This window comes from Eumetopias jubatus, unplaced genomic scaffold, assembly GCF_037043125.1.
Source record: "Eumetopias jubatus isolate StellerSeaLion01/CBP00866 unplaced genomic scaffold, mEumJub1_p1.0 scaffold_3, whole genome shotgun sequence".
NCBI classification, from domain to species: Eukaryota; Metazoa; Chordata; class Mammalia; order Carnivora; family Otariidae; genus Eumetopias; species Eumetopias jubatus.
The window spans coordinates 190,140,236-190,273,983 of NW_028274809.1; the positions used below are offsets into that span (position 1 = coordinate 190,140,236).

The 133,748-nt window shown below is 40.4% G+C and overlaps 2 protein-coding genes across 6 annotated transcripts; one reads left to right on the forward strand and one right to left on the reverse strand.

The window, feature by feature from the left end:
* Window positions 1-5,844: 5,844 nt before the first annotated feature.
* On the reverse strand, window positions 5,845-80,997 carry LIG4 (DNA ligase 4). 4 transcript variants are annotated; one of them, XR_015767917.1, is made up of 8 exons: window positions 80,859-80,997; window positions 54,618-54,671; window positions 53,996-54,151; window positions 52,663-53,138; window positions 13,991-14,084; window positions 10,376-10,457; window positions 9,366-9,474; window positions 5,845-7,112 (listed from the first exon to the last, which is right to left on the reverse strand). XR_015767917.1 is itself a non-coding variant. In XM_028087297.1 (2 exons), exon 2 carries the CDS (start codon window positions 77,017-77,019, stop codon window positions 74,284-74,286), a length of 2,736 nt encoding a protein of 911 aa, XP_027943098.1. In that variant the 5' UTR covers window positions 77,020-77,047; window positions 80,859-80,997; the 3' UTR covers window positions 73,339-74,283. The 4 variants fall into 4 exon arrangements, 2 of the variants coding, with proteins under 2 accessions (XP_027943098.1, XP_027943097.1); XR_003606746.2 differs by lacking the exons at window positions 5,845-7,112; window positions 9,366-9,474; window positions 10,376-10,457; window positions 13,991-14,084 and adding an exon at window positions 43,778-47,611; XM_028087297.1 differs by lacking the exons at window positions 5,845-7,112; window positions 9,366-9,474; window positions 10,376-10,457; ... (2 more) ...; window positions 53,996-54,151; window positions 54,618-54,671 and adding an exon at window positions 73,339-77,047.
* Window positions 80,998-83,529: 2,532 nt separating this feature from the next.
* ABHD13 (abhydrolase domain containing 13) lies at window positions 83,530-102,490 on the forward strand. Of its 2 annotated transcripts, XM_028087326.2 has the most exons (3): window positions 83,693-83,778; window positions 98,649-98,850; window positions 99,106-102,490. In XM_028087326.2, the coding sequence occupies exons 2-3, from the start codon at window positions 98,835-98,837 to the stop codon at window positions 100,137-100,139; spliced, it is 1,050 nt and encodes a 349-aa protein (XP_027943127.1). In that variant the 5' UTR covers window positions 83,693-83,778; window positions 98,649-98,834; the 3' UTR covers window positions 100,140-102,490. The 2 variants fall into 2 exon arrangements, with proteins under 2 accessions (XP_027943128.1, XP_027943127.1); XM_028087327.2 differs by lacking the exon at window positions 98,649-98,850 and having other exon boundaries at window positions 83,530-83,778.
* The last annotated feature ends 31,258 nt before the right edge of the window (window positions 102,491-133,748 follow it).

The window sequence follows — 133,748 nt, forward strand, 5'->3', positions numbered from 1 at the left end:
CAGGAGCAGAAAAGTCTTCACTGAAAATAAACTGTTGCAAATTGACAGATGTGTCTGCTCACAATCTGAAGGTGGTGATGCCTGCAGGTTGCAGAGGTCTTTTTGACCTCAACCGTCCTCTGCCAGGGAGAGATGTGCTAGGGCCTCATTCCTCCGCCACTTTTCCCAGACTACCGCAAAACCCTCCTTTCTCCAGCATACCACAAATGTTTACAGGAGGTCATTACCCGGACTGAAGTTAAACACAAAGGTAATTATTGTAGCAGAAATAAACAGCTGTGATTCAGTCACGGGCGCCATTCAGATGATCCAGACTATGCTTATAGTAAATGTTTAATTAAAGATAAAGTCAAACACTTAGTGTAAAAACATGGAAAAGCTCAAGGCCTCTAAGCATATTTCCCGGGCTAGGAGGGGATTTGGGGTCACCGTTTGAGAAATATGGATTCTGAGCATAATTGCTAATAAAAATATTAAGGTTCTTTTTGTAAGTGAATTCTTGGAATGCATTTCTTTTATGGAGAAATGTAAAAGCAAGAACTAATGGAAGAAGCTAAATACGTTATTGAGGTTCTAAATGATCCCGTATCCATTGCTACTCTCTGGTTTTCTTACAGGAAATAGAACCCACAGGAGATGAAGCTAAATATTCAACTAGTGCCTTGTAAAATTCATGTAGCTGAGAAAGAGTATAAATATGGAGAAACATTAGGGACTCTCTCAGACCCTTGTTTTACTTACCTTATTTATCTGTTCCGCTGCTTTGAAGCAGGCAGAAGCAGCTCTCGGGCCTGCCTTTCCTCGGTGTGTGATGGGGATGCGAATGAGCACAACATTTTCAAAGCGAGCAGAACAAGCAGACAGAGGGACGCCAGGACAAAGAAAATGAACTGACCGGATCGCCGGCTCCCCTGCAAAGACAGTTAGCTGTCCCTCTAAAATAATAAGAAAGCAGAACATTTTTTTTTTAAGTCATACATTTCTGGTATTTGGGAAAAGATCAAAGTTTGTCATCATGACGCTTGTACAGTTTCAAAGGAAAATCATAGGTATACCATCCTTTCAGTTAAAAGCAGGTAAAAGCATGTTAATGGACAAGTGAGGAGGGGGTCACCTTGCAGGCCATTCCCATTAGAGCCCCCCGCTGTTCTCGGTGTGACAACAAACATCTGTTGGACAGGCAGGAGCTGTGACTTCAGTGCACTGTAGTTTGTGGGGGGGAAAGTAAATACAAGTTTTAGCACTGAATTCCCGGGAGCTTTAACTTTGAGTTAATGATTGTTTTTGAGTGCACACACTTCCGTAATTGTACCCGGAACCAAATCATTGATTATTGAAGTAGAAAGGAACCGTAGAGAAGGGCTTATCTTATCTCTTCATTTCAGGCTAAGTCTGACTCAGGAAGAATGGCTTACTTGTTAGGGGCACAGAGATGTTCGTTAGGTGAAATTTGGGTTAGGGTGTTCATTTCATGATTAATGGCAGCATGGCAGTGGGGTGAGGCTGTGAACTTTCCTAAGCCTCACTGTTTTTATCTAGGAAATAAGAAGGAGGATATCCATTGTATGAGGCTGTCATGAACATTAGGCCAGTTATGAGCATAAAGTACCTTGTATTCGAAAAGTGCCTAATAAATGGCAGCTATAATGAGCAATGCTTGAAATCACATGATTAATGACTACTCTATGAGGGAGTATGCCAAGGAAAACATATATTCTGTAGGTTATGACCCCATAACACCAACCAACACAAACTATTGTAGAAACAACATTGGATTAACAAGATACGGTTCTTGCCTTGATGTGGCTATCAGTTTAGTGTGTGATTTGGGGTACTTCACTGTAACTTCTCTCAATCTTGATTTCTCCTAAGTAATACACAGGGTAAGCCTACATATCCTTTAAAGTGACTTTCCAGAGATTAAATATCATGATCTGCTTTTGTCGGAGTTGCTAGTCTATGAATAATATGTAGACTGTTCACACCTTTTTAGACATGCAAGTGAAGACTGCTCTTGAGTTGACACAATGCTTCAGCCACCAATGGAAAAATGACTAACTCTGGCCCCTGCCATTCCCTACACATTTTCTACTGCTCGTTGACAAGCCGATCAATATAGAAGTTATTGTGTGATAAATATGATAAGGTGAGGTGATATGTCCTGTGGAAGTTTGAAGAGGTAAACAGACACATAAGAAGAAAACTAACCTCATTCAACTCTAAGCATAGTCTATGGTAATATCAGGTGCTAAATTCAGGCTAAGTGTATGAATGAAAGAACAGGAGATTAAACGTTAACTGTTTTAAAGCTGGGTCAGACTCAGAAAATAAGGAGACATCCAATGACAAGTAAATACTTCCAATTCTTCTGTCCTGCACTGCCTTTCACTCACAGGTATGTCATTTTTTTTCTTTTATAGCCCCAGTCACTGTATGGATTTATGCATTCCATAACTCAGCCATAACCAAGAAAGAAAGAATTAAAAAACACAAGTGGTGGAAAAAGTCTCCTTCCCCTACAACCTTTTGGAATCTTTAAACTTGCATTTGAACGAATTAGTTCATGAATTTAGACAAATTCTCTACCTGAACGGACAGGACATGCAAAAAGAAGAAGTGAATATTTCAAGGTCAAGTTTGGGGGATGATTCAGGGCCCTACCACATTTCTGCCTGACACAAACCTGTTAGAATCTTCTGTCACTTCAACAATTCCTCATTTGCCTTCTTGCAAATCACTTGCCAAGGCTGTACTGTGCCTCAGTGAGACTTTTGCTTTCTTCTTTCATTCATGCAATAAATGTTATTGAATGCTTAGATTAGCTTCTAGGCCCCGTGACAGCTCCTCGTGATATAATAGTGAACAAGTTCAAATCATACTTGCAGACAACATGTCTTTCATAGCATCTAAGGGACACAGGAAGATGTGCTGGGGTAATACGTTGAGAAAATGTTCAGTCTCGTCTCTCCCATGGTCCCAAGGTAAGTTTTTTTTAAAATTTTTATTTTAATTCCAGTTAGTTAACATACAGTGTTATACTAGTTTCAGGCATACAGTATGGTGACCCAACACTTCCATACATCCCCAAATAAGCTTTAATATGCAATTTCCGTTGCTATCCATCAAACAGCTATGCGTGGCTGAACTTGGAATGTGAATGCTGACCTGGGGGGGGATACTCATGTAGAGGTGGGGTGGATAAGCACCCCAGATGCATTAACCCTAGAAATTGCAATTCCCAGCATGTGTGAGCATTGCTCCTGTAACCGATGCTGGGCGGGTAGGTGGTCTCCAAAAAGAATTGTTTCAAGCCACCTGTCTTATAAAAGTAAAATATTAGAATTCCCCCAAACTAATTGTAAGATCTCAGAGAGGGGTTTTCCCCCCAAAAGCATAGAATTGATCATTTCTTGGTTGAAGGTTCTTATGTGGATCCTTCTTATTTCTTGTTGTTTGATGAGATTTCTACTCTAGCAGGAACATGCACATTCTTCATAATCTCGTTCCTGCCGTCCTTGCTGATCACTCCCCTACTCTACACCATCTTCCAGCCATAACAGTGTCTTCCCTGCTCTCCAGACACATATGCTCTCTCATGTAACAAGGCGTTGATGTATGCTGCCCCATTTGTCAGAAATGCACCATCATTGAGTTGTATTAGGCAAACTCCTGCTCGCATTGCAAAACCTCTGCAGGGTGCCCTGGACTTCCCTCAGTGCCCTCACATATGTGCTCAGACGATCTAGTGGAGCCCTTACCAGTTTATACTGTAAGGCACAGTCTTCCCTTGCCCATCTAGCCCTACTGGGCATGAGTCTTCAAAGGCATGCTGTATCATTGATTTTTGTATCACCGGCAATTTTGGCTGAGTCAAATAAATTAAAAGAATCAAGGTTTCTCTAAACTTCGAAGAGCAAATGTAGGTATGTTCCAACAGCAGGAGACTTTAAAAGGGAAAAGAGCTCAAGAATGATAGAAGACTGTCATAATGAAATCGGGAAGATATACTAACATATGACCTAAGTAAGGAAAAAATGTCTATTTGAAGAGGCTGATGTAGTCGTTCAGGCTGTTCTCCAATGACTAAGATATCAGTGGGAATGTACATGAAAAGAAAAAATAACTAGGTGCAGAGAGAAGATAGGAGGAACTCAGGAGAAAGGTGATTCATTCTGGGGCTCTAAGCAATCCATAGAGCTTCATTCTGCCATTGGAAAGCAGGACTCTTTCATGGGGAAGCAAGATAGGGAAGAAAGATGGCAACGTCCACCAGACCACAGGAGATGTGGCCTGGGCACAGTTTTCTATCCTACTTGGCTGATTGAGGTGTTGAGGTGTATCAATCAGACGGGTAAAATTTCCTCATTCCATGCCCTCACAGTGGTATTAATGTGGATCCTGACAGGGTCTGCAATACAGATTATACTTTAGCCCACATGGAGGAAAAGACTGGCAAAGAGTAGACAGGTTATTAGAGCTGCAACCAAATGAGATAGTGGGAGCACGTCTCCAGTGAGATAAAACAGTGCATATCAGTGTCTGGGGAGGTCAGTTGTTGGGCTAGGAAATTCTAGTGTGGGATATTAAGACTAGGTGGCTGTGGAGTGTTTACAGATAGAGGAGAGTGGCGAACAGAGGGGGGAATCCCCACTAAGAACAAGAGCTGCCAAGCTTAAACAGTGACAGTGAGATTTATTCTCCTCTCCCAGATGGAGGTGGTTGAGTCTGACGTCTGTTGGCTATTTCAGCTAGGTCCTCTAGCAGACGGATGTCAGGATAGATAAAAACGGAATTTGGGTCAATAGGGCAACATGGCTACTACTAATCTTCATGAAAAAGTATAAATTAATAGAAATGTATTCTCTAGAATAAAATATGTAACCGATACTCTATTATGGAACTGTCAAGTGCACACTAAAAATGTCATGCTAAGTGCGTAGCACAAAGGTTGAGATGGAAAAAGACACAGGGACGTATTAAATGGAGTTCAATAGTCAGAATTCAAGATAATCTCAAACTATGCTATAGAAACACAGAAATGTTTAACCAGAAAGAGAAAAACACGAAAGATAATAGCACTATTTAAATGTAGATGAGGGACTAAATCTGTGAATCTGAGGTATTTGGGAAGTTGGAACTAGTACCAAGAACTAGTACTTGAAGTTTCAGAGTTTATACTCTCTAAATACAAAGACTTTTCCCTTTTCTCCAGTAGTAGAGATCCCCAAACAAAAACAGAATGATCTGCCTGTGCAAAGGTGCACAATTACAAAACATGCTCCTCGGGAAATATTTTGTCCACTATATTAACAGGTAAGAAAGAGATTGGAATTCTCAACCCGGTGATAACCTACGACTTCGAAAATCAACTCTGTGTTGTTGCAAACAGTGTTAAGAACATTAGGGTCCACGAGTGAGAATATCTCAGGGGCCATACCTAGAAGACATGCTCATGGTCAAGAGCAGGTGTTGACAATATGCTCTCCTGGCCACAGTCTATGAGTTTTGTTTCTTCTTTTCCAATTCTTATAAATGCTATTTCGTTTTTCTTGCCTTCCTCCGCTCTTCATAGTGAACAGAAGTCGTAAGCATGGCCATCTTCCTATCCTCTCTTATTTTAAGGGGAATGCCTCTAACATTTCTTCATGAAAAATTGTGCCAGGAAGGATTCCATTAAGGAAATGAAACCACTCCAACTATTTTGGGCATAAAATTAGTTAATATAGAGTGTTGGGTACTGATAAAATATTTAAAATGCTGGGGTAGTGGAGTCTTGACTATTCACGCAAGGAAAAAAAATATATATATATATATGTATATATATATATATATACACACCCTGACTCAGCTTTCTGAAACATCCAGGAACATAGCTTCCATCTAACTTCTACCTTCCAGATCTCATATGTTTATCTAACTGGAAGGACTTAACTCATTTTCAGAACCCTGTCTGTGAAGGAAGCTGGGAAATGCAAATTTCTGCTTTGAGTTCCTGCAAAGACTTACTAGAAGATATGCTGAGAGCCGGTGCTGTGACTCCTCTCCAACGTACCTTCTCTTCCGTGGGCACTTACTTGCACTCTCAGCCATCTTTATTTACACTCACCCACTCCCTTAAAAGGGAGGCCATAGTCCACCAATCACTGTACACATCTCTGGGTAATATCCTTTCCTCTTCCAGGTCGGTCATAATCCCACCTTACTGTCCTATAAGCTAGGGACTTAATGGCTAACCCCCTTCAGCACTCCTTTTATTCATGCTGTGAAAAAGGGAGAAGGAAATCGTTTCACTTTTACAAATACATGCTTAAGAAAGCAAAGCTGAAAAGAGGGGTAGTTACTAGGGTCTTAGTTTCTACAATTAATCAAGAGATTGTGACTGATGTTTAAAATGGGTTCTCCTTCCACGCATTGCATGGGAGCATCTTAGCTGGGTGAGTTCTTTATTTGTGTGGGGGGTTGTAGTGGAGGACCCAAATCCGTATTTCCACAGGGTCTGAGCCCCTTATGGTCTTGTCTGTATGGACTTGCTGAAGTCTTGCACGAATTTTTCCCACCAGACCTGACATCGGAACGAGGTACTCTAAATCATTACCTCGGACTCTAGCACATTCCTCCTCACTCACATTGCCAGCAGCAGCACTAACTCCCCACGCTTGACAAGATAAACCCCCCGGCTGACATAGAATATTGTGGGGCTATTGGATCAATGGCATGAGGAAAGCAAAATGGCAGTCTCAGTGGAGACATTGTTATATCCTGTGATGAATCACCTGTCCCTTAGGCCCTAGACTTCTGACAGAGCAGAGTCCAAATTCATGGTGATGGATAACAAGGATTTTGCAGATGGGCCTCAGGTGTAAGAGTGAGAGGTACTATTGCTGCTTTTACCACTGGTTCTCCGGTCCAGCGTTCCAGCTGTGGAGAGACAGCGTTCTTTCTTCATTGATCTTGCACTGCATTCAATCCACCCTATAGGACAATAGCCCACACCCAGGAGGTATTTTCTCACAGTTGATGCTGTACCTGAATTGTCAGGAGCCAGCTGCATCTCACAACTGGGCACATAACATGAGTGAATGCCATGGTACGAGTCTATTGCCTTGCGTACTCTGCCATTTAAAAAAAAGAAAGAAAGAAAGAGAGACAACTTGGTCAGAAATAGTGTTGTGTGGAATACTATGAAAGAGAATTTGGCACTTCATAAGTTTACTGAGGTAGGTCTGGAAGAGATATGGCAGGCATGGAAGTCGAATCCATATTGAAAGTAAGGATATGGGCCCCCACCATAATGGAACTGGACACATGGAGTCAACTTGCCACCAGACAGTGATGTCATACCTGGGGTTTGGCATCTGTCTCTGCTTTGGTAGAGAGGGCCCTTAGCAGTGTTGGCCATTGGCTCAGCTTTGTGGACTAGAAGTCTGTATTACTGAGGACTGTATTCAATTTTATAAAATTATGAGGTCTCTTTTGGTTACCTTTTCTTTCTCTTACTCATTTCTAATAACATTGCATTGGGTTCAGAGAACGTATGGTACCAGTTACTTTATTTGGTGTTTGTTTGCTAATACCTGACTTATGAGTCAGTCACAATTTTTATAAATGGTCTGTAGTACACTTGAGAAGAGTCTGTTTTAAGTCTATGGGTATCTATTTTCTTTCAAACCAGATTATATACACATGCTGTTTTTAACTTTTCAAAAGTAAATGTACAACGAACATTTGCTTATAAAAACTCCAACACGTTGCTAAAAATAAACTTTTTAGACTTTAACCCGGAACCTGTCCACAGAAGTTGTGTAAGTCCCTGGACCCTCATTAAGACATGCTGCTTAGGGGCCCCGGGGTGTTAGGCACCAGAAGGAGGCTGTCTGTGGACTTCAGAATGTGTAAAACTCGGGAATCTTTGTAACTGCCTACATTACTTTCGTTTCTTTCTCTCCTTACCTCATTCTCCAGAGAGTCTGAGAGTAAAACTTTCCCAAAGAAAGAGCTCCCCTGCTCACTGAAAAGCCTCGGAGAGAATTGGGAGCATTGGGGTTCAGGCGATGCCAGGCAGGGAGGAGACCCAACCGCAGCAGAGAACAAACATAAGGCGCTGGCTTTTGACGGGAGGCAACCTAGCTGTGCTCCCCCGAGGGTGCTGGGACGAAGAAAGGGAAGAGAGGGGGTACCATTTACAGAATGAGAAGAGCTGGGGGTTCCTCCCTTTCGGGCTCCGTCTTGTCTCTGCTTGGAGCCTCTCTGAGAGAGAGGAATACATTCCAGCTCTGCGGAGACGTCTGCACAATTTAACAACTTGACTAACACCCTTGCTAGGAACCAAGTCACTGAATTTTGCGACACTTTCACCCAGACTGCGCGAAAAATAAGCCATCAGGCTTCTGCTGACCAACCTTCTTGTGGGCAGAAGGCCACTGTCTGATGTAGAGGACCACAGGGCGCACCCCCATCACCTCGGAGGGCCTGGGTCTAGCAGAGGCTGATCTTTCCAAGCTTTCACGGAGCATTTCACAACAACTTTCTCACCCTTGTCTTCGAACCAGGCTTTCCTGACAGCGCTCTGGATTGGATGTTTGCTCAGAAGCCATTTTTTAATTTTAGTCTTGTTTGGCATCTGGAGAGCTGGGAGCCTTCCAAGCCAGCAAGTCACGATTTCGTTTCATTGAAAGTCCTTCCTTGACGTATTCCTGTCCTCTTGCAAATTTTATCCCGAGCATTGGGAGCCACTGGGTAACACTGGCCACCCCTGGAGGGAAACCTCCTCTGCTGGATCACCCGGGACATCAGGTGGACCTCCTGCCTTCCATGGCCCTCAGGTGACAGCATTGGCCTCATATGTCTAAAGTCACTGTCCGCACCTTGCCATTTCCAATCAGAGCCCCATTCCTGGCATACGGGGGAGGACTCAGTCTCCAAAACCTCACAGTACATTTCCAGTACTACCTCTCAGCCAGTGTGTCCATCCTTAATTAAGTACCGCCACTTTTGGCTAATGGCGGTACAGGAAGGGGAAATGGGGAGGGGGGACACTTGTGGCGGGGGGTTGGGGCAGCAGCCCAGGTAGACGGGTGATAAATGGAGAAGAAAAATAATCAAAAACCCTAATGCTTGGCATAATGTTTCCTAGGGCCAGGACAGAATCTAGCATAAAGACATGATTTTAATCATCGAGACCCTGTTTTCTGTCTCAGCTCTGAATCTGGCCTTACTTAATGGTACGACTTTGAGAGCATCAGTTTGCCTATTGGGGTCCCCAGTAGTTCTCTTCTGAGGAATGAGGATCTATAATGTCCCTTTAGTTCTCAAATCCTGAGCATGGGTTGCGTTTGACATCCTTGTACAAAGAATAAGCTCCTTACCCTCCATGTCCGAGGATGATCACCAGGCAGAGTGCCCTGGGTAAGCTGCACCATCTTGTGTCCCCTCCCAGCCTGATGTTTGCATGTCGAAGATGTGCTCTCTGTGTTCCTATTCAAGGAGACATGACCTGTTGCAGCGGTCACTGTATTTCCCTGTGTGTTCAACTCTCCTTCAGTACAGGTGTTCAAACTGAGACCTATCGACTTTGTTCTCTTATCACCAGGATCTCATCTGCCTCCTCACTGTCCTTTGCTAATTGATAACAGGTTGCTTCATATTAAGCATGGCTTCGAACACTTAGAAGACCAAAGGGAGGTCTGTCTCCCACCTCGGGTCACATAGCCTGCTGCAGTCTAATATCACTGAATATCTTCTGAAGGAGTACAAAAGGAAAATGGATGTTTAAGGCCATATGATCAATACTGTTTATCTATGGAGAGTGAGAAACATTGAAATTATTGTAAACCAATGAATACCATCCTGAAAAACCATAACAAAAGGAAGGCCATTCAGCAAATTTCATTATCTCAGAGATGGAAAGAAGAAAATAGAGATTTAAATAAGTTACCTTTAAAGAAAACTATCAAGTATTAAATAAGCATGCAAAGGATTGTCTCTGAGCTCCTAAAAGTACTTCTTAATTCTAATTCAATTGGCATTTATGTCAAATTTATTTATATCATTAGCTCTCTCCTGAAGTATCTTATTTATCCAAATACATTTTAAGTCTCTTAAGGACAGAAATTTATTTCAGGTTCTCGATCTATATGTGTTCCTTCAGTGATTATTAGTAATTACAGTTTGTGCAATACCATATGATGGGTAGTGTGCAGATCAAAAATAAACATCCAGGTTAATTTCAAGAAGCTTACAGCCTGTTGAGGGAGGATGTGGTGTTAACAGAGAGGGTTAGGAGTCACGTTAGTTCCTCGACTGAATGTGGGCCCTGGATGGATTCCCGGCTTCTTGCTCTGTGGTTTCGCCACCTGTACGAAAAGGCTGATGGTACCTGCCTCAGCTGGAAAAATGACACGTGGTGCCCCTGGAACGTGCTTGGCACTCAGCGAATACGGGATTCCGTCTGGCCTCTCCTGAAAACACAAGAATCGCGTGTTAAATAAGGATTTACTGTCAATATTATGAAAATTACAAACGTCCACTCTCTGAATCCTCACAATCACCCTCTGAAGAAAGCACAGCCACCAGCCCATTTTATGGATGAGGACATTGAGGCCCCGAGATGTTACCAACAAGCTGCAGGGCTGGGACTTAACAGCCAGCCAGTCAACCTGACTTAAGATTCTGGGTTCTTAACTACTTGTTTGGTTTACAAAGCCAGGCATTTAAGAGAAGATGGTTTCTATCATCATCTGTCTTCCAATACGTAAGTAAAAACTAAAAATGGATGTTTTTACTTTTCAGTTCTGATGAGACTGAATATGGTTTACCTTTACTTTTCATTGCACTTCTTTCAAAAATCTCTTTCCTTTCCTGTTAATTTAATCATCTATTGTTGATTTGCTGTAATATTTATTCTCCACTTATTAAAAGTAATAAATTTTGGTTGTCATGATTTGCAAATATGTATTTCCATTTAGTCACTCAGCTAATACTTATCAAGAGTTTATTATGGGTGAAGTCATGTGCTAAGCACCTGAGACATAAGGAAGAAAGATCTTTTGCCCTCTGAGGGATTAAAGTCTACCTAAAGCCACAGATATTTAAATAAATACACATGTTAAAGGGGCTATCAGTTTGATCCTTCCAATCTTCTTTTCTTCATTTACTAGCTGTAAGACATTGACCAAACACTTAACATATATTTCCTTCAATTTCCTTAATCATAAAAGCAAAGTAACAATGGTATCTACCTCATGGGATCATGTAGCAAGCTCACCGAGTAATCCATGGAAAGTGCCTAGCAACAAGTAAGTAGTAATAAATTTTACCTACAGATCAGGAGGCAATGTTTACAAGTAAACATAAGACACATACAAACAATGAGGGCCATAAATGAGGTATAAATAAATATAAGAGTAGAGAGTCAAGCAGATTTATTACGATTACTCACAGCAGAGGAAGTTTAATGAAGGATATTCCAGGAGTGTTTGGGCTTATGGGCTGAGGAAGGTGTTACCCACCAGAAAGTCATGTGAGGAAGGGAAATCTTCGTTGAGCAAAAAGGGCAAGGATAAGAAATAGTAATTTCAGTAATTTACCTGAAACATGGCCCACTTAAAATGAAAGGAGAATGGGGCAAAACAGCAAAATGTATTGTGATAACAGATTGAGAAATAGAAAGATACGTACATTTCATATTTATACTTATTTTCTATTTGACTTTATTCCACAAACCGAAGTATTCACCTCTGAGAAATAGAGAGTTTCCTCTTGGTGATTCTGTTAATGTGAGTTCAAAACTGGCACACTCTTTAATAAGCTTTTATAACACTGTCTATTTTAAGAGAATGAGAGCGACAGAGGTATAGCTTCATAGAAATCAACACCTGAAGTCATTAGGCAGATTATTAAAATGTGTCACTAGCTGTGAGAACAAGAAGACAGACAAACAGCGTCAATGTCAGCACATGGCATAACTCGCACCTGCTCTACTGAGGGCTGGAAGACAAGTACACGACCCCTTCACACCAAGGCCATGAACTCCCAAGGATTTGGTTCATTGCATTATTACTTTGTTGGTAAAAAGAACGCTGTCATTTGAACCTCTCACAATATTGGGTGTTAGGATTTTGTTTTTAATTCCATTATGCCTCCTTTCAGAACAGGCTCAGAAATATAAATGATCTTTCCAAGGCCACACAGCCAGTAAGGGATGGAACTGGGACCCTAGTTCTGATGTTTTTTCCACTACACAGTGCTTGAGTGTGCACACATGTGTGAACACACACACACACACAATGGATTAATCGATACAAAAAAGCAAAGCTTCGGAAGTCGGTAACCTCACAGGCACTAGTAATGCCGTCAATTCTTATTCCAGAAAACAAGGCAGGGATTATACTAATTTCTACTCCCTACATTTCTTCCACACCTCCCCATCTTTAACTGCTTACTCTAAAAACTGGTTTTATTTTAACTCAATTGTCACCCATATTATTGCCTGTGATAGAGTGAGAAACACTTGAGTTTTCTAAATTTCTTCAGAACATAACCCTGAAACATAAGGAACCTGCAGTGATGAACTATAAGAGTCACAGGTTATCATGTACCCAACTTGGTCATTAGATTTGAGTGGCTTTGTTGACGTAGAATTGACCTACAATAAAAATGACTAATTTTAAGTGTATGATCTGATGAAGTTTCCAGATGCATGGAGTCGTTTAGCCACCACCACATGATAGATATTGAACATTTCTATCACCTCAAGAGTGCCTTCATGCCCCTTTCCAGCCTGTCCCGAGAACCCTGTTCCTCTTCCCGTCAATACAATTCTGCCTTTTCTAGAATAATGTGTAAATGGAATTATAGATTGAGTAGTCTTTTGTGTCTGATCGATCAGTGACATTCAAAGGTTCATTAAAGTTGGGGCCCAGATAAGTGGGAATTCCTGAGGGCTTACATAACAGAACGGAGAGTTGAGTTTACTACCACGAGGAAGCAGTTCACCCAGAGATTATATCTTTTTCGAGTACATTTCCATGTTCTATGTGAGATCTAACCTGGATTCAAAAAGTAATTTTCCAACAGCCCTAGAAACTTGTGAGATGAAGGGAAGCTAATTGTGACCAGAGCTCATTGTTGGTTTTGGCAAAATCTCACTTAAGCCTTAAGAGATCATAATAATATTCGTTCTTCTTGTTTGTGCAAAGGAAGCCAAAAGTGGTTATGTAGGCAAATAATAGAAGTATTCTGCTTTTGTTGGAGAGATCATAGGCAAATTATATTACATAAATACCTGCAAGGCTGTGCCAATTCTCGTATTGACATGTTATCAATTATTATTTGAAATTTGTTTCTTTGTTTTACCAGGTATTTAGTTTTATTCGCTGTTTGTGTTTCATTTGTGGTTCTTATTCTTTATTCATAATTGAACCAATATCTCTTTTACAACATTCTGCCTTGGGCTGTGATCATGACCATTAAGACGGTCCTTCTGTCGGAGGACAGAGAAACCAGAGGGGGTCGTCTGAAGAAAGAAACGGGGCCGGACCAGATTCAAAGACAGGGTGGGTTTTCTTGGTGCCTAAACCCATTCCTTTTACAGCTACTGTCACACCAAAATCTCTCTATCCACAAACCCTCACCACAAGACCTGAGTTTCTGAGCCCCAGCTTAAGGTACCCTCGCCTCAGACCTGCGGAGAGGAGGCTGAGTTTCAATGTACGAATCCGAACAGCAGACCACTGAGACTCAATGAAGTAAAACCCTTCCATTGTGATTCTGATTTCAAGGCCACTTTCTGCTCAAGATCTTGACTTTCTCTCCTTATGTTTCTTAAGCTCTTACTCTGTTTATGCACCACACTATCCTCTGGGAAATCAAAATAACTACAAGACATCATCCCTACCCTAGCGAGCCTCACAGGAAAAGGAAACATAAGTTATTAACTCTAGGGTTACCTTGTAACAACTATAATAGATACACATAGATACATACTACTCACCTTCTCTGTGGGGATCAAAGGGGATCAAAGAGCGATCCAGATGACAGGTGGCCTTTGAACTGGGACTTAGAGATGAGGCTGGCAGAAGGCAAACCTGCATGAAAGCAGAAATAGAAAAGCTAACTGTGTGTTTAGGGAACCTCATGAGTATAAGTCTCTTCACCCTCATGATATTCCTAAAGAATTAAGAAATTCAATGTTCATTATATTCCCAAGCTAAAAAATAAGTGATGGTTAAAAATAATTCAGTGCATGCATGTGGACCAAAAAAGAAAAAAAAAATCGTAACCTATTTAATATTATTATTAATCCCTTAATTCTCCCTAGTCCAACTTTCTTGAAGTGTCTCTGAGCTCCATTTCATGACACTGGAAGCCTACTGAATTAATCAGTACATTTGGGAGGCAGCGGAAATCAAGGCACTTTCTTCACTCAGTTAGCTCTTGTCCTGCTGAGGGTCCTCGCCTGTGTGCCCTTTCCCCAGTATTCTTTTCAGCATCGCTTTCTGGAGCTTTCTCATCCTGCATCCCATGGTTTGCCAGTGACATCATTTCCTCTGCTTTTCTTCTCTAATGAGGTAGAGTCTGTATTCGTGGTTCTGTTCCATCTCCCTAATGTTAACCTCCTGCCGAAGGCAGGGCTCTGATTAAGGACATTCATGATTAGATTAAAATGTTCCTTCTCACTTTCCCCCTAACTATCTTTCTAACACATAATGCTATTAAAATACAGCTGCACACTGCCCTGCTCCCTTATAGCTCAGACCGGAAGCTAAGTCCACATGTGTCCCAGATATTCGTAATTTTAAGGACAATTCTTGTTTAAAATATCCCCAAACTAGGTCTAAGATGAACAGGAAAACCACCATAGCACTTCAAACGATAAATAAGGCAAAATAAGACTCTTATTGACCCCTCATCACCACCATCCCTAAAGATGTACAGAGAATTATGAGCATCTTTACATGACGGCAAATATATGGATGCAATACAAGGCTCTTGGATTTGAGGAAGTTATAACCAGGATCGGAAACCAGACGTTGATGTTCATAGTAGAGATATGATAGATTGCTTAATAAATTTTAAGAATAAAAATTGTTGCTGTTCTCTGTAAAAATAAAAAAAAAATCACTTCCTGTTGACTTGTAACGCACTAAATTGCTACGTCCTTCCCTAAAACCTAGATTATCAAATGCACAGCTTGCTTGTGCCTTGAAATTGCTGTCATTTTACTTTGCCAGCTAATTTGTTTTCTTTTCTTCAACCCTGGTCGGGGCAGGAGAGGAGGAAAAACTAACCTTGATTGAGACCATCCTTCAAGTCTGGCATTGTGTTAATAGTAACCCAGATGCCTTTTGAAATTCAAGTTAAAGCAATTTGAAAACCATCCCCATTTCCCTAAGGAATTCTACCTGTCCTCACCCTGGGAGGCGGTGGGGGTGGTAAGGTAGGAGAGGACTTACAGTTTTATAAGCCTTCTCACTGCGATCCTTTGTGATAGCTCGGGAACTGGCCACTCTTTTGGTCCAGTGTAGTCCGTGTGCCCTGGACAGGTGCTCTCCCACAAGATGAGACTCGGCTAGAAAATCTGTTTTTCTCTCCAGATCCTGTATTCTGGGGTCTGTCCTTTGTGCTGGAATGCCAGTGTGATGTTTTATATTGTGTGAGAATGCTGGAGATTTGTCTCAATATCTAGCAGACCACCTGATCAAAAAATCAACTTGTAGTTGGTTAAGTGGCCAATATTTGTAAGTTGTTACCACAACAAAGCCTAGTAAAATTCAATGAATGCAGGTAAGGTCACCCTCAGCTTTCCAGCCTCATCTGCAACCATTTTACCCAGCTCCTACATCAAACAGTTAGGGTTCTGCATCCCACACCCTAGATCTATCTCGCTCATGTGACCTTGTTCCCCCAAAGTCTTCCAAACTTACATTGCTTCCAGAAACTCTCTTAAGAAGCAGACACAGCATTGCTTGGTCAGTGATATCCTCCTGAACCCTAGTTGAGTGCCATTCCTTATCACCCAAGCAGCTCACCAGTTGAAAAAAAAAAAAACTATACAACATTACAACTATCTGTGAATCTGTCTCCTCCATTAAGTATAAGCTCTACATGTCATTTCATATTTTTGCAATATGTAATTATAATATTTTAAAGGGTAATCTTTGGACTACTATCTCTCTAGACACATCAAAAAGCCCAAAGATTATGACATTTTGTCTTTTGCTTTTAATTTGTGTCCCCAAAGCACCTTGCACAGTTCCAATGGAAAATAGGTGCTCAATATAGATTAGTAGATCTGACTTGAATAATGAGCTATGTTATAAAAGGGCTGAATTATATCAATAATTAAAGTTTTAGTCAAATCCTGTGATAAAGAACAATGCTTAATTCACCTTAGAAAGGGCACAAAGCTCTTGATAATGACAAGATTAAAAGCCTATTAATATTTCAGGAAAAGTGTGATCATTTACATCTGTCTATTATGCCCTCCTATTTTTAATGCTATGTCACTTTAGGACTTAACATATTAACTATATGAAATTCAATTTTCCATTTATTTGACGTTTCTTCTTTGGAACTTATTGAATATAAGTAACAGCAAATATGAAGCTCTGAAAGCTCTAAAATTATATAGTTCTAGGGAGAACAAACACAGATAAACTACAGAGCATCTACGAATCAAATAAAATGCATCTGTACTTGGGGGAAGAAATCTGAGTTTAGGAAAGACACTTAAAATATACTTAAGAGAAAGAGTCAAGTAGTCAAGGAGAAATGCCTCTTAAGAAGAAAAATCTAAAATAATGATAATCCTGTTGAAATGATGGGTGAGATCATAAAAATAACAGCTGTTCGAAGTGGGTTTTAACTAAGTCACTAAGGCAGGTGATATTCGTGAGAGTATGTTATTCCTGTCTTATCTGTTGTTTCACACAACAGGATACTATCTACTTTCTTTTTTTTTTAAAGATTTTTATCTATTTCATAGAGAGAAAGAGACAGAGAGCGCAAGCGTGGGGTGGGGGGAGAAGGAGAAGCAGACTCTCCGCCGAGCAGGGAGCCTGATGCCACACTTGATCCCAGGACCCTGAGATCATGACCCAAGCTGAAGGCAGACTCAACTGACTGAGCCACCCAGGCGCCCCATCTGCTTTCTTGTAAGTGAATGAAATGTAACTTTATAGAACTCAAAATTCATTTACAGAGAATTCAATATAAGAATATACTTGTATCAAGAGTACAGTGATGGGGCGCCTGGGTAGCTGGGTCGGTTGAAATTCCGACTCTTGGTTTCGGGTCAGGTAATCAGGTAATGATTTCAGGGTCATGAGACTGAGCCCGACATTGGGCTCTGTGCTCAGGGTGTAATCTGCTTCTCCCTCTGTCTCTGTTCCCTACCCGCCCCCTCTCAAATAAATAAATAAGTAAATAAAATCTTTAAAAAAAAGAGTACAGTGATAATTAGATTATTAACCAGGCATAGGATTGTCTTCACTATTGATATCTCTCACTCTATAATTTCTATTCATTTTATTTACCTAAAAGCTGCCAGTTGCCAGACCCCACACTCTAATGCACACTTCAAATTAGGTCTCACATAAGTTTGTTGAGGAAAATGCGTATTGCTCAAAGGAAAAATATATTATTTGGCATTTAATTTTATTAAAATCCCTCCTCATTGAGGTATTCTATCAACAAAAGTATTTGTTAAATTGCAAGTGTTTTGGGTAAAGATTTGTTCATACCTTGGTTCTCAGAAATAATGTTACATTTTACTCTATGCTTTCAGTAGAACCTGGAATCTGTATAATACAGAGCGTTCTTGGACAGTAGCCTGTATAAGTTCATTATGTAATTAGAAATTGCATAATTGCAAAATGCATTTGTAATTTCTAGCTTGAGAGAGCAAATATTCTCAGAAATCAATGATTCCTCAGCAAGGTGCACCCAGGTTTGACCCTTGCACATACTACGGCGGGTTACTTTGGACTATTACCACCATGAAGGAAAAGGAGCAGCTAGTACCCAGCATACTGGCTAAATTGCTAATTCAGTGAAAGACACTATCATTATCTCTGGAGATTTCTCTGTGTGTGGCCCAGAGCTAGGTGCTCTGCAGCCATCTTCCCAGCAAATTCCTTTATATGACTTCATTAATAGCTCCGCATTCAGGTCCCCATGGGGTCAAAGAGAATCAGCGTTAAAAGAGCCAAGTTAGCCTGGCTAAGACAGAACCCCTTGTAGAAGATACAGAAATATATATGGGACTAGGCATATATGTGAAAAAACATTAAACTCATTGAAACTTTAATATATAAATAAGCAATTCATGTAAAAACAGTGAGCTGAAGAAAATTAAAATATAGGAGTAGTACCTAAACTATATATTATTTTAGATGCCTTCTTGCTGATTTAATTATCACCATAACATTACAGTAAAGCTAGTGCCCCCCAAGTAACTCCCCAATGGTGCCTTGCTGACCAGTTTTCACATGAGAGGACTCCATCTTTTTCAGACAGTCCATCACTGAAGTGCGATGCTATCGGAATGGAACTCCCCTTGGATCCCTAGCAACTGACGACGTTTCTCTGTTCAGGTAGAATGGCTTTGATGGCATGGAGCATGGACGCGGTCACAGCTGGGAATCAGAAGACCCACACGGAGTTTGTGCTCCAACGCTATGCCGATTTTGGAGTATAGATTCACATGCTCTGTGCCTTTCCTTCCTCATCTGTTAAATGGACCTAATAAAAAGGATGTGTAGGGTTGTAGAAAAGATGAGGTGACATTGCACATGTAAATACACATTATACATGGAGATGCAACCTTTGTGCCCTTCCACGGGTGGGTGCTCTGCCCATCCGCCTCCACCACTCCGGCGGGCCCAGCCACACTGTGCCCTGCCACCCACTCGCCGGAACTCCTTTTCTGCTGCACCTGGAATGAAGCTCCTGACCCCAACGAAGTCAATACTTCCAGAAATGATCCTGAAACAGGAAAAAATGGGTAAGTAGAGAGAAAGAGTGGAAATGAAAGTTCAACAAAGAGAGGAGAAGAAACAAGGTATTTAAGTAAAGGAATCAGGAACGGCTTGGGGAGCAGAAATCATCGAGGGTTCTATACATATGTATTATAGGATGATATGTGTGTATTCATACTGAGGGTATACATGCAATGCATAAATCCCATATGTATACACAAATCTCCCATTAAAGTGAGAGGTGCATGCTTTTTTTTAAATAAATGAACGATTTATAAATTTCCTTTATTTCAATAATTTATCAGTCTATTCAAAGATATTGATAAACAATTAGATTGGAGGTTTGCAAGCTTCTTTGAGATGAAGTCAGAAAGAACTAAATGGTATTCAAATTGTCATCCTGACAATTTTTGTAGAGCAAAATGTATTATGGGGAAAGTATAGTAGTTATTAAAAGACAATTCCAAACTACCATTTTTCAGTAGAACTGATTGATACCCAAGAAAGGATTATGGTTATTTTGGTTTTTATTAAAATAATCTTTCCTCACATATATTTTCCCAACTGTTCTTTTATTCAGAAGACATTAATGTAATTTTATCTGAGAAAGCTCCCCTCAGCACCCAGAGTTAGTTAAGAAATGAAAAGTGACTATCACGATCTTGAATACCACAGGGAAGTTGCTGGTCAGAATTGTATTTGAGTTTTTCTGAAGATACGGGAACAAAAAAATACAAATAACAAAATTCGGTTAGTAAAATAACGTCTGACCTATTTGGTCAAAACCTCAGTGAAATTCGACTGGGCTTAAATGAGTGAGTGCAGTAAAATCATCGAGGAGACCTGGGGAAGCGGGGGGGAGGAGAAGGAGTAAAGAGGGAGAGGATCAATCCAGCAGCAGCGCGCCGTGCAGAGCCAGGGGCCGAGGTGGCCAGCGAGGCACCAGCCTCCCCGCAGGGCCTGAGCCATGTGTCCACACGGTCCTCTGGTTTTGAAAGTTTATAATCTTGATTTTTTTTTTTCCTTTGGAAGACAGTTGTCTTGGTCAGCTTAGGCTACTATAACAAAATACCATGGATTAGTGGCTTAAAAAACAGGCTTTTATTTCTTGAAGTTCTGGAGGCTAGGACGTCCCAGATCAAGGGGCAGGCAGATCTGGCTCCTGGTGAGGGCCCTCTTGCCTTTTGCAACGGTGGCCTTCCCACTGTGCTCTCACAGGAAGCAGATTGGTGTCTCCTCCTCTTTTTGGATGGGCATTAATTCCATCATGAGAGTCTCACCTTCCTATACTAATCTAATCCCAATTACCTCCCAGAGGCTCCACCTTCAAACACCATCACACTGGGGATTATGACCATGGCATGCATTCTTTTTTTTTTTTTTAAAGATTTAATTTATTTATTAGAGAGCGAGCGAGCGAGAGAGAAACAGCACGAGAGGGGAGAATGTCAGAGGGAGAAGCAGGCCCGCCGCTGAGCCAGGACCCCGATGCGGGACTCGATCCCAGGACCCTGGGATCATGACCTGAGCCGAAGGCAGTCGCTTAACCGACTGAGCCACCCGGGCGCCCAACCATGGCGTGAATTCTGATTGATACAACATTCAGTCTATAGTAAGGGTCTCCAAATTTTGTGAGCTTCACGCCCCACAAACCTGCCTCCTCCCCAACAATCACTATGATAGAGCTATGGCTTTGTTGAAAAAGTCAGGAAAAAATGTGTGTGGGAAGATCGTTATCCAGGTATTTTAAAATACATTAGCTCATTCTGATACTCAGCTGTTCCTGCTTTGACCCATCAAGCAAATCTCTGTTTTACCCTCTTCTGCGGGTATGTTTTGCAGGGAAAGAGAAGGACGGATGGTATCTAAGTGGGTAAGAAACAATTCTTCCAGTGCAGCATTTGATCTTCCATTTTGAGGTTATTTGTTCTCCAATCCCAAGCCTCTGGAGGATTAGCTGTGTGAGTCGGGTTGCTTCTTGGCTTTGCCCATTTTTAGTTTAGGATTAATGTTTCCTGTTCATGCGACCTTAGTTACTGTTGTACATCTGCTTTCCAGCTTCCAAGATTTTGCCAAAATTTTACCCTCTCTGTCTTCTTTCTCTTTTTCTCTCTTGCAGATTTATGGTTTTGAAAATTCCCAACAAAAATACCGGCTGGATTTCTGGGGCAGCTAAGCATTCGGATTCCAAAGTATACAGGGAAGAGAACTTACAAGAAATCTACAAGAATTCTGAAAAGCAAACAGTAACGGAGAGCGAGATATTAAAACATTATAATGCAGCAATAATCAAGAGATTGACATAGTTCAAGAAGCTCAGGAAAACAGAAACAAATACCAGAGGGCATAAAGAAAAATACTGAAAAACTTGAACATGAAACGTTTGTAAACTATGAAAAGGCAAACCCCCCATAACCCAACTTGAAAGGGAAGTACACATTAAGGAAACATTTATTTTTAAGACATAGGCCAGACCAAGGGATAATACCTAAAATGTATAAAGAACTACTTTAAATTTGTAGGGGAAAAACTAACATCCCATTTTTTAAAATAAAAATGCAAAAATACAAGTGATAATGCAGAGGAGACAAATTGCTTATATACATAGGAAACATGAAAATCACATGTTATTATAAAATAGAATTACACAGATACAAACTTGAAAAGGTAAGATACTATCTTTACCCTCATGTTGGTAAAGTTTGAAGTGCTTGACCTGCAATGTTGAAGAGAGTGTAAGACACAACCCCACCATCCCCTCTTGCTGGAACAGTGCAAACAGAGCAACTTAGCTCTTCAATATTTATACCTTTTTTGTCCTTCGACCCAGCTACCCACCTGTAGGATTTATCTTAATTATTAACTTGTACACAAATGGAAATATATTCAAAGCATGAACAATAAATAAGCTAAGGGTCCTTGAAGAGAATGCCAGTTACTTAATCTATAGTATATCCATAAATACACATACTCTGTGACTATTATAAAGAATGAAGTTGATTTTAACTTGCTAATATGGAAATAATTTCCACGTGTTGTTAATTGTAAAGATTGTGGTTTAGAACAGTATGCAGTGCAAAGTCTCCTTTGCAGATTTTTACATCTACATATGAATCAATGCATTGAATGTCTCCAGAAGGAAATATAATAAATTATTATCTCTGTGGAATGAAAGGGGTTTTTGTTTTATATGCTCTTAATGGAAGAAATCACCATGTAAATATCTTGCATTTATACTTAAAATACAAGCAAGTTAAGTAAGAATTAACTAACAGTTAAAATAAACAAAATTTGAGTTATCGCAAGAGAATGGTCAATAAATAAACAGAATGAAACAGATACCTAAGGAGATATACCTTAAGGGAGACAGCACAATGCACAGGGAAGAACTTTTCAATAAAGGTTAATAAGAACTTAGAATAATTTGGCCAAAAAAAAAAAAAAAAGTTCTTGGATCCTCACTTCACATTATGACCAAAACAAATTCCAGACAAATTCTAGGGTCAGTTAAACAAAACACTAAGCTATTAATTAAACCATAGATAAACTGAAGGAAATATAACAATCTTTAATGAACTGACTGGGGGAGGACCCAATGAACTTCAATGTAATTAAAAAGGAAATCTCAAAGAAAATTGATCCATTTGGTGAAATGGGCTGAATTTAAGTTCAACCACAAAGATAGTTGACGAGATTTGCGGGCAATGTCCATCTTCTGCTTCTTACCATAGTTACCCAGCCTTTGGGGACCACTGTTGTTGGGGCAGGACAGCACTAACCCAGCTGCAGGGGTCAGGGGGAGAGGGGCCGACTGATCCAAACGAGTCAAGAAGCCTACTTATTCCCTGGTCACAGGGGCTGGTTCAGGGACAATCCAGTAGCCAACAGAAAACCCTAAGATATGAGGGGATACCCACGAGGGTCTTCTGGGAAAGGGAAGTTTTCTCTTCTTTCCGCAGAAGACACTGAGAGAGACGCTCTCTCTTCTTATGAACTGTGTGATGTGAGAATGGAGGGCTGAGGTGTTGAAGCCATTTTGCTGCTGCAGGTGGAGTGACTGGGAGGGAGCATATGGTGGGAGGTTGTGCAGCCTGCAAGGGGGCGTGAGACCAGCAGGGAGAGAGGCAGGGGGCACAACCAGGACGAAACGTGGTTCTGGGCATGCAGCTTGAGTTACTACACAAAGGCTCTCCCAAGGCCAGATTTTTAGTGGCAAACCCAGCTAATTAACTGTGTGTTTAGAACAACTTGCACTGGGTTTTCCATAACTTGCAATACAGAATATTGTGATACATATTTAAATGGATATTTTCTTTTCTTTTTTTTTTAAATGGATATTTTCTCAAGATAATGTTTTGGATTTCAGGGAGGGTTTTTGAGTCATCCACAGACAGCGCCCCCAAATATGAAAATCCACAATCATCCCATCGGAAGTAATTCTTCACTTTATAAATAATTCACAATGGGGCTCCTCCGAATATAATCTCCCCTAGTGCCCTTAAGATGGAAACTGATTTATAAACGATTTCTATCCTAACGTGAAGTAATACCCTTCATCTCTTAGGATTTCACAATTTGTGAAGCTGTGTTATGTGCATTATCTCATTCAATCTAGGAAACCAAAGGAGGCTGACGATGGCCAAGATCCTAGGAGTATTTTCTAGGAAGAGTTGACATCTATCTCAGTCCACCAGACAGGGATAGTGATTCACTTTGCAGTTCTCCAGAATCATGCCAGTGCCATAAATCCCGAATTACCACCATTCACACATGACCTCATATCTCCCAAAGCCAGCCCACAACTGTTCGGCTGGATGGTCTGGTCACTGGTTCAGTAACCCCACTGCCAAGTGGGAAGCTCGCAAGCTCGTTGGGACACAGATGGGTGTGAAATTACTCACATTCACTAAATACATGACATTCGGAAAAGTTACTTAAACACTTGGAGCCTTGAATTTATCATGTGAAAGTGGAGACAATAAACACCCACATCACAGTTTTGAGCACTAAGCAAGAGCATCCCTTTCACATTTTTATTCTTCCTGTGACCTGTCTTACCCTCTTTAATGCTTCTTTTGTACACATATGCAAATTGTCATACTTTCTTAATTTGGAAGTTTGATCATTTCATTCCCATGCTTAAAATAGTTCAGTGATTACAGAATGGAGCCTGAAACCCACCTGAGGACTTTCACCACCGTTCACGATCGGTCCCCTGGTCACCTCCTCACCTCCAGGCACTTGGCACGCCTTCCGGCCACGTGCCCAAGATGCAGAGGCAGCTCGGAACAGCCCGAATGTTCCCTCAGCAAGAGGAAACTTGAGTCAGGCTTCTTCCTACTCTTTGCTTAGAGAGCTTACTTTGGAAACCTTGCAAATTCGTTTTCTTCCTCTTTGTAATGTCTGCTAATCTTCTTAAAGGGCTCTTGCAAGTTTTAGAATCCAGGACTGTCTTTCTCAAGGACGCAGAGTCATCCCTTTGAGGTGTATACATCCCAAGAGGTAACACCCTCATCTCCCAGGTTCTGTTGGAGGGTAAGAGCCTAAATTTGGTGCGTGCTTTGCTCCTTGTTGCAAAACTATCTCTTGTCACAAGGACATGGGTTTACTTTTACTTTGGGTGCTGCCTTTTAGCAACCGCAGGTGGCCTCGTTCTCCCCTCGTCTATCCTTAAGGACCCCCTGCCCTTTGTTGTCATGGAGTGAAGCTCAGACTGGGCCCGGCCTCTCTCCCCTATTGCAATGACCTTGAATAAAGTCTCCTTGCCTGTCTACCTTTTTCTGGTGGGGTTTTTGCTTTGACAAGCCCCAAAGGCGCCATGGTGTGGTGTGTTATTCATGCCTGCCTGAGCTCACATCCCATCAACCTTGAAAAACTGTCTCTCTTTACCCACAGCTCTTTACACATCTTATGTCAAAGGATTTACCACGTGGTAAATTGCACTTGTTTCAACCCACTGGCCACTTTAAAGAAACTTCAAAAGAAACTTTTGAAGACAGAAGCTGTTTCTTTCAAATTTTTGTTCTTGTTGGTTAACCCAGTATGAGGTGCTCAGAGCAGCCTCCATAAATATTTGGTATCTATCAAGCAGAATACGCAACCTGCATCTCACCAAACAGACTTCTAGCCTCTTATTTTATTGGACCTTAAAACTAAGTTCGAGCCAGAAAGGAAGTTGGAGGTCAGAAGGAAAATCTCATAAGTAAATCAGGAACAAAATACTAGTATCACTGCTCAGCAAAGATAATGTGGATACTGAGACCACAGGCTCTCTCCTTCCAGGAAATAAACACTATGCGGGAGGAATGGTGGCAAAACCAAAGACAGCGACTTCAACACCTTCCAAAGTATAGTTTCCTCCAAATAAAATGGAAGCATCTCATGGATATTTCCATGTAGCTTAAGACAGCTGTGCTTTTCCTAAGTATATTTTCAACATTACTAAAGCAGATGTTGAAAAATAATAATTGTGAAAATACTATGAAGAGGAAAAAAAGAAAAGGAAGAGAGAATGAAAAGGATACTAAACATTTTGGACCCTTATAATTTTCGGGGAACTGTTCTAAGCGATGCGCTCTGGCCGTGCAGCAGGCACATGGACACTGAGGTCATAGGCACCGAGAGGCTGGCTAACTGTCCAGATTCACTCAGCTAGCGAGCAGCACCACCCGGATTCAAGCCCGGGCGCATCATCACCTGAGACTGGGATAATGCTCAATGCATTATAATGAAGCAACACGTTCACTTATAGATAAATTCAGATGTTGCAATCCAAATGGTACTGTTGGTGTGAGACACACTCAGATATGCACTTACATGTTGTAATGAGCTCTATAGAAAATAATCACTACTGATGAATTACTGAACTCTGCATCTGAAACTAATGATGTACTATATGTTGGCTAGTTGAATTTATTTTTTTAAAGATTTCATTTATTTATTTGAGAGAGAGACAGAGACAGAGCACGAGCAGGGGGGAGGAGGCCGAGGGAGAGGGAGAAGCAGACCCCCCCTCCGCCCGCCCAAGAGCAGGAAGCCCGCCGTGGGACTTGATCCCACAACCCTTGGATCATGACCTGAGTTGAAGGCAGACAGTTAACTGACTGAACCACCCAGTTGCCCCAGCTAATTGAATTTAAGTTAAGAAAGAAAGAAAGAGAGAGAGAAAGAAAGAAAGAGAAAGAAAGAAAGGGAAAGAAAGAAAGAAAGAAAGAAAGAAAGAAAGGAAGGAAGGAAGGAAGGAAGGAAGGAAGGAAGGAAGGAAGGAAGGAAGGAAGGAAGGAAGAAAGAAAGAAAGAAAGAAAGAAAGAAAGAAAGAAAGAAAGAAAGAAAGAAAGAAAGAAAGAAAATAATCACTAACTTTGCCAACAAACAACCCAAGATCTTGGGGAGAGGTTTGTATAAAAACTCCTTCCCATCTCAGATTGCCCACCATACCTCATCTAAAGAGCATAGATGCTCAGAGTGAAACCAAAGCAGAGTATGCATAAATTAAACTAAAGTTATCAGCACTTCAGTTTCATGTGCCCTAAAAATCTCTCAAAATGAATAAATATGGATGAACATTATTTTCCTATACAAACAACCTGCAATTTTTTAACAAAGGTCTTTTCAGATCAGCCAAAACAATTTTTCCCTCCAATTGAATATAAATACATAGAATATTATGAGTAAAGAAACTCTTATTTTCCCAAGAAAAAAGGGCAATTCTACTTGTAGAGACTTCATTCCAGTTCGAGAACAATGAAATCCTCATGGGAAACAATTGCATTCCTGTAGGGTGCTCTGGAATCTTAAATTGCTTGGCACCTTGATATTAAATCACTCAGAGGTCCCATTGGTCACTGTTTGTTAATGCACACTGAGCCAGCAAGGGAATGGGCATTTGAAAAGTATTTTCTGAGAATGATCAAAGATGTTCCTTTGGAGTTTTAATAAGAAGGGCTAGGAAGGCTCAACAAGAAAATAGTTAAATTAACTTCAATTTTATGATTTTTTCCAGAGGTAGATATCAAAGTAGCCTAGATGAAAAGTAAATTAATTTTATACTATTTTAGAGACTTCATATGGATTATTACTCATGACCTTTGGGAGGCACATTGGTTTTATCTATTTTGGAATGAGGGTAGCTTCAAGTTAAACTGAACCACATCCAAAAAGTAAAAAATTAACAAACTGAACTACATCCAACCACTGAAACCCGTTGACTTGAGGCACCACGTACTAGTGAGTCCACGCTCACGTCACCATGTTACCTGGTAATTACTCTTTCTGAGTGGAGAACAGTCAATTTACTTTTCAGTAAATTATCCCCTAGATAATACACTTCTGGATAAATACACTGAGTTTTTTCCACGGCTGTGTGTTACACTGCATTTCCAAGTAATGCTGACTTTGACAAATGCTGACTTTGTGGATCCTACTGTCTTACACAGCATTTGCTAGACTGAATGGTTAGTGTTTTGTCCTTAGGTTTTCTGATTTTTCTCTGGGATTCAACACTATCTACTCTCCTCCTTAAAAGTTCTGTCTTCCAAGTCCAAATGGATAGATATTTAAATGCCTACTTAACAAATCCAAGTGTGTGTTCCCCAGTCAGCCTAACCGCCCGTGTGACCGAATTTTACTTCTCTTTCTAGATCAAGTGTGCAGCACTTCCATCACTGCCTGTCCCTCATTTCTTTTCCCTCCTGTGTCTAGTCTTCTCCAAGTCTGGAGGGTTTTGCTTTTCCATCTCATAGCTGCTCTGTCCCCTCGGTCCTCATTGTCTGGACGCTGCTTTGGTTTAGGCTCTCGTTACAGGTTTCACAAAGGCCTCCTTCACGCTATTCCTTATCATCCATCCACACTCCAACACATTCACTACCTGAATAAACCTAACCGTGTTGCTCCCATCACGCTGCTGTTCTCTGCAAAGTCTCCCGTAGCTTCCCATAACCTACATAATAAAATCTGAGTTCCTTAGTAAGAATTTTCAAGATAGAATATTGCCCAGTTTTTCATCTCTATTTACTTTCTTCTCCATCTGCAATTTATGCAGCAGTAATCCTCAGCTACTTATAATTTTGCAAATTCACTGTTATGGACTGAATATTTGTGTACCCTTAAAATCTATATGTTAAAGCCTTCATCCCTAACTTAATAGTATTTGGAGCTGGGGTCTTTGGAAGGTAATTGGGTTTAGAAGAGGCCATGAGGGTGAAGTCCTCATGATGGGATGAGTGCCATTATAAGAAGACAAACGGCTCCAGAGCTTTCTCCGTTTCCTTGCACACACGCCGAGGAAAGGCCATGTGAGTACATGAACACAAAGTATGTAAGCCAGGAAGAAGGTCCTCACCTCCGGTGGTGTCAGGATTTTGGGTGTTAGCCAGTCTAATAGGTGTGCAGTGAGATCTCACTGTTCTACAACAGGTATGATTTTTGCTGTGGATTTTTGGCTGATGTTCTTTGTCAAGTTGAGGAAGTTCCCTTTACTTCTAATCTGCTGAGAGTTTTTATCATGAATCAGTTTGGGAATTTTTCACATGCTTTGTTTTCTGCTTCAATTGATAGGATCAGAGGCTTTTTCTTCCTTAGCCCATTGATACGGTGGATTATACTAATCAACTAAACTGTATCTTTTCACTGATAACATTATTGCATAGCTACAAAATCCAGGACTCTGGTATGAAACGACTAGAATTGATAACTTGAGAAGGTGGCTGTATACATTACAGCAATGAAAATCAATCACCTTTGTATATTTCATTAATAAGCACCCAGAAATGGACACAGCAGGAAAAAATATCATTGACAATATTGACACAATTATGAAAGATCTTAGAAATATATTTAACGAGAAAGGTATAAGACATATAATAAGTATTTTAAACTATTTTTGAAAAACAAAGAATGTAACTTGTTTTAGCTCTTCTAGATCTCTTTCTTCTTCATAAGAATTTGAGGATCAACCTGTCAATTTCTGCAAAAAAAAGGGGGGGTTTTCTGGGGGGATTTTCATAGGAATTAGATTGAATCTGTATGTCGATTTAGGGCATATTGCCATCTTCATAATATTAAGTCTTCAATTCGTAATTGATTGGGATTTAAATGTACTGTGTCACTATTTGTTTTGTATTTCTCCCTCCTGTTCTATGTTCTTCTGTCTTTTATGGGGGGGGTTAGGAATAATTAGATGTTTTTACCATATTTCCCTTCCTTCATTTCATCAATTCTACCTTCTATTGCCCTTTCTTAGTGATCATTCTAGAAATTATAACCTACATCCTTGACTTATGATAGTCGAGTAAAAAGGACTACTTTTAGCAATTCCTAGACCTTAGAACATTTTCATTCCAAATATTCCCTTTTTCTCGCCATTTATGTAATTGTCACCTGCATTTTAATTTTATGCATATTTTAAATTCCATGGATGTTTACTACTATTATTTTGTACAATCAATATTCTTTAGATTTACTCACATATTTATTCAATCTGTTTTCACTTTTTCCTTAACACATAGTCTTCTGTATGGAATAATTTCCTTATATGTGTGATCATTGTCCTTGTACCTAATGAACTCACCTCCCCATTTCTTTTTGTATAGTTCTATAGGCAACAGATTACTCCAGTGCTAGTTTTTCTGGAAATACCTTTATTCTGCCTTCATTTTTTGAAAGATAATTTCAGTGATTAAGGAATTCTTAATAGCAATTATTTTCTTTCTGCCCTTCAAAGATATTACCCAATTATCTTCTAAATTCTATTTTTTCTGTTGAGAGATCAACTGGAATTTTTATTGTCTGTATGAAGGGAATGCATCTTCTTGCTCTGCTACCTTTAAGAGTTTTCTCTTTGACTTTTTACTTTGCTTCAACAGTTTTGCAATGATGTGCCTGGGCGTGGTGCTCTTTGATTTCATCCTGCTTCGATCTGTGGTACAGTCTCTTTTTAAGGTTTATCTTACATTATCTCTCCAAATTGTTTCTAATTTATCCATTCAAATATTGCCACGAGACCCCTTTCATTACTTATGTCTCTCATGTACTTTTCTGTATGTTACATCATTTCTCTCTGGATATTTCAATGGACAAATCTTCCCTGCACCTGAATATAATCTGCAATTAAAACTGTGTATTTCACCTCCTGTATTTTTTCAGTTGAAGATCCTTGAAATCTTTTTACTACACTCAGATTCTTGGGAGAAATCCTCCAGACTGACATCCATTTCCTTGAACCTAACAATCACAGTTATTCTAAGGACTGTGTCTAGCAAGTCCAGCATCCGGATCACCTGTTTCTGTTGTTCTGCTTCTACTGTTTGTTTTTTCTTTTCTCTGCTTTTTGACATACCTGGTAATTATTGATTTAATGTTGGATATTAACATTACAAATTGCAAAGTGTATCTGTGTGAGCACTTAGCTTTTGACAGCAGTTGTAATGGAGACAGAACCTCCTAACCTGATGTGGAACTGATTTCGGCAGCATACGCACCTCTGTCTCCCACCTGGGGATGAGGTTGTTTTCTCTCTAGTCTGTGGCCACAAGAGTAAAGTTCCTGACACTGAGTTGAGTTTGGGGTTTCAGACTCTAAAAGACATGGTCAATTTCGGGTTTACACTTTTCTTAGAAAGCAGTCCTTCCAGCATTCCAACTAAGAGTCTGGGCTGTCTAAGAGAGTGCCTCCTCCCTGGCAGGCCCAAAACTCAAGTTCATTCATCCAGGCTGGTGAAACTTACAAAACCCCTGCTTACACCCCAACCTGAGGAATTGGTCGTCCAAATCCTAGCTGGTTTGGTAGGCTGACTTTCAGTCCTAGAGTCCTGGTGCTGTGAGAGATCCAAAAGCTCTGCATGGTCACCACGGTCTGCTCAGATTTCTCCTTGGTTTCTCAGCCCCTTGTCTAGCTTATTTTAAATATCAGCAAATGCCTCATGGGGACTGCAGCATGGAAGGTCAGGCTCGGCTCAGTGATTTTCTCTTCTCCGAGTGATCTTGGAATCCTCAAATTTTGGCAGCTTTGGCTGCTTTCTGATGTCTCTGAACAGATTTTCTGGGAGGGTGAGGAGATGGATGACAAGGGTTATTTTACATATTACTTTTCTAATTTTGGAGGATACAGAAGGAGTGCTTTGCTAGAATCAGGTCCATTGTAGCTGGAAACACAAGTATCTACTGGAATATTTAAAGCAAATCCAACTTACTATATCATTTTGTCTGTAAATATTTCAACATGTACTACCAGCAGATAGGATGTTGCTTTAACACAAATCTATTATCATAAAATAACAACAATTACTTAACATAATCTAATATCAAGTCAATGTCACATCATGTCTTCTCAAACGTCTAAAAAAAAAAAAGCTTCCTGAATTTGGATGCAAATGAGGCCCAAATGTTGTATTGTATTGATGTTTCTTTTAATCTATAACAATCTCCTCTCCATTTTGTCATTTTCATTTATAATTTAAGAAGTATTTTATTCCATGTAAAATTTCCCGTATCTTCAATTTTGCTGATTGCTTTCTTGTCATTTAACTTGTTCCTCTAATCCCATGTACACTATAAAAGGGGTTATACAGAGAGGTTTGGTTGTATTTAGGTCCTTGACAAAATTGCTTCAGAGTACACAGGTAAGTTTTTATTATCCTACTCTTTGGTTAAAAACGATGTTATTTATTTGAGAGAGAGAAAGAGAGTGCACGCGCGAGAGAGCATGAGTTGGGGGGTCGAGGGGTGGGGAGCAGAGGGCGAGGGAGAAGCACACCCCCCACTGAGCAGGGAACCTGAAGACACGGGGCTCAATCCCAGGGCCCTGAGATCATGACCTGAGCCAAAGGCAGACACTTAACCAACTGAGCCACCAGGCACTCCTTTTATTATCCTACTTTTTAAAAAAGATTTTATTTATTCATTTGAGAGAGAGAGAGAGCATGAGGGGAGGAGGAGCAGAGGGAGAAGCAGACTCCCCGCCGAGCAGGGAGCCCGACACGGGGCTCGATCCCAGGGCCCTGGGATCATGACCTGAGCCGAAGGCAGTGTCTTAACCAACTGAGCCCCCCAGGCGCCCAGCCCTACTCTTGATTTTGTTTTATATATACCAGTAGACCCAGGTGTTGTCAGCACAAAATATTTTTAAGTGCAAAAAGTCTGTCAAGAACGTTGCACTACATCGTCAGTTCTGTAACTCACACGTAATCATGGGCTCTCTTAGGCGATATCATTGGTGACCTCTGTTCTCTTCATTTTGCTTAGTGTACTTTTCTTTCACTCATAATTGCATTTTTATTCAGTTTTAAAGGACATATAAATTTGGGCACCTGGGTGGCTCAGATGGTTAAGGGTCTGCCTTCAGCTCAGGTCATGATCCCAGGGTCCTGGGATGGAGCCCTGCATCAGGCTCCCTGCTTCTTGGGAGCCTGCTTCTCCCTCTGCCTCTCTCTCTCTCTCTCTGTCTCTCATGAATAAATAAAATCTTTAAAAAAAAGGACATATAAATTCATCTCAGAATATTCAAGTGCTATTAGAAAAACAGTACCTGCCCTCAAAGACCTGTCATGAGTAGGGGGGAAAGAGAGAGAGAGAGAGAGAGAGAGACATTATTGCAGAAGCTGGAGTGAAAGAAATATCCACAAGAAGTATAAACCTGACATAAAGCTTTTAACGCAGTGGCTCCCAAAGGGATGGTCCCACCGTTGGTGAGAGTTATGCGCTGAATGTTTGTATCCCCCAGACTGGTGTGTGCAGCTCTGGGCTCCCATGTGCTGGTGGGACTAGTTAGCAGCAGAACTTTCCTGAGGCTGCTCAGCATCCCCCAGCCTTCCTCCAAGAGGCGTAAACCCCACCCCGACCTCCTGCTCCAACCCAGGACAGAGGCTGTGATGCATATGGACGGATCTTGCACTCCTGCGGTGCTTTAATTTTTCTTGCAATCTGTGAGTGAAAGAATGTAGCTCCTGCTTTTGACAGGGGCCTGCAGAGCATCCCTGAGCATATTCTTTACTCTGTAAACTGTGACTTATACCACCTGGCTGTTCTCTTCACGGCCATATTTTGTAGTGGTTTATTCTCTCCTCCAAATTCAAGAAAGGCTTTCTGCCTGATTTCGGCTTGGCCAGCTCCCTCGTTGGCCCCTGGCTCTAAGAACCTTGGGGAAGCAGTGTCCGTGTTCAGCCAAAGTAAACCAGGTGCCACGTGAGCTGGACTTGGCATCCCCTCTCTACAACCAGCCACCGAGTGCCTACTGGGCACAAAGTGCTGTAGATAAGGTTGGGAGGGACTCAAAGTTAAATAAAACATGGCTTCATCTCTCACAGAATTTACAGTGTGGCTGGGGACGTCACTGTTCCACCAGAGAGCCGACAACGCCAAGAGAAGGCTTTTGTCGCATTGCTTTTAAAACACGGGCTGCTCTTTATGCCAGCCCCTCTGACCTCCTCCTGGTCCCCATTTCTCCTCCCCATCATTCTGCCTCTCCTTGGTCAGTACCGACATCCATCCAAGAACCATCATTGAAAGGGGCCCTAGGAGGGAGGGACCCCTCCAGGTTCTAGAAAACAAGATAAACAAATACATATAAGGACAAAAGCCAGGGATGTATTCCGAAAGGGGCCCTAGGAGGGAGGGACCCCTCCAGGTTCTAGAAAACAAGATAAACAAATACATATAAGGACAAAAGCCAGGGATGTATTCCGAAAGGGGCCCTAGGAGGGAGGGACCCCTCCAGGTTCTAGAAAACAAGATAAACAAATACATATAAGGACAAAAGCCAGGGATGTATTGCGAGACAAGCCAGGATTCCAGGGTGAGGGTAAGGTTTTAGGGAGAGAAGCCATGAGTGGATATGTCAGTAAATGATTAAATCAAAGGTCGTTGGTAAAGCGGCTTACGCTTCCCATTTTTCACACAAGGAAGAAACTATGGGTAGAAATATTCCCTAAGCTCTGCCCGAGTCCCCTCCTGTGGGGTTATGTAATCTTGTTACAGCACAGCTCAAACTAGGATACAGAAATCATCTTGGATTTAGACAGCGTTGGTGAAGCACAAGGACATGGTAAAGATCGATTCCCTCAATAACGCTCCAGATCCAGTCCCCACGGCCCCACATGGCCCTGGGAGGTTCTGTGCGCCCACACCAATTGCCCTTGTTTCCCCTGCCCTTCCTTTGCTCTCCATCAGGCTGCACACCCCTTCACTCCAGGACTCCATGAAATCCCCCTTCCTCTCCTGCTTGAATGACTTCTAGTTTTCTCCCTTCATTTCTTTATTTCTTACTGGATAACTCCTTAACGACGTAATGTTTTCGCCATCAATTGATGATTATCTTTAATATTCAAGTTTCTTTTCAGAAAATTCGTTGTATTTTTCCTAACATGTTTAATTTTAATCCATTACATATCCCACCCTTAAACAACATAATATTGCGGTTAAGAAACTGGAGGCAGACAGCCTGGTTTAAAATCCTACCTCCTCCACTCAGTAGCTTGGGCAAAGCCCCCACCTCCGTTTCTTGGTCTGTGAAATGGGCATGATAATAACACCAACAGAAGGTTGTTATGAGTATTCGGTAATTGGTACATAGTGAGTACTTAGAACAGTGAGAATGACTTATCCCTCAGTACGTTTTAACTACTTTTATTATTATTGGCCTTAATATGATATGTAATCTCCATACTGAGAAGCTACTTCATCATCAGCATATAGACACATGCTACTTTCACGTGTGAGGCTGGTTGGGAGGCCCGGGAGGAGGACTCAGTCACAGTAAAGAGAGAACAGTCTGTTAGTACCTAGATTTTTTTTAGAGGCTCTTCTGCGCTTTTGCGATATTCTATGCTGCCACCTGCTGGCCCTCTCAGGAGTTGTTCCCGTGGCAAGAACTGATGAACCATGCCATGATGTTTGATAGAATTTCACATTAATACCAAATAAAGCAAGTAAAATATATTACTCAAAGCATGCACTCAACTAATATTCATGTGAGCGATTGCTCTCACTGGGTGGCTCCATGGATAACCAAATGCAATCTTGAAATGCTCTGTAAGGTTGTGTAGTCGGCAAAAAGACCACACCGATGTGCTTATGAGCATCCTCATATTTATGGTAATGACTCTAAAGGCTCTCTTAGTTATCAGATCCACGCTTCAGGGAATATTGTAATGAAAAGTAGAATGTGAGACAAATGTGACATTTAAAAGATTGTATTTTTTAAATTAAAAGGAATTTGAATTATTGATATCATAAAACCGTTTCCCCTTGTTATTTAGAAATACTTTAGCATAAAATGAGGAAAATGGTTAAACAAATAGGAGACACTGAGATAAAAAATCAATAATCTCAGAACACTAAGGAAAATATAAAATATACTTTTAGAATCTTTCCATTATTTCCCACTATTTATCAGATTTTTGTTTCACAGGGTCTATGGTTCCGTGATGGGAGCCATATTTTTGTTATACACCATGGCCAAGCTTTGAGTCGAAGTGAGAGACAAATCCATATGGAAGCCTAGGAAATAATATGGCAGAATTTCATGAGTAAAGCTTAGAAAATATAACTCCTCTTGATTTAAAATTACTTAACCCCAAACAGACTCTGAGAAAAATGGCATCTCTCATTACATGAGTCCTCAAAGGCAATGAAGTACCTGTCCCCCAAAGGTCACAAATCCCAAGTAGTGGAGTGTTGGGATACATTTCTAAGAGTGAATTATATTAGTGAATCAGTACATATGCCTTAATAACCACTAAATCATTAAGTATCGAATTCTCTGTCTAGAAGGAGCACAGACGGTTAGGGCCTTGAACAGCAGGTTAGAAAATGTGCGAGCTGTCTCCCGAGGTTTCCTGCTGAAGAAATCTGTGCATCCAGACACCTCTGCCCCAGTCAGGACTCTGATCTCTATCCTGTGGTGTCAGACCACATTGTGGTTAACATGCTGGGCGTCAAGAACCCAACCAAGAGTTATATGAAGGCTGTGAACCCAACTGAAGTCATATGAGGTCATATGAAGGCTTCCCCCTGAAATTCTCATATCCACCACACTCACACACACACACACTCACACACACACACTCACACACACACACAATTGTCAACTCCTGATTCTCTTTCTTGGGTCCCCTAAGGGTAACGAATCCATGACCATACCAAATGTAAGCAACTTTCCAATACTAAACTCCAAGTAATAAATTTGGTCAAAGGTGTCCCAGCCAGGAGTGAGGCATTGTGATGTTTCATTTTATGTGTCAGCTTGACGGGATGCCCAGACATTTGGTCAACACATGATTCTGGGTGTGTCTGTGAGGGTGTATGGATGAGATTAACATTTGAATCAGTAGACTGAGCAAAGAAGATTGCCCTCCCTAATGTGAGTTGGCTTTATCCAATCCACTGGAGGTCTTAATGGAACAAAGTGTTGGGGGGGGGGGTGGAAATTTCGCTCTGACTGTCTTCCAGCTTGGGCCATTGGTCTTCAACTGCCTTTGGACTCAGGCTTGGACTGGAACTGACACCGTTGGTTCTCCTGGGTCTCCATTTTGCTTACTTCAGAGCTTAGAACTTCTCAGCCTCCATAATCATATATAGATTCTTTATAATAAAGAAATATATATATTCTGGAGAAACTTGACTAATCCCAGTGTGTAAGAGGAGAATCTACAATGTCCTGGGATCAGGAAGTTGGAAGGATGACATACCTTGAAATGGTTGTGTGTATTTCTTATTTCTTCGATCTCCAGCTCTCCAGATAGGCCCCCACAAGGAAAGACCTTTCCTTGTCCCATCAGGAAGCCCCCGAACTTCTACCTGAGGCATGGGAGGGGCACCTGTGCCCATGTGCACTGGTGGTGGATTGCAATAGAGAAGACACAGGTTGGTCAGAAGCAGGCTTGTCCCTCTCACGTTCCAATTTTGTCTGAATCAAGTGTGTGCTTCTTATCCTTCACAGCCCTATACTAAAAGAAGTGGACTTGTACTCCTAATGCCCTGTTAGTGGTCTGCTGTGAATCCACAATGATCGTGTGTTTATGGCCCTTTGCAGTCTATTTCTAGACCATGAAGTGAGAGCCTGACTCCCCAATCCTACCATGCAAATGCATTTTGCTTTCCTTGTCTTTGGCCACTCAAGGAAGCACAGACCTATGTTCGTTCTCAGGTGACTCAGCTCATCGTGAAGAAGCATGACCTGAATGCCGAGGAATGGCGGGATGGGCAGGTGCTGCACTTCTGGGTGGGCAGTTATTCTGAGCATTCAGGAGGCATAGCTGACAAATGAGTGCAAAATGTGGCCACACTTACAATTTCAATAACTGGATCACCTTCAGGAGGTCAGATACTTGTGTGAGGTATATATGCATTTGCATACATTTCCATTTTAAATCTGACAGCAACAGTACTTGCAAGAGCAATATTGCAGACGAGGAAACTGGGGCTCACAAGTTGCAATATCCTATTCAAAGGCTGGCCAGTAGTTGTCTAGGTATGTGTGGTGCCAACATCCCTAGACTATGTTCATCCTCACTGCTGCATGTCTGAAACCTGTTCAGATGGGATTAGGCTTTTTTTCCTTTTTATAAATTAATATTTTAACTTCACTGAAGACAAGATCTAATATTGCTAGCCAACTGATTTCAAATCGTCAGAAGAAAGGTGTTATATACATGCCAAATGGGGTGATTTCTTCCAATAAATTTGACTGATTTGTTCTGTCCGACACCATATCCCTGACCTTACTTCCACTTCTTGGTACACATTTTCAGAAAAACATCTGCTAAAACACCAAATAACTTCATTTCTTTGTCTAACTTGTTCATGCTAATAATCAACGTTCCTACCAACCACAATATCATAGCTAATTTCCAGGTTCATAATTCCTGAGTAATTAATACTTTCAGTGACTTTATTGGAATAAGATTTGATAATAAGGAAAGTTGTCATTTCCTTGTAGTCTTTCTCCATATCCATTAGCTTCCCGTTCCCCAGACAAAAGGGCCCACATAAAGGTCATGGTGGCCAGTCTTCTGTCTTTTGACATTATGGCTACAAATCCAAACAGAACCATAAGTTCAAACCAAAGTTTCTTGCTTCAAAAGATGTAATCCAAGAGATGACACAACTTGAAAATTTAAGTTAATAAAGAAACTGTGAGAACCAAGTGTCTCCATGCTAGCATACCTGACATTGTATTGTACTTTTTTTTTTTTCCTTTTTTTCACTGGGTACAGTATATTTCATTGATACATGACGAGGTAGGGCTCCGCAAGCCCCTCCCCTTCTTCAGTTGGTCTGAGATGGAAATTGTGGAGGCCGGGAGGTTCTCAGTGTGTTGGGGTATGAGTTGGGGCAAGGACTCCCCAGCAGTTGAGGGCATCTCTCTTCCTCTTGCCCTTACTGGAGCTGGTGGTCCATGGGGCTCCTACTTCTTAGAGGCCATGTGGACCATGAGGTCCATCACCAAGTTGCTGTAGCCAAACTCATTGTCATGCCAGGAGATGAGCTCGACAAAGTGGTCATTGAGAGTAATGTGAGCCCCAACACTGAAGGTGGAAGAGTGGGTGTCACTGTTGAATTTGCAGGAGACAACCCGGTTCTCAGTGTAGCCCAGGATGCCTTTGAGGGGGCCTTCCAAGGTCTGCTTCACCACCTTCTTGATGTCATCATATTTGGCAGCTTTTTCCAAGTGACATGTCAGATCCATGACTGACACACTGGGGATGAAGACATGGGAGGCCATGCCAGTGAGCTTCCCATTCAGCTTAGGGGTGACCTTGCCTACGGCCTTAGTGCCAGTAGAAGTGGGGGGATGGTGCTTTGGGCAGCCCCTCGGCTGTCACACCACAGCTTCCCCAGAGGTGTCATCCACGGTCTTCTGGGTGGCAGTGATGACATGGACTATGGTCATGAGTCCCTCCACGATGCCAGAGTTGTTGTGGATGACCTTGGCCAGAGGGGCAGGAGGCATTGCTGACAATCTTGAGGGAGTTGTCATACTTCTCATGGTTCATGCCCATTATAAACATAGGGGCATCAGCAGAAGGAGCAGAGATGATGACCCTCTTGGCCCCACCCTTCAAGTGAGCCCCAGCCTTCTCCATGGTGGTGAAGGCTGCAGCAGACTCCACAGAATACTCAGCATCAGCATCAGTCCATTTGATGTTGGTGGGACCCCATTCCTGGAAGATGGAGCTAGGCTTTCCATTGACAACAAGCTTCCCATTCTCAGCCTTGACTGTGCCATGGAATTTGCTGTGGATGGACTCATGCTGGAACATGTAGACCATGTAGTTGAGGTCAACGAAAGGGTCGTTGATGGTGACAATATCCACCTTGCCAGAGTTACAAGCAGCCCTGGTGACCAGGTGCCCAATACTGCCAGATCCATGTACTCTGACCTTCACCATCATGTCTTAGGGACACGGCTGGGCCTGCACCAGACGATGCGGCTGTCTGTTGAATGGGGAGGAGCAGAGAGCTGACATTGTATTGTTTTGAGGCCCTCTTGCCCTTAAAGTTTAAGTTATAAATAATGAGCTTCTACTTGTGAACAAAATCTTGCTTTAAATTGGTTAGGTTCTCGTGGCGGTGTGGGTACTGAGCACAGTCGTCCTGGGAGGTTCTCGTGCCCATGGTCGCGGGAGCAGGGGGACCCCAAGGAGCCGGGCTGACACTAGGTCCAGAGCAGAGGAAAGTGCGCTCAGCTGACACAGCGGGGCTGGCATAAGCATTAATAGTGTCATTTTTCCAAGGGAGAAGACCAGAAGGAGGGCACTTGATGATTTTCTAGGTCAGTCCTAAGTTTGGGGTATCGTGGAGATGTTACTATGATTTCTCAAGAGGTTCAGCAGGCTTCATGATCTCCTTTCACTGAAGCATCATTGAGAAATCACTCCTCCCTGTCTGGAGGCTCACAGTCTCAGGCAATGATAGCTTCACAATGTTACCATATTTCCCACTCAGAAATTGATCCTTTTGCGAGCAAAGCCTCTAGACAAGAAATGCTTTCTCTGTGACGCAACAAGTTTTCTTGCCTGTGACAACGTATGCAATAATAAATTAATAACAATATGGAAACAGATCAGTATATGGAATAACTGACTTCAAAGTCAACAGATACTTGAAAAGTGAAATATATGTCCCTTAACTTCTATCATAAAATGACTCAAAAAAGAATAAAAAGCTCCAGCTTCAAGTTCTGGCCTTGAAGAAAATTGCTATGTGGGCCTTGGCCAAATCACTTACCTTTTCAGGGCCTCACATTTTTATCTGAAAATTTACTTTTTCTTTTCTCTTTCCATCCCCTAAGGGTTAGCATGCCTCCAGGCCTAGTTCCTGAACACTCACTCTCTTTGGAATCTCCTTCAAAATTGTCATTTCAAATACTGTTTATATGTTGTTGATTCCAAAATTCACATCTCCCACCACGGTGCCCCCCAGACTCCTTACTTGTCCCCAATAAGCATCTAAAACTTAATATAGCTAAAGGAGAGTTTTTGATTCTCATGACTCATCATGACTTCTCTGAATCTGAACATTAATAAATATTTGATACTATTAGGAAATTACTGCTCATTTCTTAGAAATTGTGGTTGCTTAAAAAACGATTCCTTGTGAGATGCATAATAAATTTAATAATGAATTGATTGAAGTAAGTGATAAGAATACATGATGTGAGGTCTGGGATTTGCTTGTGTAGGCTCATGGGGTGGGAGGAAGCAGGAGAAGAATCTAATTAAAGTGCAGATAGAACAAGGATCTCAGTGAGCTGATTGCTTCAGCTGGGCGATGATGTGCCAAGAAGCCAGAGCTAGAGCATTAAATTAAGAATGTGCAGATCATGACCTGCTGCGGAAGGAGGCACAGGCCAAATAGGGTGGGCAGGTAGCTCCCTCGGCATCCGAGCTCCCACTTTGGGGAAGTGAAAACCCCAGGTCATCTTGACTGAAGGCACAGTTTCAGTACACCCACACAAAGGAAGTAAAGTCACAAGATGTGTTACTTGCAAATCCCCCAAATGGGGGTGGGGGTCTGGGGGTGGGGGGCGAGCCAAGGGAAGGGCGATCCTCTACCCCAGGTCATGAATGAGCAGGAGATAGAGAGCAGGGTGGCAGCACCTGTTACGTACAAGGTGGTTGTGGCCAAAGGTCACTAACTTTTCAGGAGCTCAACCCTGAGTGGTTATTTTAAAAGGTGTACCAGAAAAAACAAGGTGGGAACTGGGGGTGGGAATCCTACACTCAGATCCCTAAGCGTCCAGACTCGGGATGTGAGCAGGGCCACCACACTGTGAAATGCCCAGGCACCCACTTGGAAGAGTTGTTTGTCTCATCACAGATGAGTATGTGGGTTTTCATATTATTGTCCTTCTAATTTGGGGTTATGTTTACATTTTTCCCTAATAAAAATCTTAAGAGAAACTACCTCTTCGCCATCCGGATAAAAGGCATCACCAATAAGTCAGTTACCGTGAACAAAAGTCTTTGAATCATCTCTGCCTTATCTTTCTTTTCCCCTGTATTTCTCACATTTGCAAAGGACCTAGGTTCGGAGTGTTTTTGGCATGTCTGTGCAGCAGCAGAAAGGTTGAAGCAGCGAGCGTAAGGGATGTAAGAAGTGGAATCAGAGAGATGTCTTGATGCTTTTTAATATAGGACCTTAATGGTCGTGGTAAGAATTTGTATTTTAGGGATGCCTGGGTGGCTCAGTCGGTTAAGCAGCTGCCTTCGGCTCAGGTCATGATCCTGGAGACCCGGGATCGAGTCCCACATCGGGCTCCCTGCTCCGCGGGGAGCCTGCTTCTCCCTCTGCCTGCTGCTCTCCTGCTTGTGCTCTCTCTGACAAATAAATAAATAAAATCTTTTAAAAAAATTAAAAAAAAGAATTTGTATTTTATTTTCTATTTTTCTCTGCATGTAATGAAAAATCTTTGGACAATTTTGTTCAGGGGAGGAGAGTGATCGGTTTTACTTTTGACAAATGTCATCACGGATGGTGTGTGAAGTGTAGACATTAAGGGGCCAAGAATGGAAGAGGGAAACTAATTAGATGTTATTTCAGTAAGTCAAGGAAATGATGGTGGCTTGAAATAGCGATCTCTACGGAGGTGTGTTGGAGGAGTGGTTAGGATAGAATTTTCAGGTATTGCTGACATGATTTTCTAATGGATAAATAAATGTAAGGTGACACTACTGAACTAAAAAAATCTCTAAATTGTCCTTTAGCTTCATAGCCCTACAAAATGCGGATATTGTGGCACGTACCATTAATTCTATGACTTCTGGGAGTCGCCTCCTTGAAATGCATGCACACGGTAGAAACAGCGTGCCCTCAGGGTCAGAGAACACGGGTTTGAGTTGGAGTGGGTGGTGCAGTCTACCCTGCAGGGCCACGGAATGAAATGAGACAGTGTGCAAAAATCCCTGAATACTGCACACTACAGCACAGGGACTCAAGAAAAATATTTCTTTCCTAAGTTACTTGCCCTCTACAGGGGCATTCTTTCCTCTCTCTTACCCAGCCATGGGATGTCCACTTTCCTTTTTTTTATATATATATATTTATTTATTTATTTACTTGAGAGAAAGCTAGAGAGAGAGAGCACAGAGGGCGAGGGAGAAGCAGAGTCCCCACTGAGCAGGGAGCCCGATGCGGGACTCGATCCCAGGACCCTAGGATCATGACCTGAGCCAAAGGCAGACACTTAACCAACTGAGCCACCCAGGTGCTCCGGAATGTCCACCTTTGTTGCACGATCTCAGGCTCCACACTCAAGATTTCCACAACCATGTACTTTCTCCTTGTTCTTTTTAGCCTGCATATTTGTACTTACTGGAGCTGGGTTGAAAAATCACTTTGCAGAAGAGATGACCCTTATTTGGGGGCTAAAATGAAAGTATCCTTAGTTGGAATGTTCTCTTAGTTGGAAATATCAGGTGTTTATTACCTGATTCATCATACACAGATCACATTCACTCGTAAAGTGTCAGCCTTGCATTGGCCTTTTAATAAAACCTCTTCTTTTTTTTTTAAAGATTTATTTATTTGAGAGAGAGAGAGATTGAGAGATAGAAAGCATGAGAGGGAAGAGGGTCAGAGGGAGAAGGAGACTCCCCGCCGAGCAGGGAGCCCGATGCGGGACTCGATCCCGGGACCTCCAGGATCATGACCTGAGCCGAAGGCAGTCGCTTAACCAACTGAGCCACCCAGGCGCCCTAAAACCTCTTCTAAATTCAGAATTAATAACATAAAATAAAGCTTTCATTTGCATATAGGTAACTACTTTATATCCCCCCCCTTTTTTTTTGTCTCCCTGGCTTCCTTTTTTATAAGCATTAATTAGTGGTTTACATTCTCATGTACATGTAGATAAGCAAAAATGGATAGAAAAAATTGAGTTAAGAGGTGCCTGGGTGGCTCAGTGGGTTGGGCGTCCGACTCTTGATTTCAGCTCAGGTCATGGTCTCAAAGTCGTGAGATCGAGCCCCACGTCAGGCTCTGCGCTCCACGGGGAGTCTGCTTGTGCTTCTCCCAGGGCTCCTCCTTGCTCTCTTTCTCTCTCTAAAATAAATAAATAAAATCTTTAAAAATTTTTGAGTTAGTAAATAATATTTTTACAAAATCTTGACTGTTTTATCAGTACCTTCATTTGATTAATATTGGATTCATATAATATAGTGGGGAGAGACACAGTTTTATGTGATGGTAGCACTAAAGAATTTTAACTGGGAAAGTTCAGTCTTTAAAAAAAATCTGATTATGTCATTGAATAGATATTTAGATAGAATTTTCACTGGATAATAATTCCTTAAATAGTAACTGGAATGTCAGCAAACTTTTAGAAATTGTGCAAATTGGGTAGCTGACTTTTCCACCCATGCACGACACCTTGTTTGATTCTCCAAATCTAGTATGGAACATGACAAACAAATGTTTAGACAGTAAAGTAATGAGGATAATAGAAGAAGTGTGCTAATAAAGCCCATGACATCAAAGAGAAAGAATTTCATTTTGTGCATTGCTGTTATCCATCTGCGGTATGTCTACTGGCCAGTCGAGGAAAGACACCCCACAACATGGGAGGTCCTCTTTCAGCATCCTGCTGAAGCCTGATCATTAATCCACATGCAATGGATGCTGTCTGCTCCTGCCCCATCCATTCTCTACTTCCCAGTTTAAATATTTCCAAGTACTTTAAGTGAGGTATTCTAATTTTATCCACCTGTTGCAATTATTTTTAATTTTTCTTGTTTACTAAAAATGTCCTCAATCTAAAGCTAGTGGATCTATTCATCCTAAGCACTGAAAGTTGGACACTGGCGAATCATTCCTAATGACCCTTATGTAGAACCAGAGGCTCTCACGATACTCTGGGCATATTTCCATTAGAGCAGTTGTGATACTCTGTTGTGATCATGTTCTACTCTACCTCTCTTCCCTTCTTCAACCCCTTTGGCCTAAACCTTGGTCATCAAGGCCTGTGGGCTGGAGCTGGTCCTTTGTTGGTGTTCTACCCATCCCTCAGCATATATTGGTCTGGCATATAGTTGGTACTCAGGAAATATTTTATTGCTGAACAAATGGGTAAATAAGAAAATTTATTTACTCTTTATCCTTTGGACAAAAAAAAAATGGTATAACATCAAAACCAAACACTATAGCACTTCCTGAAAGTGAGGACCAGCCCTGGGTAGATGTGTTCATTGCTGGAGTCCATCTTGGCCACCCCTGCGGGTGCCTTCCTTCCAGGTGGGGCCCCTGGCTGGCAGTCCTTCCATTCCTCCCCAAGCCAATCTCTCCATTTGTACAGAGAGATTTACTGTGATAATAGTCCCCAAAGGATAATTGCTCAGCACAATAGCAGCTTATTTCTCAATCAGAAAAACAGTGTCGGATGGGTCATCCCAGTCACCAGGCAGCTTTCCTGCCTGTGTTCATTCAGGATCAGGGTTCCTTTCTTCTGTGGCTCCTCTAGGGAAGAGGCGGGAAGGGGGAGTGTCTGCCTCTAGAAACCCCTGGTTCTGCAATACTACACGTCACTTGTGCTCACATTCTATTGCAGAACTAGTGAACATGGCCACACCTCATGCCGAGGGGCAGGGAAGTGTAGACCCTCTCAGCTCCAGCACCCACCCATGGATGGACAACATGAACTGCCCCACTTTGCACGCTTGCCACTGAGGAAAAATTAACCTGAGAGGTTTCATTTCCAATAAGCCACAACAGTTCCTGAAGCTCACTGCTCTTCCTACTTAGTGGTGGTCTCACCTTTATCTGAAATCAGAACACAAGCCCGAAATGGAATTAGATCTATTACTAAACAGAAGGTGTGGTGGTGGGAATGTCAGAAAACCTTCCGAAATAATGTAGGACAAGCAGCTGACTTCCAGTTGTGTCCCAAATCATCTTGGTTGAAATAGAAGATTCTCAAAAGTGTGTCCGAAGCATTTGAAACATATCCCCACTGCAAGTGTGAGCCTAAGAGACTGAACATGCTAATAAAACCTAACATTATCCCCATCTAAATAACTCCCTGTGGTAGAATTGCTTTAATTTCCTACATGAATGACTAGTCTACCCACAATAGGATATTAAAGCTTAGAATATTAACACAGACACTTCACATACCAAAGAAAATGCATCTTTCATTACAGTTGTGGCCCCAGTTCTAATGCGCGTGTGATTCTCTGAGATTCGAGCATTGCAAGCCCCGTGGCCCCCAGGGGGCGCTGTCGCCCAGCACCACGTGCAAATACCCCAGGGTGGGCGATCTAAGCATCCTGGCCTGTATCACACAAAAGGTGACAGAATAGTGGCCTCACGGTGAAATATTCAGCTTTGAAGCTAATAACAAACAGGAACACATTTCATTTGCTTTGGTTCATTTTTCACTTTCACTTGTTGATGTGAAAAACCTCAAATGTGATGATTTAATAGAAGTGGGAAATTTTAAAACACTGAAGTTTCTACAATTTGAACTTAGCATCTTCATGTTATGAAACTCTGTGATTAAATGCCTTAAAAGGTCAGACCCACTATGAATTTGAATGGGCATCAGAGCTTCCCCTGATTTTTCTAGGAATAACTACAAGTTCTGAAGACAAAGCCAATAGTCGAAAGACAGATCTTTATCACACAACAGAACCTATGCAACTTGTTCTCCTGGAGAAATTTTAGAATACTCTTGAATACTTACAAAATGTCCTGAACATCATAACTGAATGACCGTTTAAATACATTCATAAATAAAATGGGACCTAATTATGCAATGTTTTTGCTCCAAATATTCTGCAAAAAGAACAATTTTGTCAGTATGTAAATAATAAAGAAATTCATGCAGATATTGGAGGTTTCCCTTGCCTTATATCAGGGGTTAAAATATGTCTGTCCATCAGAACTATATGGTGATTTTTTTTTAAAGATTTATTTATTTATGTTAGAGAGAGTGAGTGGGTGGGAGGAGGTGCCGAGGGAGAGATCTCAAGCAGATGCCCCGCTGAGTGCAGGGCCTGACACAGGGCTACATCTCACGACCCTGAGGTCACGACCTGAGCTGAAACCAAGAGCCCAACGCCCAACCAACTGAGCCTCCCAAGCACCCCTACATGGGGAATTTCTGAAACTGTAGAGCCAAGGTCCTATGTCCAGAGTTTCTCATTCAGCGTGGTGTTTGTGGAGCTTGAGAATTTGCATTTTATTTAACTAACACATCAGGCAATTGCGATGTAGCTGGGTCAGAGGCTTGTGGATCACTGATAAAGGTTTTGAAAGACGTAGAACAGCACCCCTCAAACTTTCTCGGGCGTGCAAATCACCTGCTTCAAAGGATTGTTGCAAACACCACATAAGAACACGCAGGACTTTGCCCATTGTAAGCCTTAGCCAACAGTAGATGGGATTGTCTTCACTAAAGGCTAATGAAGAGTTAGAAAAAAGGAAAAATGTTCAACGACTGGAATAAAATGGAAAGAAAACTGAGGGCTAACATGTACGGAAAGAGGCACTGATTAAAAGTGAGGTGGTGCGGGCGCCTGGGTGGCTCAGTTGGTTAAGCGACTGCCTTCGGCTCAGGTCATGATCCTGGAGTCCTGGGATCGAGTCCCGCATCGGGCTCCCTGCTCAGCAGGGGGTCTGCCTCTCCCTCTGACCCTCTTCCCTCTCGTGCTCTCTGTCTCTCACTCTCTCTCTCACAAATAAATAAATAAAATCTTTAAAAAAAATAAAAAATAAAAAATAAATAGAAGTGAGGTGGTGCTGTCCACCAAAGGCTTCACACTTCTGGGGCGAGCCAATCATACTTATGAAAGATAAATGACAAATAGCCTTCAAACAGGTCATCCTATCTCCCGTCCTTACTCCTCTGCAGTGTATTCTCCACCAACGAGTCAGAGTTTTATAGTGAGCCAGACTGCGTGTGTCACTCCCCAGTTAAACACCCCCTCGCCCTGGGGATGAAAGTAAAATGCTCGCCAGTATCTGTTCATGCTGCTTTCTGCCCTGGGACTCTTTCTCCACCCACACATCCCATGCCCATTAATCACCATTCCCCAACTTAGACACCACGGCCTGTAGGAAGCATTGCTCCAACCCCTGTTTCCTCAAGGCAAACATTTCCATTCTTCATTGTGACTTCTCGCTTAGTTTTCTATATTCTGCAATCTGAAAAAACAAGGAAAGTGAACATTTTCATTGTCTTGATTACTCTTCAATTCCCAGGAACCACACCGTGCTCAGTATACAGTTGATGTGTAATAAATATTCGTTCCATCAGTGACGGGTTGATAAATATGATGCAGTATATGTACACAGTGGAATATTACTCAGCCATAAAAAGAATTTAATTCTGCCATTTGGGACAACACGGCTGGACCTTGAGGACATTATGCTAAATGAAGTAAGTTAGAGAAAGACAAATTCTGTATGATCTCATTCACATGTGGAATCTAAAACAAACCAAAAACCAAGCCCACGGATACAGAGACTGTAACAGTGATTGTCGTGTGTAAGAGCTAAGGGTCGGGGGGCCGAGGGAGGGGCGGTCAAAAGGTACAAACTTCCAGTTATAAAATAAGTAAGTCATGGGGATGTGATGTATAGCATGGTGACTATAATTAATAATAGTGTACTGCCTGTTTTGAAAGCTGTTAAAAGAGTAAACCTTAAAAGTTCTTATCACAAGGAAAAAAATTCTGTAACTCTGTGTGCTGACAGATGCTAATGAGACTTCCTGCAGTGGTCATTTTGCAGTATGTACAGATAGCCAGTCATTATGTTGTACATCTGAAACCAGTATCATGTTTATGTCAATTATACCTCAATTTATAAGTAAATAAACAAATAAATATTTGTTGAGGGATACATACTGTTTACTTTTAGTCAACTCTTTTTTTTTAAGATTTTATTTATTTATTCATGAGAGACAGAGAGAGAGAGAGAGGCAGAGGGAGAAGCAGGCTCCCGTGGAGCAGGGAGCCCGATGCGGGACTCGATCCCAGGACTCTGGGATCATGACCTGAGCCGAAGGCAGCCACTTAACCGACCGAGCCACCCAGGCGCCCCACTTTTAATCAACTCTTGTGAAAAAAACCTCTTCCTTTAAATTCTTTCTGTGACTCGTACAAAAGCCACTTCCTTTCTGATTTTCTACAAATGGCAATTTGCTTGATCAATAGATTTATACCTCAATTTATACAATTTCTATAAGCCATACAGATTTCAGTTATCTTTCCTCCCTTAGTTCCTTTTTTACGTACAAATAAGAACTGATTTTATCGGTCATCAATACACAGAAATGTAACAAGTAGCAAATCTACTCCTTATAGTTACTAAGTATAGAGTAATGGGCACTTCAGTTCGGCTTGGAGAAAGAGATAAAACATAAGATGCACTGGGGCGCCTGGGGGGCTCAGTTGGTTGGGCGACTGCCTTCGGCTCAGGTCATGATCCTGGAGTCCCGGGATCGAGTCCCGCATCGGGCTCCCTGCTGAGCGGGGAGTCTGTTTCTCCCTCTGACCCTCCCCCTCTCTCATGTGCTCTCTCTCTCTCTCAAATAAATAAATAAAATCTTAAAAAAAAAAACATAAGATGCACTGGATACAGGTGTTACCAGAAACGATATTTTACCACATGACATGGCGGAAATACAAGGTGAATTGTAACTTGCACTTCCCCGGGGCCGTACCAGTCATGAAACAACAGCAAAAACTGGTAAGGCAAATACTACTCCTTTGAGCCCAGAGACCTTCTTAAACAGCAGCAGAGCAAACAAGCTGAGATGGCCAGTGGATTCTTGATTTCGGGACCCTCTGTGGCTGCCAGTCTCTCTCAGCCACGGACAGCCTTTCTGGTGCCGCCTGGTGCTACTGGGGCTGCTGCCACCCGCACCTTTCAGCCTGACTCCCCCCACTAGCTTGTGACCTTGCTCCACGTCTCCCTGTCCTTATCGTCCGATGAGGCTGTCCCCCCTGTTAGTCAGTCAATCACCAAACATGTGTTGAGCTCTGTGCCAGTCACCGGGCCGGCTGCTGGGACAGTTGTGTGAGGAAGTGAGTCTGCGACCTGTTCCCACGGGAGCCAGAAAGCAGCAGAGAGCACGCTGTTCTCACTGTGGCAGAGAGAGCTCTTCGGACGGGCTAATGAGGTAGCCCGAATTATTCCCTCTACCATCCCTTCCACAAGGAGTGGTGATGGGCCTGGGGCTGGGTGACCTCCCAGTGTGCTTGCCGGAAGCACCTCCCCAGAGCTGAAGACCAGCCTATACCCCGGGTTCATCCAACTGTCTCCTGCCTCCCTGGGGTGAGTTTACTGCCCGCCAGGAAACTGTCTGAGAGACTTAACTCTGGGGCCTTGCTGTTATTTCCCAGGGGTCTCATCTCTTCTCATTGGGCACATCAAACACTCACAAAAAAAGAAAATGCAGAAGCTCTCCACTACAATGTACGGTGCTCCCTAGGTATGAAGATGCAGCCATTCTTCTGTGTCGGTTTTAAAGGACAGACATGTGACTTCCACAGAGAAAACTAACTTAAGGTGGGGTTTCTAATAACTCCCCACCCGGCAATTCTGACCCGACCCCCAGGTCTGAAATCTAGTAGCAGAAACACTCAAAGTTGCAATACTCTTGTTTCCAAAGGGGGAAGAAAACCCACAAAACATGTGGCAAACAGGAATAGTCATTCCTACTCCTTCTGGAATTTGGGGGAAAAATCAATAAAATGAAGAAAGGTTGCTCCTTATGTCCAGTAGTCTATCCAGGAATGTATAATAACCCAATAAGCCACAAGGTGGGGTCTATGCAATAGAAAAATGGCTATTTTAGACAGGCTACCAAGTCCCAGCTAAATGGTATTCTGCGGCCACACAGAGTAGTGGGTGAACTGCCGTGTGATGAGCAAATCTGAAATACTAAAGAGACTGGAATCAATTTAGAGCATGCACAAGTTAGGCACTGGCACAATGATAAAGTGGGTTCTGAACCGCAAGGTTTAAAACAGGCAATGTGTAGATATATATTTTTCAATGTCAGTGACTCGGGACAGCATCCAGCTGGTAAGTGACCCAGAATCCAGATGGCATGATGTGAAATCAGAGTAAGTTTGGAAGAAAGGAAACAGAAATATTTAGTCTGTGCGCAACAGTGAGAAAAATATGGCAAAAGACAAAACAAAACAAAAACTTGTTCTCCAAACAAACAAACAAAAAACACCCTGGTCTAGAAGAGGAATCAGCTGGCCTGATGGTGGTAAGACCAGCTCATCTGCTGCTCAGATGAGCTAACACCTCCAACCCCATTGCCCTGTTTCTCTCGGGCAAACCGCACCTGCCCACACAGGCTTCTCAGTGTGGCGAAACTCATGGGGGTACTTCTAAACTGCTGCTGTTGTTTGCCCTGGGCCCGGGAAGAATGCTATGGAACAAGGCTAACATTTAATATTTTTGGTCACTTCCTACTGTCGGGACCTTTACTTGTCCTTTCTTTCTTCTCCCCCGTCAGCTCTTTGAGGTTGGTGTCCCTATTCCTGGGTAAGAAAGTTAAGACAGTGAGAGGCAAAGCATCGTCCCCAAAGTAACAAGTAGGACTTCCTTCCCAGGCGTTCTGACTCCAGAACCCCAAATTTGAACCCTTTCTTTGTACTTCTTTTTGGAAAATCCTTCCCTGATCTCCAAGACTGGATTCGATGTCTCTCCCATGGGCTCCTTCTCATCCTGAGTCACTCCATCCTCCTTCGATGTCATGGCCTGGCCCTGACATTTTGCTGAACCAAACTAGGAACTCCGAGGCAAGCACGGTGCTGACTACTGTATTACCAGTGCTGTCCTAGAACAGGCCTTCATTTATATTTCCTGAGTTATGGAAAGACAGACATTTAAACCAGTGAATATTGAAACAGCAAGGCCGGGGGAATGCCGACCGTTGATCTTGGCTCAGGTCTTGATCTCAGCATTGGGTTCAAATCCCACCATTGGGCTCCCGCCCAGTGCAGAACCCACTTAAAAAAACCAAAACCAGAAAACAAAACAGCAAGGCCGACAGAGGAAAATTCACTCCTGACCAGTGGGTGGCAACAGTGCATCGATATCAAAGGAACGACCCAGGCAACCTGACCAGGTCCTTTCCTGTGGGGTGTTCAGCTGGACGACCAGTTTTGCCAGAGGAAGTCACCTTATTGCATTAATAAACAGTTACTGTTACTCTTCTCTAGATGCCTTCCAGATTTGCTGCATTTCTTCCCAGCACCATAAAATCAGAATGGGTTTAATTATTCCATTTGTAATGCCATTTCTGCTGGATCTATTTCTTCACTAGCCTATCCTGTAAAATATTTATGTTCAAAGAACAGATAAAAGGTTTTATAGATTTTATTCCTATAATTAAGCTATAGCTTAAATATATATGACACCTGCCCCAGTTTGAAAGTATACCTTCTTATTCTGGAATATTTGTGGTTTGAAGAAGTTGTGTCTATACCAGCAATGAGATGTTAGAGGAGAAGACTGACTGAGAGCTAGCAACCGTTGCTGTTGAATGAGGACAATCTTCCCTTTAGATTTAACCACCATCAAAACATTCCAGAGAAAGGGGTGCTCTGCAGTACAATTAAGAATGTTCCTCCCACATTTATTTACATAAACTCTCATTCCTTCTAATAAAACTATTTAGACCAGTGCTTCTCAGTGTTTAGTGTTACAGAGTTACATGCAAATCACCCAGGGAGCTGGGAGCCTATTAACATGCTGCTTCTGATGCCGGGGTCTGGGGCAAGTCCAGAAACCCTGCATTTCCAGCAAGCTCCCAGGGGAGGCTTGTGGCGCTGCACTCTGGACCATTTCAGCAGGATCTGGAGTACAGTCATTTCCAGGACTTTAAAGACAAGAATGACCCAGGTCTGTACTCATTAATAGGTACACGATGGCCTCCAATCAAATCTTCAAGGCATGAGATTTCTTAAGTATATTTCAACATATCTTAATATACTTAGCTAAGTTATTATATTGAATATTTATGATAAATACAATCATTTCCTGAAATTAATGTTGTAGCTGTACCTAAATTTAAATCAAAGTGTACTATTTTAGTTCTCTCTGATCGCATGACAAACCCTCCCAGAACTTGGTGCCTTTAGACGGCAGTCATGTCACTCTGTCTCGGGGTTTTGTGGGCCAAGAGTTCAGACAGGCACTGCCTGGGGCCACCATGGGTTTGCACTCACGTGTCTGTAGGGCTGAGCTCAGCTGGGTCGCTCTCCCATTCCTGGGCCTCAGGGTCCCCCTGGATGGTCTCTTCAGTAGGGCAACTGCACGTCTTACAGGCTGGTTCAGGATTCAGGATCAGGGTAGAAGCAGCCAGCCCTCGTAAGAAAGAGCCATGAAACTAGGGTGACATCGTTTCTACCAAAGTCTCTCAGTCCAGACCATCGGAGGCCTGCCCCGGCTCCGAGGAAGGAGCAATAGCCCCTCTCTCGCCACAGGGAGAGTGTTGAGGAATATGCAGCCATCAGGAGTCTCCCACAGTGAGTTAATATCGGCGAGCAGGGGCGCCTGGGTTGCTCAGTCAAGCGTCTGACTTGATTTCGGCTGAGGTCATGATCTCAGGGTCTCGGGAGCTAGCTGGCGTTGGGCTCCCTGCTCAGCACGAGTCGGCTTGTCCCTCTACCTCTGCTCCTTCCCCTGCTTGTGCTCTCTCTCTCTAAAATAAATAAATAAATAAGCAAATAAATAAATAAAATCTTTAAAAAAATATCAGCAAGCAAATCAACATCATGGAATCAGGGCGTGTCTGTGTATTTGTGTGAAGGGGTAGGCAGGACTGGAACACTTCTATTGAGTTCTTTCCCCTGTAAAGTTAGTCATATTTTCAACTAGGCTTTCTTTGCGTCTCTCTTCCTTTCACTTGGAAACCACTATAGAAATGTAAAGATGGATGGAAATTAAGATGGACACGCTAATGCTCCAGCAAGCCTTGACTTTGAACACATTTTTCTCTTCCTCCTTTTTGACGCCTCCCCCTCTGCTTCACCTGTTTTTCTGTAGAATCCTTTGTTCTAGGAACTCGGTCTCCATACTTAGTAGCAAGACTCATGGTCAGTGGCACCAGTGACGGTCATGAGACCACCTCGAGGACGTGAGGACCGTGGCTGGCAGCACTCTCGAAACCACGCAGGTCCTGCATTTTCCTATAAAGCCCTCAGTCTCTTACCCCACAGCCTCCTTTGCTGGCAAAGTCATAAAACCATCCTTCCTGTTCCTCTTTATCTCCAAGTTCTGTCTCCGTGTTGTAGTTTGGCTCCGGAGCCCAGAGGTCAGTTTTCGACCACAACTGGACTATTGCATTCATGGGATGAAACACAGGTTTGCTGATATGTTTGTTAGTACTGAGAAATGTACACGATGTCTCTAGCTTTCAATTTTCTTATTATTAAATTAAGAGTAAGAACTTAAATGATTGCTAAGCCTCCTTAGAACACTGTGATTGTAACATATTAATCTATTTTGTCACCTCGTGTAATATACTTGCAGTATTAAGAATATTCAATAGTGGGGCACCTGGGTGGCTCAGTGGTTAAGCGTCTGCCTTCGGTTTGGGTCATGATCCCAGGGTCCTGGGATCGAGCCCCGCGTCGGGCTCCCTGCTCGGCGGGGAGCCTGCTTCTCCCTCTCTCACTCCCCCGTCTTGTGTTCCCTCTCTCGCCGTGTCTCTCCCTGTCAAATAAATAAATAAAATCTTTAAAAAAAAAGAATATTTAATAGTCGATGTTTCAGAAGCACACCAATCCAAACCAAAAATGCACATATAGATGTATATGTATATAATTATACATATATACATTTACCTATTTACACCCTCTCTGCCTCGTCTTTATTTCCAGTAAGTGCTTCCAGACCTTCTGCATAATTTATTGCTTATTTAAAGATTTACTACTTTAATTACAGATATCCTCTCTCTTTGAAAATTCTTTAGATGTTTAGGGAAATCTTACAGCTCATTCAAACCCATATGATTTATTTATATAATGTAATTTAAAAGCTTAATCAAAACATTCCTCAGTCCAAGTTATTATTGGCAATGTTAAATCTTTTGACCTTTTTATATTTCCTATAAAACATTCTCAAGTAGCTATAATTTTCAAAGAGTTAGAGCAGAAAAAATCATCCATCCATCTATTACCTCTAGACAGCTCTAAAGAGGAGAGATTGTGAATCTTGGGGTTGGCATTCAGACCTAGAAGAGGGAGGGAAAAGGTTTACTTTATCATAAAAATACCACGGAACTTTCTAGACATTTCTTTGAAAGTGCTGGTACATGTTGATTTTTCCAGGGAGTTAAAAAAATTTTTTTGTAACACAGGTCTCCAAAAGAAGAGGGCTCTGTCAGGAGACAAGCACATCCTCAGGTACGTTAGGGACAGGTGAGGAGAGATGCTGGATGAGAATAAAATACAAAGCGAGAGAGGACAGGCCAGCAGAAGGAAGGGAGAAAACAGCAGGGTCTGTAGATTTGGGACAAACCCTCATGAAAAGCAGGGACTTGCAGCTCCAGCCCAGATTTTCACACAGTACTTCTGCCCAGAGTAAATGTCCTAAATGTAAAATAGAAACATACTTAAGATAGTTCTTAAATGCACATGGTTTCATCCCCCCAGATGAACAGTACCTGTATGGGCTGAATTGTGTCCCACCCCCCAAATTCCTATTTTGAAGCCCTAACCCCCAGTACCTCAGGATGTGACTCTATTTGAGACAGGACCTTTAAAAAGGTGACTTAGATAAAATGAGGCTGTTTGGGCGGGCCCTAATTCAATCTGACTGATGTCCTAGGAAGACAAACTTGGGGCACAGAGGACACCAGGGATGCGTGTGCTGAGGAAAGGCCACGTGAGGACACAGCGACCACCAGCCAAAGGGAAAAGCCCCAGGAGAAACCACACCTGCCCACACCTTGACATTGGACTCCTAGCCTCAGGAACTGTGAGAAAATACATCTCTGTTGTTTAAGCCCCCAGATTTGTGGGATTTTGTGATGGCAGCCTGGAAAACCAATATAGTGCCTTCATGTAATGCAAAGATCATGGGTCTGAATCTCATTTTCACTATATACTAACAATGTTCTCTAAGGCATTTTTTTCATAAACATTTTTATTTTAGGATGGTTTTAGATTTACAGAAAATGTGCAAAGATGCCGGAGTCCGGCTCCAGCAGGGAAAGGGTCCTTGAGAGAAAGGATGGCGTCGGCGAGTGAGGAGACACGGACACAGGATCAGGCTGCAAGCATCTCCTACTGATAGCCCCGGAGGAACTTTATTTATACATTAGAATATTTCCTTGTTTTTTCCATTCTTTCATAACATGTGATTTTATTTTTGACATCTTATTACAAATCATCTTAAATCATTTTGAATTTAAAAACAAAGGTACTAGACAGAGCGTGACCGTGCGAGACGAAGCGTAACCTATCTGCTATTGTGTGCTAATGCGGAAAAAGTTATATTTTTACTCTTGCTTAAAGATTATCTAAAGTTTATTCTTGCTCCCAAGGCAACATACAATGGGTGCACCCTATCCTATCAAAGTAATATAGGGAGGTCCCTGTACTGTGGGAAGGACATGAGATTTTTCTCTCCTAGAACTCTTATGTTTCAGAGGTGCCCGAGGAATCTCATCAATAGGGACTTTTACTGGGCCTGGATCCAACAGCTCCCTTAAGCGAAACTTATTAAAGAACTCCGTGTTGCTCATGTTAGATGAATTACGGATTGGAGGACATCGGGTATTTTTACTTCTTGGCCCATCGTCAGCCTTTTTGGAATCAGTTTCATTGTGATTGCTTACATAGGCATAACTAAATTTATAAATCATTTTATCATGAAACCCCAGAAAAAATCCCATGATTATAAAGATTGCCACAAATAAAATGAAAGGAAGTAGCAGGAGTCAGCTGTGGAGTCTCCTGATTTTCAGGATTGTCCCCCATACTTGGACTTTGTCAAACAGCGTGAGTAGCTTGGCTCGCGCCACAAAGATAGTACCGAGGGTTCCTGTACTGTTAATATCTCACATTAGTATAGCACACTTGTCATAATTAATGAGTCAATATTGATGCATTAACTAAAATTCATACTTTATTTGAAGTTCCTTAGTCTTTTTTTTAAGATTTTTATTTATTTATTTGAGAGAGAGAGAGCAAGAGAGCACACACAGGGGGTGTGGCAGAGAGAGAGGCACAAGCAGGCCCCCCGCCCAGCAGGGAGCCTGACACCTGGGGCTCGATCCCAAGACCCCGGGATCATGACCTGAACGGAAGACAGATGCTTAACCATTGAGGTGTCAGGTGTCCCCCGAATTTCCTTAGTTTTTACCGAATATGTTTCTTCTGCTCCAAGGTCTCATCCAGGACACATTACATTTAGTCACCACGTCCCTAGGGCTCTTCTGGCTGTGACAGTTTCTCAGGCTTTTCCTTGGTTTTGATGACCTGGACAGCTTTGAGGACTGCCAGTCAGGTATTTTGTGGAATGTCCCTCTATTGAGATGTGCCTTCTATTTTCCTTAGGTTAGATTTGGGTCTTGGGATTTGGGGAGCAAGACCACAGAAGTAAAGTGCTATTCTCATCACATCATGTCCAGGGAACTTGCTGTCGATACAGCTTACCAGTGATGATATTGATCTTCCTCGCCTGGTGAGGCGCTCTCTGCCAGGTTTCTCTACCATAACGTTACTCTTTTCCTCTGCTCACACAGTAAGGCAAGATGCCAATCACCCTGAATCTCCCTTTCTTCCTGTTGTAAAATATAAACAAAGCTACTTGGAATTTACGAAGTGATGTTTTCATTCTACTGACAGACCTGGGCTGCATCTATTCTCAATGAGTTGGCCTTGAGTAGGACAGGGAAAGTCACTACTCACACACACATCATTCCCCAGTTCTAAAGCTAACATGCGTCCTCTAAAATTCTCTCCTCCAGCCCATCCTCCAAGAGCCTCCAGCCTCCAATTTCAGGTTCTATCCCCTTCAATATCTCTCTTCACTTTCTTAGTCAAAGAAATTTTGAGTCATAACACCAATCACTTAATACAGTCTTCAAGGGTACAAAGTCTACTACACTCTCCCCAGTAAATCTTACGGCCATTTCTATTTAAAAGATTGGAAAATAGTAACTAACAAATAATTTCCTATCATACCTGCTTTCTTTTCTCACCTGTATAAAATGTAGCATCCCTTGGAGACGAACCATGAGAGACTATGGACTCTGAGAAACAAACTGAGGGTTCTAGAGGGGAGGGGGTGGGGGGATGGGTTAGCCTGGTGATGGGTATTAAAGAGGGCACATTCTGCGTGGAGCACTGGGTGTTATACGCAAACAATGAATCATGGAACACTATATCAAAAATTAATTAATTAATTAATTTAAAAAAATGTAGCATCCCTTAGAACATAGGGTGATACCTAATACAGGTAGTTCTCTTGTTTCCCTTGACAGTGCCTTTTACTGACACATCTGCGCAAGCCATTTTCCGTTGATGCACCTAGAGGAGGAGACGCTTCCAGAGACACCAAGAGCCTAGATGATGAAGCCGGAGCCGAGAAGACTTTATTTTACGAGGTATCTCAAGAGTGAGGGTTCTGCGTGTGTGTTGGAATGTGTCTTCAGCACTCAGCAAGGCCTTGACAACGCTGCCCTAGGCTTCGCTTTCTGCTGGTTCAGAGCCTTGAGGTCAGCCACAGGGGAGAGCTTGGGGCCTTTCCAGGTTGTTTCTGAGGACACGCCCCCCTGGGTATGGATTCTAGACTCCCTAGAATATGTGGGAGTTTTTCAAAGTCCCCTGTGGACATCCACTTTCCTTGCTATTTAGTGTTTTCCCTTCCTTTTAGGTTTTGGTTAGCTTGCAGTTTGCCCCAATGTTATCCCAGCTTGAACAGATGTAACATCAAACAGTTGCCCCTGATTGTTTCCCATCAAGGCCCCCAGGGAAAAGCTTTTTACCTGGGCCCTCTCTGAGTCTAGTAAAATTAAAATCAGCCTTACAGTTGGGTTTTCCAGGGAGCTGCCAGATAGGCCGAATCATGAGAAGTCTCTGACAAAGGTTTTGCCCTGGACCCTCCGGTGGCCGCTGGTTTCCACCGTAACTGTGGATGCTGGTTTTTAGGGTTGCCGTGGAATTAGGGAGAGGGTAATGGGAATAGGGCAAGTTAAGACACCACAGAGCTCACCAGTCTTAACAAAATCAAACTGTTTTTCTTAAATAAACGTCCCCTAGATTTTTTGTAAGCCTGAGTGCAAATTAATTACCAGAGTGCTTTAAAAAAAAAGTTGGCTTTGACAAGTTTTGCCAGTTTTCTTTTTTGTTTGTTTGTTTTTTTTTTTTGTTTTGCCAGTTTTCTTATTGCTTTTATGGAGGAGAGGCTTCTGAAGCAAGTTACTCTGCCTTTCCCAGTGATATCACTTGATGTCATATCTAATTTTGTATTAATTTTTGAAAGGGGCACCTGGCTGGCTCATTCAGAAGGGCGTGTGACTCTTGATCTTGGGGTAATGAGTTCGAGCCCCATGTTGGGTGTAGAGATTGCTTGGATAAATAAATAAATTTTTAAAAAATTTTCTTATAGAAGAGCTGGAAAATTGTATAAGCTTGGGACACCTGGGTGGCTCAGTTAAGTGTCTGCCTTCGGCTCAGGTCATGATCCCAGGGTCTTGGGATTGAGTTCCACATCGGGCTCCTTGCTCGGCGGGGAGTCTGCTTCTCCCTCTGCCTGCCACTCCCCCTGCTTGTGCTCTCTCCCTCTCTCTCTGACAAGTAAATACAATCTTTAAAAAAATTGTATAAGCTTTAAGCCTCTGCAAAAATGAACCTGTCCCTGGTGCCAAGCAGCTGTTTTAAGTCCTTTACAGGTATTAATCTAATCTTCACCACAGTCCCTTGAGGGAAGCCCATTATCATCACGATTCTACCTAGAAGTGGAGTTCAGCTCAGAGCTAGCGGAGTGAGCAGCCCAGAGTCATCCTGCCAGCAATACTAGACTCAGAGTCCACTGCACGAATACACCTTAAAATTGGTAGCAGGTGCTTCCTGCCGTCTGCAATCCCCAGGCCCCCTTCCAATCACATACAAACCAACTCCTTTCTGTGGTTAGTGTTTGAATATGTTCTAGAGTTAACTTCGGTGCCTCCCTCTGCTGATTCCTTGTTAGCTTAGATATCTGTCTATCTATCTATCGATTTTTTTTTTTTGCCTTTGAAATTAGACGTCATTGTCCCACCAGGGAGTTTGTTTTTATTTTTCTAAATCTCTATTAAAAAGTATCAGTTTCATAAATTATTCATCAGCAATCCTATGAAATAATATTTATTTACCAACTTTTCAGCACTGTAACTATATTTTTTGTTTTATTTATTTTTATTTTCTGTTTATTTTACACTACTTGGACAAAAATATAAGTATAAAAGTAAAATAGTACAATAATATCTAATCAGCTAAACAGCAGGTGTTTGCTATGTATCTCTATGACTTATAACTGAAGCAGGAAAAATCCCCTGAAAATGTAGGTAAAATTTTGCATTTCCCTGAAAGCCCTACTAAAGACTGCTATAACTAGACTAAAACAGAGGGATCCAGTACCAATTTGTTTGGTTTGGGCTAAAAACACAGGAGGATTTCAGAGAGGGAGGGGTTAGAGGAAGGTGCAGGGCAGGTAAGGGTGGCAATGGACCATGAAAATAGGATGGACATTCAGAGGCAGAGACGGGGCCAGGGGTGCTCCAAGATCTCTGTGAACACAGGCTAGGCTATAAATAACAATAATGCATATATCTTTCCTGTCCTTTGTGTAGAAATCATTTATTAAAGACTCATGGGCCAGTGGGAAGCTTGTTGACTAGAACAAAGGTTTCCTGTTGAGAAACAGAAGCACAGTGTGAGTGTTGACGAGCCCAGGGCATCTCCCGAGACTAGGAAGTAATGTCCTACGGTGTCTCAGGACCAGGCCGTGATGTTTTCTACTTGTTCTTCCTCTCCTTTTATTTGTGGTCCTTCATGGGCACAACATGTGAGCTGATGTTTTATTCACAGAGGAGTGCTAAACTGCACCCAGCCATTAAGCTCATCCTAAAATTTCTGTAGACAGACCTGAAGAAATCAAGAATCTTGTGATTCACTTATAATGCATTTTTTAAAAGATTTTATTGATTGATTGATTGATTGATTGCCCGTGTGCAAGCCAGGGATGGGGCAGGGGTGGGGGAGAGAGAGAGAGAGAGAGAGAGAGAATCTCAAGCAAGCTCCACACTCAGCATAGAGCCTTTGTGGGGCTTGATCTCAAGACCCTGAGACCATGACCTGAGCCGAGAGTCAGTCACCGAACCGACTGAGCCACCCAGGTGTCCATCATGTGTTTGATATACATCCCCAGCTTCCTAATTTATGGCTCCTGTCACTGACACAAAGGGCACTTGGTGAATATCTACTTCTTCTCTTTAATATATTGTGCTACCAAATCGGTTCTTTGTCTAAAGAAAGCAGGAAAAATGTGTTCGTGAGGCTCATTCTCACAGTTTGCCTTGGGTGGCCTGGGCCCAGCTACTAGGCTTACGATCCCGCCATCCCTGTGTGTGGAATCAGCAACACCGCCATGTCAGTCAGAGCTGGATTGGACCCACCAAGTTAGGATTCGAATTAAACATAACTCCTGTCTTCCCACTAAGTAAAAACTTGTGAATTGAACGCAGGAATCATTAGAAAGGAACAAATGTCTGAAAAGTTAAATTAGCCAGGAGGGAAAAAATGAACATTATCTTATGAATGCCAGTAGGAGAAAAAAATAAGATCTCTGATTTCAGTGTTCAGTTTTCATTGAAAACAGTGTTCAGTGTTTCATTTTAAGTCCATACTAATTTCATTTCACTGGAATTTTTCCCTCAGTACAAAAGTACTAGAAAACTCAGAAAACACAAAGAAAAAATAGGAGTCATAAGGACGGCACTTACATATATTTGGTGGTCTTATTTTGATACAAGATCTATAAGGTTATATTTCTTCTATGCATTTAAAATAGACTTTTTAAAAAATTGCATACCGTATATATATTTCATACATTGCATGCCATGAAATTTTCTCCCTCATTAATTTAACAGTTGCCTCCCATATCCTTATACGAAGCACTCTATTTACCTAACCTCCCAGATTGTTTCCAATTTTTTTCTGTTGCAAATAATAATATGATGAACATCCTTGCACATCCATCCAGCCATATATATGGGATTTCACTTTGAAGAGGGATGCTAACCAAGAACGGGATCATTCTCACTATGTTCAAAGAAAGGAATATGATTAAAATTATGCATATCATCTCCACCTCTCCCATCAGGTATTTGATGGTAACTGATAATTAGCAAGTGCTCCTACCGTGATCTCATTTACTCTAATTAACAGAATCAGACAAGGTTGAAATTCATTGTCCTGTTCAGTGACTCGTGAGTCTGGCAGCTGCTATGACCGAGGCAAGCATTAACACCCGGGTATTAACAGATTGTCTGAAAGAGTATTTTGCTGATTATCTCCTAATGAACTTATTCTTAGGAGATGATGTGGTAAGAAGCACAGGACCAAGTTTCTCCACTGAGAAAAGTTTAAACTGATTCTGCATTGGGATTTCCGAAACAAAAGGGGAAGCTCCTTCAATTAATAAATTTACATTATGGCCCAGGGTGCGCTGGAGAACAGGCATTCTGAGATACGCTGCGGAGGAGGAAACTGGCATCTTCTCCAAGTGTGTCCTCCGGTTCGGTGGGGCAGACAAAGGCAGCACTGACTGTGCGCTTTAAGTTTCCATCGCATCCTTAATCTAGAGTATCCATTTTGGATGAGCCAGATCTTATCTTTTAATCTATATTTACAATAAATGGACCAATATCCAGGTGTGGTCACTGTCATGGCAATAATAACAAGGAAAGAAAGTGGTAGGTCTCTGTTGTGGTTAGACAAGGTTTTCCTTTTTTTTTTTTTTTTACTTAAATTTCAGTTTGTTGATATACAGTGTAATATTAGTTTTAGGTACACAATATCGTGATGCATCACTTTCATACATCACCTGGTGCTCATCACAATTGCACTCCTTAATCCCCATCCCCCACCCACCTCCCCTCTGATAACCATCAGGTTGTTCTCTACAGTTGAGAGTCTGTTTCTTGATTTGTCTCTCTCTTTTTCCTTTGCTTGTTTGTTTCTTAAATTCCACATATGAGTAAAATTGTATGCCTGCCCAGTCTTTCCCCAGCAAACACACTCAGCATCTCCCTATCCCACCACCAGAGTTCTGACATCTATCTGTGAGCATCTGGGTTTTATCTTGATTTATTTTGTGCTTGTATTAGCAAGTGGTGTCCTAAGTTCTCAGAAAAGCCTAAGAGAGGTGAGTTTTGGGGGCCTGGGACTGCTCAAAAATGTTTTTGTATCAATTAATGGTAATGGTTTCTTCACTTAACGTGGAGCTTAGGGAAGTCTTCATAGTAACACTCTACTTTTGGATATTGGGGGAAACCTGTATGAGTACACTAGTCTCTATGTCCCTTAAAAAAATACAAATGTTAAAAGAATTTCCTCAGTGCCCTGCACTTCTCTGAGATATAATCAGAAGGAAAAAAAAGGGGGGGGGAAACTCTTAGAAAAGTAAACACTTTTTTTTTTTTTTTAGTAGGTTCCACGCTGAATGTGGAGCCCAGTGTGGGGCTTGAACTCACAACCCCGAGATCAAGACCTGAGCTGAGATCAAGGGTTGGACACTTAACACACTGAGCCGCCCCGGTGCCCCGAAAGGCATTTCTATGCATATCAGAGTTTCATATTCTCATGGGCTGATATACCATGATTTATGTAATCAAACTTCTGTTAACATTTATTTCTTCTCCATCATAGTAATTTTACAGTAACTATCCTTGTAAATGTGTCTTTTGTATACGTGTAACAACATCTGTAAGGTAAATCCCTGGAAACGGAATAACTTGGCAGAACATAAATGCATTTTCAATTTTGGTAGGTACTGCCACTTGCCCCCATAGAGGATTAATATATACACGATATAAATAAACATTTGCATTAAAAGGCATAAGAATATCTGTTTTCTCACATTCTTATCAAAACAAAATATCAAAGTTTTGGTTTATAAATTTTATAGCAAAAAGAAAAATACATTTTAGTATGTCTTTGTTATGGGTGAGCAATCTATCTTTTTATAAGTTTAATAGGTGTTTTCTTTCACCTATATTTTTGTGTTTTTGAACTTTTTATATAAAGTCATATTTGTAATTTCTTATGTAGATGATAGTCTTTCTTATAGAAGCTCTTCATATCATAAAGAAAAAAGTCATTTTTTTACCATTTCATCACAAATATTTTCCCTACTAGGTCATCTCCTTTGACTTAAATATGGTATTTACTGCAGAGTATTTTTATAAATTTTGTAAATTAAACTCAGCAATCTTTTCTTCTCTGGCTTCTATTTTGTTTTTGTTTTCAATACTTAAGACACCCTTCTCCTAAATTTGTATTATTTGTATGGCTTTGCTTTCTTATTTCTATTTTTTTAATTTTTATTTTTTTAATGTTTATTTATTTATTTGAGAAAGAGAGAGAGTGAGCATGAACAGAGGGAGGTGCAGAGGGAAAGAATCTCAAGCAGTCTCCCCGCTGAAGGCACAGCCCTAACTCAGGGCTTGATCCCAGGACCCTGAGATCATGACCTGAGCCAAAATCAAGAGCTGGCACTTAACTGTCTGAGCCACCCAGGTGCCCCTGGTGTTTACTTTTAAATATCTGGTTTGTATGAAATATATTTGGTTTAAGCAGTGAGGGTTCCAAGTTGACTATTTTTCTCTAGATGACTACATAGTTGTCTCCAAACTATTTATTACATAATCCATGTTTTGGGGTGCCTGGGTGGCTTAGTTGGTTGAGCCTCCCTCTCTTGATTGCAGCTCAGGTCATGATCTCAGGGTCCTGGAATTGAGCCCCACATCTGGCTCCACACTGGGTAAGGAGTCTGCTGGAAATTCTGTCTCTCCCTTGGTCCTTCTGTCCAGTCCCCCCTCCCCACACACTCCCTCTAAAATAAATAAATAAATCTTTTTAAAAAATGCATGCTTTCCCCCATTGACATGTAATGTCCCCTTTATTTTACACTTAAGTTCACACATGGTCTCCATCAGAATTCGACAAAGCTAAACCCCACAGTCAGGTTTATGCCTTTTCAAGGCTAGCCACCCCAGATTTACCCCAGTAGGTCACTAACAAATACTTTCATCCAGATTGATGCTGAGTTAAAGATAACATTGTTATGTAAATCTACAGGTTAGACTCTTTGCTCTAACAGGAGAATGTCACATTAGGTGAGACTAAGAGCTATTTTGAAATCTAAAAATGTTTATTCAGTAAACGTGTAAAACTGTATTTATGACATAATTTATACTTCATACCTATAGAAAAAAGCATATTGTATTATACCCAGTGTCCTGGTTTCTTGAGGTTTTTGCAAACTGTTTTATTGCTTTCATGTTATCAGATGGTCTCAATTACACAGTGACTCGTGGGTCAGAGAAAATCAGTTTATAAATATAATAATATAATACAATTTTTCCTGTGAATTATTTTTGTTTCTTCATAATCATTAAAGTTGTATTATGGATTCTGGCTACCACCCTCCCTTGCTATATATAGTGTTGCAAAGTTGGAAGAAATTTACTCCAATTTAGCAAACAGATCCCAAAGCAAAACCTATAGTTTTCTTGATTTTAATGAGCCAATTTATATACAGTCATATCCCAGCCTAAATGTAAATTGGCTTATGTCCCTGATGCCTATCTTTCTCATTATAAATGTTCCAACTTATCAAAAATCATTCAGTATCTCTCAGGTCTTTGAGGTTTGGCTGGGCTAGTGAAGGAGCAGGGTCATGGTATAGGTCTTCTGGAATGGTAATTAAAAACAAATAGCATGTACATAGGACTTTACATCTTCAAAGGGCTTTGCAAACACTAATTAACCCACATACTAAGCCCCTTAAAATAAATAAGCAGGAATGAGCATTCGTTTTATGAATGAAAAACTGACTCCCAATAAATCTGTGATTATGGCTGGTCTGAAGGCATTACTCACAAAAAATATATAATGTCTTCTCCCATCACATTTCACATGATTCTGGAACAACTTTCTCCACTTCAACATGATGGAGCCTTTCGTCTGGTTAATTGCTGTGGGGGACTTTCCTGTTCACTGTGGGCTATGTAACAGCATGCTTGGCCCCACCATACACCAGTTGCGCTTCCCCAGTCTTGACAATCAAATCGTCTCCAGATGCTGCCCAGCCCCGGGGCTGGGGGCAGGAGGGTGTGTAAAAATCATCCTCAGTTGTGATCCACTATGTAGAAGAAAGGGCAAAGAATGACTGACTGCCTGTTGGAAGGTTTTCACTTACAAGAACAGTTCTTTTCTCTAATTCACATTCTGTTATTACCATGTATTACAGAACCCCTGTACCTGTTATTTCCCTTCCTACCTTATGGACAAAATAATACCCTATATGACGCAGTGTTCCAAGCAGTGTTCTAAGACACATCCATGCACACGGGCATGCACATGCATGCACACACACACATACACTTAGTCCTCAAGACAAGCCGATAAATTAGGTGCTGTTCTTACCCTGTTTTATACAAGAGGAAACAAAGGCACAGAAGAGTTGCATTGCTCTCCCAAGTACAGAAGTATGAATTCAGACTTGGGCCCCTTGTGTCCAGAGTCTGTGCTCTCAACCACTGAGTTATACCCGTATGTATTTTTTTTTTCCAGCAGAGACTCGTTAAGCAGTGAACACCGCTGATGTCCTAAGTGTAGGTATAAAGTCTCTTAAAAACAACAGTGATACCAAGCATAAGAAAGGAAGGAAAGTCTCAAAAAAAAAAAAAAAAGAAAGTAGTGAAGCGACACTGTGTTGTACTCCAAATATATTCATGACCCTCCATAAACACAAGACACACTAGAACATAAGAGATTCATGCAGCATTCTTCAGATCCTCAAAGAGCTAACTCAAAAAATAACATCAGATAAATAGATGTTGAGGCAGAAAATTATAAGGAGCACAAAATGATAAGTTCCTGGGTGGTAGGGAGGAGATGCATCATGACTAGGGAACTGGGGCAGATCATATGATAAAAATGGCATGTCAGCTCTTCAAAGATGAATAGGATCTAAAACTGGGGGATTATCATAGCAGGTGGTTGAAGAGAGCATTTCAGAAGAGAAAACAGGACATTCGTGGAGGGAGAAAGGGCAAAGTGTAGTAAGTCAGTGTGGCTGGAATTGGCTAAGCAGACAAAGACAAGACTGAAGTCAGGATTTAAATGTGTTATAATCAATTTGGATTTTTTTTTTCTTCTAGTAAGCCTTACAGAACAAATGGAGGACGAGGAAGTATTTCTTTACTGCTTCTTCTGCACTAAACCCCGCTAGCACTTTGACATCAATTCCTTACTGAATTACTGAAGGTTTCTAGGAAGAGGAGAGCATGATGAGACGTGCACCAGTCATCTTTTGCTGCATTTCCAACTGGAGGCTCAAATGGAAAAGGATTTGCCTCCCTGCTCTCATGGCTGTGGCAGCATCAGCTTCTCGCAGCCGTAGGACCCTTGATGGCTTACTTCTGTGAAAGTCAGCAGAGACAGAAAGAGGGACAAGAGGTGGAAGGAGGGAGAGAGGGAAGAGGAAGAGGGACGGAGGGAGGAAGGGAGACAGAGAGAGGCTAGGGAGAGTCTGCTGGTAAGACTGAGACTTACACAATATCATGTAATCATGTGTGCCATTTATCATCTTTGTCATTTTCTCCTGATAAGAAGTCACAGGGCCTGCCCACAATCAAGGGGAGAAAATTGTACAAGGATGTGAATACGATTATGCAGGGTTCATGGGGATCGCCTTACACTGTGACCACGAAAGTCCATCCTCTGACCCTCAATGATTCTGCCTCTCTCCCATGTGCAAAATACATTCGCAAATGAAAGTATTGTAACTATTTCTAAGCTTTTTAATCTATGTAGCTAAAAATATACTAACAAATTGCTGGAATCAGGGTGCCTAGTTGGCTCAGTCAGTTAAGCAGCCAACTCTTGATTTTGGCTCAGGTCATGATCTCAGGGTAATGAGATCAAGTCTGGCATTGGCCTCCACGCTAGGCATGGAGCCTGCTGGAGATTCTTTCTCTCCTTCCCCCTCTGCCCCTCCCCCGCCACTCTCTTGCTCTCTAAAAAAATTGCTAGAATCTCACTTAAAGAAGGAATTTAAATTACTTTTTAATCTACTTCAAAATGTTACATTTGCGATCATGCCTATGAAAGAAAAGATGCAAGAATGACAAAACTAGTTAACCTACAGATATATCAAAAATCCTACTGGGGCACATGGGTGGCTCAGTCAGTTAAGCATCTGCCTTTGGCTCAGGTCATGATCCCAGGGTCCTGGGATTGAGCCCTGCATCAGGCTCCCTGCTCAGCAGGGGAGCCTTCTTCTCCCTCTCCCTCTGCCCCTGCTCATGTGCTCTCTCTCTCTTACTCACTCTGTCTCTCAAATTAAAAAAAAATCTTTTTTTAAAAAAGAAAGAAAATCCTACTGATAAATTTGTAATTATCATCATGAAGCTTATATTTTTTCTAGCAAAAAGAATCCATTTAAAAAATATTTTAACGTTATCCCATTTTTAATATGTTGTGCCACAGTTTCATAAAAGTTTGATTTGTCCTTTGACATTATTTATATCACTACTATTTGAAAATTATTATTTAATTCCAAGAAGAAAGGAAGAGATGGGATAAAATTACCATGACACGTAAAACCAGTAAGGTCTACTAGCAGAGTGAAAATTATAGGAGTAACTGCATTTCATGGTAGAAATAATAGGATGCCTTGCTTTGGTTTGACGCAGGTCCATCTTGATGTATTTGGAATTAAAATTCTATTTAAAAAACATATACAAATTTTTGGGTTAGCATCATCAGGCTCTGAAAATCAGTAGGTATACAGGTCTAGACAGATACTTCACGCATTTCTAAAGAATCTTCTTTGCATGACTTTTAACAGTATTTGTAGTTACTAGTGAATTCTAAAAAATATACATAAGAAATGAAAGCCTCCAGGATGCGAGCCATCTGTCCTTACATGACATTCATACATCTTTTTATGTCCTTTTGCCCGAATCAAAATTTTTAATATTGTTGGCATTTGGGTAATAGTCTAAAGAAATACAAGCAAGCATATGTCTTTTATAAATATGTGAAAATAGTCTTTAATTAACACTACTGGGGTCTTCAGCCAATGTGATCTTTTAATATATATATATATATATATATATATAAAATTCTAAAAGTATAAGAGGGTAATGTTAAGAATTAATACCTCCTTAATAGAATACATATTTGGCTATTTTTCACCAACTATCTAAACAATAGGTTCCAAATAAAGAGATATCCCCAACACATTTAGGATCATTAATTTAATCTAGAAAGTTAAATTTTAAGAATTTAAAGTTATATAACATATTCTAAACCATATTTCATGTTTCATGGGGTCTATTATTTTTATGTTACTTTTTAATCCCCAAATTTGTTATAATGCTTGAGACATAGTATGTATTGAAGACCATTCACTAAATTAAATTTTACATAAAATCAGGTCATTATCCTACTGTCACTACAACTTCCCATAGACATAAAAAGGCTCTTAATAAATTCAAGCAGTACATGATAACCCTAAATGGAAGGTTACAAACATGTAACAATTTTAGGGCCGTGAGAGACCTAAGAACACTCTGTCCTTTACACCACTCAACAAATGCCAACAAGGAACTCCAATGAGGCTAAGTGATAGGTTTGGGAAACATATATCATTTGCTTGAGATCACACCTGACATGATACCCTGAATAATAGTTAAATGACTGTTTAATGTCATCACTATAGATCAAGGGAAAAAATCAGTTTTGACCAAACACTGATTGGGTATTTGGACTTTCCCTGGTATGTTTCCACCAGAGAAAAAGCAGAGATGAAGAGTAGTGGGAAACTGCATTTGTTTAGAGACTATCATGGCTCAGGTACTATATCAGGTCTTTTAAAACACATTTAGTCTTCACAACAATGTATATGAAGAGAGCATGGTAAGCAATAGAAGCTCAAGAATACTGAGCAGCAGGCCCTCAGATAGGAAGACAAATTTACATTTAAATAAAACTTTCTTATTCTACAAAATGACTGCTGTGGTCTGAATGTTTGTGTGCGCCCCCCCGCCGCCAAACCATATGTTGAAATCCTAACCCTGAAAGGTGATGGTATTCGGAGGTAGTCATTTTGGAAGGAGTTTAAGTCATGAAAAGGGAACGAGCCTGCATGAGACGCAACAAGAAGTCTGCAGTCTGGAAGATGCCCCTCACCCAACCATGCTGGCACCTTGATCTCAGACTTCCAGCCTCCAGAACTGTGAGAAATAAATGTTTGTTGTTTAAGCCCCTTGGTTGATGGTATTTTTGTTACATGAACTTGAACTAAGATGGGGGAATCAAGAAATAAGCCTTAGAGGGGAGCCTGAAATATCTTGCTTAAAATTCTTCAATGCATTTTTCTTGAGCACCAGACGCAACTTCATACTCTGCAGTGTGGCATTCAAAATCTTTCACGGGGCTCCTGACTGGCTCAGTTGGTTAAGCGTCTGCCTTCAGCTCAGGTCATGGTCCCAGCATCCTGGGATATAGTCTTAAATTGGGCTTCCTGCTCAGCCAGGGGTCTGCTTCTGCCTCTCCCTCTGCTGCTTTCCCCTGCTCATGTGCTCTCTCAAATAAATGAAGTAAAAAAAAAAAAAAACTTTAAAAAACCTTAAAATCTTTCAAAATCTATCCTAAGGTACCTATATATCTTACTCTCCCACCTAAATCTGAGTATTTGACAAACATTCTCCCCTGAATTTTTGTACTCCCCATGCCTGTATTTATTATCTTCCCTCTGCCAGGAAAAACCCTCCATACCACGATGAGGGAATTCAACTTACGTTGCCAGAATCCACTCACTTGTATTAACCCCCATTGGTGTAGTTAACCCCCTCTGGAAAGGCCCAGGTAAGAGCAGGTGATAAAAGCCGGAGGGGCCTTTCTGTATGTTGGGTGCTATAAGTCTGTCCTCAAACATTCTGGGTGAGATAGATACTGTTGCCATTTGAAAGTTTAGAAACTAAGGTTCAAAGGGGCTGTGACAGACCTGGAACCCAGCCCAGAATAACCAGATTCTAAAAGCCTGTATTCTTTTCACTACAGCTTTCCAGGGAATCCATCTTTCCTTTAACTAGGAAAGCACTTATCTTTTGTATTCCAATTATCTTTATCTTTTGGTACTCTGTGAGTTCCTTGAAGGCGGAGGCTGTCTTTTTCACTTTTTTTGCTCGTATGACTGGCAAAGAGAGTAAGAACTTAATATACGTTGGTTGAAACTGAATGGAGATGGCTTATAAAATAGCTCTAGTGCTCCGGGAATTCCATATTAGATGTTTTAAAGCTATGCCCAACCGATTTCCCCCAAAGTGAGAATTCCAAGGTTCCCCATCCGCCCTGTCCACTCCAATGTCAGGCAAAGCACATGACTATGAAGCAGGTAGGGTAGCCACCTGATTTTCAAAGAAGGTGCCATCAGCCTAAAGATAGGAACTCGTTCAGGACAGTGAGAAGTCATCATGGGTGCAGAAAAAGGCGGAGTTCTTGAACGGTAAATATCTTGTCCTGCTTTCTGGCAAGAACCCATGGCCTTGGTGAAGAGTGAAGTAGGCTTTTCCATCTGATTCAGAGGAGTTGTTCCATTAATATTTATTGAGTGACTGATTACGACAGTGAACAAAACACACCAGGTCTTCATTTGTGGAATTTGTATTCTAGTGGTAAGAAACAAAGATACAGTGCCCTGGAGAAAATAAAGCAGAGTGAAGGGATAGTGAGTGTCAGGGATGTGAGTGGGGCAAACTGTGAGAGACCTGGATGAAGTGGAAAGGAAAAGCACACAGACCAGTGAGACTGTGGTGAGCAAGGGGGTCCCTGGTAGGAAATCAGGTTAGAGAGCTAACGGAAGATAGCTTATTGGGGCCAGGTCCAGCAGGCCATTCGTACGACTTTGGAAGTTGTGAGTGATGGGGATTCAGTCGTTTTGGCCAGTGGAGGAAAATGAATTGACTGCATCTTTAAAAGTACAAACGGCGTCCTTGAGAGCAGTGATGACAGTGCAGAAAGGAAGGTGATCAGAGTCCAGTGAGTAACAGGGGCAGACTGGTTATTGGGGAGCTTGCTGAGGGGTCATATTCTGGACTATTTGTAAAGTCTAGCCAACAAGATTCACTGTGTATTGGAAATATGAGAACAGAGGGGGCCAGGGATGGCTCCATGGTTTTCAGCTTGAGCAGCGGGGTGAACAGATGCACCATTTAGTGAGGTGGGGAACGCTGGGAAAGAGCTTAAGTGTATTCGAGAAATCCAGAGTTCTCTACGGAATACTTGGTAAATTAAGTTAGGTAATCTAAGTGACTGCAAAATAATCCAGAGGTCTGTAAATACGAAAAAGATGGATCATTGACAACTGCTCACTCTGTGCACATGCTGGTTCATTATACTATGCTTTTGCATTTTAAAATTTTGCTATGATAAATATAGTTAGACATATTAAGTATGAGAGGCTCGTTAGACTTCATGTGGAGATGTCATGTGGATAGATACGTGAACCTGCGTTCAGCAAAGAACTCGGCTGAAAACATGTGGGAGGTATCAGCATATTTAAAGCCAAGGGATGGAGTGAATAAAGATAGAGAATAGGTCCAGTACTAAGAAACTGAACTCTCCAACATTTAGAGATGAGAAGAATCTAGAAGGGCATTTTTGCATATCAACTTTACATAAATGCATATCAATTTACTAAAACATACATAACTTTGAATCAGCAATTCCACTGTAAGAATGTATAAGGGACAAGCAGACTGGAATACACAGACCATGACACAGGTTTATCATAATGCTCACTAGGAAAACAAAGGGGGCCTGGGGCGGTGGCAAGGTCAACTGATCTGTAAGTCGGACAATAATGGCCTAGCTGAAAAATTACACTACATTCAATAGTGTGCAACAATTTAAAGTGACGTAGGTCTACTTTAGTGACCTGTAAATTCTCCCATTGAGAAAAGCCGATCAAATAAAGCATTACAGTTTTATACCTACCTGTTACACTGTAAATAATGTATTTTGCACTTTCCTTACTACCAATAACCTAAAGTAGTGAATGTTACTATCTTTGGTGGTAAAATTATGTACTTTTCTCCCCTATTACGCTTACTGGTATCTGTTTTGTAGTTTTTCTCAATAGGTGTTATAAAAATATATGTTTAAAATTTTTTGTAAAGATTTTATTTATTTGAGAGAGAGTGTGAGAGAGCACACAAGCAAGGAGAGGAGCAGAGGCAGAGGGAGAAGCAGGTTCCCCGCGGAGCAAGGAGCCGACGGGGGTCAATCCCAGGACCCCGGGATCATGACCTGAGCCGAAGGCAGACGCTTAACAACTGAGCCACCAGGACGCCCCACAAGTTTACATTTTTAATAAAGTTCATTCAGTAATATGAAATACAAAGGACCTCCAATAGGAAACTGATTTGAATCGGTCAAAAATTATATTGATACCAATAATAGCTGACTGAAATAACTATTATTGTTTTAAAATAAATACATCATAACTTTTAATAGTATATTAAATATTTTATTTAAATTAAGAAATATAACATTTGTTGCACTGTTTCAATAAAATTTCAAATTACTTACAAATAATAATAATAATTCCTTGGGTACCATATTTCAAGTATTGCAAAGGTGTCATGAAAACATATTTTTCAAAATGAAAGACTATTCTAAAATTTGGTATATAAATCCAGACATAATACATATTATACATATTGAGTTTAAATAATCTAAAGATAAAAATCATTTTAAATAGAGCAATTTATCTCTCTGTAACGGAAGTTACAACACATGCCATCTTGACATGTACTCGATGGATTACATCTAGGAAAATCACTCTTTGTGAATACGATTTATTCTGGAGTACAGTTCACATAAAAACACTCTCTTTAAAACATGCTCTGTTGTAGAAAAAAAATAAATGTGGGCCAAGTACTTTTAAAACTGCAAGTTTCTTTTTAATTAAATTCATCTAATTTTAAGTTACTTCTCCTAATTTACCTAATGACATCATTAACAAGGTCTTATTCATGAGCTTGCCCTTAACCTTAAAAAATAAATTTGTTTACATTTCACACTTCAAAGAATTTTAGCCTTCAATTTAAAAGACAAATTTTTTTACAAGTCCAATTGTAACAATTCTGCTTCTTTCTTGCAATGCTTTCACTAGATAAAAACTATTAAAATTTTGACCTCAGAAAATCCACTTAGATCAATGCTTTCAATGACTCTAAAAGCTTCTGAATGTATTTTATTAATACTTGAGTCAAAATTCTCGATTTCTACAGGGATATTATATAAATGTCTCTTCTTTAAACTATTTATTTCATCTTAGTTTTAAAAGTCATTAAATACTACACCTCTAAAAGAATTTTTTCTTTCTTGGCCTTGGTCCATTCAGTATCTTATCTATCTCAAAAGTTAAAATTATTGTTTTTCTATATCTAATAATCTGTTTAATCATAAATTTTAAGGGATAAAAATAAAATGTAGTTTAATATTTTATCATGACCACCTGTTACAATGAGGCTTTCCTCACTAGAAAAGCTAGCTTTAAACCAAATATAGATTTTCCTCCTGCAACTCATGCTTGTCTATTGAATCAGTTACCCAATCTTGTTGCAGGATTTTAAACTTTCTCTTAAGAGTTCTTCGAAAAGCTTTTAAATCTGCAACACGGCTCTGATCCTCCCCAATGATTACATGAGACACTCCCTGAGCTAAACGAGAAACTACTTTGGCTCCATGAAATCGAAGCTCCAGAGCTGTAACAGCTAATCTCGTTCCCTCGATTTTGGTACTCAAGTCATTAATAACAGCATACAAGTCCAAATAAACAATGTGGTGTCGAAACATACTGAGAGGGGAATGGTCCCAGGAATACCGATACTCTAAATTAGCAATCACAGAAGCCATTTCTCCAGGAGTTTGTGCGCTGGAATTTTTAATCCCTGAGAACACTTCCTTCAGTTGGTTCAAATCTGTATCAACAAAATAACTGTCACCATAACAGTCATATTCACGGGCAAAATGTTCCTTTGTTGATGGGCACATATGAATCATAAAGCGAGGCTGCCACGGCACGCAGCTTTTGGTCTTAAAACACTCCAACAGCCACTCGGGCTTGACAACATCATGTTTATTCGAAGAAATTATGTTTTTCACTCTAATGTTCTCAGACCCTGCAATCACGCAGTATGTGTCTGGGCCTGGATTTTGTACTATATAACCACCAAATTCTGCAATTCTGTTCTCCAGATCAGGCTTCGGATGGCTGTCTGTTCCGCTCATGACACAGAACTCCACATCTTCAAATATATTAGAAATTTTGTTTACATTGGAAAGGTTGGGTGCTTTTAAGTGCTCGATAATTCCAATAACTTTCTTCACCTTCGGGGCAGCCTTCCTCTTCTTCTCCTGTGGTTCTTCATCACCACCAATGTAAAGGTGTTTGGACGCAAGCTTTCCCGATGCTTTCCCACGAAGCTGTTCTAAGTCATCCAGGGTGGTGCATTCGTGCCACTCTTTGTCTTCTCTTATCTTCTCGATTCGTGGAAAACGCAGTGTGCAGCCAGTTTTATACATATCGCTGGGGACGATCTCTGTGGCCTTAACTTGAACAATGACAGAATGACAAGGCTCGATGTACACCTCAGGCTTCTCTGTTCCACACAAAATGCTGCTTGGTGGAGCTTTTCTATGAAAAGGCTTCCAATGTTGGGCCAATTTCAAACCCAGATCGTACAGCTCTTTCATGGTATAACCCGAACCAACACGACACAGAGTATGAAACGCTGACGGTTTTTCACCAGGAGGAGGCTTCTCTGCTACAGCACACAAAAAATGAGACATCATCCCACCTCGGGAACCTTTACCCCAGTAGCCCCCGACAATTAAGATGTCCAGCTCATCCATCAGCCCATCCACGTACTCTGGTTTAATTTTCAACCATCCTTCGCCTCTTTTGTCTGGCTTGTAAATAGACAGAGGCTGTTTTATCATGATTCCCTCTTCCCTTTTATCTATGGCTTCATTCAAAGCGTCAATCACTTCTTTCTGAGTATGAGCTTGTGTTTTTTGCACCATTTCTATTCTACCTGGTACTGGTGTAAAAACACTAGTAAGAATTTCATACCTCTTTTTCAGGATCTCATGTCCCAGCTTTTTATTATTAACCATCAGTACATCAAACACGCAATAACAAGTTTGCAGATCAGAATCCTCCACCATTCTTTTGATATCAAACTTATTCCCCTTTTGCATAAAAGTCTGTGTGTTAGGATTGAAGGCCATCATCTCTCCATCCAGGATACAGATCTGTACATCTGTTTTAAATGCACTGTGAATGAATGGTGTGAGAGAACCTTCCAGGGGAGATTTGCCAAACTGATCCGTATAGTTAAAACCATTTCGGGAGAAGTACTGATACGCATCCCCCTGTTTGTGCATCTGCATACGCTCACCGTCTAGCTTGGTTTCAATGTAGAAACTCTGGTGTTTCATGGCCTTCTCGATTTGCTCAGTATCTGCCATAGCAGCCAGCATTGGTTTGAAGGCAGAGAATAAAGTGATGGAAATGTCACTGAGTCCTATGGAAGGATCATGCAGTTGCCTACAGACTTTCTCCAGATCTGTGGTGACATTATGCAACTCGACAGCATCATTATGGAAAACAGAAAATACAGACTGCTCACTGAAACCAAGTTTTAAGTCCTTTACAATCATCCGTATAAGCCACTTTTGTTCCAGCGCTGAACTCTGACTTATTAGCTGAAGAAGACTCTTCTTTATTAGGTCCTTTCTTCTGGCAGAATTATTGCTGGCAATTGAGTCTAAAATGTCATTTACCTGCTGTATGGTTAAACTTCCTTTCTGCAAGCATCTTGGTTTCAACACAAAATATGCAATTGTTGCAAAGTCTCCAGCATCTCCACGAGGCCCGGTGGGCGTTCTATAATTTAAAAGTTTAAGGGCGTCTTTTCCGTCTTTAGGTAAATTAAGCAATTCGATATAAAGTTTAGCAAGCATAGTTTCTTTGATTCCATAGGCCATTCTCTCTCTTTCTAGCTGAGGAAGAATAAGTCTCATTGCTGGATAAAAGGAGTCCCTGACATCCGTTTGGTTCTTATGAAGGGCATCGTGAAATCTTCTCCAAGAATCTAAAAATTCCCTGAAGTGTCTGATTTTTTCTGCACGTCCTCTACTTCTCTGTATTCGTTCTAAAGTTGAACACAAGTCTGCAAAAGGAACGTGAGATGCAACAGTTTGCGAAGTCTGTGAGGCAGCCATGGAGGTGGTGGTCAATCCTCTGGTTTAACTAATAAGGCAAAAAGAGAGTAACTTTCAATAAGGGACAAAATTCAACTAAATAGTTCACGTAAAGCCCTTAAAGAGAGTGCCTCGTTCGTGGTCAATGTTTGCTAAATGAAAATGAATTAGTGCTAGAAATTATGTCTCTTTTCAATCTCTACATTTAAACTTCAATCCCATTTAGTATTTATTATCAAAAGTATCACCAGCCCTTCTTGCTACATTTACAATACTGAAATTGACCACTCTGTCTTTCTCCCTAAATTCTAACTTCAGTTGAATTAATGATTCCATTCCTTATTTAGCTCATCGTGCAAAGGAATAACAACAGAAAAACAAGGCTCAAATCATTTCTTTTCTGGGCTTCTGACTTACATTTCTCCTCCTTTTCTGTCAGAGTACCATACAGCATCAGAAACAGACGTTTTTAACAAATCACTGAATTGAAACTCGGCTTTGCAGGAAGTTTGAACTCTTACATAGGTAGGAGTTCACCAAAAAAAAAAAAAAAAAAAAGGTAAACAAAGCCCACGTCTGCGTTTACTTTCACTTCACTGCTAGCTATGCCAAATCACTCGTGTTCAAAACCCCACTCAAAATACCCTCCCCAGGAAATCCTTACTTGACCTACCTCTTTTAACTCTATTTTATCATAGTTACTTAATAGCTTTATAAACTTAAACTCATTAGTACACTTGTTTGTTCATATTCACATGCCATTTGCCCCCCAACAATTCACTGACTGTATGTACCAGGCACCATACTATGGGCAAACACAGTATGTTTCTGCCTTAAGAGAGCATACGTTCTGTAAAGAGAAAGGGGATATAATGGGAACTAATTATAAAATGCTGTGTTTTAACAAAAGTAAAATATCATGAGGCAGAACTTTTCACTGAAGCATCTTCTAAGGTCAGAGAGGAAATAACAGGTACCTTGCTGGGTTAGGGTCTAGACTGTTTCCTAAAGTGGTCCCAAGTGTGAAACTTCTTTGAAGTCTTAAATATTCATGCAAATTTTTTAGAGGGGGTAGGGGTAGAGGGAGTGGGAGAGAGAGAGAATCTTAAACAGGCTCCACGCCCAGTGCGGAGCCCGACACGGGGCTCCATCTCACACCCTGAGATCATGACCTGAGCCAAAATCAGGAGTCGGATGCTTAACCAACTGAGCCACAGCTCATTTATAACCATAACCACAGGCGCCCCAGCAAATTCTATTAGAATCTATAAGATATCAGAGCTATTATATGATTTAAACTACGTAACATTAAAATCAACTAACTTTTCCAAAAAAGACTTCGAGTAAAAATGTGCATTCCAGGAATATAAACCGTGTCCGATCTTGTTAAAGTTTTCTTTAACAGATTTAAACCAGGAGGTTTCAGACACCTCCTGGCACATCCCTGTGTCGCCTAGAGAGCAGGGAGATCCACTGTAGCCTCAGAGACCATGAGATTGCCCACGGCAGCAAACAGGACAGCCACACACTACGAGCACAAGGCCGCACTACCGGACAGCTGGCACAAGAAATCCAACTGCTGGTCATGGTACCACGGTTTCCACACTGCCAGTCTCCGGAGGCCAGGAGCGCCTGGCATGTAGTAGGTTTGTTTGTGGAATGAATTACTGAGCACCTAGAGTTGAGTTCCTGGAGAAACACACTAGGAAAGGCCAGGGGCTGGTCATACACCACCCCCACTCCCCACCACAGTGAGCCTCGCGGGATTCAGTTCCGTCAAAAACATTTAGCAGCTATGACTGCACTGGGAAAGTTTCGCAACAGCCACTTGGTGGCCTTTCGGGAAAAAGGCCACACTTCTCAGTCTAATGCCTGACAAAGGAAACTCAACTTCCATGGAGTCAGTTAGACCAAGAGACAAACCCATGAGAGAGCACTTTCCTGAGACTTTTCTCTTTGAATACAGTAACTGCTTCCTCTGTCTCATTTGCATAACTGACTGAACCACCTGGTTATACATGTTCACTGTTTACCTCTCAAAACGTGCTCTCTCTCAAGTCAGTACATTATGGTATATACTGTTATGTTTACAAATCACATACAGTATGTACATAAAACAAAGAATGTTAAGAAATACTTCTTGGAATGTTCAAGATGGGTATACAGTTTCTGATCTATTTGAATGTTCCACTTGGTCTCAGTTTCCCTCAGCAAGTTCCAGGCAAAGACTCAAATTACTTTATAACAACACTGAAATCTAGGTTGCACATGTATGCCAAAACTGCTATAAATATAACAAGGGTTCCAAAATTAGTATAAAATGAATAGACTGAAAATTTTTGCTCATTAAAATTGTACAGGAAAATCGCCTCTCGGCCTTTTGGCTAAGATCAACTGTCAAACTGTACAAGAAAATAAAAATAAATTAAAATTGTATAAAAAAGGTCAAATATTAGGATTTCCTTTAAACATCAAACATAAAGGGATTTCCTTTTAAACATTCTCTAATTTTATTTTCTGGATTCTGAGCTTGTTAGCTGATGTTTTTGATTTGTGAAAAAACAAAACAGTTTGTGGTTAGGGTTCAGGCTCTAGAGTCCAATAAATATGAGTTCAACTGTGGACTCAACACTTAATAGCTGTGTGACATGGGGCAACCACATAATTTCTCTAAGAGTCAGTTTCCAGAAGTCTAAAATGGGGTTAATAACTGTAGAAGGTAAGATGAGGATGACCTCAGATATTTACACAAGGTGCTTAACACAATACTTGGCAGTTAGCAAATCCTTGGTTAATTTAGTACCATAATGCTTGTTGATGCAAGTAATATTTAAAATATAAGTATTACAAAATATTAAGGAAAGAGAGGAGGGGTACGCTTTACTCTTTGGTAAAAATAAGCAAAACACTCAAGAGAATGAATACAATTAGCATAGAGTAATGACTCATCGTCTATTCAGCTGCTGCCTACATTGTCCTAAAGTGACACAACAAAACGTCCTAGCAAGGTGAATATGATGATTCCGTGAATATGATGATTCAGAGGTATTTTATTGGAGAGAAAGTGACTGGGACAACTTAAGTTTCCTCCCTGCACCCCCTGACGAGATGATGCGCTTCCCTAAGAGACGAAGGGTTTACAGTAGCCTCCCTCCCGCAGCACTTGTGACAATCAGGGAGAATCTCAGCAGAAAGGAATCTGCGTAAGGAAAAGGCCAGAAGGCGGTGGGAGCCGGGAGGCTGACCAAAGACGAAACAGAAGAAGAGAACCAAGGCTCCAGTATCTCTGTCCGACTCCCCCGAAACACGCCTGCACCACCACCGGAGGGGTCCACACCACTCCTCCGCCCCCCACCCCCCCCGCAAGGAAACCCGCCACGGATCCCGGGTGAATCCCCGCCGCGGGGGAAGATCCCGTTACCTCCTTGAGCCCGAGGGTCCCCACCGGCTCGGGGAGGAGGGGTCCCCGCAATCAGAACGTCTGTAACCACGCCATCACAGCAGCCAACAGTGTCTGGGAGGCAGACGCGAACGAACGGCAGCCCCCTCGCCCGAGTCCAACAGCGGAGGTCTAGGTCAAGAACCCCAAGCCCGAGGCCCGCCGTCTAACGCAGCGCCGCCGCCAAGGTGGCCCGTGCCCTGCCCCTGGGACGCCGGGAGGGGCGGAGGGACTGAAAGACGTTTTGTCCCGAAACACGAAAAACCACCTTTCAAGACCATAAGCATTTGCCGGACTGGGAAGACGAGGGATTCCGCCCCGGTCGCGCTGGCTCGGCCTCCGCCGGCCCGGACTTGCCCTCAGGCTCGCCCCGTGGCCTCCGAGGCCCCTCCCCAGCCGCGCCGCCACACAAACGTCCTACCAGAAGCGGAGCCGCAGGTGCGGTCACCAAACCGGAAGCCGCCGCCCGAGGACCTGTTCCGCCAGCTGCTCCGGGCGCATACGCAATCGCCACTGAAGGCCAGGGAGGCCCCGACATCATGAAGATGACGTGCGCGGACGCAGTCGCGGCCCCAGGCCGTGATGTCATAGGGATGATGTGCGCAGGCGCAGTGACGCTCGGGATGGGCAGAGGCGCGCCTTGCAAGGCTGCGGAGGACTCCAGGGAGTCCTGGTAACAGTGTGACTAGAAACACAACTCCCGTTAGCCTCCCGAAGCAGCAGGTGCTCTTTGCAAGTGGTTGACCCATGAGAGTGGATTTCCTCTCTGAGCAAGAACCGAGAGTACTTTGTGTACTAGCTCCTTACTTGGACCATGAACCTAGTCCTCTCTCTGCTAGGCCTGCTCACTAGCAAGTGACAGAATCATAGAGTTCTGTTCTCTGTAAACAGTGGTACCAACACTCATCTCACTGGTTGGTTGTGAAAATGCCCAGGATTGAAAAGGGCATCTTCCCTCCCAAAACATCTGCTGTTTACTTTAAATGGAAAAATAGGCTCTTGCAAAATTGCCTAAGGCTGTCCTTTCCTATTTGTTTCTCACAATGGTACAACTTTGACGTGAGTTCTTATCTCTTAATACAGAAATACAAATTCATAAAACACATAATATATCATTCTTAATACAGACATAAAGAGTTGCATGCCCAGAAATCAACTATGGACTGCTAAGCGTCCGTTCAAGGATTCAAAATAAAATTATTTGGCAAACCTTTATTCAGCACCGATACAGTAATTGTGCTAGGTATTCAAGATTGAGATGAAAACAAAATTAGTCCTTCTGTTCCAGGAGCTGTTGATTTCTACCAATGTTTTGTTATGGTTTGTTTTCTTTCATGGAGAATTGAGAAATTATCCATGACGATGGGGGAAACAGCTTTTATAATTATTTCCTCTTAGCATAAAATACTGTTGTTTTAAGATGTGGTATTTTAAGAAAGTGGTATTTTGTTGCAACAGACTCTGAGAACATTTTAGAGCTGTTAAGCGCCCTTAGGAGCACTTAGTGTACAAAAATCTCATTTTACAAAACTGACACTTATTTAATTCACAGTATTAGTTTGTAGTAGAGCAAGACTTAGGGCTCCTTCTAGCCCAACAACATTCAATGAATTTCCTTGTATGTCTAATTCACCTAAGTTATCCAAATATTTCTCTGAAATTAGCTATGAAGTTTTAAAGTCACATGATACTCTTGTGATGGTAATTTCTCTACCTACTATTCAACTTAATTATCAATTTGTTTTGGAGTAACACCCAACAGTGTTAGTAAAGGACCTCCCACAGTTGCCCATCTTATGAAAGGCATTTGTCTGTGCACATTTGCACCTTGTTCAGCATCTACCGAGCTCCTACAATGTCAGAGTTTGTACTTTATATTTTTGATATGAGAAGAACCATGGATTATGAAACCAAACTCCAAATTAATTCAAATCTTCATCTCCAATTTACCAGAATATTTTAGCCTTTCTAATGCTTGGTTCAAAGATAATCAGAGGTTTTTCATTAAGTATCTTCTAGAATTGCTGTGATTATTAGTTTATTTATGTAAAGAGTCTACCTTAGTGCCTGGCATTTATTAGGCAACAAACAACAAGAAGCTATTATCAAGAGCTTATGACCTAGAGCTCTCCATCTGATGGAGGATACATGTTTGTTTGTTTGTTTGTTTGTAAATATGAAATATCCTTTGTATATGTATAAAATAGGGTACAGAGAATAGGGAATGAATGAGGGAGGGGGACAGACATTTGTAGAAAAACAATTTAGTACAACCTGGTGCCCAGGGGGGTTGATAGTGATGATAATGAGGGGTGCCTGGGTGCCTCAGTCGGTTAAGCCTCCGACTCTTGATTTCAGCTCAGGTCATGATCTCAGGGTGGTGAAGTGGAGCCCTGAGTTGGGCTCCATGCTCTGCAGGGAGTCTGCTTGAGATTCTTTCTCTTTCCCTCTCCCTCTGCCCCTCGCCCCACTTGTGCTTTCTCTCAAAATAAATAAATAAAATCTTAAAAAAGAAAAAGACAGTGAATCTAACAAAACACCAGCTTCAAGGGCCCATTTGTGTGGCCACTTCCCAGCACCTGGGCTCTAGGAATGTTCCACTGGTCTTGTGCTTTTGTAAAATTTGCAAAAGTAAGATAATTTTGCCTTCTTTTTCTCTAAATCTCCCCAGGTTCAGGCCTCTGATAGAGGCAGGAGAGGGCAGGGCTGGGAGAAAACAGAAACAAAATGAGTTATGCACGCCTTTTAAGTACTTAGTGGAACACACTCTAATACCCTCATAATTCTATTAGGCAGACACGCTTTCTTATGTAATTAATACTTATTTGTGTGCACGCTTAGAGCTGTGTCCCGAAGGGAAATCTGGTGCGTTACCAACACTCACCCTGGGGACCTCGGAGGAGGGGCGGAAGGCCTCCAGGGACCCCGGCGCAGAAACCACCCGGCAGCCTACAGCGAGCTCCAGCACGCTGGGGACCAGGCTCCAAGGTATCTTGTCCCTGCGGGCCACCGTCGTGGGGACTCCCCCCCCGCCCCCCGACTGCGGTTTGTGCGCATGCCCCGGAGGGCGTGTCGGGTTCCCACTTCGGGGAGGAAGGCGGAGAGGAGAGCAGGTGATGTGGGAGCCGGCGGGGAGATTTGCCGGCGACACCGAGCGTGGGCCGGAAGTGGAGGAACCGAGAGCGGCGCCGCAAGAGCTCCGGGCGAGACCGTGGCGACGGCGGCGGCCCCTCGGCTGGCGGAGGACGATGAGGAGCGACGGAAGCGGCGAGGGGGGACGCTGCTGCGCAGCGCCGGGTTCCGAGTCCGCGGCCGACTCTGCAGCCTGCGAGCAGGTCTAAGTAAGTGCGGTGCGCGGCCGCCGAGCTACCGGGTGCGCGCCCGCGGGGTGGGAGACGCGGGGGGCGGCCGGCGGGGCCTTCCCGGGGCTGCGGGATCCGGACGCGGGCGGGGGGAGGCGCGCCGGTTACCGACGGCCCCCGGGGTGCCGTGCGGGGACCGAACCTGGAACCGGTCCGCGGTGTTCCCAGTAACGCGCGCGGACCGGTACTAGGAGACCGCGCCTCCCCGCCCCCACCCTCCCACGCCCCGAGGAAAAGTGAACCCGAAAATCCCCAGTTGCTAGGGCGCTGGGACCTGCCACTCACAGGTTTCGACCTGCGGGTTTCACGGCAGGAAGTTTGGGGTGTCGAGCGCACCCCGCACTGTCGAAGCCCATCTTGCTGTGGATTTCTGTCAGCGTTTATTTTCTGCAAAATGCATCACTAGTGTTACTGCCCAAGGTGTCGTGACAAAAAACAAACAGATCTTTTCTTCAACAGTTGTTCAGCATAGGTTTGCTAGGTAATGGTAACGGAGTAGAAAGGCACAAGACGCTATGGGCTTCGAGTTCTGATGTTCGATTTTCATGGATCCCCTCGCGGTTTCTTTTGGCACGGTTAACACTTCTTTGTGTGCATGCTTGGATTAATCACATGTCTTTTACTAAAAAGTTAAGTTTTATTTCAGGAAGTAGCAGTTTGCTGTTACCCGCGTCATATCATCTCATAATTACCTAAAACACAGACTGCTCAATTCAGTAATCGTGGATAGACTTACTATGTGCCAGGCACTGTCTACTGAAAATACAGAATCGAATAGATGAAGTCCCCGTCCTCCAGGAACTCCCAGTCTGTGTAAGACGGATGAATTAACTATACCGTAGTAGTGTCACCGCGTAAAGGTGTGCAAACTACAGAATATGGAATGGTTAGTAAGGGAAGGCTTTCTGAAGGAGTTGCTACCTGAGCTGGGTTTTGACAGAAAAATAAGGCATTGCCCTAATTATTTACTGTCTGCAAATACTCAAGTATTCTCTGGTGAGTCTTACCCATTATTTAATCCAAGTCTAGCAGAACTTCTAGTTGTACTTACTTCACTTACCCTGCTCTGGTGGATTATAAAATACTTTAAATTCTGTCTTACAGTCGCAGCTGCATTAACACACTACCTATTACATTTGATCCCAGCAGTTTTTCAATTACATGGTTCATCTCCCCTTTACTTGCGAGGAAACATATATTTAGAGAAGCTAAATGAGTTGGCAAAAGTCACCTAGGTAATAACAGACCAAGCCGGAAAACATGTCTCTTTCCACTGCACCACACTGCCTCCCGTGGTAGTTGATTTGAGATGATGAGTGTAAGCCAGCAGCTGGCTATCTCTGCCTTCCGCTCCCGGAGCCTCACCTGCCTTCTCAGGCACACCTCCGGCCCCTTGCCCTCTGAGTGACAGGATTTACGAACCACGTTGTTCTGGGTTAACAGTATCACTTAGTGATAGGTTCAGGAAGCTGTCAAGCCTAATGTTTTCCTATGATCTCCCCTCTCTTATTTCTCATCTTGGGGGAATCTATTTCTGTCTCTGTTTTTCACTACTTTAGGACTCAGTTATAACTCAGATTCTAAAATCTTTCTAATTCTTGTTTTATCACCTCAGGAATGGCTGAGGCCCATAGGTACCCTTCTTAGGTTTAGACCAAAAAGGGTTCTAGTTTTTCTAATTCTTCTAATTAAGATGTTTTTCCCCTCAAATGACACACTTCATAATGAATTATTACATTTTATGTTACTGTTTCTTATAGGTCTTAACTCCTACAGTGGTACATTCTAAAGTTGCAAAGGTGTAGTTATTTCTAGGACGTGAACTCTATGCATTAGCGAATTAGCCTGAGAATCGTAATAAGAAAATAATTTTTAAGTTTCATCCATCTAGTTCATAGTAAAGTGTCTAGAACAGTGCCCCCTTCTTAAGTTGGAAACTTCCTGAAGTTCATTATCAGTCTTAATTCTCACATTACTATTTGCATTTTTAGCCTTTGTGGCTCTTTTTAAACAATTTTTCTTACAGATAATTATAATCGCAGAACAAATTGTGATTGGCTTCCCTAGTGACAGTGATCTGTCATCTTTGTTCTGTCAGAGTTGACTGCATTTGCCAAGTCTTCCATGTTTCCAGTAAAGGGGAAAGCACAAAAATGCTATGTGTGTGGCTGCCTGGTACATACGTCCGAGATACCTGCTGAAGCAGGTTTAAATCCCAGTTCATAACGCTCTCTGAACGATTCAGTTCCTATCCAACATTTCCATAGGCCGTTGTTGTTCATCTGTCCCAGAGGACCATTAATACACCCTTTTTCATTATTGATGACATGTGGGTACCCATTAGGGAAGTAGAGAATTCATTCTGTGGTGTCTCCAGCACACTGATAGCTGCTTGTGTTTCCATGTCGGCTGTGCAGCTGGCATGATTTCTTAACTTACCGCTGCTTAAAAGAAAAGGAGATAACGTTGATGCAGGAAGGTTGAACTTGAGTTCTGTATTACTTGAAATGTGATTGGAAACTGAATTCCCTCAGAGTTCTTGATGAGCAGCATGGGATACTCCTTGATCCCTTGTGATCTGGCTGTTAGCAGTGACACACGAATATGCTGTCTACGTTTTACAGCCTTCACTTGAACCTGCACATGGTTCTGTCACTTGGAGGTATGCTTTTTAACGAATGATCAGTTTTTATTTTAAACAAGCTGTTTCCAAAATTACCAATTTGAGATGGACTTAAGGGCCTTTAAAAATAATAGTACATTCATGACTGAGGACTTTTTCCATTGCATGTATACAGTTGGTGAACCTTCGGTCAGATTGTTTGGGGGAATTTGTCTTTCAGGTACAGGTAAAGATCTGTACTTTTCAAAGACCTTGTACTGTTGGCAGAATCAGTAAATCACTGTACACAGTGTAATACAATGTAAACATCTGCGATTAAAAAATAATTAGGCTTGGGGTACCTGGGTGGCTCAGTCTTCAAGCGTCTGCCTTCGGCTCAGGTCATGATCTCAGGGTCCTGGGATTGAGCCCCACGTCGGGCTCCCTGCTCCGCGGGAGGCCTGCTTCTCCCTCTTCCACTACTTGTGTTCCCTCTCTCGCTGTCTCTCTCTCTCTCTCTCTGTCAAATAAATGAATAAAGTCTTTAAAAAAGAAATAATTAGGCTAATTAGCATTTACTTTTTTGTGTGAGAATTCCGACCTTTATTAAAATATAATTTTAAGTATGATTGAAAGAATAGCGTATATGTCTGATTTACTCTTTTAGTTATTGAGGCAATGATAATTAAAATGTATTCATTCACATAGTTTGGAGTTTTAGTTTTTGATATATTTAAGTTGTTTTTCTTTATAATTTGTGGATAAAATATAGCTGGAAAAAGAATTGATCTGAATAGGTTACCAACTTCCGAGGGAAGTGATAATATTTTTGGCAAGGAGGAAGTTGATGGTGGTTGTTACTCTAGACTTGAAATTAATCTTTAATGTAGTGTTTGCCGTCGTGTACATTACTTTTTATTGGAGAGACTAACATGAGTTCCATTAACTAAAGCAAAAACAAGACCTTTCAGAGTTCATAAAAACTCATGATAGTTCCTTGTGTATTCCTGGCTTTCCTTTCTCCCCTCCCAGTAATTACACAATCCTAAAACATGCTATGTTTTATGTGAAGGTTGCTCAGCCAAAGTTATTTTCTACAACTTTAACTGTGTGTGCTTTAAAAATATGTTACTTTGACAGTAGTGGTGTGGGAAGGAGACTGAAAATGTATGATGAATAAAATATTTCACAAACCTCAATTGAAATATAAAGTCACTGTATCTGTGCACATCGGAGATTTCTAGAGACTCATTTTTAATCTTGGTCCATACTTACTTACCTCTCTCGTTAACTTTTCAGTTACTTATTAAAGTCATATAACTGGGCTCTCCAACCTTCTACCTGTACTAGATAGCAAAGACTATTTATAATCTAATATTTATTTTCCAACTCTGCCTTTAATTTTTCTCTGTCACCTATAAAATAGATTTTGTGAGACCTTAGGGATTATTCAGGTAACAGCTTTCTTCTGCAAATGTGGAAACTGAGACCCAAGGTAAAAAAGTGATATGTGGCAATACCCATTCAAAATGGGTTGCCACATTTAAATGTCGACTTGGCTAGTGATCTGAGAATGTGTGAAGCAGCATTCACAGAGTACAAGCCTCACCCAGAGTGACACAACCTTTGCCTAGGCAGAAAGTTCTCTCTCCAGAGTTTGTCATCTGTCTTATGTTTATGATCCTTGGGAACCTGAAGAATGCTAGGTGTTTTTATTAAAGATACTTCTCTTCCAGAATCTAGCAAGCTTTAGCCACCTGTATATATTATAATGCACAAAATATTTAAATTAATGTAGTACATCGTTCTTTGGGGGGATTTTTCTGGTTTTATTTTATTTTTTATTTTAATTCCACTATAGTTAACATACAGTGTTATATTAGTTTCAGGGATTTTTTTCTGGGGATGTGGAAATAGTTCAGTATTCTCAGTCAACATGATACAGCATATTAACAAATTGAAGAATAAAAATCATAAGATCATTTCAGTATTTAGAAAAACCATTTGAAAAAATTGAACATCTGATTTAATGATAAAAACTCTCAACAGAGTGGGTATGAGGGGATAAACTTCACCATAATGAAGGCCATATGTATATAGAAAAAACCCACAAGTAACATCCTAGTCAGTGGTGAAAGACTGAATGCTTTTCACCTAAGATCAGGAACGAGACAAGGAAATCCATTTGCCCCACTTTATTCCCCATAATACTGGAAGTCCCAGCTGTAGGAATCTGCTTCCATGTGGCCTCTGCTTTCCCTTTAGTTGTGGAGTTTGTTCTGTCAGTCTTCAGGTCGACTGCTGGGGTATTTAGGATGATTTGATAGTTATCTAGTTCTCCCCCGTAGCACATCATTCTTAAATTTGAAGGAGACAAGTTTCTGGAGGAAAAAGATAGTAAGGTTGTATAGTTAGGCAGTATAGAACAGTGGTTTTCAAACTTTCTGGTCTCAGAACCTCTTTACATTTTAAAGAATTATCAAGGATGCCAAAGTGTTTTTGTATATGGGTACTATAGAGAGAGATATTTACTGTGTTAGAAATTAAAGCTGGGAGTTCATAAAATATGCAACATTTTAAAGTGGCAGTAAAAAATGCATTACATGTTAATATATTTTTTATCCAAAACAGCTGTTTTGAGGAGTATGGCATTGTTTTACATTTCTGTAAATATCTTTAATGTGTGCTTAATAGAAGGCAGATTATCATGTTTCTGTATTCATTCTTAGAAGGTAGGTTGTTTTAGGTGAACGGTATGAAGCAAATCAGGCTCACACAAACCTGTAGTTGTAAAGAGAGGAGTATTATGGATATTCTTTGACATTACTCCAATACTCAAATATGGTAGTTTCTTAAGGGTCAGTTACATTGTGGAATCTGAAGCTTGGATCAAAGAACTTTTGTCTTTGTTACATTAAAATCCATTGGTTTATCTTATAATGAATTTTTACTCATGCTTAATTATGTGACATCATTCATTGGTCATTTGGAAAATATTTGTTTGCTGTGTTGGGCAGATTCTTTAAAATGTTGATAATTTAAAAGGGTATCAAAAATCACATTTGCTAATATCATCACTACTACGATGCCATCAGAAGAGTCTCTGAGTCATGGGAAGCTCTTGGCAACTTCACATTCATGTTCCGTAAAATGTCTGCCAGACACCGAAGTCTGAATGACCATGGTTTGTCTGTTGTCTTTTTAAGTAAAAGATGTCGCCTGAAAAAAGCAGCTAGTTGAGCTCACAACTCAGAATTTCGGTACCCAGCTCTGGTGCTCTTTGTGTCCTCCCCGTTCTGTTACACGTTCGTCACACAAAGTGTTAAAGATGTATACTCACTGGTGGGGATATAATTAAATTAACAATTTTTACGTCTTTTTCAGTGACATTCCTAAGTAAAACTGACTTTTCCCGCCTTTCCTGGAGTTCATGGGAATAAAGAATAGGATTCCAGCTCTTGGGGCCACTGCTTTGGTTGTTGCTAAGGCGGCTGCAGTCCTGCCCAGCATTGGTTTTGTACCATTAATGCAAGTAGTGTCTTAGTATAATTATAATACGGATCTTGAAGATACCTCGAAAGGCTCTTGGTGGCCCCTGGGAGTCTGCAATGCAACCACCTTTTGAAAAGCACGGGCATAGAAAGATCTGAGGCTTAATGGGGACCTTAAAGATCATCCAGTTCTCCTGCTCTGATTTCCTCGACACTGTGATTGCCAAGTATTTACTTAGATTATGCTTGAATACTTCCAGTTCCTGTGAATAATTGTGCTAAATGAATAAAAATAAATGGCATAGGCAGCTACTTGATGGCAAGTAAGAGAAATCCTTAATCATGGAGTTGTGCTTTGTCTTGTTTTTAAAAGTTTGCATAAATTTCCACTTGGTTTCTGTAAGTAACCAAGCATGATGAAATGTAGAGATTACTCAAATTATGTTGTAAAGGACACATAGTTGTGGTTTTATTTTTCTTTTGCTGTATTTAAGGGCAGTTGTGATCTTTGATTTTTTTCATCTCCTCTATAATTAAATCAATTTATGTTAGACATGCCCTGTTTCATGAGTAGATCATGAGTTACTTGACAGTTACCACTGAGTAGATCATGAGCTACTTGAGAACAAGCACTATCCATTTATGAAATTTAAATAGTCTGTAGTGCCCAAGCACTATCATGCAGATAGTAGGATCTGCACGTATTTGTGGCATTATCTTCAATCTTTAAGTAGTATGGCAGGATGCACTGGAGTCTGACGAGGCTGGGAAACCAACTGTGGAGCTGCTTCAGTGGCCCGGGCTGGGTTTGAGAATGCCCATGGGGATTTGCCGTTGTGTTCTGAGGACTCGTGTCATTGAGGAGGGGCATGACTTTGGTACTGGTCTCTCTTTTTTTGGAGCATCAGCTTAGACAATATTTATTTAAATACTTTTCCTTAGAAATGGAACCATTTGCAATTCTCCAAGTACATACATATGAGGGAGCACGTGAGATGATTAATGGAGATCAGGTGAGCATGCCTATGACTCACTCGGTTGACTTACCACTCGGCTCACACTGTCAACCAATCATCAATATGATGGTTCTGACAGCTTCACGGCTTCAGATTGTTTTTACTTTTAGTCTTAAATTGGTGATTGTATACTCCTAACTGTCTAATATTTAAATACCCGAAGCACATGGAGCACTAAAGGTGAACAAAACAAATTAATCAGGACCATAAAATTCTCAAGATGATCATCACCAGATCTGTAAGTTTTGGTCATATGATTAAAGTGCTTCTATAGTACATCAAGGTGTTGCTAATACTTCAAAACCATTGTCTTAAAAGGAAAATTATCATCTCTACTTTGTCTATACATTGTAATAGAAATTAGTAATGCTTTCAACAGATTATTTTTTTTTAGGATTTTTATTTATTAGAGAGAGAGAGAGAGAGAGCGCGCGCCCGAGCAGGGGCAAGGGCAGGGGCAGAGGGAGAGAAGCAGACTCCCTGCTGATCTGGGAGCCTGACTTGGGGCTCAGTCTCCTGACCCTGTGATCATGACCTGAGTCAAAATCAAGAGTTGGCCACTCTACTGACTGAGCCACCAAGGCGCCCCTCAATAGATTATTTCTTGAGAAGGGCTTAGTAATATCAATTCGATGCCTCTGCACTTCATGTAAATAAAAAGCACAAAATTATTTTTAATGTTGACTTTTCATTCGAAGTCAAGACCTGTGCAGGTTATAATAATATGTTTATTTTTGAAACTGTGACACATTAATTAAATTTTAGTTTACATGTTACTATATATTGAACTCCAGAATTTCACCTGTTTTTAAAAAAAGTATTTGTTTACACATGCTTTTTGTTTTTCATAATTAACATAAAGCATGCAAAATGGGAGGTGAGGAGAGGGATGTGGTTGCTTCTAGATAAGTTTGAGGTGTCAGTGAACATCCGTACTCAAGGAACAGATAAATTGAGGTTGTAGATGGAGTAGACATAGGGAATTAGAGTAAGTGATAGACAAGTGTGGTAGTTGGAGCGCGACAAAGAATGAGATTGTTGAGGGAAGGGAAGGAGATGGACGGGACCTTGGAAAATACCTACATTTGGGGGTGAATCGGAGCGAGGAACCCTGGGATTTGAGTGTACTGGAAGCTGAGGAGGGGCCAGTGTTGGGTGCTGCTGGGCATTGTGGTGTTACGGTGTGGATGGAGAAAAATCCATTGGATTTATTGGCAAATGAGGTTTAATTTTTATGAGAGATTGTGATGAGGGCTCATGCATCAGATTTTTAGATACTAAGTAGAGAGTTCCCGGAGTGGTCGAAACCACAGGTAGATGGATTCTAGAGACGTTTGACATGTGAGACGTGGTGTGTGATAGTATGGTAAGAGCAGAACTGAGAAATGGGAATAAGTCAGATGTTTAAGATGTAAGCATAAGGTTAAAACAATAACGTAGAAGCATGGAAGATGAGAAGATATCGGTTGACTGAGTTTCTGTTGTCTATATGTCTAATGCTCTTTCCCTCTAAGCAACCCTTCTAGTTAGTGTAAACTTTGGTTTAACTTTGAATATATTAAACTCATCATTTCTGTTGGTTGTTTAGGATACTAAGATAATGTCAGGAGATGCATTTGAGCATGCAAAAGAACCTAGCAGATAATCCATCTCTTTTGGCAGCACATTTCGTGTTTTGCCGCATAGAATGCACTCTGAGGTATAATCAGTTGCCTTGCTCATTGTCCATGACCAGCAGCAGTGGTCTTGGATTCAGCTGGATATGTGCACTCTGAACACCTGATAGGCCATACCTGGCACTGTCTCTCTCCCCTTTGTTGAAAGATAGGGGATAGAAGACCCAGCATGTCAGCATCAGGTGTGTTGTTCCCAAATAATATGGCAGGCTAGTGGAAAGAGGACATGTGGTGGGAGCGGGTGCCACCCTGACTGAGCTGCATCTTCCGTAATAGCACGCGGGCATTGCATCCAGGGCTCAGCAGAGAACGCGCCACTTACAAGGCCTGTCCCCACTGGGAGGCGGCCTTATTTACACTTCCTACCGGACATGTGTAGCCCTACTCAGTGTCTGCTCAGTCCAGATGTAGCTCACCGCTAGGGGTCAAGTTTACCACACAAAATGTTGCTTAGAAACAGCTGGTGTCCCACCTTTACCAGGTTTCCGGGGAAACAGTACCAGAAGGTTCACCAGAGGTCATGCTTTTCATGCCTGAGAAAAGGTTTTGTTAACCCTTTACTCTCACTAAGTTATTGACAAAATCTATGGAAAACTTGCATATCACTAGCTGTAGGATCTAGGCAGTGGGCTGTATTCGAGGCACTGTTCATTTTCATTACCTTTCATAACATTTGGGTCTATACGAAATTGTTTTTACATGCCAGCAGATGGCTCCAGTAATTGTATTGTGCTGATAGGTTCTTTTTTTTTTTTTTTTAAGATTTTATTTATTTATTTGACAGAGACACAGCGAGAGAGGGAACACAAGCAGGGGGAGTGGCAGAGGGAGAAGCAGGCTTCCCGTGGAGCAGGGAGCCCAATGTGGGGCTCGATCCCAGCACCCTGGGATCATGACCTGAGTCGAAGGCAGACGCTCAACGACTGAGCCACCCAGGCGCCCCTAAAGGCAGAGGTTTAATTGACTGAGCCACCCAGGCACCCCTGACAGCTTCAACACATTTAGTAAATAAAAAAAATCCTTCCCTATGTTAGGTTTGCTTGCTCCAGTTCTTCTAGAGCATAGAAGATTAGGGAGCAGAAATTATTAGCAAATTGGGTTAGGTAAAAATAAGGCAGTCTGTGAGTAGAGGTCTCTTTCTAAACCACCAATATGCCAAAGCATATTAAAGAGAAGACAGTGTACATACTTCAGAGTCGTTTTTATTCACCTGTCCTTAAAGTTAATTTCCATTTGATATTCCTCCAAATGAATTGACTTTGATACTGTCTTCCACAGTTTAAAATTCTAAGATTATGTTTGTTTATCACAAAGTCATTTAGTTAAGGTGGCTTTTCAGGAATGCTTTGTGGAAAACTGCAAATTTAATTCCTCTTATTTCTGACCAAAAGTGGACTCAAATATGCCATTTTTTCTGATGTCCGGTCCTAAATATATATATGCCCAGTGCTCAGAATACAGTTATGTTTTCTCAGAAGTCTAATAATTTAGGTATATTACTGGATTGTCCATTTAAAAAACATTTTAGTCTTGAATGTATGTAAAGTGGTGTACCTACCCAGTAGGGATACAGTAGTGAAAAAGAGAAAGACAGTTCTTGGCCTTACAGATTTAAATTCAATATTTTATGTTGAAATTAGATATCAAAGAGGCTATTTTAAGAAGATAATTTTTCAAAGTTTGAATAATAATTGTAACTATTTTTCTATATATTTGATATATATGCACATATGAAATGTTTTAGTAGTTTTTGTTTGATTTGAAAATTGGTCAACTCTTGATTATCCAGGATATAGGGACCCTTATCAAATTTCTGCATTTGCTTGGTACATTCTGATGTTGATGTTAATTTGAGCAGAACATGGTTAGGAACATAGTACGGCTAGAAATACTAGTCACAAAAGCAAATAAAGTTAACATATCTCTATAGCATTTGTAAATGCTTTTTTTAAATTTTATTTTATTATGTTATGTTAGTCACCCTACAGTGCATCATTAGTTTTTGATGTAGTAAATGCTTTTGAAATTAGTTTCATTTGGTAATGCTGACTGGCCTTATATGTAGGCGTTTTAAAAATTCTCATTCTACTGAAAAGGAAATTCAGACTGGAAATAAGTGATAAACACAAGATTATTTAGGAAATATATGGTAGAGCAGAATTTAGGTTGATGAAATTTTACTGTGTTTTTTTTCTACTAAATCACCAAATAAATGGTGTTTGAGTTACTCATCTCTCTGACAGCTGTCATAAATGATTGGCTTTAACCATGAAAAATACAGTAAGATTGTTCACTAAAGAAATACCTTAAGTGGTATCTTATTTTCCAAATAGTGCAATGCTTTAGTATATTTGTATTTTATTCCAAACCCTGCTAATCCTAATCATTACACAAAAAAATTTTTTTATTTTGATGTAAAAAGTTAATGCTGGTGTGTTTTCACATTTCTCCAGTATATCTTTTGCGTACAAATGAAAATCATTGATACCACTTATAATTAAAAAAATAAAAATAAAGTTAAGTAAACATTAGATGAAAAGTTTAAGTGGGCCAGATGTGTTGTTGAGACTTAAGTACTGTGTTGAAGGAATATAGAGTAGCCCTGTCTGATCTAAGCTCTGTTGATAAATAGCTGTTATAGGTTGTAAAGGCACTGACTGATTATTGATCTGGAACAGTTTTCGGTATTGAATGTAATTGGCTTATTTGGCTGCTGTAGTGCAACCTCTTTCCATCTGGTTTTTAACCGGTTCTTGATACCTACTGCTCAGGTATTGCTTCTGTGACTGTTAGGAGGCTTGAATTTTTGTTTTACTTCACATACCTGCTTTTCTCTGGCTTTCCATAGTGCTCATTGTAATAAAACTTGCTACAACTGGGTGGCAGTGTTGATTTCAGAGAAACTTGAGAAAAATGCTATTTTGTTGGTTTATGTTCAAAGAGAGCCATTTGAACAAGAACTCATATTTGGAAGTCTGTGTTTAGTGAAATACGACATGTTTGGTGAGATAACATGAAAAATCAAATCTGTTAAGTCATCTAACTCGTCTTTATAGCCAATCTAATTTAACTTGCTTTTATGATTTTTTTCAGTGTTTAATTCAGTGAATGAAAATCACATTTATTAGCATATGGAATACAGTAAAATTTAAAAAATCAGTCCCTAACATGTATTAAATGTAAGAATAACTTATGGTAGTTGTGTTAGTGAGTAAAAGAGAATTTAATATTTTTTTTAGCAAATACATAAATAGATGACTGCTATGTAAGAAAATTTACAACACATCTCACCTTTTTTGCCTTTTTAAGACAGCATGCATAAACTTTATTTGGTTACCGAAAAAATTTGACTTGAATCACTTTTCTTCTGTATTTTATTTTGTCAGTTATAATTTTAGAAATCTTTAAAAATAATTTTCTCCAATAAGTCATTTTCTTCATTTATCTCTGGTTCTCAAATGGAAGTGCTATGTCTGTTATTTCACACTTATTCCTCAGGTGTTTATGGCCTTATCAGTACAATACATCATAGCAGCATGTTTTGACTCACTGATACGAAATTGCACTAAGGGCTCTATGAAAGATTGTACATTATTTCATGATACTGGCAATCAGAAATTTCTTTTTAATCGGATGTGAACAACAAATTATTCACCTTTTCCTCAAAAATAATACAGTATTAGAAACCAGTGGTTAATTTAAATAAATTGTTTAACCGTGAAAACCTCCAGGTAGAGAAGAAAATATTTTTTCCTTTAGATTGTTTAGTTATAATTTATAATGTGAAAAAGATAGGGGCGCCTGGGTGGCTCAGTCGTTAAGCGTCTGCCTTCGGCTCAGGTCATGATCCCAGGGTCCTGGGATGGAGCCCCACATCGGGTTCCCTGCTCGGCGGGAAGCCTGCTTCTCCCTCTCCTGCTCCCCCTGCTTGTGTTCCCTCTCTTGCTGTGTCTCTCTGTCAAATAAATAAATAAAATAAGTTAAATAAATAATCTTTAGGAAAAAAAAGAAAATTGACAGTAAATTATATCATACTGGCCTTGATTGGTTAGAACATGTTAACCATCTCATAAAATTTGCCTTCAACCTACCTAGCTCAGTAAAGTTGTAGGATACAAAATCAACATACAAAAATCTGTTGTTTTTCTATACACTAATAAGTATCAGAAAGATAAATTTAAGAAAACAGTTTTATTTACATTTCCATAAAAAAATAAATACCTTGGAATAAGTTTAATCAAGGTGGTGGAAGGATCTGTACACTGAAAACTGTAAGACATTAATGAAAGAAATTGAAGAAGACAGAAATAAGTGGAAAGATATTCCTTGTTCATTGGTTAGAAGAATTGTTATAATGTCCATATTACCCAGAACAGTCTACAGATACAATGCAGTCACTATCAAAATTCCAATGGCATTTTTTACAGAAATAGAACAATAATCCTACAATTTGTATGGAACCACAAAAGACCCCAAATAGCCAAAACAATCTTGAGAAAGAAAAAGCTGGAGGCATCACACTCCCTGATTCAAACTATATTACAAAGCTCTATCAAAACAATGTGATTTTGGCATAAAAACAGACACATAGATCAGTGGAACAGAATAGATGGCCCAGAAATAAACCTACACACAAATGGTCAGTTAATTTATAGCAGAGGAGCCAAGAATATGCAGTTTCTTCAACAAATGGTGCTGGGAAAACTGGATATCCACATGTAGAAGAATGAAACTGGACCACTATTTTACACCATAAACAAAAATTAACTCAAAATGGAATAAAGACTTTAAGACCTGAAACCATAAAACCCCCAGGGGAAAACTTGGCAGTAAGCCCCTAACATCTGTCTTGGCAATGATCTTTGGATCTATGACACCAAAAGCAGGGGCAGCAAAAGCACAAAATAATTAAGTGGGACTACATCAAACTAAAAAGCTTCTGCACAGCAAAGGAAACCATCAACAAAATGAAAAGACAGCCTACTGAATGGGAGAATATATTTGCAAATTATGTATCTGTTAAGGGGTTAGTCTCCAAAGTATATAAAGAACTCAACTTAATAGCAACAAAACAAACAATATGATTATGAAATGGACAGAAGATCTGAATAGACATTTTTCCATAGAAGACATACAGATGGCCAGTAGGTATATGAAAAGATGTTCAGCATCACTAATTGTCAGGGAAATGCAAATCAAAAAGCCACAGTGAGATATCCCCTCATACCTGTCAGAATGGCTATTATCAAAAAGACAAGAAATAAATGTTGACAATGATGTGGAGAAAAGGAAACGCTTGTGCACTGTTTGTGGGAATATAAATGGTGCAGCCACTATGAAAAATAGTATGGAGGTTCTTCAAAAAATTAAAAATATATAACTACCATATGATCAAGCAGTTCTGCTTCTGGCTGTTTATCCAAAGAAAACAAAACCACTGACTCAAAAAGATATGTGGACCCCATGTTCATTGCAACATTATTTACAACAGCCAAGATATGGAAACAACCTGAGTGTCCACTGATGGATGAATGGATAAAGAAAACGTGATACATACAGACAATGAAATATTACCAAGCCATAAAAAAGAATGAAATCTTGCCGTTGCAACAAAATGGATGGACCTGAGAGCATTATGCTTACTGAGATAAGTCAGAGAAAGACCCCCCCAAAAAAAAATCTAACCCCCCGCAAAAAAACAAAAAAACCCAAACCCCAAGTTTATAGATACAGAGAACAGATTGTTGGTTGCCAGAGTCAGGGATGGATGAAATGGGTGTATGTCCAAACTTCCAGTTGTAAAATAAATAGCCATGGGGATACGATGTACGGTTTGGCAACTATCATTAATACGTGTTGTGTATTTGGAAGTTTTAAGAGAGTGGATCTTAGAAGTTCTCATAACAGGAAAAAAAATTTTGCAACTGTGTATGGTGACAGATGTTAACTAGACTTACTGTGGTGATCATTTCCCGATATATATAAATATCCTTATGTTGTACACCTGAAAATAATACAATGTTACATGTCAAACCTCAATACAAAAAAAATTTTTTTTTCTCAGCCTGCCTAGCCCTTTTGTGGGCACACAAGGAGCTTTGGGATCATGCTCATTGGCCTCTGGCCTCTACAACCTGAGGAGCTGGGAGCACAGCAGTTTACTTATACCCCTGAGCCTCCACTCGCTTATATAAAAATTTGGGAACATGGGATCAACTGATTTTCCTGTCAAATCAAAGAGAATGCATTAATGAAAGTACCTGGCAGTAAGTAAGCGCTTTAAAAAAAATGAGTATAATTTGGTGAATATTTGTGTTTCATAAATACAGCAGTGGAAGGAGAAAGGAGACTGTTGAGAACAGAATGAACAAGGGGAATTAGAGCAGCAGTGGATGGATTGATGTAGCCTTCCAAGGATTCTCCTAGCACCATAATTTATCATATCATGGATCTAACTTTTAAAATAATGTATGTCGAATTACTGATTCTCTCTCTCTCTCTCTCTCTCTCTCTCTCCTTAGGATACTTACGGAGAGCGACCATGGAAAAGTCCTGGATGCTGTGGAACTTTGTTGAAAGATGGCTAATAGCCTTGGCTTCATGGTCTTGGGCTCTTTGCCGTATTTCTCTTTTACCTTTAATAGTGACTTTTCATCTGTATGGAGGCATTATCTTACTTTTGTTAATATTCGTATCAATAGCAGGTATTCTATATAAATTCCAGGATGTATTGCTTTATTTTCCAGAACAGCCATCTTCTTCACGCCTTTATGTTCCCATGCCCACTGGTATTCCACACGAAAACATTTTCATCAGAACCAAAGATGGAGTGCGTCTAAATCTTATTTTGATAAGATACACTGGAGACAATTCACCCTATTCCCCAACTATAATTTATTTTCATGGGAATGCAGGCAACATAGGTCACAGGTTACCGAATGCATTGCTTATGTTGGTTAACCTCAAAGTTAATCTTTTGCTTGTTGATTATCGAGGATATGGGAAAAGCGAAGGAGAAGCCAGTGAAGAAGGACTCTACTTAGACTCTGAAGCTGTGCTAGACTATGTGATGACTAGACCTGACCTTGACAAGACAAAAATTTTCCTTTTTGGCCGTTCCTTGGGAGGAGCAGTGGCTATTCACTTGGCCTCTGAAAATTCACACAGGATTTCAGCCATTATGGTGGAGAATACATTTCTAAGCATACCGCATATGGCCAGCACTTTATTTTCCTTCTTTCCGATGCGTTACCTTCCTTTATGGTGCTACAAAAATAAATTCTTGTCCTACAGAAAAATCTCTCAGTGCAGAATGCCTTCTCTTTTCATCTCTGGACTCTCTGACCAGTTAATTCCACCAGTGATGATGAAGCAACTCTATGAGCTCTCCCCGTCTCGGACTAAGAGATTAGCCATCTTCCCTGACGGGACTCATAATGACACGTGGCAATGCCAGGGCTACTTCCCCGCCCTTGAGCAGTTCATCAGAGAAGTCCTCAAAAGTCATTCTCCGGAAGAAATGGCAAAAACTTCCTCTAACGTAACAATCATCTAATGTTCCTTTTGACTCATGCACTGTATTTTAATTTGTGCAGAATGATAAAGAATGTTCCTTTCTAGAAATGTGTCATGTCTGTACTTGTCTGAAGAGTGACATTAAACTTTGAAAGGACTTCAGTGCTCCTTTGAGATGATCCAAATAGTTTTTTACATTTGAAGAACTAGAATTCTTGGGATTCTTTCATACATTTTCATCCAGCCTTTCAATGTGGTTATGTATCCATACCTTTAGTTTAATATGCCAGTGTAATAGCATATTGTATTCAAAAGTTTCTTGTTGCCTAAGTGGTGTGCCCTGTGTGACACTTGGATTAATGGCGGGGTGTGGAAGGAGATTTGTAAATGAGAAACCTTTTGAGTATTCATTCTGCCTTTAGTAAATACCGGGACAATCATGGTAAGCAAACGTAGTCTGTAACTGCATTCTTCCCCTTAACAGTTAAAATGAAATGCATGATGGTATTTTATTCCTTGAATTATGCAATGCAATGTTTTTAATGTAAATACTACTGGTCATATACTGATGTATATGGTAACCCGGGTCATATCTATTTTTATGTAAACTCTATTTTGTTCTTGGCAAGAAGTGAAATTGAGGCCTGTGTGCAGGTTGCCACTGACTTTTGCTCTGGTGAATGCTGAGATCCAGCTTTTTCTTACAAATAAATGGGACCCCACTTTTCCAATATAAATGTACCGTGTTTTGTTAGGTACAGTCTGGATCATGGCATGTAAAAATAGAAATTTAGAATTTTACTGCAGCTTTGATGTGCATATTTGAACTTTTTAACATTTGTAATTTTGGTGGCAAAGAGAATTTTAGCTTCTGTCAGTTTTGTACGTCTGCAGCTGAACCATTAATAGCAGTCATAATGACAATTAGAACTTGTTTAAGAATTAAATTAGCAAGTCTTATCATTACATGATTGTACATACTATTTTAGAGAAATTCCCACATTTGATTTTTAAGTCCAATATCTAAGTATATTATACTAGCCCACTAAAGTCAAGATATCATTTATTGGACTTTCTGAAAATAAAAGTTACCAAAACAAAAGCAAAAAAGCTGTTCTTTGGTTTAATGTTTCAGTTGTTAATGATAGTATTGAAAGACAGTTTCAGGAAGTCTTATTTATTTTTCTCCTACATGTAGGAATGTGGGAGTGAAGGAACTCTAGAGCTTTTTCTTACAGAACCTATTGCCACATTTAACAATTAAGTGGCTATAAGTGAGAAGTAGCATTTAGACATATAGAAGAGTAAGAAAAATCTCACTTAAAAAAAAAAGAGCCCCTTAAAACTTGCAGGATTTACCTTAAAAAATATAAGCTATGAGGTATAATTGTGCTAAGTTGTTTCAAGTTGTCCTCAAAAATGAGGTGTAATTGAGCTCTCTACATTATGTCAGCTTTAATGTACCATATTTTGAATATTTTAGCTATATTTATTGGCTTTGTGCAAGCAGCTAGAGCAGAGAAATAATGGGTCAAATGTTGTTGACCTTAATTTTAAAATCTTCCCATGGAGATAGGGCTAGAAATACTTTTGCCAAATAACATTCTTATTCACTTTATGTCAGTGTTTAGAAAAAAATACATTCTAGCAAGTATGATTTCTAAAGGACACTGTTTTTCTATAAATTATTGTTAGAAAGTCATGCTTTTTTTAAAAAAAGTTGGTAATGCATATCGTGGAAGGAGTATTTTTATGTCTAAAGTCACCACGGTTAAAGGGTATTTTCCATCTTCTCGATCATTGCTCTGTAGAATGACTATCCTGAATAGTAATGTATTAAAAGGAAAGAGTTAATACAACAATGTAGTGTCCTTAGACATGAGCTTACTTGGCACCTTAAGACTTGCATCATTCTTTAAAGTTTACAGCGAACCTTCATGTGTTTTCATGTGATTATTTGGTCTACTGCTTGTGGAGGGATTTATCAACTTTAGTTGTAAATAGTATGCTGATGAAGTATAAAAGCTTTTTCTCCATCGGTGTTTTGTTCTTATGCTGCTTTCTTGTTTAGGGTTTGTAAAGTTTTGTTTTTGTTGTTGTTTTCCCTAAAGCCAGGATTTCAGAAGTTGTAAAGTACTTGTGTTCATTCCCACCTTCATTCTCTTCGGAGTAAGAGGCGTTTCTTCCTGCAGCGGAGGGAGGAGGCCGCGTTTAGGGTTGTAGCTCATCTTTCTTTCCTGGCTTCTATATTTGAGATTCCTTAGCTGGGAAGAGGGTAGAAAACAAACTCTTGTTAACTGTGGTCCATGAAGCCCATGGCACCATTTTTTTAAACCATGTCTAATTTTGTGGCCAAAACAATTGGTCTTAATAAAACGTGAATTCTTCATGGGTCACTCCTTCATTTGGACACATGTCTTAGTGGGAATAGAAGTGTTTCTGTCTTGTGTATTAATTTCTGGCTCATTTTGCAAGAGCAGCTGTTAAGAGATTATGAATGATTTTTAAGTTATTAAGTTACTGTAAATTTGGAAGCCCTAGAATGATTTTAAATATGGCAAGATACAGTTTATTTAGATCAAAGTCCATGATTTTAAAAGGGATTATTGGGGGGGTGGCAAAAAGAATACTAAAAAGGATATTACAAAATAGAAATAATTTGTGACAGATGAAAGATAAAAGATACTGAATGAATAGAAATAGCCAGAAAGGGAATGTGACCTGGTTCTTGAATGTAGATCCAGGAAATGATTAACTGAAGAGATTGGCAGAAAGGATACCTAATAGTGCAAAACAATACATTTGTATGCAAGGCGTCTCTAACAAAGAAAGTGACTAGAGCACCTGACATGGCAAATACTTTGACTGTAAAATTGATTTTTTTATTGAAAGGGCATTTTCAGTTTTGTTACTGGGCAGCTTAAGCTTATTTTTTCATGAGGAGCTGTAGACACTTGGTAATTACCCAAGTCCCAGCTTTGGTAATATGTCAATTACATTCTCTTGTTGAGAATTCGTACCACCTGATGCTTTTATATTCATTTCTTATTTTTGTAAGATTTGGTTTGAGGTAGGAATAGGTTTGTTTGGTCAAATTACAGAATGAAGGCCCTGTTGAATTTTATATAAATTTTCTTGCAATCTCAGTTTAAGGGCAGTTTTTATTAGTGTGTTCCTTGCTTAAGGTTGGGAAAAATAAGGTAAACTTTTACATAGGATGTCACAGAAGTCCCTTCTAAAATTAGGTCATGATTGAGGTATCCTGAACTCTTGCACTGACCTCCCCCCTCTCCGTTTTTCCTATTATGTTTGACAATAATGAAGAGAAGAAAAAAAAAAAAACTGTGAGAAATATTCGTTACAATGCTTTTGGATTAATCCACTTAAATTTATGTATTTTCATATCACTCAGGTAAAGTTGGAAAAATGACAGAGCACAGACCTCTATTTTTTAAATCGGTAGGGTAGAAAATGAAAAGCACTTCTGTTTATTTATATTACCATATATGCACATCATCTTAGCTAATCAGAAATAATATATTCATTTTATAGCAAAATAAATGCATTCATCCTAGTTATAGTCAACACGTTTTTGCCAAATGGCACAAATATACCTCCATTTATATTTTGTATCTAAAAATGTAGTTTAAAAATAGGACTACGTATAAGAGACACTTTTTACAAAAAGTGCCATATACACGTAATGTAACAGGGATGAGTGTGTGTTGTTCAACATAATTTATAACAGTTTCTGTCAGTACAGTGAATACTGAAAAGTCAAGTTGTTTTCAACATATTCAAGTATATCCAGGATAAAATAAGCCAGTTTCATGTAAATCATATTTTTGTTATTTGCCATATTTTATTTGAAGCAGTAATACAGTTTTATAACTCAGATTTGAATGTCAGCGTACACAATGTGCTAGCCATGGCAAGCAAACATTTACATTTGTTTTTTTTACAATAAATTTCTTTTAGAATATACTTTCTATTTTTCTGTACTGACATATGCAATAAATTGATACATTAAAAGTTTGATTAATGTCTTAAGATAGTTTGTATTCAGTCTTTTTTTCCCCAGTTTTCTATTAACCTAAATTATATGGTAGGACATTAAGATTTCCTTAAGGGTTAAAATTTCTGATTTCATATGGAAATTAATGAATTTTTATTGTAATGGTATGGGTGATAAGTACAAGTTAGATTTATAGTCTCTTCCTTCATATCCTCCCACAGACATTTAATTTAGGCTAATAGTAAATATTTTCTTTTTATTTAAGGGTTTTATTTTTAAAATTTTTTTTGAAAGATTTTATTTATTTGACAGAGACAGCGAGCCCAAGCAGGGGGAGCGGCAGGCAGAGGGAGAAGCGGGCTCCCCACCAAGCAGGGAGCCCAACGTGGGGCTCGATCCCAGGACCCGGGGATCATGACCTCAGCCAAAGGCAGACGCTTAACCAGCCGAGCCACCCAGGCGCCCCGTAAATATTTTCTATATATGAACCTATTCTTTCATATGAATGAATAAGGCCCCAAAGCATTTGATTAGTTAAATGAATCTAGGAATGATTTTATTTTTTAAATTTCTTTGAAATTTTTAAATTTTTTTGAAATTTTAACTGTTCATAGGCCTGTTGCCTTCAGATTTCATAAAGTGCCTTTTCACAAAATTATGGTCTTTTTTTCCTTCCCATTACTATGGAGTTGATAGTTCAGAATGATTTTAAAATGACCTGATACTCATTCAGTCTTTAAGAGTCTGTAGCTTGCTTTCCCTGACAAGAAACTCACATGCTTCAATAGTGTCAGAACCAGTCGGATGATAGGAAGTGTACGACAAACCATTTTAAATGGCCCCCTACAAGTGGAGATGAAGAGTTCACTTATTGGAGACCACCCTTCCATTGGTAGATGTGGGAAGTGAGATGTCCCATGTACTTTCCTCAAAGACCACCAACCTGAATCCCAAGAGAAAGTAGTTTTTTAGACTACTAGTTCTTGTTTTCAAAAAAGATTTTTTTCACATTCTTATTTCACTCTCCAACTCTTGCTTTACATTCTGTTACATGCTAAAATTCATGAACAGTTGGGTCTGGTTAGAGAATATAACAGTTACCTTTTAAAGAAAAGGGAGGGAAAGACGTTTTCTGAATACCTGCAAGTGTAATACCCGAGGGTAGAGCGCGTTAATGATCATTGAACCCCCACAACAGACCTTTGAGTAATCGGCTCAAGAGTAATTTACTCATTAGGAACACTTCCAAAAAATTGGCATAGATCAAAAATTAAGAATGTTGGGACGCCTGGGTGGCTCAGTCGTTAAGTGTCTGCCTTCAGCTCAGGTCATGATCCCGGGGTCCTGGGATCGAGCCCCGCATCGGGCTCCCTGCTCAGAGAGGAGCCTGCTTCTCCCTCTCCCTCTGCTGTTCCCCCTGCTTGTGCTCTCTCGCTCTCTGACAAATAAATAAAAATCTTTAAAAAAAAGTTACACAACAAACCACATTTTCCCAAAGCATTTAAATGTGTTTCTATGGAAAAAAAAAAAAAAAAAAAGGGCAGCTGGGTGACTCGGTCGGTTAAGCGTCTGCCTTCGGCTCAGGTCATGGTCCCTGGGTCCTGCGATCGAGTCCCGCATCGGGCTCCCTGCTCGGCGGGAAGCCTGCTTCTCCCTCTGCCACTCCCCCTGCTTGTGTTCCTGCTCTCGCTATCTCTCTCTCTCTCAAATAAAATCTTAAAAAAAAAATGTGTTTCTATGGAAGATCTAGAAGTTAACCTTAACAAGACTTCTCATCCTCTTTGTTCAGCTCTTGATAGATAAGCAGAGCTCAAAAAATATGGGCATCCATCTTCCTTCTGTTGTGCAACAGATACTTTTGAAATAGATCTTACTGTTTATTTCCCCAGCCTTACCATACTAGTCCCTGACATTATTTTATAATAGCCAACGCTTTTACTGAATGTGACATATCAAGTATTGTTCTGACTCCTTTTTGACATTTATTCTTGATCACTAGTGAACTTTCTTCTTTCTCTTTTGCTTGCTTGCTTGCTTGCTTGCTTTCTCTTTTTCTTTCTTTTTCTTTCTTTCTTTCTTTCTTTCTTTCTTTCTTTCTTTCTTTCTTTCTTTCTTTCTTTCTTTCTTTCTTTTCTTTCTCTCTCTCTCTCTCTCTCTCTCTCTCTCTCCCTCCCTCCCTCCCTCCCTCCCTCCCTCCCTCCCTCCTTTCCCTTCCCTTCCCTCTTCCTCTTCCTCTTCCTCTTCTCGGCATCAGGGAAATCCAAATCAAAACCTCAATGAGTTACCACCTCATACCAGTCAGAATGGCTAAAATTAACAAGTCAGTTAACTGGTTTCTAACTTCACTGATCTCACTCCTTGATCTTTGTCCTGTTCTAACTTGCCAAAACAACACCACACCTTTCCCCACCAAAGGGCACTGACTGCCCTTTGATCACTTTTCTGATAAAAGTCAGACTTCTGGGACTATAGGGTCCTTCACAAGGTAAAGTTAACCTTATTCTTCTAAAAAGTAGCTACTCCTTCTCTTTCCTGAATCAAACTCATTTCTCTTCTGTGCATTTACTTAGGCCCCGTGCTTAACCTCTAGATCAAATGTCCTTTCACCTCGTTAGGCTCCCACACCCATAACCCAAACTCAGAGTGGCTCTAGGAATAGTTTCTCCCCTTTCTGAAGATCTGTGGCACTAACTTTTGTAGTTTGGTACTCAGCTATATTCAGTTCAGTTCTTTGTTACACACTGTCTTAATTTCTCTTTTGTATGTCTTGGCTTTGAAATAAACCAAGATGTGGCAGGTTGCCATGTGATTTCTTCATGTCTGATACAGCACCTAGCACAGTGCTAAGCACCTTGTAGTGCTAAGTGTGTTTTCTGTGTTGCATGTGCTTGCTGAAGTTGGTCCACACTTTTCCTTCTCTAAGAACAAAGAAGATGTACAAAGGCAATTAATGTAATATTTTATATTTCTTAAAGACTTAGATCTAGAATAGCAACAGAACCTGTAAGCAAAGATATAGACACACACACACACGTGCGCACACACACACACACACACACACACAGCCAGTGATTAAAGTAGAAACATCAGAAGTTGCCTGTGTGATTAAATCACCCTTCAGAGGTGGGCAGTGGGGGAGCAATAATTATGCAGGACATATGCCACTTGCAGGATCTAACTTAAGCTGAGCAGAGGAAAGAGACAAAGGTGAAAACACACTTAAAAAGAGACAACACAGAGGGAGGGTATGGAACAGAGATCAGATGTGATCACTAAGCCTGGCAGTAACTAGTAGATCTGGTACAGGGTAAGAGAAGGACCACAGAGTTAGCAGGCACAGTAGTGGAAGGCCATAGGATCCCTTGTCACGGGATTTCTCTTCTGGGTGATAGTGATTATGTCCCAGTTCTATTATCTTCCATTATAGTTTTAATCATGTACCTGTAATTCCCTTTTTAAAAATTTATCATGATCCCTATTATCATTTTTTTAAACCAATAAGATATGCACTTTATGTGACATATTGTTTGGGTTTTTCGTTTTTCGTTTTTTGTGTGTTTTTTTGGTGGCCTTACTTGATGTTCAATGAGTTCAAGGCTCCTCTATAGCGATCATGCAGACCTCTAAACACAGGACAGACTGGGTTAGGGGAGAGCACGGGGGCAAATTCAGAATCTCTGGAGACGGTAAACAATTGTAGTTCTCACTTAAAAGCAGACCTCAAGTTGAATGACAATTGATGTAGTATTGCTAAAATCCCTTCCAGTCTTTTACTATATTTTCACCATTATCTGTTATTTGGGCATCTAGCATTTTCATCATCAACATTGTGAATTACAGACACACAAACATCAAGTATACAGTGTCACCCAGTAGACTAAACTTTGTGAAGATGGGCACAGTTCTCATCTCTCCTCATTGCCTTGGACACATAGCTGGAACTCAATAAATATCAGATGAATGAAAAATATCCCTTGGATATAACAAGTACTCCAATGTATGATGATATTGATGGAAAATATATGTAGATACCTTTGCACTCCAGAGACATTATCTGCAAGGGCAGAAGACCCTAGAACTTTTAGTAGTCTCTGTACCCCTGTGTCCTCTCCAAAGCTTGTAAACACTGCAGTGTGCACTGCAAAGTTAATCTAGGTATTGAAGTTAAGATGATTATAAAGGTCACAGCCGAGTTAAGTGATATTTTTGTGATTGAAACACAGGTTAGTTTACATGACATACTTCGTTTACTAGAATACCAGGTAGTTGGGGTAGGTGGCTAATCATGTTTTATACTTTTTTTTCCATTAAAAAAAATAGAAGCTTTTCTTGAGGGGTGATTTAAACATTTTCATATACTCTTGAAGAATTGTAGGTTCTAGACAGTTTTCCTATAGGTCCTAATAGAATTGTCCTGTGAAGACCAATTTTTCTCAGTTTGACCTCATATTTGGTATATATATTTTGCATACCTTAATTACTTGTCTTCCATTTTCTAAGGGGGAGCTAATCTCAAATATAAACCATTTACATTCTAAGAGTATAATTTGTTTCCCTTATTAGAATAATTGTGGCTTAGAGCCTAAAATGTAAGAAAATATATTAATGAGTAACTCACTGCCCTTTAATTCTTACTTATTATGAGTAGAACTGGAAGAGAAAAAAGGCTGAGGGCACATCTGCCTGAGGAATAGTTCATAAGAAGGTCATTTTAGCAAAGTGTGTTCTTATCTCCTACTGAGCTTTGGAAAAATGCAGAGGAGGAATGATCCTGGCATGTGAGAAAAGTACACACCTAGATTATAATGTGGCACAGAAAATAGCCCCCCCCTTTTTTTAAATTTACTTTCCTCAAAATTAAAGAGCCCTATGGCGTCTTGTTGAATTCCCCCTTCCTATTTGAACCTTTTCTTCCTCTGGAGATATTAGTCTCTCAATTCTGCATTCGCCCTTTCTTTATTCTCTACTCACCCTTTCATTATGTTGTTGTTGGTAACAATCACAAATTTACAGAAGAGGTGAAGGGACAGTAAAAGAATCTTCCATGAAGCATTGAAAGTAAATTCCCAAGCTGATGCCCCATCATTTTTGAATATTTACTGTGTTTTTGCTAAACATGTTCTCCTGCATACATACTCATAATGCAACCATTAAAAACAAGAAATCAACAAAGTAGATTACCTAATTCTCAGATCCCATTCATATTTTGCCAGTTATCCCAATAACCTTTATGGAAAAATCATCTCCTTATGAATATAGGTGCAGAAACCCTCAACAAAATCCTAGCAAACTGAATCTAGCAAAATATGAAAGGATTATGGACCATAGACCAAGTGATCTTTATCACAGGAATGCAAGGTCAGTTTAAAATGTGAATTAATGTAGGGGCACCTGGGTGGCTCAGTCGTTAAGCATCTACCTTCAGCTCAGGTCGTGATCCCAGGGTCCTGGGATCGAGCCCTACATCAGGCTCCTTGCTCCATGGGGAGCCTGCTTCTCCCATTCTCTCTGCCTGCCACTCCCCCTGCTGTGCTCTCTTTCTCTGTCAAATAAATCAATAAAATCTTTAAAAAAAACAAACTAATCTGAATTAATACAATACACTATATAGAGTAGTCTGCTTGGGCTGCTATAACAAAATACAGATTTGTGGTTTAAACAACAGAAATTTACTTTCTCACAGGCTAGAGGTTTATGATCAAGAAGCCAGCAAATTTGGTTTTTGGTAAGAGTTCTCTTACTGGCTTGTGGATGGCCTCCTTCTTGATGTGTCCTCACATGGCCTTTCTTCTGTGAGTAGATGGAAAGAGATCTCTTCCTCTTCTTATGAGGACACCAGTTATCAAGTTAGGGTACCACGATTATGACCATATTTAACTTTATCCCTTTAAGGATTTTTTTTTTTAAGAGAGAGAGCAGTGGGGGAGGGCCAGAGGGAGAGGGAGAGAGAGAATCTTAAGCAGGCTCCATGCCTCGCACAGAGCCTGACGCAGGGCTTGAACTCACAGCCCTGAGATCATGACCCGAGTTGAAATTAGGAGTCAGCCGCTTAACTGACTGAGCCGCCAAGGTGCTCCATTAACTTTATCCCTTTAAAGGCCATATCTCCCAGTGCAGTCACACTGGGGGGTTAGGGCTTCAACATAGGAATTTCTGGAGGACAAATTCAGTCCATAACGCTATATGAACAGAAGAAAGCATTTGACAATATTCAACACACCTTCTTGATGAAAAACAGTCAACAAACTAAGAATAGAAGGAAACTTAAGCCCGTAATGAGCATTTACAAAATACTTGCGGTTAGCATCATACTTAAAGGTGAAAGACTGAAAGCCTTCCTCCTTAGGATCAGGAACAAAACAAAGATATATACTCTTGCCACTTTTATTCAACATTATACTGGAGGTTTTATGCAGACCGATTAGGCAAGAAAATAAAAAGTAGCCAGATCAGAAAAGAAGAAGTAAAACTAGATCTGTTTATAGATGAAATGATTTCTATGTAGAAAATCCAAAGGAAGCCACAAAAATCAGAACTAATGAGTTCAACAAGGTTTCAGGATTCAAGATCAAGTTACAAAAATCAATTTTATATCTATGCACTATTAATAAATAATTCAAACATGATAGTGTTGTGGGTTGGATTGTGTATCACCCCCAAAATTGATTTTTGACACAAGTACCAAGATAATTCATTATTGAGAGGACAGTCTTTTCAACGAATAGATGTGTCAACTGGATATCCACTTGCACATGAATAATCTGGATTCCTACATCACACCATATAAAAAGTAACTCAAAATGGAACAAAGATCTAGAAGAAAACATAGCCACAATCTTTGTGACCTTGGATTAGGCAATCGTTTCTCAGGTATGATATCAAAACACAAGTGGCAAAAGAAAAAAATAGATAAATTGAGCTTGATAAAAAAGTTGCTTTAAACTGTGCTTCAAGGAACGTGATCAAGAAAATGAAAAAACACACACAGTGATATAAAATATGTAGACATCACATACCTGATAAGGGACTTGTTTCTATATATGCAAATATCTACGATTCAATAATATAAAGACAACCCCATTTAAAAATGGACAAAAGATTTGAAAACATTCTCTGAAGAATAGAGGTGGCCAGTAAGCACATAAAAAGACGCTCAATGTCGTTAGTGATGAGGGAAATGTGAATCAGAACTACAATAAGATAGTACTTCACACCCGCTAGGATGGACATAATCAAAGATGGTACAGCAAGCGTCAGCAAGAATGTGGAGAAGTTGTGAACACTCACATTGCTTGTGGGAATGTAAAATGGAGGAGACACTTTGGAAAACAGTCTAGCGGTTCATATAATGTTAAAGATGGAGAACATATGACCCAGGATTTCCACTCCTGGGTATAAATCCGAGAGAATTGGAAAATACATGTTCACACAAAAATGTGATTGTACATGATTGTTCATTGAAACATTATTCATACTAGCAAAAGAAGTGGTGCGAATCCAAATGTCCATTAAATGATGATTAAATAAATAAAATGTGGTGTATCCATCCAGTGAATGTACTGTTATTCTGCAATAAAAAGAAATAAAATACTGTTAGATGGTATAACATGAAGGAACCTTGAAAACATGCAAAGTGAAAGAAGTTAGTCACAAAAGACTATGTACAGTTGACCATTGAACAACACGGGTTTGAACTACAGTGAACACAGATTTTTTAAAATCTAAATACAGTATAATACTGTATATGTATTTTCTGTTAAGATTTTCTTAACACTTTTTCCTCTAGTTTTATTGTAGCAATATGGTATATAATACATATAATATACAAAATATATATTAATTGACATCTTTTGGTCAACAGTAGGCTATTAGTAGTTAAGTTTTTGGGGAGTCAAAAGTTATACATGAATTTTCAACTGTGTCACGGTTCAACATGTCTAACTCCCATTGTTCAAGGTTCAACTGTACTATATGATTCCAGTCATTTGCAGTGTCCAAACTAGGCAGCTCTATTGAGACAAGAAGGAGATTAATGTCTGTCTAAATGGGGCACTGAGGGGAAGTGGGGAGTGACTGCTGAGTTTCTTTTGGGGGTGGCAAAAATGTTCTAAAATAGATTATTATCTATCTGTATCTTAATTATGTGAAAATGCTGCAAATCATTGAATTGCACCTTTAAATGGGGGAGTAGTGGTGCATATAAATTATCTCAATAAAGCTGTTAGAATGGGTGAGACCATTTAGGAGTAGTCTAAGTAATAAGCCTTGGATTCAAATGATAGTGTTGGATCTGGAGAGAATTGGATGGATTCAAGATACCCTTGGGATAAAGCTGCTGGAGGCCTGCGGGAGAATATAGAATGAATAGTTCTCTATCTCTGCCTTAAATACTTGGATGATTAGGAGAGCACGGGAGAGTTTTGACAGAAAGACCAGAAGATCAAGTTAACTTTATAATGAGTTTGAAGTGCCTAGAAAGCAAAATAATGAGCATTTTTCATTCTTTTCACTGCCCAGCACCTGTCCTTTGGCAGTTCTATTGGACGAGTCAGAGCTGGTCTGTCAGTGTGGGTTGCTCCTCTCACAGCAAAGATGCAGATCCTGGATGTGACCCGGACTTTGTCGACCAGACACACTTGCTCCAGACGTGGAGGTGGAGAGATGTGATACGGAAAAGGAGGGCCGTAGACAACAACACTGATGCGGGCAGGTGCGGTGAGCAGCCAGATTCAGATCTCAGAGGCTCCCGCACGTGTGGGTCTAGCAGTAGTTCCCCAGAGGCGGGCATGCTGACGGTGGTGCAAGCGGAAGGATCTGTGCCACTGGCAACAGCAGTGGTATTTTTATGGGCCCAATTCTGCATCATGATGGGGAGAGGATATATAGATATTGAGCCCCCAAGCATGCTTCTCTAGTTCTCTACAAAGATTCTCCAAGTTACCCCAAATCTGTTCAATGAAGTCCTTTTCTAATTAATTAGCTACAATTGGTTTTTTCACTTGCACCTAAGCGAAACCTGAAGGATATGCTGTCCCTTTAGATAAGAGATCAAAGATGGGCACTGACATAGCCATCAGGGATAGCGCACAGATGGAGGGTGCACAACAATGTGGATGCACTTAATGCACTGAGCTGTATATTGAAAAAAGGAGATGAAGTGGTAAACTTTATGTTATGTATGTTTTACCACAGTAAAAAAAGAGAGAATGTTGAGGGCAAGAGTCTAAAAGGAAAGGAGGAAACTAGGACCTAGCCTGAGGAACTTGAACATTTTAAGGATAGGAGGACAGAAGATATCCCTAGAAGAGAAAGAGAATGGGATGTTTTATTTTATTCTTTGCAGGGTACCTGGCACTTGATAGTTTAGAGCAAGGTTTGTTCAAAATGTGAATGAATGAATGAATGAATGAGCTTCATGCCCAGCTAGAGAGTTTTGGAGGCTGCTGAGTATTGATTGCTTATGCAAATACACACGGGTCATAAAAGTTGGTATATAGTATGGTGGTGAAAAAGATTAGTAAATTGGTGTCACAGCAAAGAGCGGCTTCTTTTATTACAGTGCAGAGTCCACAGGAACTGAAGGGGGAAAGGAGACTCTCAGCCCAGTCCTGCTGACACCGCATGTCACCAGAAGCAGGACAGCACCTAAAACACACACTTTAACTCAGTGTATATTGTGCGTCTAGTAAGACTTATTCATGAATTTAGGTCATCATTAACAACCTTCATTACTACTGGACTGCCACACCTGTATTTAATTAATAATGCCACCTCCTTTATGTTGACAATAAAAATGATGTCCAAGTTAATTCTTATGTTTTCTTTTTCTCCTTCTCTGGATACGTAGGGGTGGCAGAAATGAATATTCAGATAATCTGTGTAAGAAAGAGAGAGATGGTGGCGTTTATGCTTAGACTTTCTGTTACCTTGAAATTTTTTTTATTTGGAAGTATAACCAGTCATTTGAAGTGTAACCAGATCAAGGCAGTATACTCCCAATACTGACTGTCTACTGCTGTTGTAGTAGGAGAGAGGACCGCGGGGAAGCTGGTGGTTGAGAAAGACTATCTCTGGCCTTTTGATCTTGTTCCATTGACTTCTCTATCTGTATTTCAGTGCTATTATTACTGACTCTTTGGAGTTTGGAAATCTTTTCGTGCAAATCCTCAATATTTCTTTTTTTTCAAGATTTTTTGAGTGTTCTAAATCATTTGCATTTCCCTAAACATACTGAAATCAGCATGGGGCGCCTGGGTGGCTCAGTTGGTTAAGCGACTGCCTTCGGCTCAGGTCATGATCCTGGAGTCCCAGGATCGAGTCCCGCATCGGGCTCCCTGCTCCGCGGGGAGTCTGCTTCTCCCTCTGACCCTCTTCCCTCTCGTGCTCTCTATCTCTCATTCTCTCTCTCTCAAATAAATAAATAAAATCTTTGAAATCAGCATGTTACTTTCTAAAAAAAAAAAAAGCCTGCAAATTGATGAATTATTTATCAACTTGGGTCAAATTAATATCCTAACAATATTCATCTTTAGGCTTTAAGCTCTCTCAGCATCCTTTTTGAATTTATAATTTATCTTCAAATAATACTTAGGCTTTTCCATCCTTGCCTTTGTGCTATTTTTGTCATGTATTTTGCTTCTATATAGCTTACACATTTCATAATTATTATTTTGCCATCAGTTAAGTATCTTTTTTTGGTGGTAAAAATCACACAACAGAATTTACTATCTTAACCATTTTTAAGTGCACAGTGCATGTACCTTGTGCATAGATCCCTAGAACATTTTTATCTTACAGAACTGGAACTCTGTACCCACTGAATGACTCCCCTGACAGCTCTCATTCTCCTCTTTGTTCCTATCAATTTGACTACTTCAGATACCTCATATAAGTGGAAGCAGGCAGTGTTTATCTTTTTGGGACTGACCTATTTCACTTTGCACAATGTCCTCAAGGTTCATCCATGTTGCAACTCACGACAGGCTTTCCTTCTGTTTTAAAGCTGTATTCCATTGTATGTATATACCACATTTTCTTTATCCAGCCATCAGTCAGTGGACCTTTAGTTTCCACCTCTTGGCTATCCTGAATAATGTTTCAGTGAACATAGGTGTGCAAATATCTCTTTGAGATCCCATTTTCAATCATATTGGATATATATAGTGGAAGTGAGATTTACTGGATCATATGGTACTTTTTTTTAAATTTTTTATTGTTATGTTAATCACCATACATTACATCATTAGTTTTTGATGTAGTGTTCCATGATTCATTGTTTGTGCATAACACCCAGTGCTCCACGCAGAACGTGCCCTCTTTAATACCCATCACCAGGCTAACCCATCCCCCCACCCCCCTCCCCTCTAGAACCCTCAGTGTGTTTCTCAGAGTCCATAGTCTCTCATGGTTCGTCTCCGCCTCCGACTTACTCCCCTTCATTCTTCCCCTCCTGCTATCTTCTTCTTCTTTTTTTTCTTAACATATATTGCATTATTTGTTTCAGAGGTACAGATCTGTGATTCAACAGTCTTGCACAGTTTACAGCACTCACCATAGCACATACCCTCCCCAATGTCTATCACCCAGCCACCCCATCCCTCCCACCCCCCACCACTCCAGCAACCCTCACTTTGTTTCCTGAGATTAAGAATTCCTCATATCAGTGAGGTCATAGGATACATGTCTTTCTCTGATTGACTTATTTCACTCAGCATAACACCCTCCAGTTCCATCCACGTTGTTGCAAATGGCAAGATCCCATTTCTTTTGATGGCTGCATAATATTCTATTGTGTATAGATCATATGGTACTTCTATTTTTAATTTTTTGAGGAACATTCATACTGTTTTCTGTAGCAGCTACACTATTTTACATCCCCACCAATGGAGCACAAGGGTACCACTTTTCCCAAACCATTGCCAACACTTTATTTTCTGCTTTGTTTGTCATTAAAGTGACCATCCTAATGGGTGTGAGGTGATGGCTCATTGTGGTTTTGATTTGCCTCTCTGATGATGAGCGATGTGAACATATTTTTCACATGCTTGTTGACCGTCTGTGTATCTTCTTTGGAGAAATGTCTATTCAAGGCTTTTGCCCACTTTTAAGTCAGGTTATTTGGGGTTTGCTGTTGTTGTTGCTGAGTTGTAGTTCTTTATATATCCTGGATATTGCTGCCTTATTAGATATATGGTTTGCGGTATTTTCTCATTCTGTAGGTTGCTTCTTCATTTTGCTGTTCCCTTTACTATGCAAAAGTTTTCAAGTTTGATATAGTCCCGATTGTCTATTTTTGCTTTTTACACCCATTCCTTTGGTGTCATATCTACGAAATTGTTGTCAAATCCAACGTTACAAGATTTTTTCCTGTATGCTTTCTTCTACAAGTTGATAGTTTCAGGTCTTAAGTTTAGGTCTTTAATCTATTTTGAGGTAGTTTTTGTATATGGTATTAATGTAAGGGTCCCACTTTATTCTTCTGCCTGTGGACATCCAGTTTTCTCAGCACCATTTGTTGAAGAGAGATTGTCCTTTCCCCATTGTGTAGCTCTGGCAACTTAGTCAGGGATCGTTTGATCATATACATAGCCGTGCATTTATTTCTGTCTATTCTGTTGTGTTGGTCTGTAAATCTATTTTCATACCAGAAACATGCTGTTTTAATTACTGTCACTTTATACTATGTTTTGAAATTAAGAAGTGTGAACATTCTAGTTGTGTTTTGTTTTGTTTTTCCATTAAGATTGGGCTATTTGGAGTCATTTGAAATTCCATATGAATTTTACTACGATTCTTTCTATTTCTGTAAAAAATGCCACTGACATTTTGACAGGGATTGCATTGAATCTGTAGTTCACTTTGAGCATATTATGGACTTTTTAACAATATTAAATCTTCCAATCCCTGAACACAGAGTGTATTTCTATTTATCTGTGTCTTGTTTAATCACTTTCAGCGATGTTTTGTAGTTCTCAGTGTACAAGTCTTTTGCCTTCTTGGTTAAGGTTATTACTGATTATTTTATTCTTTTTAAATGCTATCATTGATGGGATTGTAATTGTAATTTCCTTCAGATTGTTCATTGCTATTGTACAGGTTGTGTGTTGATTTTATACTGTACCACTTTGCTGAATTTATTTATAAGTTCTAATAGGTTTTTCATGGAATCTTCCTGTTTTCTACATATAAGATCATGTATCTGTAAACAGAGACAGTTTTACCACTTCCTTTCCAGTTTGGATGCCTTTTATTCCTTCTTGCCTAATTGCTGTGGCTGGGACTTCCAATACAGTCTTAAGTAAAAGTGTCAAGAATGGGCATTACTTACTTACCTTATTACTTACCTTAGAGGGAAAGCTCTCAGTTTTTCACCCTTGAGCATGATGTTAGACATGGGCTTTAATATATGGCTTTTATTATGTTGAGTTAATTTTCTTCTAGTTTAGTTTGTTGAGTGTTTTTATCGTGGAAGAGTGCAGGATTTTGTTAAATGCCAATGAAAGCAGACCCTATGACCATTTTGATCAAAGAACCAATGAATGAAGCTTCTCCCTGGCCTGCTGTGGGGTCACATGGACTCTCATCTCTGCTCTTGCTTGGCAGATTGAGTTCTGCTGTGCTTGGACTTAGCCTGTAATTGGCACTATCAGAGGTGCCCTCAGCTCCACTACTCAGTTATCGGGCTGTCCACGGGGCAGGTTGTCTGAGAGGGGAACGTAGGAAAAGGGAGGAAGACATGATGAGCATCTTCAGTATAGTGTCTTTCTTTTGGAATACATAAGTTCTAGGAGGATTTGTTGGCAATTGTATTTTAAAACCATAAGAACTTAATGTTTAGTAAAATTAGTGGAGAATTAGAACATTTCACTATGGATGTAGTTGGAATAACAATTTAATTTGGTGTCAGTATATGAACAATGCACTGTTTCATTTTTCAAGGTTATCAGGAATGAAATTTAAATGGTTGATACAATGAATCATGGAACACTACATCAAAAACTAGTGATGTATTGTATGGTGACTAACATAACATAATAAAATTTAAAAAAATAATGGTTGACAAAATCTTTAAATGGTAAAGTCCTGTGCCAACAAGGGTACAAGAAAGTATTGCGGGCAGGATTATGAATTGTTACATTTTGGAGACCAAATTGCATTTATGTATTAAACATGAAGATTTGTTTCATCACTTTTAACCCAATGTTTTCACTTTGGGGAGTCTATCCCCAAAAAACAAGTAGATGAAGGCATGTGTAAAATTATATTTTAACGTAGCATTTTTGGAGTAGCCAGAAAAAACAAGCAAGCAAACAAAAAGCCTACAGAACAGCTTGAAACTCCATCAGTGGGAAATAATAAATTACGGAAGGAATTAACTCTTTTTTTTAATCTGCAAAAATAGTCATGATATTTTTACTGAAGCAAATCCATTGCAGTGCAATGTGAATAGTAATTGTCTATTAGGAAGCCTATACATATATAAAATCTGTGTGTGTGTGTGTATACCAACCTTTGACTCAGTGACACACCAAACAGTGTTCTTGAGCTTGATACATATTTTTCTCATTAAAGGTTCAAAACAAGAATACATACACGGAGGTGTTGGTATACAGTTTGTATATGTTATCTGACTCATGTAATATACACAGTAATATCATTAAACTGTTGATATTAGTTACATGTAGAGAAAGCGATTGCTGTAGGTAGGAGAAAGAAGAGATCATTAGTTGGTATACAATACTCAAAATTGTATTGACCTAAGGTATAAGTGAAATAATGTCTAATAAAAAGGATCTTTAGACAAAAATATGGGTTTTGTTGTACTTAACATTGAAAAGATAAAGCTGTGGTGGGAGGTGATTTGTATGTGATTGCCTTAATAATTTCCCCCTCCCCTAGTTCATAGAAGTCTTTCTAGTGATATGGTGTTACAAATTGGGGCATAGTGGCTTGTAAAATTGCCCAAAATAAAGAAAAGATATTTTAAATATGTCATTCATGAATTACCAAACAAGTCATTATGTATAAACATACATATATACATGCATATGTACATTTATGTCTGTAATATATTCCATAAATCTCCTATCTGTTTGTCTCTCCACCCCCACTGATCTCTTCTTAGAGAAATGGTAGCATTCTATACATGGTTTACTCCACTGTGCGTTTTTCACTTAATACATTTAGGAGTATTTAGAAAAACATAAGAGAAGCACTTTCATATTGTTGAAATTTTAAGGATCTAAGCATAATTAGAATACACAAAAGTTTATATTGAACTTCAAATTTCTTTTTTTTAAGATTTTATTTATTTATTGGACACAAAGAGAGAGAGCACAAGCAGGGGGAGCCTCAGGCAGAGGGAGAGGGAGAAGCAGACTCCCCGCTGAGCAGGGAGTCCGACACGGGGCTCCATCCCAGGGCCCTGGGATCATGACCTGAGCCGAAAGCAGATGCTTAACCAACTGAGCCACTCAGGTGTCCTAAAAATCATTCTGACAATCTTTTTTTTTTTCCCCCAAGATTTATTTATTTATTTTAGAGAGAGAGCAAGTGCCTGCGAGTGTGGGGAGGGGCAGAGGGAAAGCATCTCAAGCAGACTCCCCACTGAGTGTGGAGCCCCACGTGGGGCTTGATCTGAACACCCTGAGATCATGACCTGAGCAAAATCCAAGAGTCGGCTGAGTTACCAACTGACCCATCCAGGTGCCCACATATCTGACAATCTTTTTGTTTCTCATAAAACCTAAGATGTAATATATAATACAGACAAGGTCACTCTATATAATAATTAACCAACCTTAATTCATTAAATCTGATTAATTCGCATGCATCACGGTTGGCATACTGAAGTACAATAAATTACCAGAAATCTAATATTGTCAATCTAACACATGCTGATAAGATTTTGATATATGAATTTCCATAAATAGACAACTGTACATTTAGATAAGCCAGCCTAAATTCTTGATTATATAGATATGGCCACATTAAACACGTGTGGCCTACACAATGGATACTGTTTATCGCCTTCTTTCCGTGAATGGAGCATCTACGATACATCTCTCCTGTGCTAGATTTTGGTTCTGTAAAGGCAAATAAAACAGACACAGCTTCTGCCTTCATAGAGTTTGGGGAGGGAGATGAACGATTAATAGGTAAATAAACAAACATATGCACATGCAATACAAATATGCAATAAGTGTTGCAGTTGGAAAGAATAGATTTCCCTGAAAAAGAATTGTCTCCCTTCTACTTGGGAGCAGGAAACATCATGTGTCCTTTTTTTTCTTTCTTTCTTCTTTTTTTTTAAGATTTTATTTTTCAGTACTCTCTACCCCCACCGTGGCGCTCAAACCCATGACACCAAGATCAAGAGTCACACACTCTAGGGACTGAGCCAGCCAGGTGCTCCCCTTGCTTTTCTAAATCAAATTAACCTGCCTCAGCCCTCGCTGACCTATCTGGCTGAATTGTCAAGTCTGGGTGATTGGATGGAGAATGGTTCTGATGTCAGGGCATACTAATCTCTTTTTGGGGTTGGTTGAAGAGCCATCTGACTTATGGGATCTAAGGCCACTGGAGCAGTGCCTCTGATTTTCTATATATTATGACAACTGCTGGTGTGCTTGCTGTCAAAGCCCATATCGGGTGATTCTAATCCTGAGTTCATTCTAGGACAGAGTCACTCCTTCCATACCAGCCTCAGCCAGGACATCATTTTCCGTGGCTTCTAAAGACACCATTTGTCTCTGGTGCCCACCCCCACACAGACACCCATCGGAGGTCCTCCAGGGGGGCAGACACCCCCTTGTCTTTCCAGTCTCTATTCTGACTGCCTGTCTATTGGAAACTGACATGAATGCTGTATAGTTTGAAAACCCACATCAATAGAGCATGTGCTGGGCACAGACCCTGAAGGGTTAGAGTGGAAAAAAGCTCATCTGCCTTCTGTAAAGAAAAACAGAAGCAAGAGAAAGCATCATTGAAGCTGAAACAGTTGTTTAGGTGGACTATTTTCATACCAAAAACTCAGTTGCAAACGCAGTGCTATAAACAAGAAGTAATGGCTGAATGAAAAATCTGCTTTTTATATGATGATCAGCTTTGTATCATCATTTTACTTTTGAGAAAAGGATTGTTATGCACATGGACAAAAGACTGAGGTGCGACCTCCAAAGTTTGCTTTTCCTGGAACTTGTAAGTAGAAAACGGTGCTTCATCTTTTGTTTCATTTTGCGGAGTTTACAAAATTTTCATTCCTTCTGAGATGTTAAAATAATAGTAAAATGGATAAGCATTCACTTGTCACTTAGATTCAGAATTGGGGTATATTTTGCTTTACCTGTGTTACTCTGTTACATCCATTAAGTATTTATCTTTTATGTTGAACTACTGTAAAGTAAGTTGCAGTATGATGACACTTTATCCATTAATACTTTAGTGTGCCTCCCCTAAGAACGAGGATGTCCTCCTGCGTAGCACATTCTCAATATCACACCTACGACGATGAACAATGAAGTAGCCAGTTCATATTCAACTCTCCTCATCTTTTCCCCAGATGCCTTTGAAAGTTTTTTGTTTTTGACCTGGGATCTTCATCTGGTTGTACATTGCATTTGGGTTTTATATTTTATATTACAGAACAAACTATAATAAGTTAAAAATATGCAAAATCACCTTAAAAAGTAGAATATCCATGGGACAAGACTAACAAATCCAGAGGAAAATAATTCCTCAGTTAGAGAGAAGAGTGGTCAGGCGCTAGGGTTTAGAAAGTGGAGTTCAGATTGTCGGCACATCTCCTGAGTGACCAAGGACATGGTGACCTAGAGAGTGTGGGTGTTAGAAGAGATGTGCTCTTATAGAGGAGGTAGGTTCGTTTTGCTAACATGGGTTGATAACAGTAACTATGAAATCAATCCAACTAAATCCCCTGGTCATCTCAGCAGCCTTGTGTTTCTAATTTTGCTTCACTGGTGTGTTTGCAAATGAATCAGCATATTTGAGAAAAGTTGCAGATCAATGATCAAGAACTGTCTGTCTCTAGTTTTATTTTACCTTGTAAATAAATTAGCACACATGTTATTTTTAAAAAGAATTTAGAAAAAAAAAAAAATATATATATATATATTAGTCTTTGACCCGGTATCCTAAATCCCTTGGGATATCCTAGGTGATAGCAGTGTCTTCTGATCTAATGAGGTGACTCTTGGTGGGCTCCTGGATGGGGCTTGGTTACTGAAAAGACCAAGCTAGGATTAGAAGCTTGGCATTTTCTGCACCCTATCATCCCCCTTCTCCAGAGAAGAGAGAGGGGCTGAAAATGGAGCTAATGATCCATCATGCCTAAGGAAGCTTTCATAAAAATCCTAGTAAGTATGAGGTTTGGAGAGCATAGAGGGTTCGTGAGAGCCTAGAGGTGCTGGGAGAGTGGTGTTCCCGGAGAGGGCATGGAAGCTCTGCACCCCTTCCCACTTACCTTGCCATGTGCACCTCTTTCATCTGGATATTTCTAGGTATCCTTTATTATAACCTTCTGCAACAAACTGGTAAAGAGGAAGTAGACTGTGTCCTGAATTCTGTGAGCTGCTCTAGCAAATTAACCGAACCAGAGGAGGGGGTCGTAAGGACCTCTGATCTGTAGCACCTCCATCAGAAGCACAGGTGACAGCCTGGATTTGTGATTGGCACCTGAAGGGTGGCAGAGGCAATCTTATGGGACTGAGCCCTTAACCTGCGGGATCTGATCCTATCCCCAGGTAGAAGGTGTCAGACTGAGTTAAATTGTAGGGCACCCAGCTGGTTTTGCGGAGAATTACGGATGGGGGAAAGCACCCACACATCTGATGTCAGAAGTGTTGTGAGTGTGGTAGTCGTGTGAGATAAAAGAGATACATGGGAAGAAGACAGAGGTTTTCTTTACAAGCAGATTTGAGCAAGAACTATGTGTCTGTCTGTAGCTTTATTTCATGAACAAGTTAACATGTATGCCGTTTTTTAACGTGGTTTTTTAAAGAGCTTTAAAAATTGTCCATAGTTCTTCACTAATCAGGGAAATGGAAATCAAAATGACAGTGACATATCACCTCTCATCCATTAGGATGGCTACTGTCAAAAAATAGAAGGTAACAAGTGTTGGCAGGGATGTGGAGACATTGGAACCACTTTGCAGTGTTGGCGGGAATGCAAACTGTGAAGTTCAGCCACTATGGAAAAACAGTATGGAGGGTCCTCAAAAGATTAAAAATAGAAATACCATCTGATTCAGCAATTCCACTTCTGTGTATATATCCAGAAGGATTGAAAGCAGGACCTTCCAAGAAGTATTTGCACAAGAACATTCTAGCAGTATTATCCACCATAGCTCAAATGTGGAAGCCATCCAAGTCGATCATCCTCCCTCAGTGATGGGTGAGTAGATAAACAAAATGTGGTATTGCATCCGCCAGGGTTCTCCAGAGACACACAAACAACGGGATATGTACATGTACGCACAATATTCTAATACGAATCCGAAAGCCCAAGAACCCGGAGAGCTGATGCCATAAGTTCCAGTCTGAAAGTTAGCAGGCTCCAGACTCCAGAAGAGCCAGGGTGAGTTCAAGTCTGAAGGCAGGAAAAGACCTATGTCCCAGCTCAGCAGTGAGACAGGAGGAGTTCCCTCTTCTCTGAAGGAAGGTCACCCTCTGTTTTATTTGGGCCATCAATGGAGTAGATAAGGGCCCCCTACATTAATCACAGACATACATACAATGGGAGTATTGTCCAGCCTTAAAAAGGAAGGAAATTCTGACATAAGCCATAACATGGATGAACCTTGAGGACATCATGCTCCATGAAATAAGCCAGTCATAAAAAGACAAATACTATATGATTCCACTTATCTGAGGATCTAGAGTGTCAACATCATAGAGACCGAAAGTAGAATGATGGTTATCAGGGGCTGGGGCAGGGCAGTCGTTAGTTCAATGAGAATAGAGGTTCAGTTGTGTGAGATGAAAAAGTGCTGGAGATGGATTGTGGTGATGGTTGCCCAACAGAGAGAGATGGTAAATTTTATGCTGTATGATTTTGTCACCATAAAAAAAAAAATGTAGGGCCAGAAGAGGCATTATAGGCAAAGGACAGTCCTGGGAATCAAAATACCTTTCTCTGTATACTAAGTAGCGTGGAGTGGTCCACACACACATTGCCGCCTTCTGGAGCCCGAGATGATGTATAAATCCTCTTTGTGCTGCAAAATCCATGACATGCAGAGGTTTCCCAAATTGAAATAGGTTTCCTTGTCTGAGTTGGGGTGGAAATTATAAATTCAAAAGTCCAGCTATGTTAAAGAGAAATTGAAGAGTGCCTTTATAAAGGCAGGACTGTTGAGTTAAGTGCGAATGTTACTATGTTACAATGGTACTAGGTATTGCCACAGTGGTTTCTAAAACAACTTTTTTATTTTGCACTTTTGAAAGAGTTCTTTTCTCACATTCTAACTAGCAATACATAATTAACAACTAACCATCAACTATAAAGGGTAAGGTGGTAAATTTTATGTTATTTGTATTTTAATGCAATTTTATGACCTATAGTTAATGATTTAAGGTTAGTGTTCTGAAATGGTGAAGGATTTTTTTAAAAACTTTTATTTATTAAGTAATCTCTACCCTCAATGAGGGGCTCGAACTCACCACCTCAAGATCAAGAGTCACCTACTCTACGGGCTGATCCAGCCAGGCGCCCTGAAATGGGGAAGGGTTTTAATAGTCACCAGCAGATAGAGTTTATACTTTATTCACTTTCATTTGTCATCCTTGGTTAATTATCATGAGTACTGCTGGTTGATAAGTGGCAGTGAGAATCTCACAAGAATTTTGCATTGCATCGTGATTGCTTCTCCTGAGCGTGGAAATACCAACATGGGTCTGGATTGTGTTTAATTTTTGAAACTATTAGAAGCCCATTATTCAGTTTAAAATATGTAAACAGCTGAAGCCGTGAGATAACAGATTATGCTTTTGGTTAAAATTCTGGAAATCACCCTCTTTTTTTGACCCTAGTGGTAGAACAAAGAGACCTATTTTTAAGAGGAATAGACAAAAAAAAAAATCAGTTCATTTTAAATGCAGAAAATACAGGAGTAATCAACAATAAGATGAAGTTTTACTAACGTATTAGATAAGTTTTATGACTCCCCACAATTATCTAATACAACTTTTACAAATTTTCTTATAAATTTGTTGGGCAATCAGACTTGGTAATAAAACGGTTTGAGAACATGAGAGTTTTAGCTTTGTATTTTGAGTAGCAGGAAAACAACAAAAGTTGCCGATTGCCTATAAAAGACTAAACCTATCGAGATTTAATTTTCCTTGAGACCCTGTGTCTACTTCCTTTGCTACTGTTTCCTCCCCCCATGAATAAGTTCTCCTGGCAGGACTGTTGAGTCAAGTGCGAATGTTACTATGTTACAATGTTACTAGGTATTGCCACAGTGGTTTCTAAAACAACTTTTTTATTTTGCACTTTTGAAAGAGTTTTTTTCTCACATTCTAACTAGCAATACATAATTAACAATTAACCCATCAATGCTTATTACCTTTATTAACTTTCACTTCCTGGGTTATTTTGGCTTGTTTTATTTCTTTTCTGATTTCTTCAGAATATTCTTGTGTTTTGATGATAGCTTTGTTTTCAGTGCTCTGATTTCGTTAGTTACTAATGCCTTGCTGTTTTAATATAAATTTTTTCCCTTCTCGGTGCTTTCCAGGTAGTTTCTAACTTCAGTTTTGCATACCTCTTTGATTCAGATTTTATCTGCGATTGTAGTTTTGCAGTTTCTTTTTCTTTTTTTTTTAAAGGCTTTTTTTTAAAGATTTTATTTATATACTTGAGGGGGTGGGGAGAGAGAGACAGAGAGCACAGAGGGAGAAGCTTATTCCCTGCTGAGCAGGGAGCCCAACATGGGCCTCAATCCCAGGACCCCGGGATCATGACTGGAGCCAAAGGCAGATGCTTAACCCACTGAGCCACCCAGGCACCCCTGTAGTTTTACATTTTCAAGTAAACAACTCTGATCAGCTTTTTAAATGATTTCTATTACTAAACTATAATCAATGAATGTGATATTTCAGTTATCTATTGCTAAGTGACAAACCACCCTAATTTACTGGCTTATAACAGTGATGATTTATTATTTTTGTGATTCTGTGGCTTTCTGGCAGATGCATCTGCTGGTCCCACCTCAGCTCATTACCGTGGCTGCTTGCGTCTGGACTGCAAGGCTCAAGCTGGCCTCCCTCACACATTTGACACTAGATGCTGACTCCTGGCTGGGACACTGGGGTGCTTCTCCATGTGTCTGCCCATCCCCCAGTGGATACACTGACTCTCTTACATGGTGGTCTCAGGAAAGGAGCCCAAGAGAGTGTAAACTGGAACTGGGTCGCATCTGCCATATTCTCCTAGTCAAATCAACTCACAAGGTCAGCTCAGATTCAGGGGGCAAGGAAATAGAGAAACCTTTTGATAGGAAGAGCTACAGAGTCTCATGGCAAATGGACTTTCACCAGAGGATTTATTCTCACAGTCTTCCAAAGCTACCCATCACAGCAGCTTATAAAAAACTCTACCTTTGGAGCACCTGGGTGGCTCAGTCAGTTAAGCATCTGCCTTTGGCTCAGGCCATGATCCCAGTGCCCTGGAATCTAGCCCCACATCCAGCTCTCTGCTCAGTGGGGAGCCTGCTTCTCCCTCTCCCTCTGCCTGCCATTCTGCCTGCTTGTGCGCGCTCTCTCTCTGTCAAATGAATAAATAAAATCTTTAAAAAAAATAAAATAAATTTTAAAAAACTCCACCTTTTTGAAAGTTGTTAATGTTGACTTAATTTTGTGTTTCTTGTATGTTTGGGGAAAAAAATCTCTTTTTCATAGATATGAGTCACTATCTTCCTGTCTTTTTGAATATCTTTACACTAATAATATAATGTTAAATATTATAGCATCAGTACTCATAAACCTAAACCATAGGAGGAACAACTGGAAATACACAAATAAAATATTAGTTGTAGGAGACTTTAATCCATCTCAGTTAGTCTGTAACAGATTACATAAACAAACAAACAAAGGATATTGTGGACTTTAATAAAAGTATATGTGTTATAGTCACACAAATGAAAGTATTAGTCTACAAAGAAACTTTAATTTTTAGAAATAGGAAGAGGAAATGATCATAATGCAGTACAATAAATGAGAAATTAGTAAGAAAAATGAAAAAGAAATTTTGGCAAATTAAGACAAATTACCAAATATCTCTTTTTTGTTTTGTTTTGTTTTAAATTTTAAAGTGTGAGGTTTTTTTTTTAATTTTTTTTACTAACATAATGTATTATTTGACAGGTCTGTGAGTCATCAGTCTTACACAATTCACAGTGCTCCCTTTAGTACATACCCTCCCCAATGTCCATCACCCAGTCAAATACCTCTTAAATGACTTCTGAGTCAAAGTAGAAAACCAAACCAAATTGTGAGATTTTCTTAAAAATAGTAATAATAAAAATATTGCTCATCAAATATGATTGAATTTTGCTAAGCAATGCTCTTAGGAAATTTAATAGCCTGTTTGTTTATATCAAATAAGAAAGGAAATGAATGATTTAAGCATTCTACTGAAGAAGTTAGAACAACAAAACACAAGAAAAGCAGAACGAAGCAAATCCTAAAGATAACAAGTAAAACCATCTGTTGATTAGTTAGATAATAGTAACCAAGTAAGTTTTAGCTATCTTTTCATGAAATAAAGGGAGAAATCATAAGTAGACAATTTAAAAAAATAGTAAAAAAAAAAAAACCCACAGATACTAACATTGAAAACCAGATAGAAACTATTTTGTATAACTCTATTATAATTTGAAATTGTTTGAAAAGGATGATCTCACACAGCAGAATTTAACCTCCAGGAAACAGGAGTTTTCAACCTTTCTTTTTAAATTTCTTTCTTTTCTTTTTTCTGCCTTCTCTTTCTTCCTTTCCTTCTCATCCCTGGCACCTGGAGCATTAATGATGGACTGAATGGTATTTCATCCACTGTGCTTTCCCTGCTTTATTATTTCATTTTTCTTGTACAGAAAAAATATATACAAACTCCCATTTCCCCTTATCATTACTGCAAAAATTTGTTCATCAAACCCTCTTACTATCCTTTTGGCATCTACACTCGCTCTAGAAATTTGTCATTTGTCATTTGTCATTTTTGTTAGTGTGAATTTGTACTTTCCTTTTTTCTTTGTCTTCCTAAAATTTACTCATTTTTTGTTTCAAATAACCAGATTCCCTTATCCTCTCTGTTGTGTGGTTGCTTGCTATCTATTTTATTCTTTTTTTTAAAGATTTTATTTATTTATTTGAGAGAGAGAGCATACAAGCAGAAGGGAGAGGCAGAGGGAGAGGGAGAAGCAGGCTTCCCGCTGAGCAGGGAGCCCGATGCAGGACTCGATCCCGGGACTCCAGGATCATGACCTGAGCCGAAGGCAGTTGCTTAACCAACTGAGCCACACAGGCGCCCCTATTTTACTCATATCTTATCTTCTTTTTATCTTCTTTCTTTAAGCTTAATTTGATTTTTTTTGTTATTGTTGTGGTTGTTTTTAATTTTTCAGGGCTTTGGGAACTGTATGCTTAGCTCATTATTTGCCATTCTTCTTTGCTACAGTGCTCAACCGGAATACTCTGCTTTCTCTTCAGATCACATAAATCTTCCACCTCTTACTAAAATACACAATCGGAGCTGTCATTTCCCCCTAAAAAAGAGTTTGAAGTGCATCTTCCAGGGTTTGGCGTATTTCCTGCAGGCCCCACAGACTGCTTGTGCAGGGATTTCATTAGGCTTCCTTGGGTCCGTTTTTCTCAGAGCTACCACTTGGTACGCACTTTCAAACTGGCTTTAGGTCTTTATTGGATTAAGAAAGGTTTTTTTTCCCCCTTCATGGTTTCAAATCTCTGTGTCTTTAATCCACCACGTTACGTGTCCCTGTCTTTTGTACTCCGCGCTCTGAGGCGTGACATTCCCTCGGGCCTGCAGGCCAGTCATTCAGAACTCTGAAGTGACCATCCTTGCCTTGGATTCATCTCTTAAACTGATTAACTGGAAAATTATGGGAATCTTTCTCAGTTCCTAAAAAAATTACCTGCAACTGAATCTCCTATCAATTTTAAAAAATTCATGTTGTCTGCCCCTACCCCCTTTGTGTATATGCAGGGGGATTTCTGTGTCCTCTTTCTTCCTGGGACCACTCACCTTTCCTAAACATGTCCTTGGCATCCTTTAAAAGCATGGCATGGCTTCAGTCTCGTCAGCCCCGCTGGTGGGAAGCCAGCTGGCGCTGTGCCCGCAGAGAAACTGCAGTCTGCCCCTGAGGCATGAGGGCAGGCTTGCCTTTCCTCTCATCTGCTTCCATTCTCCCAGTCCCAGGCCAGGAGGACTAAGTGTCCCCATCTAGTTCCTTCATACGTGCTCAGGGGCCCAGGAAACGTGGCCCACTCCTGTGGGACTGATGGCAGCCGCTGCCTGGACCACAGCTCTCTGCTCACCCTTCACGCACAGAGCACTGAGCCTCCCGTCTCACATCGAGACTGTAAACCGTCACTTGTCGGGAAAGCCTCACACCGTCTTTCCGTCTCAGACCAGTTAGAGCCCCAGGCATCACTACCATCCAGCTGCCTCTGGGCCCCCCTGCAGTTTGGCTCCCTAAACAGGTCCCTGGGAGCTAGTAGGAAGGACAGAAGGATGGATTCACACTGTGTTTCCCTTTGTGGCTCCCCTTTGTGTGTTTGAGTTGCTCCCCTCCCCACACAGAGACCTACAATTCTGCTTTCATATTTTCCCTTCGGAAAGAGGTCACTGAATGTATTCTGGTTCCACACAGAAAAGACAATCTGTGACCTACATCTCCACACGGTAGCACTTGTAAAGGTCTTGTTTTCTTAAGTTTCCTAACACTGTGAAATAACTGAAGTTATAAAAAAATAACTTTAAGTAAAACTGGGAAGAAGACTCTTAATGAATGCATCAGTTTTTTCCAGCTGTGGATGCTGACCTTTTCTCTTTATATTGTAGTTTTTAAAATGTGGACATGTGGAAAAATTCTGAAAGAACATTCAAAACTGTTCTGTACAAAAAGTCTTTAATTGCAGGACTATAAATATCCTCAAGCTAGCAGAATTAGTTAGGACGTCTCTGGGAGGCTCAGCATCTAATCATGTAGCAAGTGGGCTTAAAGAAGAAGGAAAATGTATTACTTAATATAAGAAGTCCCTGAATATGGAACACGAAGATTGATGACTTCAGCAGCACAGTCATGGGGTTCAAGACCAGGTCTCTTCCATGACCCTGCTCTCCTACCCTCAGCCTGTCAGCCTGGGCATCTCAGCAGTTGCAGACTACTGGCACCATTCTCTGTTGTCCTGTGAGGACGTGTGACAGAGTGAGTGTTTCTTGTGTTTCTCTTTAAAGATGACGAACTCTCTCTCATGAGCCCACCCCCACCCCATCTGCTTGTTAGAAACCTCACTAGTACGTCCACGCTTAGCAACCAAAGGCAATGTATGTGGAGTCACCAGAGCTGCATTTCAGTGATTACGATTTAAGCATGCAATTGGTCAGAATCTCACAAAGACAGACGTCTAAGTGAAATCAGTTTCTACCCTACCACCCAGCAATGCACTCCTAGGTATTTATCTGAAGGATACAAAAATACTGATTCAAAGGGGCACATGCACCCCAATGTTTATAGCAGCACTATCAACAATAGCCAAATTATGCAATAACCTCTTTGACCTTGGCCACAGCAAATTCTTTCTAGACAAGTCTCTAAAGGCAAGGGAAACAAAAGCAAAAATGAACTACTGGGACTTCATCAAGATAAAAAGCTTCTGCACAGCAAAGGAAACAGTCAACAAAACTAAAAGGCAACCCATGCAATGGGAGAAGATATTTGCAAATGACATATCAGATAAAGGGCTGGTATCCAAGATCTATAAAGAACTTACCCAACTCAGCACCCAAAAAACAAATAATCCAGTCAAGAAATGGGCAGAAGACATGAACAGACACTTCTCCAAAGAAGACATACAAATGGGCAACAGGCACATGAAAAAAATGCTCCACATCACTAGCCATCAGGGAAATACAAATCAAAACCAATGAGATACCACATCACATTAGTTAGAATGGCTAAAATTAACAAGTCAGGAAGCAACAAATGTTGGCAAGGATGTGGAGAAAGGGGAACCCTCCTACACTGTTGGTGGGAATGCAAGCTGGTGCAGCCACTCTGGAAAACCGTATGGAGGCTCCTCAGAAAGTTGAAAATAGAACCGCCCTACGACCTGGCAGTTGCACTACTGGATATTTACCCCAAAGATACAGAGCTAGTGAAAAGAAGGGGCACCTACACCCCAATGTTTATAGCAGCAATGTCCAAAATAGCCCAACTGTGGAAGGAGCTGAGATATCTTTCAACAGATGAATGGATAAAGAAGATGTGGTTCATATGCACAATGGAATATTACTCAGCCATCAGAAAGGATGAATACCCACCATTTGCATTGGCATGGATGGAACTAGAGGGGATTATGCTGAGTGAAATAAGTCAAGCAGAGAAAGACAGTTTATTATATGGTTTCACTCCTATGTGGAACGTAAGGAATAGAGTGGAGGACCACAGGGGAAGGGAGGGAAAACTGAAGGGGGGTGGGAATCAGAGAGGGGGACACACCATGAGAGACTCTTAGACTCTGGGAAACAAACTGAGGGTTACAGAAGGGAGGGGGGTGGGGGGATGGGGTAACTGGGTGATGGTATTAAGGAGGGCATGTGATGTGATGAGCACTGGGTGTTATACACAACTAATGAATTGTTGATCATCAAAAACTAATGATGTACTATATGTTGGCTAATTGAACATAATAAAAGTATATATATATATATATATATATATATATTATTTTTTTAAAATAGCCAAATTATGGAAAGAGCCCAAATGTCCATTGACAGATGAATGGGTAAAGAAGATGTGGGGTGTGTGTGTGTGTATATATCATATATATCATATATATATGAATATTACTATATTGGAATATTACTCAGCCATCAAAAATGAAATCTTGCATTTGCAATGACGTGAATGGAGCTAGAGGGTATTATGCTGAACAGAATAAATCAGTCAGAAAAAGACAAATACCATATGATTTCACTCATGTGGAATTTGAGAAATTTAAGAAAACAGATGAACATAGGGGAAGAGAAGGAAAAATAAAATAAGATTAAAAACAGAGAGGGAGGTAAGCCATAAGAGACTCTTGAATATAGAGAACAAACTGAGGGTTGCTTGGAGGGGAGGTGGGTGGGGAGATGGGGTAATGGGGTGACAGGCATTAAGGAGGGCACCTGAAGTAATGAGCACTTGGTGTTGTATGCAACTGATGAATCACTACATCCTACCCCCCTGAAACCAGTACTATACTATATGTGAACTAACTTAAATTTATTTATTTATTTATTTATTTATTTATTTATTTAATTTATTTATTTATTATGAGAGAGAGCATGAGTGCACGCATGCAGGCATTGGGGGAGGGGCAGAGGGAGAGAGAATTTTAAGCAGGCTCCACGCCCAGAGTGGAGCCCGACTTGGGGTTTCAATTTCACAACCCTGAGATCATGACCTGGGCCAAAATCAGGAGTCGAGTTGGATGCTTACCTGACTGTGCCACCCAGGTGCACCTTGAATTTAAACTAAAAAAAAAAATGAAGTAGTGCAGAAGTTAGAAAAAAAAATCAGTTCCTAGATTTGGGGCAGGAAAGAGTCTGTTAAGGTAGTGAAGTAGCCTTGGTTGGGCATGCAGACATGTCTGACCTGCACTCCCCACCTCCATCATTTTACTTCTAACATTTATTGAGCGAAATTCCGAATAAGGTATTTTAAATGTTTGTGAGTTCTGCCTTACTAATTTTTACAGGCAAAGAGTAATATTTCTTGCATGGGTAGAATCACTCTATCATTTCTCCCAATGTTTTTGAGGTGGGTTGAGTCTGAGCAACTTTTATTCAAATATTCCTAGGTGTCAGTGTGTGTTCTGTGTCTGTGTATGTGACACAGACAAATTCATGCATGTATATGAAATAGGTAGATGATTGCAATGACTGACACATATCCATCTTAATACTAATTAAAATTTTATTCGTGTTGGTATTATAAAGGTAAAGAAGAGCAAACTATACTGCACTATCATCGAAAATATATTGAAGTCAACAGAAATTTCTTGAAAGCACACCCTTAAACACTGTTACTCAAGAGCATTACATCCGAAAGCAGTCCCACAACAAACTAAAGATGCATTTGCAAATGAAAATGAATACTGAACAAAAGTGGATGTTCTTCCCAACGGTGACACAAATTCAGCTCCCGTAAATGCACATGCTTCTATTTTTAATGTAACTATTGAGAATTAGGAATTAGTATTGCCAACATTATTTTTTATATATGAAATGACCAGAAAACTATACCATTACTTCACAGTTAAGTTACCAAGTGATTAGCATTTAGCCTTACAAATCCATTTCACTGGCTGCATATATATTTCCAAC

Excerpts from the sequence above, each read along its gene's own strand:
- LIG4 (XM_028087297.1), bottom strand. The coding sequence starts at position 77,019 with ATGGCTGCCTCACAGACTTCGCAAACTGTTGCATCTCACGTTCCTTTT.